The sequence below is a fragment of the Pleurodeles waltl genome, chromosome 9 (assembly GCF_031143425.1).
Source record: "Pleurodeles waltl isolate 20211129_DDA chromosome 9, aPleWal1.hap1.20221129, whole genome shotgun sequence".
In the NCBI taxonomy this organism is placed as follows: Eukaryota; Metazoa; Chordata; class Amphibia; order Caudata; family Salamandridae; genus Pleurodeles; species Pleurodeles waltl.
This window is the reverse complement of record NC_090448.1, coordinates 1,146,078,571-1,146,222,749: the sequence shown is the minus strand read 5'-3', so window position 1 is coordinate 1,146,222,749 and position 144,179 is coordinate 1,146,078,571.

The following is a 144,179-nucleotide window of genomic DNA, read 5'->3' as shown; positions in this document are numbered from 1 at the left end:
CAGGACAGTCTGCATCTCTTAGCACCCCCTCCAGGAGAGTCTGCATCTCTTAGCACCCCCTCCAGGACAGTCTGCATCTCTTAGCACCCCTCCTGGAGAGTCTGCATCTCTTAGCACCCCCTCCAGGACAGTCTGCATCACTAAGCACACCTCCTGGAGAGTCTGCATCTCTTAGCACCCCTCCTGGAGAGTCTGCATCTCTTAGCACCCCCTCCAGGACAGTCTGCATCTCTTAGCACCCACTCCAGGAGAGTCTGCATCTCTTAGCACCCCCTCCAGGACAATCTGCATCTCTTAGCACAACACCCAGGACAATCTGCATATCTTAGAGGCCCCTCAGGGACAGTATGCATCTCTTAGCACCCCCTCCAGGAGAGTCTGCATCTCCTAGCAACTCATCCAGGACAGTCTGCATCTCTTAGCACAACATCCAGGAGAATCTGCATCTCTTAGCACCCCCTCCAGGACAGTCTGCATCTGTTTGCACCCCTCCAGGACAGTCTGCATCTCTTAGCACCCCCTCCAGGACAATCTCCTTCTCTTAGCGCCCCCTCCAGGAGAGTCTGCATCTCTTAGCGCCCCCTCCAGGAGAGTCTGCATCTCTTAGCACGCCCTCCAGGAGAGTCTGCATCTCTTAGCACCCTCTCCAGGAGAGTCTGTATCCCTTAGCTCCCCATCCAGGAGAGTTTGCATCTCTTAGCACCCCCTCCAGGAGAGTCTGCATCTCCCAGCACCTCATCCAGGATTGCATGCATCTCTTAGCACCCCCCCCAGGACAGTCTGCATTTCTTAGCGCCCCCTCCAGGACAGTCTGCATCTCTTAGCACCACATCCAGGACAGTCTGCATCTCTTACCCCCACATCCAGGACAATCTGCATCGCTTAGCACCCCCTCCAGGACAGTGTGCATCTCTTAGCACCCACTCCAGGACAGTCGGCATCTCTTAGCACCACAACCAGGAGATTCTGCATCTCTTAGCATCCCCTCCAGGAGAGTCTGCATCTCTTAGCACCCCCTCCGGGACAGTCTGCATCTCTCATCGTCCCCTCCAGGAGAGTCTGCATCCCTTAGCTCCCCATCCAGGAGAGTCTGCATCTCTTAGCACCCCCTCCAGGAAAGTCTGCATCTCCTAGCACCTCATCCAGGAGAGCATGCATCTCCTAGCACCACAACCAGGACAGTCTGCATCCCTTAGCACCCACTCTAGGACAGTCTGCATCTCTTGGCACCACATCCAGGACAGTCAGCATCTCTTAACACCCCTCCAGGACAGTCTGCATCACTTAGCACCCCATCCAGGAGAGTCTGCATCTCTTAGCACCCCTCCTGGAGAGTCTGCATCTCTTAGCACCCCCTCCAGGACAGTCTGCATCTCTTAGCACCCACTCTAGGGCAGTCTGCATCTCTTAGCACCCCCTCCAGGAGAGTCTGCATCTCTTAGCACCCCCTCCAAGACAATCTGCATCTCTTAGCACAACACCCAGGACAATATGCATATCTTAGCAGCACCTCCGGGAGAGTCTGCATCTCTTAGCACCCGCTTCAGGAGAGTCTGCATCTCCTAGCAACTCATCCAGGACAGTCTGCATCTCTTAGCACAACATCCAGGAGAGTTTGCATCTCTTAGCACCCCCTCCAGGACAGTCTGCATCTCTTAGCACCCCCTCCAGGACAGTGTGCATCTCTTAGCACCCACTCCAGGACAGTCTGCATCTCTTAGCACCACAACCAGGAGATTCTGCATCTCTTAGCATCCCCTCCTGGAGAGTCTGCATCTCTTAGCACCACAACCAGGAGATTTTTCATCTCTTAGCATCCCCTCCAGGAGAGTCTGCATCACTTAGCACCCCCTCCGGGAGAGTCTGCATCTCTTAGGGCCCCCTCCAGGAGAGTCTGCATCTCTTAGCGCCCCCTCCAGGACAGTCTGCATCTCTTAGCACCCCCTCCAAGAGAGTCTGCATTTCTTAGCACCCTCTCCAGGAGAGTCTGCATCTCTTAGCACCAGAACCAGGAGATTCTGCATCTCTTAGCACCCCCTTCAGGACAGTCTGCATCTCTTAGCACCCCCTCCAGGACAGTCTGCATCTCTTAGCACCCCCTCCAAGATAGTCTGTATTTCTTACCACCCCCTCCATGAGAGTCTGCATCTCTTAGCACCACAACCAGGAGATTCTGCATCTCTTAGCACCCCCTTCAGGACAGTCTGCATCTCTTAACACCCACTCTAGGACAGTCTGCATCTCTTAGCACCCCCTCCAGGAGAGTCTGCATCTCTTAGCACCCCCTCCAGGACAATCTGCATCTCTTAGCACAACACCCAGGACAATCTGCACATCTTAGCACCCCCTCCAGGACAGTCTGCATCTCCTAGCACCCCCTCCAGGACAGTGTGCATCTCTTAGCACCCCCTCCAGGAGAGTCTGCATCTCCTAGCAACTCATCTAGGACAGTCTGCATCTCTTAGCACAACATCCAGGAAAGTCTGCATCTCTTAGCATCCCCTACAGGACAGTCTGCATCTCCTAGCACCCCCTCCAGGACAGTGTGCATCTCTTAGCACCCACTCCAGGACAGTCTGCATCTCTTAGCACCACAACCAGGAGATTCTGCATCTCTTAGCATCCCCTCCAGGAGAGTCTGCATCTCTTAGCACCCGCTCCGGGACAGTCTGCATCTCTTAGCACCCCCGCCAAGAGAGTCTGCATCCCTTAGCGCCCGCGCCAGGACACTCTGCATCTCTTAGCGCCCCCTCTAGGAGAGTCTGCATCTTTTAGCACCACAACCAGGAGAGTCTGCATCTCTTAGCACCCCCTTCAGGAGAGTCTGCATCTCTTAGCACCCCCTCCAGGACAGTCTGCATCACTTAGCACCCTCCTGGAGAGTCTACATCTCTTAGCACCCCTCCTGGAGAGTCTGCATCTCTTAGCACCCCCTCCAGGACAGTCTGCATCTCTTAGCACCCACTCTAGGGCAGTCTGCATCTCTTAGCACCCCCTCCAGGAGAGTCTGCATCTCTTAGCACCCCCCTCCAAGACAATTTGCATCTCTTAGTACAACACCCAGGACAATCTGCATATCTTAGCAGCCCCTCCGGGAGAGTCTGCATCTCTTAGCACCCCCTCCAGGAGAGTCTGCATCTCCTAGCAACTCATCGAGGACAGTCTGCATCTCTTAGCACAACATCCAGGAGAGTTTGCATCTCTTAGCACCCCCTCCAGGACAGTCTGCATCTCCTAGCACCCCCTCCAGGACAGTGTGCATCTCTTAGCACCCACTCCAGGACAGTCTGCATCTCTTAGCACCACAACCAGGAGATTCTGCATCTCTTAGCATCCCCTCCAGGAGAGTCTGCATCTCTTAGCACCACAACCAGCAGATTCTGCATCTCTTAGCATCCCCTCCAGGAGAGTCTGCATCTCTTAGCACCCCTCCGGGACAGTCTGCATCTCTTATCGTCCCCTCCGGGACAGTCTGCATCTCTTAGCGCCCCCTCCAGGAGAGTCTGCATCTCTTAGCGCCCCCTCCAGGAGAGTCTGCATCTCTTAGCGCCCCCTCCAGGACAGTCTGCATCTCTTAGCACCCCTTCCAAGAGAGTCTGCATTTCTTAGCACCCCCTCCAGGAGAGTCTGCATCTCTTAGCACCACAACCAGGAGATTCTGCATCTCTTAGCACCCCCTTCAGGACAGTCTGCATCTCTTAGCACCCCCTCCAGGACAGTCTGCATCTCTTAGCACCCCCTGCAAGATAGTCTGTATTTCTTAGCACCCCCTCCAGGAGAGTCTGCATCGCTTAGCACCACAAGCAGGAGATTCTGCATCTCTTAGCACCCCCTTCAGGACAGTCTGCATCTCTTAACACCCCCTCCAGGATAGTCTGCATCTCTTAGCACCCCCTCCAAGAGAGTCGCATTTCTTAGCACAACCTCCAGGAGAGTCTGTTTCTCTTAGCACCCCCTCCAGGAGAGTCTGCAACTTTTAGCGCCCCCTCCAGGAGAGTCTGCATCTCTAAGCGCCCCCTCCAGGACAGTCTGCATCTCTTAGCACCCCTCCTGGAGAGCCTCATCTCTTAGCACCCCCTCCAGGACAGTCTGCATCACGTAGCACCCCTCCTGGAGAGTCTGCATCTTTTAGTACCCCCTCCAGGACAGTCTGCATCTGTTAGCACCCACTCTAGGACAGTCTGCATCTCTTAGCACCCCCTCCAGGAGAGTCTGCATCTCTTAGCACCCCCGCCAGGACAATCTGCATCTCTTAGCAAAACACCCAGGACAATCTGCACATCTTAGCACCCCCTCCAGGACAGTCTGCATCTCCTAGCACCCCCTCCAGGACAGTGTGCATCTCTTAGCACCCCTTCCAGGAGAGTCTGCATCTCCTAGCAACTCATCTAGGACAGTCTGCATCTCTTAGCACAACATCCAGGAGAGTCTGCATCTCTTAGCACCCCCTACAGGACAGTCTGCATCTCCTAGCACCCCCTCCAGGACAGTGTGCATCTCTTAGCACCCACTCCACGACAGTCTGCATCTCTTAGCACCACAACCAGGAGATTCTGCATCTCTTAGCATCCCCTCCAGGAGAGTCTGCATCTCTTAGCACCCCCTCCGGGACAGTCTGCATCTCTTATCGTCCCCTCCGGGACAGTCTGCATCTCTTAGCAACTCATCCAGGACAGTCTGCATCTCTTAGCACAACATCCAGGAGAGTCTGCATCTCTTAGCACCACAACCAGGAGATTCTGCATCTCTTAGCACCCCCTTCAGGACAGTCTGCATCTCTTAACACCCACTCTAGGACAGTCTGCATCTCTTAGAACCCCCTCCAGGAGAGTCTGCATCTCTTAGCACCCCCTCCAGGACAATCTGCATCTCTTAGCACAACACCCAGGACAATCTGCACATCTTAGCACCCCATCCAGGACAGTCTGCATCTCTTAGCACCACAACCAGGAGATTCTGCATCTCTTAGCACCCCCTTCAGGACAGTCTGCATCTCTTAACACCCACTCTAGGACAGTCTGCATCTCTTAGCACCCCCTCCAGGAGAGTCTGCATCTCCTAGCAACTCATCTAGGACAGTCTGCATCTCTTAGCACAACATCCAGGAAAGTCTGCATCTCTTAGCATCCCCTACAGGACAGTCTGCATCTCCTAGCACCCCCTCCAGGACAGTGTGCATCTCTTAGCACCCACTCCAGGACAGTCTGCATCTCATAGCACCACAACCAGGAGATTCTGCATCTCTTAGCATCCCCTCCAGGAGAGTCTGCATCTCTTAGCACCCGCTCCGGGACAGTCTGCATCTCTTAGCGCCCCCTCCAGGAGAGTCTGCATCTCTTAGCGCCCCCTCCAGGAGAGTCTGCATCTCTTAGCGCCCCCTCCAGGACAGTCTGCATCTCTTAGCACCCCCTCCAAGAGAGTCTTCATTTCTTAGCACCCCCTCTAGGAGAGTCTGCATCTCTTAGCACCACAACCAGGAGATTCTGCATCTCTTAGCACCCCCTTCAGGACAGTCTGCATCTCTTAGCACCCCCTCCAGGACAGTCTGCATCTCTTAGCACCCCCTGCAAGATAGTCTGTATTTCTTAGCACCCCCTCCAGGAGAGTCTGCATCTCTTAGCACCACAACCAGGAGATTCTGCATCTCTTAGCACCCCCTTCAGGACAGTCTGCATCTCTTAACACCCCCTCCAGGACAGTCTGCATCTCTTAGCACCCCCTCCAAGAGAGTCGCATTTCTTAGCACCCCCTCCAGGAGAGTCTGCATCTCTTAGCACCCCCTCCAGGAGAGTCTGCAACTTTTAGCGCCCCCTCCAGGAGAGTCTGCATCTCTAAGCGCCCCCTCCAGGACAGTCTGCATCTCTTAGCAGCCCTCCTGGAGAGTCTGCATCTCTTAGCACCCCCTCCAGGACAGTCTGCATCACGTAGCACCCCTCCTGGAGAGTCTGCATCTTTTAGCACCCCCTCCAGGACAGTCTGCATCTGTTAGCACCCACTCTAGGACAGTCTGCATCTCTTAGCACCCCCTCCAGGAGAGTCTGCATCTCTTAGCACCCCCTCCAGGACAATCTGCATCTCTTAGCACAACACCCAGGACAATCTGCACATCTTAGCACCCCCTCCAGGACAGTCTGCATCTCCTAGCACCCCCTCCAGGACAGTGTGCATCTCTTAGCACCCCTTCCAGGAGAGTCTGCATCTCCTAGCAACTCATCTAGGACAGTCTGCATCTCTTAGCACAACATCCAGGAGAGTCTGCATCTCTTAGCACCCCCTACAGGACAGTCTGCATCTCCTAGCACCCCCTCTAGGACAGTGTGCATCTCTTAGCACCCACTCCACAACAGTCTGCATCTCTTAGCACCACAACCAGGAGATTCTGCATCTCTTAGCATCCCCTCCAGGAGAGTCTGCATCTCTTAGCACCCCCTCCAGGACAATCTGCATCTCTTAGCACAACACCCAGGACAATCTGCATATCTTAGAGGCCCCTCAGGGACAGTATGCATCTCTTAGCACCCCCTCCAGGAGAGTCTGCATCTCCTAGCAACTCATCCAGGACAGTCTGCATCTCTTAGCACAACATCCAGGAGAATCTGCATCTCTTAGCACCCCCTCCAGGACAGTCTGCATCTGTTTGCACCCCTCCAGGACAGTCTGCATCTCTTAGCACCCCCTCCAGGACAATCTCCTTCTCTTAGCGCCCCCTCCAGGAGAGCCTGCATCTCTTAGCGCCCCCTCCAGGAGAGTCTGCATCTCTTAGCACGCCCTCCAGGAGAGTCTGCATCTCTTAGCACCCTCTCCAGGAGAGTCTGTATCCCTTAGCTCCCCATCCAGGAGAGTTTGCATCACTTAGCACCCCTCCTGGAGAGTCTGCATCTCTTAGCACCCCCTCCAGGACAGTCTGCATCTCTTAGCACCCACTCCAGGAGAGTCTGCATCTCTTAGCACCCACTCTAGGACAGTCTGCATCTCTTGGCAGCACATCCAGGAGAGTCTGCATCTCTTAGCACCCCTCCAGGACAGTCTGCATCTCTTAGCGCCCCCTCCGGGAGAGTCTGCATCACTTAGCACCCCATCCAGGAGAGTCTGCATCTCTTAGCACCCTCTACAGGAGAGTCTGCATCCCTTTACGCCCCCTCCAGGACAGTCTGCATCTCGTAACGCCCCCTCCAGGACAGTCTGCATCTCTTAGCACCCCTGCTAAGAGAGTCTGCATCCCTTAGCGCCCCCGCCAGGACAGTCTGCATCTCTTAGCACCCCCTCCAGGAGAGTCTGCATCTCTTAGGACCCCCTCCAGGACAGTCTGCATCTCTTAGCACCCCTCCTGGAGAGTCTGCATCTCTTAGCACCCCCTCCAGGACAGTCTGCATCACTAAGCACACCTCCTGGAGAGTCTGCATCTCTTAGCACCCCTCCTGGAGAGTCTGCATCTCTTAGCACCCCCTCCAGGACAGTCTGCATCTCTTAGCACCCACTCCAGGAGAGTCTGCATCTCTTAGCACCCCCTCCAGGACAATCTGCATCTCTTAGCACAACACCCAGGACAATCTGCATATCTTAGAGGCCCCTCCGGGACAGTATGCATCTCTTAGCACCCCCTCCAGGAGAGTCTGCATCTCCTAGCAACTCATCCAGGACAGTCTGCATCTCTTAGCACAACATCCAGGAGAATCTGCATCTCTTAGCACCCCCTCCAGGACAGTCTGCATCTCTTAGCACCCCCTCCTGTACAGTGTGCATCTCTTAGCACCCACTCCAGTACAGTCTGCATCTCTTAGCACCACAACCAGGATATTCTGCATCTCTTAGCATCCCCTCCAGGAGAGTCTGCATCTCTTAGCACCCCCTCCGGGACAGTCTGCATCTCTTATCGCCCCCTTCGGGACAGTCTGCATCTCTTAGCACCCCCTCCAGGAGAGTCTGCATCTCTTAGCGCCCCATCCAGGACAGTCTGCATCTCTTAGCGCCCCCTCCAGGACAGTCTGCATCTCCTAGCACCTCATCCAGGAGAGTCTGCATCTCTTAGCACCCCTCTAAGACAGTCTGCATCTCTTAGCACCCCCTCCAGGACAGTCTGCATCTCTTAGCACCCTCTGCAGGAGAGTCTGCATCTCTTAGCACCCCTCCAGGACAGTCTGCATCTTTTAGCACCCACTCCAGGACGGTCTGCATCCCTTAGCACCCTCTCCAGGAGAGTCTGCATCTCTTAGCACCCCCTCCAGGACAGTCTGCATCTCTTAGCACCCACTCCAGGACAGTCTGCATCGCTTAGCACCCCCTCTAGGACAGTCTCCATCTCTTAGCACCCCTCCAGGACAGTCTGCATCTCTTACCACAACCATGAGAGTCTGCATCTCTTAGCACCCCATCCAGGAGAGTCTGCATCTCTTAGCCCCCCCTCCAGGACAGTCTGCATCTCTTAGCGCCCCCTCCAGGAGAGACTGCATCTCCTAGCATGCCCTTGAGGAGAGTCTGCATCTCTTAGCACCCCCTCCAGGAGAGTCTGCATCTCTTAGCACCCCCTCGAAGAGAGTCTGCATTTCTTAGCACCCCCTCCAGGAGAGTCTGCATCTCTTAGCACCCCCTCCAAGACAGTCTGCATCTCCTAGCACGCCCTCCAGGAGAGTCTGCATCTCTTAGCGCCCCCTCCAGGAGAGTCTGCATCTCCTAGCACGCCCTCCAGGAGAGTCTGCATCTCTTAGCACCCTCTCCCGAAGAGTCTGCATCCCTTAGCGCCCCATCCAGGAGAGTCTGCATCACTTAGCACCCCATCCAGGAGAGTCTGCATCTCTTAGCACCACCTCCAGGAGAGTCTGCATCCCTTAGCACCCCCACCAGGAGAGTCTGCATCTCTTAGCGCCCCCTCCAGGACAGTCTGCATCTCGTAACGCCTCCCCCAGGACAGTCTGCATCTCTTAGCACCGCCGCCTAGAGAGTCTGCATCCCTTAGCGCCCCCACCAGGACAGTCTGCATCTCTTAGCGCCCCCTCCAGGAGAGTCTGCATCTCTTAGCGCCCCCTCCACGACTGTCTGCATCTCTTAGCACCCCCTCCAGGAGCGTCTGCATCTCTTAGCACTCCATCCAGGACAGTCTGCATCTCTTATCAGCCCCTCCAAGAAAGTCTGCATCTCTTGGCACCCCCTCCAGGAGAGTCTGCATCTCTTAGCACCCCCTCCAGGACAGTCTGCATCTCTTAGCACCACATCCAGGAGAGTCTGCATCTCTTAGCACCCCCTCCTGGAGAGTCTGCATCTCCTAGCATCACATCCAGGAGAGTCTGCATCTCTTAGCACCCCCTCCAGGAGAGTCTGCATCACTTAGCACCCCCTCTAGGAGAGTCTGCATCTCTTAGCACCCCCCAGGACAGTCTGCATTTCTTAGCGCCCCCTCCGGGACAATCTGCATCTCTTAGCGCCCCCTCCAGGACAGTCTGCATCTCTTAGCACCACATCCAGGACAGTCTGCATCTCTTACCCCCACATCCAGGACAATCTGCATCGCTTAGCACCCCCTCCAGGACAGTGTGCATCTCTTAGCACCCACTCCAGGACAGTCTGCATCTCTTAGCACCACAACCAGGAGATTCTGCATCTCTTAGCATCCCCTCCAGGAGAGTCTGCATCTCTTAGCACCCCCTCCGGGACAGTCTGCATCTCTTATCGTCCCCTCCAGGAGAGTCTGCATCCCTTAGCTCCCCATCCAGGAGAGTCTGCATCTCTTAGCACCCCCTCCAGGAAAGTCTGCATCTCCTAGCACCTCATCCAGGAGAGCATGCATCTCCTAGCACCACAACCAGGACAGTCTGCATCCCTTAGCACCCACTCTAGGACAGTCTGCATCTCTTGGCACCACATCCAGGACAGTCAGCATCTCTTAACACCCCTCCAGGACAGTCTGCATCACTTAGCACCCCATCCAGGAGAGTCTGCATCTCTTAGCACCCCAACCAGGAGAGTCTGCATCTCTTAGCACCCCCTCCAGGAGAGTCTGCATCCCTTAGCGCCCCCACTAGGATAGTGTGCATCTCTTAGCGCCCCCTCCAGGACAGTCTGCATCTCGTAACGCCCCCTCCAGGACAGTCTGCATCTCTTAGCACCCCCGCCAAGAGAGTCTGCATCCCTTAGCGCCCGCGCCAGGACAGTCTGCATCTCTTAGCGCCCCCTCCAGGAGAGTCTGCATCTTTTAGCACCACAACCAGGAGAGTCTGCATCTCTTAGCACCCCCTCCAGGAGAGTCTGCATCTCATAGCACCCCCTCCAGGAGAGTCTGCATCTCTTAGCACCCCCTCCAGGACAGTCTGCATCACTTAGCACCCTCCTGGAGAGTCTACATCTCTTAGCACCCCTCCTGGAGAGTCTGCATCTCTTAGCACCCCCTCCAGGACAGTCTGCATCTCTTAGCACCCACTCTAGGGCAGTCTGCATCTCTTAGCACCCCCTCCAGGAGAGTCTGCATCTCTTAGCACCCCCTCCAAGACAATCTGCATCTCTTAGCACAACACCCAGGACAATATGCATATCTTAGCAGCACCTCCGGGAGAGTCTGCATCTCTTAGCACCCCCTCCAGGAGAGTCTGCATCTCCTAGCAACTCATCCAGGACAGTCTGCATCTCTTAGCACAACATCCAGGAGAGTTTGCATCTCTTAGCACCCCCTCCAGGACAGTCTGCATCTCTTAGCACCCCCTCCAGGACAGTGTGCATCTCTTAGCACCCACTCCAGGAGAGTCTGCATCTCTTAGCACCACAACCAGGAGATTCTGCATCTCTTAGCATCCCCTCCAGGAGAGTCTGCATCTCTTAGCACTACAACCAGGAGATTTTGCATCTCTTAGCATCCCCTTCAGGAGAGTCTGCATCTCTTAGCACCCCCTCCGGGACAGTCTGCATCTCTTAGGGCCCCCTCCAGGAGAGTCTGCATCTCTTAGCGCCCCCTCCAGGACAGTCTGCATCTCGTAGCACCCCCTCCAAGACAGTCTGCATTTCTTAGCACCCCCTCCAGGAGAGTCTGCATCTCTTAGCACCACAACCAGGAGATTCTGCATCTCTTAGCACCCCCTTCAGGAAAGTCTGCATCTCTTAGCACCCCCTCCAGGACAGTCTGCATCTCTTAGCACCCCCTCCAAGATAGTCTGTATTTCTTAGCACCCCCTCCATGAGAGTCTGCATCTCTTAGCACCACAACCAGGAGATTCTGCATCTCTTAGCACCCCCTTCAGGACAGTCTGCATTTCTTAACACCCACTCTAGGACAGTCTGCATCTCTTAGCACCCCCTCCAGGAGAGTCTGCATCTCTTAGCACCCCCTCCAGGACAATCTGCATCTCTTAGCACAACACCCAGGACAATCTGCACATCTTAGCACCCCCTCCAGGACAGTCTGCATCTCCTAGCACCCCCTCCAGGACAGTGTGCATCTCTTAGCACCCCCTCCAGGAGAGTCTGCATCTCCTAGCAACTCATCTAGGACAGTCTGCATCTCTTAGCACAACATCCAGGAAAGTCTGCATCTCTTAGCACCCCCTACAGGACAGTCTGCATCTCCTAGCACCCCCTCCAGGACAGTGTGCATCTCTTAGCACCCACTGCAGGACAGTCTGCATCTCTTAGCACCACAACCAGGAGATTCTGCATCTCTTAGCATACCCTCCAGGAGAGTCTGCATATCTTAGCACCCACTCCGGGACAGTGTGCATCTCTTAGCACCCCCTCCGGGACAGTCTGCATCTCTTATCGTCCCCCCCGGGACAGTCTGCATCTCTTAGCAACTCATCCAGGACAGTCTGCATCTCTTAGCACAACATCCAGGAGAGTCTGCATCTCTTAGCACCTCATCCAGGGGAGTCTGCATCTCTTAGCACCCTCTCCAGGAGAGCCTGCATCTCTTAGCACCCCTCCAGGACAGTCTGCATCTCTTAGCACCCACTCCAGGACGGTCTGCATCTATTAGCACCCCCTCCAGGACAGTCTGCATCTTTTAGCACTCCCTCGAGGAGAGTTTCCATCTCTTAGCACCCATCCAGGACAGTCTGCATCTCTTAGCGCCCCCTCCAGGACAGTCTGCATCTCTTAGCACCCACTCTAGGACAGTCTGCATCTATTGGCACCACATCCAGGAGAGTCTGCATCTCTCAGCACCCCTCCAGGACAGTCTGCATCTCTTAGCGCCCCCTCCGGGAGAGCCTGCATCTCTTAGCGCCCCCTCCAGGAGAGTCTGCATCTCTTAGCACCCCCTCCAGGAGAGTCTGCAATCCTTAGCGCCCCCAGCAGGAGAGTCTGCCTCTCTTAGCACCCCCTCCAGGACAGTCTGCATCTCGTAACGCCCCCTCCAGGACAGACTGCATCTCTTAGCACCCCCACCAAGAGAGTCTGCATCCCTTAGCGCCCCCGCCAGGACAGTCTGCATCTCTTAGCGCCTCTCCTGGAGAGTCTGCATCTCTTAGCACCCCCTCCAGGACAGTCTGCATCTCTTAGCACCCCTTCCAGGACAGTCTGCTTCTCTTAGCGCCCCCTCCAGGACAGTCTGCTTCTCTTAGCGCCCCCTCCAGGAAAGTCTGCATCTCCTAGCACCTCATCCAGGAGAGCATGCATCTCCTAGCACCACAACCAGGACAGTCTGCATACCTTAGCACCCACTCTAGGACAGTCTGCATCTCTTGGCACCACATCCAGGACAGTCAGCATCTCTTAGCACCCCTCCAGGACAGTCTGCATCACTTAGCACCCCATCCAGGAGAGTCTGCATCTCTTAGCACCCCCTCCAGGAGAGTCTGCATCCCTTAGCGCCCCCACCAGGAGAGTGTGCATCTCTTAGCGCCCCCTCCAGGACAGTCTGCATCTCGTAACGCCCCCTCCAGGACAGTCTGCATCTCTTAGCACCCCTGGCAAGAGAGTCTGCACCCCTTAGCGCCCGCGCCAGGACATTCTGCATCTCTTAGCGCCCCCTCCAGGAGAGTCTGCGTCTTTTAGCACCACGACCAGGAGAGTCTGCATCTCTTAGCACCCCCTCCAGGAGAGTCTGCATCTCTTAGCACCCCCTCCAGGACAGTCTACAAAACCTAGCACCCTCCTGGAGAGTCTACATCTATTAGTACCCCTCCTGGAGAGTCTGCATCTCTTAGCACCCCCTCCTGGAGAGTCTGCATCTCTTAGCACCCCCTCCAGGACAGTCTGCATCTCTTAGCACCCCCTCCAAGACAATCTGCATCTCTTAGCAGCCCCTCCGGGACAGTCTGCATCTCTTAGCACCCCCTCCAGGAGAGTATGCATCTCCTAGCAACTCATCCAGGACAGTCTGCATCTCTTAGCACAACATCCAGGAGAGTTTGCAACTCTTAGCACACCCTCCAGGACAGTCTGCATCTCTTAGCACCCCCTCCAGGACAGTGTGCATCTCTTAGCACCCACTCCAGGACAGTCTGCATCTCTTAGCACCCACTCCAGGACAGTCTGCATCTCTTAGCACCACAACCAGGAGATTCTGCATCTCTTAGCATCCCCTCCAGGAGAGTCTGCATCTCTTAGCACCACAACCAGGAGATTCTGCATCTCTTAGCATCCCCTCCAGGAGAGTCTGCATCTCTTAGAACCCCCTCCGGGACAGTCTGCATCTCTTATCGTCCCCTCCGTGGCAGTCTGCATCTCTTAGCGCCCCCACCAGGAGAGTCTGCATCTCTTAGTGCCCCCACCAGGAGAGTCTGCATCTCTTAGTGCCCCCTCCAGGAGAGTGTGCATCTCTTAGCACCCCCTCCAGGACAGTCTGCATCTCTTAGCACCCCCTCCAAGAGAGTCTGCATTTCTTAGCACCCCCTCCAGGAGAGTCTGCATCTCTTAGCACCACAACCAGGAGATTCTGCATCTCTTAGCACCCCCTTCAGGACAGTCTGCATCTCTTAGCACCCCCTCCAGGACAGTCTGCATCTCTTAGCACCCCCTCCAAGAGAGTCGCATTTCTTAGCACCCCCTCCAGGAGAGTCTGCATCTCTTAGCACCCCCTCCAGGAGAGTCTGCATCTCTTAGCGCCCCCTCCAGGAGAGTCTGCATCTCTTAGCGCCCCCTCCAGGACAGTCTGCATCTCTTAGCACCCCTCCTGGAGAGTCTGCATCTCTTAGCACCCCCTCCAGGAGAGTCTGCATCTCTTAGCCCCCCCTCCAGGACAGTCTGCATCTCTTAGCGCCCCCTCCAGGAGAGACTGCATCTCCTAGCATGCCCTTGAGGGGAGTCTGCATCTCTTAGCACCCCCTCCAGGAGAGTCTGCATCTCTTAGCACCCCCTCGAAGAGAGTCTGCATTTCTTAGCACCCCCTCCAGGAGAGTCTGCATCTCTTAGCACCCCCTCCAGGACAGTCTGCATCTCCTAGCACGCCCTCCAGGAGAGTCTGCATCTCTTAGCGCCCCCTCCAGGAGAGTCTGCATCTCCTAGCACGCCCTCCAGGAGAGTCTGCATCTCTTAGCACCCTCTCCCGAAGAGTCTGCATCCCTTAGCGCCCCATCCAGGAGAGTCTGCATCACTTAGCACCCCATCCAGGAGAGTCTGCATCTCTTAGCACCACCTCCAGGAGAGTCTGCATCCCTTAGCACCCCCACTAGGAGAGTCTGCATCTCTTAGCGCCCCCTCCAGGACAGTCTGCATCTCGTAACGCCTCCCCCAGGACAGTCTGCATCTCTTAGCACCGCCGCCTAGAGAGTCTGTATCCCTTAGCGCCCCCACCAGGACAGTCTGCATCTCTTAGCGCCCCCTCCAGGAGAGTCTGCATCTCTTAGCGCCCCCTCCAGGACAGTCTGCATCTCGTAACGCCTCCCCCAGGACAGTCTGCATCTCTTAGCGCCCCCTCCAGGAGAGTCTGCATCTCTTAGCGCCCCCTCCACGACTGTCTGCATCTCTTAGCACCCCCTCCAGGAGCGTCTGCATCTCTTAGCACTCCATCCAGGACAGTCTGCATCTCTTATCAGCCCCTCCAAAAAAGTGTGCATCTCTTGGCACCCCCTCCAGGAGAGTCTGCATCTCTTAGCACCCCCTCCAGGAGAGTCTGCATCTCTTAGCACCACATCCAGGAGAGTCTGCATCTCTTAGCACCCCCTCCTGGAGAGTCTGCATCTCCTAGCATCACATCCAGGAGAGTCTGCATCTCTTAGCACCCCCTCCAGGAGAGTCTGCATCACTTAGCACCCCCTCTAGGAGAGTCTGCATCTCTTAGCACCCCCCCAGGACAGTCTGCATTTCTTAGCGCCCCCTCCAGGACAATCTGCATCTCTTAGCGCCCCCTCCAGGACAGTCTGCATCTCTTAGCACCACATCCAGGACAGTCTGCATCTCTTACCCCCACATCCAGGACAATCTGCATCGCTTAGCACCCCCTCCAGGACAGTGTGCATCTCTTAGCACCCACTCCAGGACAGTCTGCATCTCTTAGCACCACAACCAGGAGATTCTGCATCTCTTAGCATCCCCTCCAGGAGAGTCTGCATCTCTTAGCACCCCCTCCGGGACAGTCTGCATCTCTTATCGTCCCCTCCAGGAGAGTCTGCATCCCTTAGCTCCCCATCCAGGAGAGTCTGCATCTCTTAGCACCCCCTCCAGGAAAGTCTGCATCTCCTAGCACCTCATCCAGGAGAGCATGCATCTCCTAGCACCACAACCAGGACAGTCTGCATCCCTTAGCACCCACTCTAGGACAGTCTGCATCTCTTGGCACCACATCCAGGACAGTCAGCATCTCTTATCACGCCTCCAGGACAGTCTGCATCACTTAGCACCCCATCCAGGAGAGTCTGCATCTCTTAGCACCCCAACCAGGAGAGTCTGCATCTCTTAGCACCCCCTCCAGGAGAGTCTGCATCCCTTAGCGCCCCCACCAGGATAGTGTGCATCTCTTAGCGCCCCCTCCAGGACAGTCTCCATCTCGTAACGCCCCCTCCAGGACAGTCTGCATCTCTTAGCACCCCCGCCAAGAGAGTCTGCATCCCTTAGCGCCCGCGCCAGGACAGTCTGCATCTCTTAGCGCCCCCTCCAGGAGAGTCTGCATCTTTTAGCACCACAACCAGGAGAGTCTGCATCTCTTAGCACCCCCTCCAGGAGAGTCTGCATCTCATAGCACCCCCTCCAGGAGAGTCTGCATCTCTTAGCACCCCCTCCAGGACAGTCTGCATCACTTAGCACCCTCCTGGAGAGTCTACATCTCTTAGCACCCCTCCTGGAGAGTCTGCATCTCTTAGCACCCCCTCCAGGACAGTCTGCATCTCTTAGCACCCACTCTAGGGCAGTCTGCATCTCTTAGCACCCCCTCCAGGAGAGTCTGCATCTCTTAGCACCCCCTCCAAGACAATCTGCATCTCTTAGCACAACACCCAGGACAATATGCATATCTTAGCAGCACCTCCGGGAGAGTCTGCATCTCTTAGCACCCCCTCCAGGAGAGTCTGCATCTCCTAGCAACTCATCCAGGACAGTCTGCATCTCTTAGCACAACATCCAGGAGAGTTTGCATCTCTTAGCACCCCCTCCAGGACAGTCTGCATCTCTTAGCACCCCCTCCAGGACAGTGTGCATCTCTTAGCACCCACTCCAGGACAGTGTGCATCTCTTAGCACCACAACCAGGAGATTCTGCATCTCTTAGCATCCCCTCCAGGAGAGTCTGCATTTCTTAGCACCACAACCAGGAGATTTTGCATCTCTTAGCATCCCCTTCAGGAGAGTCTGCATCTCTTAGCACCCCCTCCGGGACAGTCTGCATCTCCTAGGGCCCCCTCCAGGAGAGTCTGCATCTCTTAGCGCCCCCTCCAGGACAGTCTGCATCTCTTAGCACCCCCTCCAAGACAGTCTGCATTTCTTAGCACCCCCTCCAGGAGAGTCTGCATCTCTTAGCACCACAACCAGGAGATTCTGCATCTCTTAGCACCCCCTTCAGGAAAGTCTGCATCTCTTAGCACCCCCTCCAGGACAGTCTGCATCTCTTAGCACCCCCTCCAAGATAGTCTGTATTTCTTAGCACCCCCTCCATGAGAGTCTGCATCTCTTAGCACCACAACCAGGAGATTCTGCATCTCTTAGCACCCCCTTCAGGACAGTCTGCATTTCTTAACACCCACTCTAGGACAGTCTGCATCTCTTAGCACCCCCTCGAGGAGAGTCTGCATCTCTTAGCACCCCCTCCAGGACAATCTGCATCTCTTAGCACAACACCCAGGACAATCTGCACATCTTAGCACCCCCTCCAGGACAGTCTGCATCTCCTAGCACCCCCTCCAGGACAGTGTGCATCTCTTAGCACCCCCTCCAGGAGAGTCTGCATCTCCTAGCAACTCATCTAGGACAGTCTGCATCTCTTAGCACAACATCCAGGAAAGTCTGCATCTCTTAGCACCCCCTACAGGACAGTCTGCATCTCCTAGCACCCCCTCCAGGACAGTGTGCATCTCTTAGCACCCACTGCAGGACAGTCTGCATCTCTTAGCACCACAACCAGGAGATTCTGCATCTCTTAGCATACCCTCCAGGAGAGTCTGCATCTCTTAGCACCCGCTCCGGGACAGTGTGCATCTCTTAGCACCCCCTCCTGGACAGTCTGCATCTCTTATCGTCCCCCCCGGGACAGTCTGCATCTCTTAGCAACTCATCCAGGACAGTCTGCATCTCTTAGCACAACATCCAGGAGAGTCTGCATCTCTTAGCACCTCATCCAGGGGAGTCTGCATCTCTTAGCACCCTCTCCAGGAGAGCCTGCATCTCTCAGCACCCCTCCAGGACAGTCTGCATCTCTTAGCACCCACTCCAGGACGGTCTGCATCTATTAGCACCCCCTCCAGGACAGTCTGCATCTTTTAGCACCCCCTCGAGGAGAGTTTCCATCTCTTAGCACCCATCCAGGACAGTCTGCATCTCTTAGCGCCCCCTCCAGGACAGTCTGCATCTCTTAGCACCCACTCTAGGACAGTCTGCATCTATTGGCACCACATCCAGGAGAGTCTGCATCTCTCAGCACCCCTCCAGGACAGTCTGCATCTCTTAGCGCCCCCTCCGGGAGAGCCTGCATCTCTTAGCGCCCCCTCCAGGAGAGTCTGCATCTCTTAGCACCCCCTCCAGGAGAGTCTGCAATCCTTAGCGCCCCCAGCAGGAGAGTCTGCCTCTCTTAGCGCCCCCTCCAGGACAGTCTGCATCTCGTAACGCCCCCTCCAGGACAGACTGCATCTCTTAGCACCCCCACCAAGAGAGTCTGCATCCCTTAGCGCCCCCGCCAGGACAGTCTGCATCTCTTAGCGCCTCTCCTGGAGAGTCTGCATCTCTTAGCACCCCCTCCAGGACAGTCTGCATCTCTTAGCACCCCTTCCAGGACAGTCTGCTTCTCTTAGCGCCCCCTCCAGGACAGTCTGCTTCTCTTAGCGCCCCCTCCAGGAAAGTCTGCATCTCCTAGCACCTCATCCAGGAGAGCATGCATCTCCTAGCACCACAACCAGGACAGTCTGCATACCTTAGCACCCACTCTAGGACAGTCTGCATCTCTTGGCACCACATCCAGGACAGTCAGCATCTCTTAGCACCCCTCCAGGACAGTCTGCATCACTTAGCACCCCATCCAGGAGAGTCTGCATCTCTTAGCACCCCCTCCAGGAGAGTCTGCATCCCTTAGCGCCCCCACCAGGAGAGTGTGCATCTCTTAGTGCCCCCTCCAGGACAGTCTGCATCTCGTAACGCCCCCTCCAGGACAGTCTGCATCTCTTAGCACCCCTGGCAAGAGAGTCTGCACCCCTTAGTGCCCGCGCCAGGACATTCTGCATCTCTTAGCGCCCCCTCCAGGAGAGTCTGCATCTTTTAGCACCACGACCAGGAGAGTCTGCATCTCTTAGCACCCCCTCCAGGAGAGTCTGCATCTCTTAGCACCCCCTCCAGGACAGTCTACAAAACTTAGCACCCTCCTGGAGAGTCTACATCTCTTAGTACCCCTCCTGGAGAGTCTGCATCTCTTAGCACCCCCTCCTGGAGAGTCTGCATCTCTTAGCACCCCCTCCAGGACAGTCTGCATCTCTTAGCACCCCCTCCAAGACAATCTGCATCTCTTAGCAGCCCCTCCGGGACAGTCTGCATCTCTTAGCACCCCCTCCAGGAGAGTATGCATCTCCTAGCAACTCATCCAGGACAGTCTGCATCTCTTAGCACAACATCCAGGAGAGTTTGCAACTCTTAGCACACCCTCCAGGACAGTCTGCATCTCTTAGCACCCCCTCCAGGACAGTGTGCATCTCTTAGCACCCACTCCAGGACAGTCTGCATCTCTTAGCACTACAACCAGGAGATTCTGCATCTCTTAGCATCCCCTCCAGGAGAGTCTGCATCTCTTAGCACCACAACCAGGAGATTCTGCATCTCTTAGCATCCCCTCCAGGAGAGTCTGCATCTCTTAGAACCCCCTCCGGGACAGTCTGCATCTCTTATCGTCCCCTCCGGGGCAGTCTGCATCTCTTAGCGCCCCCACCAGGAGAGTCTGCATCTCTTAGTGCCCCCACCAGGAGAGTGTGCATCTCTTAGTGCCCCCTCCAGGAGAGTGTGCATCTCTTAGCACCCCCTCCAGGACAGTCTGCATCTCTTAGCACCCCCTCCAAGAGAGTCTGCATTTCTTAGCACCCCCTCCAGGAGAGTCTGCATCTCTTAGCACCACAACCAGGAGATTCTGCATCTCTTAGCACCCCCTTCAGGACAGTCTGCATCTCTTAGCACCCCCTCCAGGACAGTCTGCATCTCTTAGCACCCCCTCCAAGAGAGTCGCATTTCTTAGCACCCCCTCCAGGAGAGTCTGCATCTCTTAGCACCCCCTCCAGGAGAGTCTGCATCTCTTAGCGCCCCCTCCAGGAGAGTCTGCATCTCTTAGCGCCCCCTCCAGGACAGTCTGCATCTCTTAGCACCCCTCCTGGAGAGTCTGCATCTCTTAGCACCCCCTCCAGGACAGTCTGCATCACTTAGCACCCCTACTGGAGAGTCTGCATCTCTTAGCACCCCTCCTGGAGAGTCTGCATCTTTTAGCACCCCTTACAGGACAGTCTGCATCTGTTAGCACCCACTCTAGGACAGTCTCCATCTCTTAGCACCCCCTCCAGGAGAGTCTGCATCTCTTAGCACCCCCTCCAGGACAATCTGCATCTCTTAGTACAACACCCAGGACAATCTGCATCGCTTAGCAGCCCCTCCGGGACAGTCTGCATCTCTTAGCACCCCCTCCAGGAGAGTCTGCATCTCCTAGCAACTCATCCAGGACAGTCTGCATCTCTTAGCACAACATCCAGGAGAGTCTGCATCTCTTAGCACCCCTTCCAGGACAGTCTGCATCTCCTAGCACCCCCTCCAGGACAGTGTGCATCTCTTAGCACCCACTCCAGGACAGTCTGCATCTCTTAGCACCACAACCAGGAGATTCTGCATCTCTTAGCAACCCCTCCAGGAGAGTCTGCATCTCTTAGCACCCCCTCCGGGACAGTCTGCATCTCTTATCGTCCCCTCCGGGACAGTCTGCATCTCTTAGCAACTGATCCAGGACAGTCTGCATCTCTTAGCACAACATCCAGGAGAGTCTGCATCTCTTAGCACCTCATCCAGGGGAGTCTGCATCTCTTAGCACCCCCTCCAGGACAGTCTGCATCTCTTAGCACCCTCTCCTGGACAGTCTGCATCTCTTAGCACCCCTCCAGGACAGTCTGCATCTCTTAGCACCCACTCCAGGACGGTCTGCATCTATTAGCACCCCCTCCAGGACAGTCTGCATCTCTTAGCACCCCCTCGAGGAGAGGTCCATCTCTTAGCACCCATCCAGGACAGTCTGCATCTCCTAGCGCCCCCTCCAGGACAGTCAGCATCTCTTAGCACCCACTCTAGGACAGTCTGCATCTATTGGCACCACATCCAGGAGAGTCTGCATCTCTTAGCACCCCTCCAGGACAGTCTGCATCTCTTAGCGCCCCCTCCGGGAGAGTCTGCATCACTTAGCACCCCATCCAGGAGAGTCTGCATCTCTTAGCACCCCCTCCAGGAGAGTCTGCATTCCTTAGTGCCCCCACCAGGAGAGTCTGCCTCTCTTAGCGCCCCTCCAGGACAGTCTGCATCTCGTAACGCCCCCTCCAGGACAGTCTGCATCTCTTAGCACCCCCACCAAGAGAGTCTGCATCCCTTAGCGCCCCGCCAGTACAGTCTGCATCTCTTAGCGCCCCCTACAGGAGAGTATGCATCTCTTAACACCGCCTCCAGGACATTCTGCATCTCTTAGCACCCCTCCTGGAGAGTCTGCATCTCTTAGCACCCCCCCAGGACAGTCTGCATCTCTTAGCACCCACTCTAGGAGAGTCTGCATCTCTTAGCACCCCCTCCAGGACAATCTGCATCTCTTAGCACAACACCCAGGACAATCTGCATATCTAAGAGGCCCCTCCGGGACAGTATGCATCTCTTAGCACCCCCTCCAGGAGAGTCTGCATCTCCTAGCAACTCATCCAGGACAGTCTGCATCTCTTAGCACAACATCCAGGAGAATCTGCGTCTCTTAGCACCCCCTCCGGGACAGTGTGCATCTCTTAGCACCCACTCCAGGACAGTCTTCATCTCTTAGCACCACAACCAGGAGATTCTGCATCTCTTAGCATCCCCTCCAGGAGAGTCTGCATCTCTTAGCACCCCCTCCGGGACAGTCTGCATCTCTTATCGCCCCCTCGGGGACAGTCTGCATCTCTTAGCAGCCCCTCCAGGAGAGTCTGCATCTCTTAGCACACCCCTCCAGGAGAGTCTGCATCTCTTAGCGGCCCCTCCAGGACAGTCTGCATCTCTTAGCGCTCCATCCAGGAGAGTCTGCATCTCCTAGCACCTCATCCAGGAGAGTCTGCATCTCTTAGCACCCTCTCCAGGAGAGTCTGCATCTCTTAGCACCCCTCCAGGACAGTCTGCATCTTTTAGCACCCACTCCAGGACGGTCTGCATCTCTTAGCACCCTCTCCAGGACAGTCTGCATCTCTTAGCACCCACTCCAGGACAGTCTGCATATCTTAGCACCCCCTCCAGGAGAGTCTCCATATCTTAGCACCCCTCCAGGAAAGTCTGCATCTCTTACCACAACCAGGAGATTCTGCATCTTTTAGCACCCCCTTCAGGACAGTCTGCATCTCTTAGCACCCCCTCCAGGACAGTCTGCATCTCTTAGCACCCCCTCCAGGACAATCTGCATCTCTTAGCACAACACCCAGGACAATCTGCATCTCCTAGCACCTCATCCAGGAGAGTCTGCATCTCTTAGCACCTCATCCAGGAGAGTCTGCATCTCTTAGCACCCCTCCAGGACAGTCTGCATCTCTCAGCGCCCCCTCCAGGAGAGTCTCCATCTCTTAGCACCCCTCCAGGACAGTCTGCATCTCTTAGCGCCCCCTCCAGGACAGTCTGCATCTCTTAGCACCACAACCAGGAGATTCTGCATCTCTTAGCATCCCCTTGAGGACAGTCTGCATCTCTTAGCAGCCCCTCCAAGAAAGTCTGCATTTCTTACCCCCCCTCCAGGAGAGTCTGCATCTATTAGCATCCCATCCAGGAGAGTCTGCATCTCTTAGCACGCCCTCCAGGAGAGTCTGCATCTCTTAGCACCCTCTCCAGGAGAGTCTGTATCCCTTAGCTCCCCATCCAGGAGAGTTTGCATCTCTTAGCACCCCATCCAGGAGAGTCTGCATCTCTTAGCACCCCCTCCAGGAGAGTCTGCATCTCTTAGCACGCCCTCCAGGAGACTCTGCATCTCTTAGCACCCTCTCCAGGAGAGTCTGTATCCCTTAGCTCCCCATCCAGGAAAGTTTGCATCTCTTAGCACCCCCTCCAGGAGAGTCTGCATCTTCTAGCACCTCGTCCAGGATAGCATGCATCCCCTAGCACCACAACCAGGACAGTCTGCATCTCTTAGCACCCACTCTAGGACAGTCTGCATCTCTTGGCACCACATCCAGGAGAGTCTGCATCTCTTAGCACCCCTCCAGGACAGTCTGCATCTCTTAGCGCCCTCTCCGGGAGAGTCTGCATCACTTAGCACCCCATCCAGGAGAGTCTGCATCTCTTAGCACCCCTCCAGGACAGTCTGCATCTTTTAGCACCCACTCCAGGACGGTCTCCATCTCTTAGCACCCTCTCCAGGAGAGTCTGCATCTCTTCGTACCCCCTCCAGGACAATCTGCATCTCTTAGTACAACACCCAGGACAATCTACATCTCCTAGCACCTCATCCAGGAGAGTCTGCATCTCTTAGCACAACCAGGAGATTCTGCATCTTTTAGCACCCTCTTCAGGACAGTCTGCATCTCTTAGCACCCCCTCCAGGACAGTCTGCATCTCTTAGCACCCCCTCCAAGAGAGTCTGCATCTCTTAGCACCCCCTCCAGGACAATCTGCATCTCTTAGTACAACACCCAGGACAATCTGCATCTCCTAGCACCTCATCCAGGAGAGTCTGCATCTCTTAGCACCTCATCAAGGAGAGTCTGCATCTCTTAGCACCCCCTCCAGGGCAGTCTGCATCTCGTAGCACCCTCTCCAGGAGAGTCTGCATCTCTTAGCACCCACTCTAGGACGGTCTACATCTCTTAGCACCCCCTCCAGGACGGTCAGCATCTCTTAGCAACCACTCCAGGACAGTCTACATCTCTTAGCACCCCCTCCAGGAGAGTCTCCATCTCTTAGCACCCCTCCAGGACAGTCTGCATCTCTCAGCGCCCCCTCCAGGACAGTCTGCATCTCTTAGCACCACAACCAGGAGATTCTGCATCTCTTAGCATCCCCTCCAGGAGAGTCTGCATCTCTTAGCACCCCCTCCAGGACAGTCTGCATCACTAAGCACCCCTCCTGGAGAGTCTGCATCTCTTAGCACCCCTCCTGGAGAGTCTGCATCTCTTAGCACCCCCTCCAGGACAGTCTGCATCTCTTAGCACCCACTCCAGGAGAGTCTGCATATCATAGCACCCCCTCCAGGACAATCTGCATCTCATAGCACAACACCCAGGACAATCTGCATATCTTAGAGTCCCCTCCGGGACAGTATGCATCTCTTAGCACCCCCTCCAGGAGAGTCTGCATCTCCTAGCAACTCATCCAGGACAGTCTGCATCTCTTAGCACAACATCCAGGAGAATCTGCATCTCTTAGCACCCCCTCCAGGACAGTCTGCATCTCTTAGCACCCCCTCCTGGACAGTGTGCATCTCTTAGCACCCACTCCAGGACAGTCTGCATCTCTTAGCACCCCAACCAGGAGATTCTGCATCTCTTAGCATCCCCTCCAGGAGAGTCTGCATCTCTTAGCACCCCCTCCGGGACAGTCTGCATCTCTTATCGCCCCCTTCGGGACAGTCTGCATCTCTTAGTAGCCCCTCCAGGAGAGTCTGCATCTCTTAGCACCCCCTCCAGGACAGTCTGCATCTCTTACCACAACCATGAGAGTCTACATCTCTTAGCACCCCATCCAGGAGAGTCTGCATCTCTTAGCCCCCCCCCCCAGGACAGTCTGCATCTCTTAGCGCCCCCTCCAGGAGAGACTGCATCTCCTAGCATGCCCTTGAGGAGAGTCTGCATCTCTTAGCACCCCCTCCAGGAGAGTCTGCATCTCTTAGCACCCCCTCGAAGAGAGTCTGCATTTCTTAGCACCCCCTCCAGGAGAGTCTGCATCTCTTAGCACCACCTCCAGGAGAGTCTGCATCTCCTAGCACGCCCTCCAGGAGAGTCTGCATCTCTTAGCGCCCCCTCCAGGAGAGTCTGCATCTCCTAGCACGCCCTCCAGGAGAGTCTGCATCTCTTAGCACCCTCTCCCGGAGACTCTGCATCCCTTAGCGCCCCATCCAGGAGAGTCTGCATCACTTAGCACCCCATCCAGGAGAATCTGCATCTCTTAGCACCACCTCCAGGAGAGTCTGCATCCCTTAGCACCCCCACCAGGAGAGTCTGCATCTCTTAGCGCCCCCTCCAGGACAGTCTGCATCTCGTAACGCCTCCCCCAGGACAGTCTGCATCTCTTAGCACCGCCGCCTAGAGAGTCTGCATCCCTTAGCGCCCCCACCAGGACAGTCTGCATCTCTTAGCGCCCCCTCCAGGAGAGTCTGCATCTCTTAGCGCCCCCTCCACGACAGTCTGCATCTCTTAGCACCCCCTCCAGGAAAGTCTGCATCTCCTAGCACCTCATCCAGGAGAGCATGCATCTCCTAGCACCACAACCAGGACAGTCTGCATCCCTTAGCACCCACTCTAGGACAGTCTGCATCTCTTGGCACCACATCCAGGACAGTCAGCATCTCTTAGCACCCCTCCAGGACAGTCTGCATCACTTAGCACCCCATCCAGGAGAGTCTGCATCTCTTAGCACCCCAACCAGGAGAGTCTGCATCTCTTAGCACCCCCTCCAGGAGAGTCTGCATCCCTTAGCGCCCCCACCAGGAGAGTGTGCATCTCTTAGCGCCCCCTCCAGGACAGTCTGCATCTCGTAACGCCCCCTCCAGGACAGTCTGCATCTCTTAGCACCTCCGCCAAGAGAGTCTGCATCCCTTAGCGCCCGCGCCAGGACAGTCTGCATCTCTTAGCGCCCCCTCCAGGAGAGTCTGCATCTTTTAGCACCACAACCAGGAGAGTCTGCATCTCTTAGCACCCTCTCCAGGACAGTCTGCATCTCTTAGCACCCCCTCCAGGACAGTCTGCATCACTTAGCACCCTCCTGGAGAGTCTACATCTCTTAGCACCCCTCCTGGAGAGTCTGCATCTCTTAGCACACCCTCCAGGACAGTCTGCATCTCTTAGCACCCACTCTAGGGCAGTCTGCATCTCTTATCACCCCCTCCAGGAGAGTCTTTCTCTTAGCACCCCCTCCAAGACAATCTGCATCTCTTAGCACAACACTAAAGACAATCTGCATATCTTAGCAGCCCCTCCGGGAGAGTCTGCATCTCTTAGCACCCCCTCCAGGAGAGTCTGCATCTCCTAGCAACTCATCCAGGACAGTCTGCATCTCTTAGCACAACATCCAGGAGAGTTTGCATCTCTTAGCACCCCCTCAGGACAGTCTGCATCTCTTAGCACCCCCTCCAGGACAGTCTGCATCTCTTAGCACCCACTCTAGGGCAGTCTGCATCTCTTATCACCCCCTCCAGGAGAGTCTGCATCTCTTAGCACCCCCTCCAAGACAATCTGCATCTCTTAGCACAACACTAAGGACAATCTGCATATCTTAGCAGCCCCTCCGGGAGAGTCTGCATCTCTTAGCACCCACTCCAGGACAGTCTGCATCTCTTAGCACCACAACCAGGAGATTCTGCATCTCTTAGCATCCCCTCCAGGAGAGTCTGCATCTCTTAGCACCACAACCAGGAGATTCTGCATCTCTTAGCATCCCCTCCAGGAGAGTCTGCATCTCTTAGCACCCCCTCCGGGACAGTCTGCATCTCTTATCGTCCCCTCCGGGACAGTCTGCATCTCTTAGCACCACAACCAGGAGATTCTGCATCTCTTAGCACCCCCTTCAGGACAGTCTGCATCTCTTAGAACCCCCTCCAGGACAGTCTGCATCTCTTAACACCCCCTCCAGGACAGTCTGCATCTCTTAGCACCCCCTCCAAGAGAGTCGCATTTCTTAGCACCCCTCCAGGAGAGTCTGCATCTCTTAGCACCCCCTCCAGGACAGTCTGCATCTCTTATCGTCCCCTCCGGGACAGTCTGCATCTCTTAGCACCACAACCAGGAGATTCTGCATCTCTTAGCATCCCCTCCAGGAGAGTCTGCATCTCTTAGCACCACAACCAGGAGATTCTGCATCTCTTAGCATCCCCTCCAGGAGAGTCTGCATCTCTTAGCACCCCCTCCGGGACAGTCTGCATCTCTTATCGTCCCCTCCGGGACAGTCTGCATCTCTTAGCACCACAACCAGGAGATTCTGCATCTCTTAGCACCCCCTTCAGGACAGTCTGCATCTCTTAGAACCCCCTCCAGGACAGTCTGCATGTCTTAGCACCCCCTCCAAGATAGTCTGTATTTCTTAGCACCCCCTCCAGGAGAGTCTGCATCTCTTAGCACCACAACCAGGAGATTCTGCATCTCTTAGCACCCCCCTCAGGACAGTCTGCATCTCTTAACACCCCCTCCAGGACAGTCTGCATCTCTTAGCACCCCCTCCAAGAGAGTCGCATTTCTTAGCACCCCTCCAGGAGAGTCTGCATCTCTTAGCACCCCCTCCAGGACAGTCTGCATCTCTTAGCACCCCCTCCAGGAGAGTCTGCAACTTTTAGCGCCCCCTCCATGAGAGTCTGCATCTCTAAGCGCCCCCTCCAGGACAGTCTGCATCTCTTAGCACCCCTACTGGAGAGTCTACATCTCTTAGCACCCCCTCCAGGACAGTCTGCATCAGTTAGCACCCCCTCCTGGAGAATCTGCATCTCTTAGCACCCCTCCTGGAGAGTCTGCATCTTTTAGCACCCCCTCCAGGACAGTCTGCATCTGTTAGCACCCACTCTAGGACAGTCTGCATCTCTTAGCACCCCCTCCAGGAGAGTCTGCATCTCTTAGCACCCCCTCCAGGACAATCTGCATCTCTTAGCACAACACCCAGGACAATCTGCACATCTTAGCACCCCCTCCAGGACAGTCTGCATCTCCTAGCACCCCCTCCAGGACAGTGTGCATCTCTTAGCACCCCCTCCAGGAGAGTCTGCATCTCCTAACAACTCAACTAGGACAGTCTGCATCTCTTAGCACAACATCCAGGAGAGTCTGCATCTCTTAGCACCCCCTACAGGACAGTCTGCATCTCCTAGCACCCCCTCCAGGACAGTGTGCATCTCTTAGCACCCACTCCAGGACAGTCTGCATCTCTTAGCACCACAACCAGGAGATTCTGCATCTCTCAGCATCCCCTCCAGGAGAGTCTGCATCTCTTAGCACCCCCTCCGGGACAGCCTGCATCTCTTATCGTCCCCTCCGGGACAGTCTGCATCTCTTAGCAACTCATACAGGACAGTCTGCATCTCTTAGCACAACATCCAGGAGAGTCTGCATCTCTTAGCACCTCATCCAGGGGAGTCTGCATCTCTTAGCACCCCCTCCAGGACAGTCTGCTTCTCTTAGCACCCTCTCCAGGAGAGCCTGCTTCTCTTAGCACCCCTCCAGGACAGTCTGCATCTCTTAGCTCCCACTCCAGGACGGTCTGCGTCTATTAGCACCCCCTCCTGGACAGTCTGCATCTTTTAGCACCCCCTCGAGGAGAGTTTCCATCTCTTAGCACCCATCCAGGACAGTCTGCATCTCTTGGCACCACATCCAGGATAGTCTGCATCTCTTAGCACCCCTCCAGGACAGTCTACATCTCTTAGCGCCCCCTCCGGGAGAGCCTGCATCACTTAGCACCCCATCCAGGAGAGTCTGCATCTCTTAGCACCCCGTCCAGGAGAGTCTGCATTCCTTAGCGCCCCCACCAGGAGAGTCTGCCTCTCTTAGCGCCCCCTCCAGGACAGTCTGCATATCGTAACGCCCCCTCCAGGACAGTCTGCATCTCTTAGCACCCCCACCAAGAGAGTCTGCATCCCTTAGCACCCCCGCCAGGACAGTCTGCATCTCTTAGCGCCCCTCCTGGAGAGTCTGCATCTCTTAGCACCCCCTCCAGGACAGTCTGCATCTCTTAGCACCCCCTGCAGGACAGTCTGCTTCTGTTAGCGCCCCCTCTAGGAAAGTCTGCATCTCTTAGCACCTCATCCAGGAGAGCATGCATCTCCTAGCACCACAACCAGGACAGTCTGCATCCCTTAGCACACACTCTAGGACAGTCTGCATCTCTTGGCACCTCATCCAGGACAGTCAGCATCTCTTAGCACCCCTCCAGGACAGTCTGCATCACTTAGCACCCCATCCAGGAGAGTCTGCATCTCTTAGCACCCCTCCAGGAGAGTCTGCATCTCTTAGCACCCCCTCCAGGAGAGTCTGCATCCCTTAGCGCCCCCACCAGGAGAGTGTGCATATCTTAGCGCACCCTCCAGGACAGTCTGCATCTCGTAACGCCCCCTCCAGGACAGTCTGCATCTCGTAACGCCCCCTCCAGGACAGTCTGCATCTCGTAGCACCCCCGCCAAGAGAGTCTGCATCCCTTAGCGCCCGCGCCAGGACATTCTGCATCTCTTAGCGCCCCCTCCAGGAGGGTCTGCATCTTTTAGCACCACAACCAGGAGAGTCTGCATCTCTTAGCACCCCCTCCAGGAGAGTCTGCATCTCTTAGCACCCCCTCCAGGACAGTCTACATAACTTAGCACCCTCCTGGAGAGTCTACATCTCTTAGTACCACTCCTGGAGAGTCTGCATCTCTTAGCACCCCCTCCAGGACAGTCTGCATCTCTTAGCATCCACTCTAGGGCAGTCTGCATCTCTTAGCACCCCCTCCAGGAGAGTCTGCATCTCTTAGCACCCCCTCCAAGACAATCTGCATCTCTTAGCACAACACCCAGGACAATCTGCATATCTTAGCAGCCCCTCCGGGAGAGTCTGCATCTCTTAGCACCCCCTCCAGGAGAGTCTGCATCTCCTAGCAACTCATCCAGGACAGTCTGCATCTCTTAGAACAACATACAGGAGAGTTTGCATCTCTTAGCACCCCCTCCAGGACAGTCTGCATCTCTTAGCACCCCCTCCAGGACAGTGTGCATCTCTTAGCACCCACTCCAGGACAGTCTGCATCTCTTAGCACCACAACCAGGAGATTCTGCATCTCTTAGCATCCCCTCCAGGAGAGTCTGCATCTCTTAGCACCACAACCAGGAGATTCTGCATCTCTTAGCATCCCCTCCAGGAGAGTCTGCATCTCTTAGCACCCCCTCCGGGAGAGTCTGCATCTCTTATCGTCCCCTCAAGGGCAGTCTGCATCTCTTAGTGCCCCCACCAGGAGAGTCTGCATCTCTTAGCGCCCCCTCCAGGAGAGTCTGCATCTCTTAGCACCCCCTCCAGGAGAGTCTGCATCTCTTAGCACCCCTCCTGGAGAGTCTGCATCTTTTAGCACCCCTTCCAGGACAGTCTGCATCTGTTAGCACCCACTCTAGGACAGTCTGCATCTCTTAGCACCCCCTCCAGGAGAGTCTGCATCTCTTAGCACCCCCTCCAGGACAATCTGCATCTCTTAGCACAACACCCAGGACAATCTGCATATCTTAGCAGCCCCTCCGGGACAGTCTGCATCTCTTAGCACCCCCTCCAGGAGAGTCTGCATCTCCTAGCAACTCATCCAGGACAGTCTGCATCTCTTAGCACAACATCCAGGAGAGTCTGCATCTCTTAGCACCCCTTCCAGGACAGTCTGCATCTCCTAGCACCCCCTCCAGGACAGTGTGCATCTCTTCGCACCCACTCCAGGACAGTCTGCATCTCTTAGCACCACAACCAGGAGATTCTGCATCTCTTAGCAACCCCTCCTGGAGAGTCTGCATCTCTTAGCACCCCCTCCGGGACAGTCTGCATCTCTTATCGTCCCCTCTGGGACAGTCTGCATCTCTTAGCAACTGATCCAGGACAGTCTGCATCTCTTAGCACAACATCCAGGAGAGTCTGCATCTCTTAGCACCTCATCCAGGGGAGTCTGCATCTCTTAGCACCCCCTCCAGGACAGTCTGCATCTCTTAGCACCCTCTCCTGGACAGTCTGCATCTCTTAGCACCCCTCCAGGACAGTCTGCATCTCTTAGCACCCACTCCAGGACGGTCTGCATCTATTAGCACCCCCTCCAGGACAGTCTGCATCTCTTAGCACCCCCTCGAGGAGAGGTCCATCTCTTAGCACCCATCCAGGACAGTCTGCATCTCCTAGCGCCCCCTCCAGGACAGTCAGCATCTCTTAGCACCCACTCTAGGACAGTCTGCATCTATTGGCACCACATCCAGGAGAGTCTGCATCTCTTAGCACCCCTCCAGGACAGTCTGCATCTCTTAGCGCCCCCTCCGGGACAGTCTGCATCTCTTAGCACCCCATCCAGGAGAGTCTGCATCTCTTAGCACCCCCTCCAGGAGAGTCTGCATTCCTTAGCGCCCCCACCAGGAGAGTCTGCCTCTCTTAGCGCCCCTCCAGGACAGTCTGCATCTCGTAACGCCCCCTCCAGGACAGCCTGCATCTCTTAGCACCCCCACCAAGAGAGTCTGCATCCCTTAGCGCCCCGCCAGTACAGTCTGCATCTCTTAGCGCCCCCTACAGGAGAGTATGCATCTCTTAACACCGCCTCCAGGACATTCTGCATCTCTTAGCACCCCTCCTGGAGAGTCTGCATCTCTTAGCACCCCCCCAGGACAGTCTGCATCTCTTAGCACCCACTCTAGGAGAGTCTGCATCTCTTAGCACCCCCTCCAGGACAATCTGCATCTCTTAGCACAACACCCAGGACAATCTGCATATCTAAGAGGCCCCTCCGGGACAGTATGCATCTCTTAGCACCCCCTCCAGGAGAGTCTGCATCTCCTATCAACTCATCCAGGACAGTCTGCATCTCTTAGCACAACATCCAGGAGAATCTGCGTCTCTTAGCACCCCCTCCGGGACAGTGTGCATCTCTTAGCACCCACTCCAGGACAGTCTGCATCTCTTAGCACCACAACCAGGAGATTCTGCATCTCTTAGCATCCCCTCCAGGAGAGTCTGCATCTCTTAGCACCCCCTCCGGGACAGTCTGCATCTCTTATCGCCCCCTCGGGGACAGTCTGCATCTCTTAGCAGCCCCTCCAGGAGAGTCTGCATCTCTTAGCACACCCCTCCAGGAGAGTCTGCATCTCTTAGCGGCCCCTCCAGGACAGTCTGCATCTCTTAGCGCTCCATCCAGGAGAGTCTGCATCTCCTAGCACCTCATCCAGGAGAGTCTGCATCTCTTAGCACCCTTCCAGGACAGTCTGCATCTCTTAGCACCCCCTCCAGGACAGTCAGCATCTCTTAGCACCCTCTCCAGGAGAGTCTGCATCTCTTAGCACCCCTCCAGGACAGTCTGCATCTTTTAGCACCCACTCCAGGACGGTCTGCATCTCTTAGCACCCTCTCCAGGACAGTCTGCATCTCTTAGCACCCACTCCAGGACAGTCTGCATATCTTAGCACCCCCTCCAGGAGAGTCTCCATATCTTAGCGCCCCTCCAGGAAAGTCTGCATCTCTTACCACAACCAGGAGATTCTGCATCTTTTAGCACCCCCTTCAGGACAGTCTGCATCTCTTAGCACCCTCTCCAGGACAGTCTGCATCTCTTAGCACCCCTTCCAAGAGAGTCTGCATCTCTTAGCACCCCCTCCAGGACAATCTGCATCTCTTAGCACAACACCCAGGACAATCTGCATTTCCTAGCACCTCATCCAGGAGAGTCTGCATCTCTTAGCACCTCATCCAGGAGAGTCTGCATCTCTTAGCACCCCTCCAGGACAGTCTGCATCTCTCAGCGCCCCCTCCAGGAGAGTCTCCATCTCTTAGCACCCCTCCAGGACAGTCTGCATCTCTTAGCGCCCCCTCCAGGACAGTCTGCATCTCTTAGCACCACAACCAGGAGATTCTGCATCTCTTAGCAACCCCTTGAGGACAGTCTGCATCTCTTAGCAGCCCCTCCAAGAAAGTCTGCATTTCTTACCACCCCCTCCAGGAGAGTCTGCATCTATTAGCATCCCATCCAGGAGAGTCTGCATCTCTTAGCACGCCCTCCAGGAGAGTCTGCATCTCTTAGCACCCTCTCCAGGAGAGTCTGTATCCCTTAGCTCCCCATCCAGGAGAGTTTGCATCTCTTAGCACCCCATCCAGGAGAGTCTGCATCTCTTAGCACCCCCTCCAGGAGAGTCTGCATCTCTTAGCACGCCCTCCAGGAGACTCTGCATCTCTTAGCACCCTCTCCAGGAGAGTCTGTATCCCTTAGCTCCCCATCCAGGAAAGTTTGCATCTCTTAGCACCCCCTCCAGGAGAGTCTGCATCTTCTAGCACCTCATCCAGGATAGCATGCATCCCCTAGCACCACAACCAGGACAGTCTGCATCTCTTAGCACCCACTCTAGGACAGTCTGCATCTCTTGGCACCACATCCAGGAGAGTCTGCATCTCTTAGCACCCCTCCAGGACAGTCTGCATCTCTTAGCGCCCTCTCCGGGAGAGTCTGCATCACTTAGCACCCCATCCAGGAGAGTCTGCATCTCTTAGCACCCCTCCAGGACAGTCTGCATCTTTTAGCACCCACTCCAGGACGGTCTGCATCTCTTAGCACCCTCTCCAGGAGAGTCTGCATCTCTCCGTACCCCCTCCAGGACAATCTGCATCTCTTAGTACCACACCCAGGACAATCTACATCTCCTAGCACCTCATCCAGGAGAGTCTGCATCTCTTAGCACAACTAGGAGATTCTGCATCTTTTAGCACCCTCTTCAGGACAGTCTGCATCTCTTAGCACCCCCTCCAGGACAGTCTGCATCTCTTAGCACCCCCTCCAAGAGAGTCTGCATCTCTTAGCACCCCCTCCAGGACAATCTGCATCTCTTAGTACAACACCCAGGACAATCTGCATCTCCTAGCACCTCATCCAGGAGAGTCTGCATCTCTTAGCACCTCATCAAGGAGAGTCTGCATCTCTTAGCACCCCCTCCAGGGCAGTCTGCATCTCGTAGCACCCTCTCCAGGAGAGTCTGCATCTCTTAGCACCCACTCTAGGACGGTCTACATCTCTTAGCACCCCCTCCAGGACGGTCAGCATCTCTTAGCAACCACTCCAGGACAGTCTACATCTCTTAGCACCCCCTCCAGGAGAGTCTCCATCTCTTAGCACCCCTCCAGGACAGTCTGCATCTCTCAGCGCCCCCTCCAGGACAGTCTGCATCTCTTAGCACCACAACCAGGAGATTCTCCATCTCTTAGCATCCCCTCCAGGAGAGTCTGCATCTCTTAGCACCCCCTCCAGGACAGTCTGCATCACTAAGCACCCCTCCTGGAGAGTCTGCATCTCTTAGCACCCCTCCTGGAGAGTCTGCATCTCTTAGCACCCCCTCCAGGACAGTCTGCATCTCTTAGCACCCACTCCAGGAGAGTCTGCATATCTTAGCACCCCCTCCAGGACAATCTGCATCTCATAGCACAACACCCAGGACAATCTGCATATCTTAGAGGCCCCTCCGGGACAGTATGCATCTCTTAGCACCCCCTCCAGGAGAGTCTGCATCTCCTAGCAACTCATCCAGGACAGTCTGCATCTCTTAGCACAACATCCAGGAGAATCCGCATCTCTTAGCACCCCCTCCAGGACAGTCTGCATCTCTTAGCACCCCCTCCTGGACAGTTTGCATCTCTTAGCACCCACTCTAGGACAGTCTGCATCTCTTAGCACCCCAACCAGGAGATTCTGCATCTCTTAGCATCCCCTCCAGGAGAGTCTGCATCTCTTAGCACCCCCTCCGGGACAGTCTGCATCTCTTATCGCCCCCTTCGGGACAGTATGCATCTCTTAGCAGCCCCTCCAGGAGAGTCTGCATCTCTTAGCAGCCCCTCCAGGAGAGTCTGCATCTCTTAGCACCCCCTCCAGGACAGTCTGCATCTCTTACCACAACCATGAGAGTCTACATCTCTTAGCACCCCATCCAGGAGAGTCTGCATCTCTTAGCCCCCCCCTCCAGGACAGTCTGCATCTCTTAGCGCCCCCTCCAGGAGAGACTGCATCTCCTAGCATGCCCTTGAGGAGAGTCTGCATCTCTTAGCACCCCCTCCAGGAGAGTCTGCATCTCTTAGCACCCCCTCCAGGACAGTCTGCATCTACTAGCACGCCCTCCAGGAGAGTCTGCATCTCTTAGCGCCCCCTCCAGGAGAGTCTGCATCTCCTAGCACGCCCTCCAGGAGAGTCTGCATCTCTTAGCACCCTCTCCCGGAGACTCTGCATCCCTTAGCGCCCCATCCAGGAGAGTCTGCATCACTTAGCACCCCATCCAGGAGAATCTGCGTCTCTTAGCACCACCTCCAGGAGAGTCTGCATCCCTTAGCACCCCCACCAGGAGAGTCTGCATCTCTTAGCGCCCCCTCCAGGACAGTCTGCATCTCGTAACGCCTCCCCCAGGACAGTCTGCATCTCTTAGCACCGCCGCCTAGAGAGTCTGCATCCCTTAGCGCCCCCACCAGGACAGTCTGCATCTCTTAGCGCCCCCTCCAGGAGAGTCTGCATCTCTTAGCGCCCCCTCCACGACAGTCTGCATCTCTTAGCACCCCCTCCAGGAAAGTCTGCATCTCCTAGCACCTCATCCAGGAGAGCATGCATCTCCTAGCACCACAACCAGGACAGTCTGCATCCCTTAGCACCCACTCTAGGACAGTCTGCATCTCTTGGCACCACATCCAGGACAGTCAGCATCTCTTAGCACCCCTCCAGGACAGTCTGCATCACTTAGCACCCTATCCAGGAGAGTCTGCATCTCTTAGCACCCCAACCAGGAGAGTCTGCATCTCTTAGCACCCCCTCCAGGAGAGTCTGCATCCCTTAGCGCCCCCACCAGGAGAGTGTGCATCTCTTAGCGCCCCCTCCAGGACAGTCTGCATCTCGTAACGCCCCCTCCAGGACAGTCTGCATCTCTTAGCACCTCCGCCAAGAGAGTCTGCATCCCTTAGCGCCCGCGCCAGGACAGTCTGCATCTCTTAGCGCCCCCTCCAGGAGAGTCTGCATCTTTTAGCACCACAACCAGGAGAGTCTGCATCTCTTAGCACCCCCTCCAGGACAGTCTGCATCTCTTAGCACCCCCTCCAGGACAGTCTGCATCACTTAGCACCCTCCTGGAGAGTCTACATCTCTTAGCACCCTCCTGGAGAGTCTGCATCTCTTAGCACACCCTCCAGGACAGTCTGCATCTCTTAGCACCCACTCTAGGGCAGTCTGCATCTCTTATCACCCCCTCCAGGAGAGTCTGCATCTCTTAGCACCCCCTCCAAGAAAATCTGCATCTCTTAGCACAACACTAAGGACAATCTGCATATCTTAGCAGCCCCTCCGGGAGAGTCTGCATCTCTTAGCACCCCCTCCAGGAGAGTCTGCATCTCCTAGCAACTCATCCAGGACAGTCTGCATCTCTTAGCACAACATCCAGGAGAGTTTGCATCTCTTAGCACCCCCTCAGGACAGTCTGCATCTCTTAGCACCCCCTCCAGGACAGTGTGCATCTCTTAGCACCCACTCCAGGACAGTCTGCATCTCTTAGCACCACAACCAGGAGATTCTGCATCTCTTAGCATCCCCTCCAGGAGAGTCTGCATCTCTTAGCACCCCCTCAGGACAGTCTGCATCTCTTAGCACCCCCTCCAGGACAGTGTGCATCTCTTAGCACCCACTCCAGGACAGTCTGCATCTCTTAGCACCACAACCAGGAGATTCTGCATCTCTTAGCATCCCCTCCAGGAGAGTCTGCATCTCTTAGCACCACAACCAGGAGATTCTGCATCTCTTAGCATCCCCTCCAGGAGAGTCTGCATCTCTTAGCACCCCCTCCGGGACAGTCTGCATCTCTTATCGTCCCCTCCGGGACAGTCTGCATCTCTTAGCGCCCCCTCCAGGAGAGTGTGCATCTCTTAGCGCCCCCTCCAGGAGAGTCTGCATCTCTTAGCGCCCCCTCCAAGAGAGTCTGCATTTCTTAGCACCCCCTCCAGGAGAGTCTACATCTCTTAGCACCACAACCAGGAGATTCTGCATCTCTTAGCACCCCCTTCAGGACAGTCTGCATCTCTTAGAACCCCCTCCAGGACAGTCTGCATGTCTTAGCACCCCCTCCAAGATAGTCTGTATTTCTTAGCACCCCCTCCAGGAGAGTCTGCATCTCTTAGCACCACAACCAGGAGATTCTGCATCTCTTAGCACCCCCCTCAGGACAGTCTGCATCTCTTAACACCCCCTCCAGGACAGTCTGCATCTCTTAGCACCCCCTCCAAGAGAGTCCCATTTCTTAGCACCCCCTCCAGGAGAGTCTGCATCTCTTAGCACCCCCTCCAGGACAGTCTGCATCTCTTAGCACCCCCTCCAGGAGAGTCTGCAACTTTTAGCGCCCCCTCCATGAGAGTCTGCATCTCTAAGCGCCCCCTCCAGGACAGTCTGCATCTCTTAGCACCACTCCTGGAGAGTCTGCATCTCTTAGCACCCCCTCCAGGACAGTCTGCATCAGTTAGCACCCCCTCCTGGAGAGTCTGCATCTCTTAGCACCCCTCCTGGAGAGTCTGCATCTTTTAGCACCCCCTCCAGGACAGTCTGCATCTGTTAGCACCCACTCTAGGACAGTCTGCATCTCTTAGCACCCCCTCCAGGAGAGTCTGCATCTCTTAGCACCCCCCCCCAGGACAATCTGCATCTCTTAGCACAACACCCAGGACAATCTGCACATCTTAGCACCCCCTCCAGGACAGTCTGCATCTCCTAGCACCCCCTCCAGGACAGTGTGCATCTCTTAGCACCACCTCCAGGAGAGTCTGCATCTCCTAGCAACTCAACTAGGACAGTCTGCATCTCTTAGCACAACATCCAGGAGAGTCTGCATCTCTTAGCACCCCCTACAGGACAGTCTGCATCTCCTAGCACCCCCTCCAGGACAGTGTGCATCTCTTAGCACCCACTCCAGGACAGTCTGCATCTCATAGCACCCCCTCCAGGACAGTCTGCATCTCTTAGCACCCCCTCCAGGACAGTGTGCATCTCTTAGCACCCACTCCAGGACAGTCTGCATCTCTTAGCACCACAACCAGGAGATTCTGCATCTCTCAGCATCCCCTCCAGGAGAGTCTGCATCTCTTAGCACCCCCTCCGGGACAGTCTGCATCTCTTATCGTCCCCTCCGGGACAGTCTGCATCTCTTAGCAACTCATACAGGACAGTCTGCATCTCTTAGCACCCCCTCCAGGACAGTCTGCTTCTCTTAGCACCCTCTCCAGGAGAGCCTGCTTCTCTTAGCACCCCTCCAGGACAGTCTGCATCTCTTAGCACCCACTCCAGGACGGTCTGCGTCTATTAGCACCCCCTCCAGGACAGTCTGCATCTTTTAGCACCCCCTCGAGGAGAGTTTCCATCTCTTAGCACCCATCCAGGACAGTCTGCATCTCTTAGCGCCCCCTCCAGGACAGTCTGCATCTCTTAGCACCCACTCTAGGACAGTCTGCATCTATTGGCACCACATCCAGGATAGTCTGCATCTCTTAGCACCCCTCCAGGACAGTCTGCATCTCTTAGCGCCCCCTCCGGGAGAGCCTGCATCACTTAGCACCCCATCCAGGAGAGTCTGCATCTCTTAGCACCCCCTCCAGGAGAGTCTGCATTCCTTAGCGCCCCCACCAGGAGAGTCTGCCTCTCTTAGCGCCCCCTCCAGGACAGTCTGCATATCGTAACGCCCCCTCCAGGACAGTCTGCATCTCTTAGCACCCCCACCAAGAGAGTCTGCATCCCTTAGCACCCCCGCCAGGACAGTCTGCATCTCTTAGCGCCCCTCCTGGAGAGTCTGCATCTCTTAGCACCCCCTCCAGGACAGTCTGCATCTCTTAGCACCCCCTCCAGGACAGTCTGCTTCTCTTAGCGCCCCCTGCAGGACAGTCTGCTTCTGTTAGCGCCCCCTCGAGGAATGTCTGCATCTCTTAGCACCTCATCCAGGAGAGCATGCATCTCTTAGCACTCCATCCAGGAGAGTCTGCATCTCTTAGCACCCCTCCAGGAGAGTCTGCATCTCTTAGCACCCCCTCCAGGAGAGTCTGCATCCCTTAGCGCCCCCACCAGGAGAGTGTGCATATCTTAGCGCCCCCTCCAGGACAGTCTGCATCTCGTAACGCCCCCTCCAGGACAGTCTGCATCTCGTAACGCCCCCTCCAGGACAGTCTGCATCTCTTAGCACCCCCGCCAAGAGAGTCTGCATCCCTTAGCGCCCGCGCCAGGACATTCTGCATCTCTTAGCGCCCCCTCCAGGAGAGTCTGCATCTTTTAGCACCACAACCAGGAGAGTCTGCATCTCTTAGCACCCCCTCCAGGAGAGTCTGCATCTCTTAGCACCCCCTCCAGGACAGTCTACATAACTTAGCACCCTCCTGGAGAGTCTACATCTCTTAGTACCACTCCTGGAGAGTCTGCATCTCTTAGCACCCCCTCCAGGACAGTCTGCATCTCTTAGCATCCACTCTAGGGCAGTCTGCATCTCTTAGCACACCCTCCAGGAGAGTCTGCATCTCTTAGCACCCCCTCCAAGACAATCTGCATCTCTTAGCACAACACCCAGGACAATCTGCATATCTTAGCAGCCCCTCCGGGAGAGTCTGCATCTCTTAGCACCCCCTCCAGGAGAGTCTGCATCTCCTAGCAACTGATCCAGGACAGTCTGCATCTCTTAGAACAACATCCAGGAGAGTTTGCATCTCTTAGCACCCCCTCCAGGACAGTCTGCATCTCTTAGCACCCCCTCCAGGACAGTGTGCATCTCTTAGCACCCACTCCAGGACAGTCTGCATCTCTTAGCACCACAACCAGGAGATTCTGCATCTCTTAGCATCCCCTCCAGGAGAGTCTGCATCTCTTAGCACCACAACCAGGAGATTCTGCATCTCTTAGCATCCCCTCCAGGAGAGTCTGCATCTCTTAGCACCCCCTCCGGGACAGTCTGCATCTCTTATCGTCCCCTCCGGGGCAGTCTGCATCTCTTAGTGCCCCCACCAGGAGAGTCTGCATCTCTTAGCGCCCCCTCCAGGAGAGTCTGCATCTCTTAGCACCCCCTCCAGGAGAGTCTGCATCTCCTAGCACCTCATCCAGGATAGCATGCATCCCCTAGCACCACAACCAGGACAGTCTGCATCTCTTAGCACCCACTCTAGGACAGTCTGCATCTCTTGGCACCACATCCAGGAGAGTCTGCATCTCTTAGCACCCCTCCAGGACAGTCTGCATCTCTTAGCGCCCCCTCCGGGAGAGTCTGCATCACTTAGCACCCCATCCAGGAGAGTCTGCATCTCTTAGCACCCCTCCAGGACAGTCTGCATCTTTTAGCACCCACTCCAGGACGGTCTGCATCTCTTAGCACCCTCTCCAGGAGAGTCTGCATCTCTTCGCACCCCCTCCAGGACAATCTGCATCTCTTAGTACAACACCCAGGACAATCTACATCTCCTAGCACCTCATCCAGGAGAGTCTGCATCTCTTAGCACAACCAGGAGATTCTGCATCTTTTAGCACCCCCTTCAGGACAGTCTGCATCTCTTAGCACCCCCTCCAGGACAGTCTGCATCTCTTAGCACCCCCTGCAAGAGAGTCTGCATCTCTTAGCACCCCCTCCAGGACAATCTGCATCTCTTAGTACAACACCCAGGACAATCTGCATCTCCTAGCACCTCATCCAGGAGAGTCTGCATCTCTTAGCACCTCATCAAGGAGAGTCTGCATCTCTTAGCACCCCCTCCAGGGCAGTCTGCATCTCGTAGCACCCTCTCCAGGAGAGTCTGCATCTCTTAGCACCCACTCTAGGATGGTCTACATCTCTTAGCACCCCCTCGAGGACGGTCAGCATCTCTTAGCAACCACTCAAGGACAGTCTACATCTCTTAGCACCCCCTCCAGGAGAGTCTCCATCTCTTAGCACCCCTCCAGGACAGTCTGCATCTCTCAGTGCCCCCTCCGGGACAGTCTGTATCTCTTAGCACCACAACCAGGAGATTCTGCATCTCTTAGCAACCCCTTCAGGACAGTCTGCATCTCTTAGCACCCCCTGTAAGAGAGTCTGCATTTCTTACCACCCCCTCCAGGACATTCTGCATCTCTTAGCACAACACCCAGGACAATCTGCATATCTTAGAGGCCCCTCCGGGACAGTCTGCGTCTCTTAGCACCCCCTCCAGGAGAGTCTGCATCTCCTAGCAACTCATCCAGGACAGTCTGCATCTCTTAGCACAACATCCAGGAGAATCTGCATCTCTTAGCACCCCCTCCAGGACAGTCTGCATCACTAAGCACCCCTGCCAAGAGAGTCTGCATCCCTTAGCGCCCCCACCAGGACAGTCTGCATCTCTTAGCACCCCCTCCAGGAGAGTCTGCATCTCGTAACGCCCCCTCCAGGACAGTCTGCATCTCTTAGCACCCCTGCCAAGAGAGTCTGCATCCCTTAGCGCCCCCACCAGGACAGTCTGCATCTCTTAGCACCCCCTCCAGGAGAGTCTGCATCTCTTAGCACCCCCTCCAGGACAGTCTGCATCTCTTAGCACCCCTCCTGGAGAGTCTGCATCTCTTAGCACCCCCTCCAGGACAGTCTGCATCACTAAGCACCCCTCCTGGAGAGTCTGCATCTCTTAGCACCCCTCCTGGAGAGTCTGCATCTCTTAGCACCCCCTCCAGGACAGTCTGCATCTGTTAGCACCCACTCTAGGACAGTCTGCATCTCTTAGCACCCCCTCCAGGAGAGTCTGCATCTCTTAGCACCCCCTCCAGGACAATCTGCATCTCTTAGCACAACACCCAGGTCAATCTGCACATCTTAGCACCCCCTCCAGGACAGTCTGCATCTCCTAGCACCCCCTTCAGGACAGTGTGCATCTCTTAGCACCCCCTCCAGGAGAGTCTGCATCTCCTAGCAACTCATCTAGGACAGTCTGCATCTCTTAGCACAACATCCAGGAGAGTCTGCATCTCTTAGCACCCCCTACAGGACAGTCTGCATCTCCTAGCACCCCCTCCAGGACAGTGTGCATCTCTTAGCACCCCCTCCAGGACAGTCTGTATCTCTTAGCACCACAACCAGGAGATTCTGCATCTCTTAGCAACCCCTTCAGGACAGTCTGCATCTCTTAGCACCCCCTGTAAGAGAGTCTGCATTTCTTACCACCCTCTCCAGGACAATCTGCATCTCTTAGCACAACACCCAGGACAATCTGCATATCTTAGAGGCCCCTCCGGGACAGTATGCATCTCTTAGCACCCCCTCCAGGAGAGTCTGCATCTCCTAGCAACTCATCCAGGACAGTCTGCATCTCTTAGCACAACATCCAGGAGAATCTGCATCTCTTAGCACCCCCTCTAGGACAGTCTGCATCACTAAGCACCCCTGCCAAGAGAGTCTGCATCCCTTAGCGCCCCCACCAGGACAGTCTGCATCTCTTAGCACCCCCTCCAGGAGAGTCTGCATCTCGTAACGCCCCCTCCAGGACAGTCTGCATCTCTTAGCACCCCTGCCAAGAGAGTCTGCATCCCTTAGCGCCCCCACCAGGACAGTCTGCATCTCTTAGCACCCCCTCCAGGACAGTCTGCATCTCTTAGCACCCCTCCTGGAGAGTCTGCATCTCTTAGCACCCCCTCCAGGACAGTCTGCATCACCAAGCACCCCTCCTGGAGAGTCTGCATCTCTTAGCACCCCCTCCAGGACAGTCTGCATCTCGTAGCACCCACTCCAGGAGAGTCTGCATATCTTAGCACCCCCTCCAGGGCAGTCTGCATCTCGTAGCACCCTCTCCAGGAGAGTCTGCATCTCTTAGCACCCACTCTAGGATGGTCTACATCTCTTAGCACCCCCTCGAGGACGGTCAGCATCTCTTAGCAACCACTCAAGGACAGTCTACATCTCTTAGCACCCCCTCCAGGACAGTCTGCATCTCTTAGCACCCCTCCTGGAGAGTCTGCATCTCTTAGCACCCCCTCCAGGACAGTCTGCATCACTAAGCACCCCTCCTGGATAGTCTGCATCTCTTAGCACCCCCTCCAGGACAGTCTGCATCTCGTAGCACCCACTCCAGGAGAGTCTGCATCTCTTAGCACCCCCTCCAGGGCAGTCTGCATCTCGTAGCACCCTCTCCAGGAGAGTCTGCATCTCTTAGCACCCACTCTAGGATGGTCTACATCTCTTAGCACCCCCTCGAGGACGGTCAGCATCTCTTAGCAACCACTCAAGGACAGTCTACATCTCTTAGCACCCCCTCCAGGAGAGTCTCCATCTCTTAGCACCCCTCCAGGACAGTCTGCATCTCTCAGTGCCCCCTCCGGGACAGTCTGTATCTCTTAGCACCACAACCAGGAGATTCTGCATCTCTTAGCAACCCCTTCAGGACAGTCTGCATCTCTTAGCACCCCCTGTAAGAGAGTCTGCATTTCTTACCACCCCCTCCAGGACAATCTGAATCTCTTAGCACAACACCCAGGACAATCTGCATATCTTAGAGGCCCCTCCGGGACAGTCTGCATCTCTTAGCACCCCCTCCAGGAGAGTCTGCATCTCCTAGCAACTCATCCAGGACAGTCTGCATCTCTTAGCACAACATCCAGGAGAATCTGCATCTCTTAGCACCCCCTCCAGGACAGTCTGCCTCACTAAGCACCCCTGCCAAGAGAGTCTGCATCCCTTAGCGCCCCCACCAGGACAGTCTGCATCTCTTAGCACCCCCTCCAGGAGAGTCTGCATCTCGTAACGCCCCCTCCAGGACAGTCTGCATCTCTTAGCACCCCTGCCAAGAGAGTCTGCATCCCTTAGCGCCCCCACCAGGACAGTCTGCATCTCTTAGCACCCCCTCCAGGAGAGTCTGCATCTCTTAGCACCCCCTCCAGGACAGTCTGCATCTCTTAGCACCCCTCCTGGAGAGTCTGCATCTCTTAGCACCCCCTCCAGGACAGTCTGCATCACTAAGCACCCCTCCTGGAGAGTCTGCATCTCTTAGCACCCCTCCTGGAGAGTCTGCATCTCTTAGCACCCCCTCCAGGACAGTCTGCATCTGTTAGCACCCACTCTAGGACAGTCTGCATCTCTTAGCACCCCCTCCAGGAGAGTCTGCATCTCTTAGCACCCCCTCCAGGACAATCTGCATCTCTTAGCACAACACCCAGGACAATCTGCACATCTTAGCACCCCCTCCAGGACAGTCTGCATCTCCTAGCACCCCCTTCAGGACAGTGTGCATCTCTTAGCACCCCCTCCAGGAGAGTCTGCATCTCCTAGCAACTCATCTAGGACAGTCTGCATCTCTTAGCACAACATCCAGGAGAGTCTGTATCTCTTAGCACCCCCTACAGGACAGTCTGCATCTCCTAGCACCCCCTCCAGGACAGTGTGCATCTCTTAGCACCCCCTCCAGGACAGTCTGTATCTCTTAGCACCACAACCAGGAGATTCTGCATCTCTTAGCAACCCCTTCAGGACAGTCTGCATCTCTTAGCACCCCCTGTAAGAGAGTCTGCATTTCTTACCACCCTCTCCAGGACAATCTGCATCTCTTAGCACAACACCCAGGACAATCTGCATATCTTAGAGGCCCCTCCGGGACAGTATGCATCTCTTAGCACCCCCTCCAGGAGAGTCTGCATCTCCTAGCAACTCATCCAGGACAGTCTGCATCTCTTAGCACAACATCCAGGAGAATCTGCATCTCTTAGCACCCCCTCTAGGACAGTCTGCATCACTAAGCACCCCTGCCAAGAGAGTCTGCATCCCTTAGCGCCCCCACCAGGACAGTCTGCATCTCTTAGCACCCCCTCCAGGAGAGTCTGTATCTCGTAACGCCCCCTCCAGGACAGTCTGCATCTCTTAGCACCCCTGCCAAGAGAGTCTGCATCCCTTAGCGCCCCCACCAGGACAGTCTGCATCTCTTAGCACCCCCTCCAGGACAGTCTGCATCTCTTAGCACCCCTCCTGGAGAGTCTGCATCTCTTAGCACCCCCTCCAGGACAGTCTGCATCACTAAGCACCCCTCCTGGAGAGTCTGCATCTCTTAGCACCCCCTCCAGGACAGTCTGCATCTCGTAGCACCCCCTCCAGGAGAGTCTGCATATCTTAGCACCCCCTCCAGGACAATCTGCATCTCTTAGCACAACACTCAGGACAATCTGCATATCTTAGAGGCCCCTCCGGGACAGTATGCATCTCTTAGCACCCCCTCCAGGAGAGTCTGCATCTCCTAGCAACTCATCCAGGACAGTCTGCATCTCTTAGCACAACATACAGGAGAATCTGCATCTCTTAGCACCCCCTCTAGGACAGTCTGCATCACTAAGCACCCCTGCCAAGAGAGTCTGCATCCCTTAGCGCCCCCACCAGGACAGTCTGCATCTCTTAGCACCCCCTCCAGGAGAGTCTGCATCTCGTAACGCCCCCTCCAGGACAGTCTGCATCTCTTAGCACCCCTGCCAAGAGAGTCTGCATCCCTTAGCGCCCCCACCAGGACAGTCTGCATCTCTTAGCACCCCCTCCAGGACAGTCTGCATCTCTTAGCACCCCTCCTGGAGAGTCTGCATCTCTTAGCACCCCCTGCAGGACAGTCTGCATCACTAAGCACCCCTCCTGGAGAGTCTGCATCTCTTAGCACCCCTCCTGGAGAGTCTGCATCTCTTAGCACCCCCTCCAGGACAGTCTGCATCTCGTAGCACCCACTCCAGGAGAGTCTGCATATCTTAGCACCCCCTCCAGGACAATCTGCATCTCTTAGCACAACACTCAGGACAATCTGCATATCTTAGAGGCCCCTCCGGGACAGTATGCATCTCTTAGCACCCCCTCCAGCAGATTCTGCATCTCCTAGCAACTCATGCAGGACAGTCTGCATCTCTTAGCACAACATACAGGATAATCTGCATCTCTTAGCACCCCCTCCAGGACAGTCTGCATCTCTTAGCACCCCCTCCTGGACAGTGTGCATCTCTTATCACCCACTCCAGGACAGTCTGCATCTCTTAGCACCACAACCAGGAGATTCTGCATCTCTTAGCATCCCCTCCAGGAGAGTCTGCATCTCCTAGCACCCCCTCCGGGACAGTCTGCATCTCTTATCGCCCCCTTCGGGACAGTCTGCATCTCTTAGCAGCCCCTCCAGGAGAGTCTGCATCTCTTAGCACCCCCTCCAGGAGAGTCTGCATCTCTTAGCGCCCCCTCCAGGACAGTCTGCATCTCCTAGCACCTCATCCAGGAGAGTCTGCATCTCTTAGCACCCCTCCAGGACAGTCTGCATCTCTTAGCACCCCCTCCAGGACAGTCTGCATCTCTTAGCACCCTCTGCAGGAGAGTCTGCATCTGTTAGCACCCCTCCAGGACAGTCTGCATCTTTTAGCACCCACTCCAGGACGGTCTGCATCCCTTAGCACCCTCTCCAGGAGAGTCTGCATCTCTTAGCACCCCCTCCAGGACAGTCTGCATCTCTTAGCACCCACTCCAGGACAGTCTGCATTGCTTAGCACCCCCTCCAGGAGAGTCTCCATCTCTTAGCACCCCTCCAGGACTGTCTGCATCTCTTACCACAACCATGAGAGTCTACATCTCTTAGCACCCCATCCAGGAGAGTCTGCATCTCTTAGCCCCCCCCTCCAGGACAGTGTGCATCTCTTAGCGCCCCCTCCAGGAGAGACTGCATCTCCTAGCATGCCCTTGAGGAGAGTCTGCATCTCTTAGCACCCCCTCCAGGAGAGTCTGCATCTCTTAGCACCCCCTCGAAGAGAGTCTGCATTTCTTAGCACCCCCTCCAGGAGAGTCTGCATCTCTTAGCACCCCCTCCAGGACAGTCTGCATCTCCTAGCACGCCCTCCAGGAGAGTCTGCATCTCTTAGCGCCCCCTCCAGTAGAGTCTGCATCTCCTAGCACGCCCTCCAGGAGAGTCTGCATCTCTTAGCACCCTCTCCCGGAGAGTCTGCATCCCGAAGCGCCCCATCCAGGAGAGTCTGCATCACTTAGCACCCCATGCAGGAGAGTCTGCATCTCTTAGCACCACCTCCAGGAGAGTCTGCATCCCTTAGCACCCCCACCAGGAGAGTCTGCATCTCTTAGCGCCCCCTCCAGGACAGTCTGCATCTCGTAACGCCTCCCCCAGGACAGTCTGCATCTCTTAGCACCGCCGCCTAGAGAGTCTGCATCCCTTAGCGCCCCCACCAGGACAGTCTGCATCTCTTAGCGCCCCCTCCAGGAGAGTCTGCATCTCTTAGCGCCCCCTCCACGACAGTCTGCATCTCTTAGCACCCCCTCCAGGAAAGTCTGCATCTCCTAGCACCTCATCCAGGAGAGCATGCATCTCCTAGCACCACAACCAGGACAGTCTGCATCCCTTAGCACCCACTCTAGGACAGTCTGCATCTCTTGGCACCACATCCAGGACAGTCAGCATCTCTTAGCACCCCTCCAGGACAGTCTGCATCACTTAGCACCCAATCCAGGAGAGTCTGCATCTTTTAGCACCACAACCAGGAGAGTCTGCATCTCTTAGCACCCCCTCCAGGACAGTCTGCATCTCTTAGCACCCCCCCCCAGGACAGTCTGCATCACTTAGCACCCTCCTGGAGAGTCTACATCTCTTAGCACCCCTCCTGGAGAGTCTGCATCTCTTAGCACCCCCTCCAGGACAGTCTGCATCTCTTAGCACCCACTCTAGGGCAGTCTGCATCTCTTAGCACCCCCTCCAGGAGAGTCTGCATCTCTTAGCACCCCCTCCAAGACAATCTGCATCTCTTAGCACAACACTAAGGACAATCTGCATATCTTAGCAGCCCCTCCAGGAGAGTCTGCATCTCTTAGCACCCCCTCCAGGAGAGTCTGCATCTCCTAGCAACTCATCCAGGACAGTCTGCATCTCTTAGCACAACATCCAGGAGAGTTTGCATCTCTTAGCACCCCCTCAGGACAGTCTGCATCTCTTAGCACCCCCTCCAGGACAGTCTGCATCTCTTAGCACCCTCTCCAGGACAGTCTGCATCTCTTAGCACCAAAACCAGGAGATTCTGCATCTCTTAGCATCCCCTCCAGGAGAGTCTGCATCTCTTAGCACCACAACCAGGAGATTCTGCATCTCTTAGCATCCCCTCCAGGAGAGTCTGCATCTCTTAGCACCCCCTCCGGGACAGTCTGCATCTCTTATCGTCCCCTCCGGGACAGTCTGCATCTCTTAGCGCCCCCTCCAGGAGAGTGTGCATCTCTTAGCGCCCCCTCCAGGAGAGTCTGCATCTCTTGGCGCCCCCTCCAAGAGAGTCTGCATTTCTTAGCGCCCCCTCCAGGAGAGTCTACATATCTTAGCACCACAACCAGGAGATTCTGCATCTCTTAGCACCCCCTTCAGGACAGTCTGCATCTCTTAGCACCCCCTCCAGGACAGTCTGCATGTCTTAGCACCCCCTCCAAGATAGTCTGTATTTCTTAGCACCACAACCAGGAGATTCTGCATCTCTTAGCACCCCCTTCAGGACAGTCTGCATCTCTTAACACCCCCTCCAGGACAGTCTGCATCTCTTAGCACCCCCTCCAAGAGAGTCGCATTTCTTAGCACCCCCTCCAGGAGAGTCTGCATCTCTTAGCACCCCCTCCAGGAGAGTCTGCATCTCTTAGCACCCCCTCCAGGAGAGTCTGCAACTTTTAGCGCCCCCTCCAGGAGAGTCTGCATCTCTAAGCGCCCCCTCCAGGACAGTCTGCATCTCTTAGCACCCCTCCTGGAGAGTCTGCATCTCTTAGCACCCCCTCCAGGACAGTCTGCATCACTTAGCACCCCTCCTGGAGAGTCTGCATCTTTTAGCACCCCCTCCAGGACAGTCTGCATCTGTTAGCACCCACTCTAGGACAGTCTGCATCTCTTAGCACCCCCTCCAGGAGAGTCTGCATCTCTTAGCACCCCCTCCAGGACAATCTGCATCTCTTAGCACAACACCCAGGACAATCTGCACATCTTAGCACCCCCTCCAGGACAGTCTGCATCTCCTAGCACCCCCTCCAGGACAGTGTGCATCTCTTAGCACCCCCTCCAGGAGAGTCTGCATCTCCTAGCAACTCATCTAGGACAGTCTGCATCTCTTAGCACAACATCCAGGAGAGTCTGCATCTCTTAGCACCCCCTACAGGACAGTCTGCATCTCCTAGCACCCCCTCCAGGACAGTGTGCATCTCTTAGCACCCACTCCAGGACAGTCTGCATCTCTTAGCACCACAACCAGGAGATTCTGCATCTCTCAGCATCCCCTCCAGGAGAGTCTGCATCTCTTAGCACCCCCTCCGGGACAGTCTGCATCTCTTATCGTCCCCTCCGGGACAGTCTGCATCTCTTAGCAACTCATACAGGACAGTCTGCATCTCTTAGCACAACATCCAGGAGAGTCTGCATCTCTTAGCACCTCATACAGGACAGTCTGCATCTCTTAGCATCCCCTCCAGGACAGTCTGCATCTCTTAGCACCCTCTCCAGGAGAGCCTGCTTCTCTTATCACCCCTCCAGGAGAGTCTGCATCTCTTAGCACCCACTCCAGGACGGTCTGCATCTATTAGCACCCCCTCCAGGACAGTCTGCATCTTTTAGCACCCCCTCGAGGAGAGTTTCCATCTCTTAGCACCCATCCAGGACAGTCTGCATCTCTTAGCGCCCCCTCCAGGACAGTCTGCATCTTTTAGCACCCCCTCGAGGAGAGTTTCCATCTCTTAGCACCCATCCAGTAGAATCTGCATCTCTTAGCACCCCCTCCAGGACAGTCTGCATCACTAAGCACCCCGCCAAGAGAGTCTGCATCCCTTAGCGCCCCCACCAGGACAGTCTGCATCTCTTAGCACCCCCTCCAGGAGAGTCTGCATCTCGTAACGCCCCCTCCTGGACAGTCTGCATCTCTTAGCACCCCTTCCAAGTGAGTCTGCATCCCTTAGCGCCCCCACCAGGACAGTCTGCATCTCTTAGCACCCCCTCCAGGAGAGTCTGCATCTCTTAGCACCCCCTCCAGGACAGTCTGCATCTCTTAGCACCCCTCCTGGAGAGTCTGCATCTCTTAGCACCCCCTCCAGGACAGTCTGCATCACTAAGCACCCCTCCTGGAGAGTCTGCATCTCTTAGGACCCCTCCTGGAGAGTCTGCATCTCTTAGCACCCCCTCCAGGACAGTCTGCATCTCTTAGCACCCACTCCAGGAGAGTCTGCATATCTTAGCACCCCCTCCAGGACAATCTGCATCTCTTAGCACAACACCCAGGACAATCTGCATATCTTAGATGCCCCTCCGGGACAGTGTGCATCTCTTAGCACCCCCTCCAGGAGAGTCTGCATCTCCTAGCAACTCATCCAGGACAGTCTGCATCTCTTAGCACAACATCCAGGAGAATCTGCATCTCTTAGCACCCCCTCCAGGACAGTCTGCATCTCTTAGCACCCCCTCCTGGACAGTGTGCATCTCTTACCACCCACTCCAGGACAGTCTGCATCTCTTAGCACCACAACCAGGAGATTCTGCATCTCTTAGCATCCCCTCCAGGAGAGTCTGCATCTCTTAGCACCCCCTCCGGGGCAGTCTGCATCTCTTATCGCCCCCTTCGGGACAGTCTGCATCTCTTAGCAGCCCCTCCAGGAGAGTCTGCATCTCTTAGCACCCCCTCCAGGAGAGTCTGCATCTCTTAGCGCCCCCTCCAGGACAGTCTGCATCTCCTAGCACCTCATCCAGGAGAGTCTGCATCTCTTAGCACCCCTCCAGGACAGTCTGCATCTCTTAGCACCCCCTCCAGGACAGTCTGCATCTCTTAGCACCCTCTGCAGGAGAGTCTGCATCTGTTAGCACCCCTCCAGGACAGTCTGCATCTTTTAGCACCCACTCCAGGACGGTCTGCATCCCTTAGCACCCTCTCCAGGAGAGTCTGCATCTCTTAGCACCCCCTCCAGGACAGTCTGCATCTCTTAGCACCCACTCCAGGACAGTCTGCATCGCTTAGCACCCCCTCCAGGAGAGTCTCCATCTCTTAGCACCCCTCCAGGACAGTCTGCATCTCTTACCACAACCATGAGAGTCTACATCTCTTAGCACCCCATCCAGGAGAGTCTGCATCTCTTACCCCCCCCCTCCAGGACAGTCTGCATCTCTTAGCGCCCCCTCCAGGAGAGACTGCATCTCCTAGCATGCCCTTGAGGAGAGTCTGCATCTCTTAGCACCCCCTCCAGGAGAGTCTGCATCTCTTAGCACCCCCTTGAAGAGAGTCTGCATTTCTTAGCACCCCCTCCAGGAGAGTCTGCATCTCTTAGCACCCCCTCCAGGAGAGTCTGCATCTCCTAGCACGCCCTCCAGGAGAGTCTGCATCTCTTAGCGCCCCCTCCAGGAGAGTCTGCATCTCCTAGCACGCCCTCCAGGAGAGTCTGCATCTCTTAGCACCCTCTCCCGGAGAGTCTGCATCCCTTAGCGCCCCATCCAGGAGAGTCTGCATCACTTAGCACCCCATCCAGGAGAGTCTGCATCTCTTAGCACCACCTCCAGGAGAGTCTGCATCCCTTAGCACCCCCACCAGGAGAGTCTGCATCTCTTAGCGCCCCCTCCAGGACAGTCTGCATCTCGTAACGCCTCCCCCAGGACAGTCTGTATCTCTTAGCACCGCCGCCTAGAGAGTCTGCATCCCTTAGCGCCCCCACCAGGACAGTCTGCATCTCTTAGCCCCCCCTCCAGGAGAGTCTGCATCTCTTAGCGCCCCCTCCACGACAGTCTGCATCTCTTAGCACCCCCTCCAGAAAAGTCTGCATCTCTTAGCACCTCATCCAGGAGAGCATGCATCTCCTAGCACCACAACCAGGACAGTCTGCATTCCTTAGCACCCACTCTAGGACAGTCTGCATCTCTTGGCACCACATCCAGGACAGTCAGCATCTCTTAGAACCCCTCCAGGACAGTCTGCATCACTTAGCACCCCATCCAGGAGAGTCTGCATCTCTTAGCACCCCAACCAGGAGGGTCTGCATCTCTTAGCACCCCCTCCAGGAGAGTCTGCATCCCTTAGCGCCCCCACCAGGAGAGTGTGCATCTCTTAGCGCCCCCTCCAGGACAGTCTGCATCTCGTAACGCCCCCTCCAGGACAGTCTGCATCTCTTAGCACACAGGACAGTCTGCATCTATTAGCGCCCCCTCCAGGAGAGTCTGCATCTTTTAGCACCACAACCAGGAGAGTCTGCATCTCTTAGCACCCCCTCCAGGACAGTCTGCATCTCTTAGCACCCCCTCCAGGACAGTCTGCATCACTTAGCACCCTCCTGGAGAGTCTACATCTCTTAGCACCCCTCCTGGAGAGTCTGCATCTCTTAGCACCCCCTCCAGGACAGTCTGCATCTCTTAGCACCCACTCTAGGGCAGTCTGCATCTCTTAGCACCCCCTCCAGGAGAGTCTGCATCTCTTAGCACCCCCTCCAAGACAATCTGCATCTCTTAGCACAACACTAAGGACAATCTGCATATCTTAGCAGCCCCTCCGGGAGAGTCTGCATCTCTTAGCACCCCCTCCAGGAGAGTCTGCATCTCCTAGCAACTCATCCAGGACAGTCTGCATCTCTTAGCACAACATCCAGGAGAGTTTGCATCTCTTAGCACCCCCTCAGGACAGTCTGCATCTCTTAGCACCCCCTCCAGGACAGTGTGCATCTGTTAGCACCCACTCCAGGACAGTCTGCATCTCTTAGCACCACAACCAGGAGATTCTGCATCTCTTAGCATCCCCTCCAGGAGAGTCTGCATCTCTTAGCACCACAACCAGGAGATTCTGCATCTCTTAGCATCCCCTCCAGGAGAGTCTGCATCTCTTAGCACCCCCTCCGGGACAGTCTGCATCTCTTATCGTCCCCTCCGGGACAGTCTGCATCTCTTAGCGCCCCCTCCAGGAGAGTGTGCATCTCTTAGCGCCCCCTCCAGGAGAGTCTGCATCTCTTAGCGCCCCCTCCAAGAGAGTCTGCATTTCTTAGCACCCCCTCCAGGAGAGTCTGCATCTCTTAGCACCCCCTCCAGGACAGTCTGCATGTCTTAGCACCCCCTCCAAGATAGTCTGTATTTCTTAGCACCCCCTCCAGGAGAGTCTGCATCTCTTAGCACCACAACCAGGAGATTCTGCATCTCTTAGCACCCCCTTCAGGACAGTCTGCATCTCTTAGCACTCCCTCCAGGACAGTCTGCATGTCTTAGCACCCCCTCCAAGATAGTCTGTATTTCTTAGCACCCACTCCAGGAGAGTCTGTATCTCTTAGCACCACAACCAGGAGATTCTGCATCTCTTAGCACCCCCTTCAGGACAGTCTGCATCTCTTAACACCCCCTCCAGGACAGTCTGCATCTCTTAGCACCCCCTCCAAGAGAGTCGCATTTCTTAGCACCCCCTCCAGGAGAGTCTGCATCTCTTAGCACCCCCTCCAGGAGAGTCTGCATCTCTGAGCACCCCCTCCAGGAGAGTCTGCAACTTTTAGCGCCCCCTCCAGGAGAGTCTGCATCTCTAAGTGCCCCCTCCAGGACAGTCTGCATCTCTTAGCTCCCCTCCTGGAGAGTCTGCATCTCTTAGCACCCCCTCCAGGACAGTCTGCATCACTTAGCACCCCTCCTGGAGAGTCTGCATCTCTTAGCACCCCTCCTGGAGAGTCTGCATCTTTTAGCACCCCCTCCAGGACAGTCTGCATCTGTTAGCACCCACTCTAGGACAGTCTGCATCTCTTAGCACCCCCTCCAGGACAATCTGCATCTCTTAGCACAACACCCAGGACAATCTGCACATCTTAGCACCCCCTCCAGGACAGTCTGCATCTCCTAGCACCCCCTCCAGGACAGTGTGCATCTCTTAGCACCCCCTCCAGGAGAGTCTGCATCTCCTAGCAACTCATCTAGGACAGTCTGCATCTCTTAGCACAACATCCAGGAGAGTCTGCATCTCTTAGCACCCCCTACAGGACAGTCTGCATCTCCTAGCACCCCCTCCAGGACAGTGTGCATCTCTTAGCACCCACTCCAGGACAGTCTGCATCTCTTAGCACCACAACGAGGAGATTCTGCATCTCTCAGCATCCCCTCCAGGAGAGTCTGCATCTCTTAGCACCCCCTCCGGGACAGTCTGCATCTCTTATCGTCCCCTCCGGGACAGTCTGCATCTCTTAGCAACTCATACAGGACAGTCTGCATCTCTTAGCACAACATCCAGGAGAGTCTGCATCTCTTAGCACCTCATCCAGGGGAGTCTGCATCTCTTAGCACCCCCTCCAGGACAGTCTGCATCTCTTAGCACCCTCTCCAGGAGAGCCTGCTTCTCTTAGCACCCCTCCAGGACAGTCTGCATCTCTTAGCACCCACTCCAGGACGGTCTGCATCTATTAGCACCTCCTCCAGGACAGTCTGCATCTTTTAGCACCCCCTCGAGAAGAGTTTCCATCTCTTAGCACCCATCCAGGACAGTCTGCATCTCTTAGCGCCCCCTCCAGGACAGTCTGCATCTCTTAGCACCCACTCTAGGACAGTCTGCATCTATTGGCACCACATCCAGGATAGTCTGCATCTCTTAGCACCCCTCGAGGACAGTCTGCATCTCTTAGCGACCCCTCAGGGAGAGCCTGCATCACTTAGCACCCCATGCAGGAGAGTCTGCATCTCTTAGCACCCCCACCAGGAGAGTCTGCCTCTCTTAGCGCCCCCACCAGGAGAGTCTGCCTCTCTTAGCGCCCCCTCCAGGTCAGTCTGAATCTCGTAACGCCCCCTCCAGGACAGTCTGCATCTCTTAGCACCCCCACCAAGAGTGTCTGCATCCCTTAGCGCCCCCGCCAGGACAGTCTGCATCTCCTAGCGCACTTCCTGGAGAGTCTGCATCTCTTAGCACCCCCTCCAGGACAGTCTGCTCCTCTTAGCGCCCCCTCCAGGACAGTCTGCTTCTCTTAGTGCCCCATCCAGGAAAGTCTGAATCTCTTAGCACCTCATCCAGGAGAGCATGCATCTCCTAGCACCACAACCAGGACAGTCTGCATCCCTTAGCACCCACTCTAGGACAGTCTGCATCTATTGGCACCACATCCAGGACAGTCAGCACCTCTTAGCACCCCTCCAGGACAGTCTGCATCACTTAGCACCCCATCAAGGAGAGTCTGCATCTCTTAACACCCCTCCAGGAGAGTCTGCATCTCTTAGCACCCCCTCCAGGAGAGTCTGCATCCCTTAGCGCCCCCACCAGGAGAGTGTGCATCTCTTAGCGCCCCCTCCAGGACAGTCTGCATCTCGTAACGCCCCCTCCAGGACAGTCTGCATCTCTTAGCACCCCCGCCAAGAGAGTCTGCATCCCTTAGCGCCCGCGCCAGGACATTCTGTATCTCTTAGCGCCCCCTCCAGGAGAGTCTGCATCTTTTAGCACCACAACCAGGAGAGTCTGCATCTCTTAGCACCCCTCCAGGAGAGTCTGCATCTCTTAGCACCCCCTCCAAGACAATCTGCATCTATTAGCACAACAGCCAGGACAATCTGCATATCTTAGCAGCCCCTCCGGGTCAGTCTGCATCTCTTAGCACCCCCTCCAGGAGAGTCTGCATCTCCTAGCAACTCATCCAGGACAGTCTGCATCTCTTAGCACAACATCCAGGAGAGTTTGCATCTCTTAGCACCCCCTCCAGGACAGTCTGCATCTCTTAGCACCCCCGCCAGGACAGTGTGCATCTCTTAGCACCCACTCCAGGACAGTCTGCATCTCTTAGCACCACAACCAGGAGATTCTGCATCTCTTAGCATCCCCTCCAGGAGAGTCTGCATCTCTTAGCACCACAACCAGGAGATTCTGCATCTCTTAGCATCCCCTCCAGGAGAGTCTGCATCTCTTAGCACCCCCTCCGGGACAGTCTGCATCTCTTATCGTCCCCTCCGGGGCAGTCTGCATCTCTTAGCGCCCCCACCAGGAGAGTCTGCATCTCTTAGCGCCCCCTCCAGGAGAGTCTGCATCTCTTAGCACCCCCTCCAGGACAGTCTGCATCTCTTAGCACCCCCTCCAAGAGAGTCTGTATTTCTTAGCACCCCCTCCAGGAGAGTCTGCATCTCTTAGCACCACAACCAGGAGATTCTGCATCTCTTAGCACCCCCTTCAGGACAGTCTGCATCTCTTAACACCCCCTCCAGGAGAGTCTGCATCTCTTAACACCCCCTCCAGGACAGTCTGCATCACTTAGCACCCCTCCTGGAGAGTCTGCATCTCTTAGCACCCCTCCTGGAGAGTCTGCATCTTTTAGCACCCACTCTAGGACAGTCTGCATCTGTTAGCACCCACTCTAGGACAGTCTGCATCTCTTAGCACCCCCTCCAGGATAATCTGCATCTCTTAGCACAACACCCAGGACAATCTGCATATCTTAGCAGCCCCTCCAGGAGAGTCTGCATCTCCTAGCAACTCATCCAGGACAGTCTGCATCTCTTAGCACAACATCCAGGAGAGTCTGCATCTCTTAGCACCCCCTCCAGGACAGGCTGCATCTCCTAGCACCCCCTCCAGGACAGTGTGCATCTCTTAGCACCCACTCCAGGACAGTCTGCATCTCTTAGCACCACAACCAGGAGATTCTGCATCTCTTAGCAACCCCTCCAGGAGAGTCTGCATCTCTTAGCACCTCCTCCGGGACAGACTGCATCTCTTATCGTCCCCTCCGGGACAGTCTGCATCTCTTAGCAACTCATACAGGACAGTCTGCATCTCTTAGCACAACATTCAGGAGAGTCTGCATCTCTTAGCACCACATCCAGGGGAGTCTGCATCTCTTAGCACCCCCTCCAGGACAGTCTGCATCTCTTAGCACCCTCTCCAGGAGAGCCTGCATCTCTTAGCACCCCTCCAGGACAGTCTGCATCTCTTAGCACCCACTCCAGGACGGTCTGCATCTATTAGCACCCCCTCCAGGACAGTCTGCATCTCTTAGCACCCCCTTGAGGAGAGTTTCCATCTCTTAGCACCCATCCAGGACAGTCTGCATCTCTTAGCAAAACATCCAGGACAGTCAGCATCTCTTAGCACCCACTCTAGGACAGTCTGCATCTATTGGCACCACATCCAGGAGAGTCTGCATCTCTTAGCACTCCTCCAGGACAGTCTGCATCTCTTAGCGCCCCCTCCGGGAGAGTCTGCATCACTTAGCACCCCATCCAGGAGAGTCTGCATCTCTTAGCACCCCCTCCAGGAGAATCTGCATTCCTTAGCGCCCCCACCAGGAGAGTCTGCCTCTCTTAGCGCCCCCTCCAGGACATTCTGCATCTCTTAGCACCCCTCCTGGAGAGTCTGCATCTCTTAGCACCCCCTCCAGGACAGTCTGCATCTCTTAGCACCCACTCCAGGAGAGTCTGCATCTCTTAGCACCCCCTCCAGGACAATCTGCATCTCTTAGCACAACACCCAGGACAATCTGCATATCTTAGAGGCCCCTCCGGGACAGTATGCATCTCTTAGCACCCCCTTCAGGAGAGTCTGCATCTCCTAGCAACTCATCCAGGACAGTCTGCATGTCTTAGCACAACATCCAGGAGAATCTGCATCTCTTAGCACCCCCTCCGGGACAGTGTGCATCTCTTAGCACCCACTCCAGGACAGTCTGCATCTCTTAGCACCACAACCAGGAGATTCTGCATCTCTTAGCATCCCCTCCAGGAGAGTCTGCATCTCTTAGCACCCCCTCCGGGACAGTCTGCATCTCTTATCGCCCCCTCCGGGACAGTCTGCATCTCTTAGCAGCCCCTCCAGGAGAGTCTGCATCTCTTAGCACCCCCTCCAGGAGAGTCTGCATCTCTTAGCTGCCCCTCCAGGACAGTCTGCATCTCTTAGCGCTCCATCCAGGAGAGTCTGCATCTCCTAGCACCTAATCCAGGAGAGTCTGCATCTCTTAGCACCCCTCCAGGACAGTCTGCATCTCTTAGCACCCCCACCAGGACAGTCTGCATCTCTTAGCACCCTCTCCAGGAGAGTCTGCATCTCTTAGCACCCCTCCAGGACAGTCTGCTTCTTTTAGCACCCACTCCAGGACGGTCTGCATCTCTTAGCACCCTCTCCAGGACAGTCTGCATCTCTTAGCACCCACTCCAGGACAGTCTGCATATCTTAGCACCCCCTCCAGGAGAGTCTCCATCTCTTAGCACCCCTCCAGGAAAGTCTGCATCTCTTACCACAACCAGGAGATTCTGCATCTTTTAGCACCCCTTCCAAGAGAGTCTGCATCTCTTAGCACCCCCTCCAGGACAATCTGCATCTCTTAGCACAACACCCAGGACAATCTGCATCTCCTAGCACCTCATCCAGGAGAGTCTGCATCTCTTAGCACCTCATCAAGGAGAGTCTGCATCTCTTAGCACCCCTCCAGGACAGTCTGCATCTCTCAGCGCCCCCTCCAGGAGAGTCTCCATCTCTTAGCACCACAACCAGGAGATTCTGCATCTCTTAGCAACCCCTCCAAGAAAGTCTGCATTTCTAACCACCCCCTCCAGGAGAGTCTGCATCTATTAGCATCCCATCCAGGAGAGTCTGCATCTCTTAGCACGCCCTCCAGGAGAGTCTGCATCTCTTAGCACCCTCTCCAGGAGAGTCTGTATCCCTTAGCTCCCCATCCAGGAGAGTTTGCATCTCTTAGCACCCCATCCAGGAGAGTCTGCATCTCTTACCACCCCCTCCAGGAGAGTCTGCATCTCTTAGCACGCCGTCCAGGAGACTCTGCATCTCTTAGCACCCTCTCCAGGAGAGTCTGTATCCCTTAGCTCCCCATCCAGGAGAGTTTGCATCTCTTAGCACCCCCTCCAGGAGAGTCTGCATCTCCTAGCACCTCATCCAGGATAGCATGCACCCCCCAGCACCACAACCAGGACAGTCTGCATCTCTTAGCACCCACTCTAGGACAGTCTGCATCTCTTGGCACCACATCCAGGAGAGTCTGCATCTCTTAGCACCCCTCCAGGACAGTCTGCATCTCTTAGCGCCCCCTCCGGGAGAGTCTGCATCACTTAGCACCCCACCCAGGAGAGTCTGCATCTCTTAGCACCCCTCCAGGACAGTCTGCATCTTTTAGCACCCACTCCAGGACGGTCTGCATCTCTTAGCACCCTCTCCAGGAGAGTCTGCATCTCTTAGCACCCCCTCCAGGACAATCTGCATCTCTTAGTACAACACCCAGGACAATCTGCATCTCCTAGCACCTCATCCAGGAGAGTCTGCATCTCTTAGCACAACCAGGAGATTCTGCATCTTTTAGCACCCCCTTCAGGACAGTCTGCATCTCTTAGCACCCCCTCCAGGACAGTCTGCATCTCTTAGCACCCCCTCCAAGAGAGTCTGCATCTCTTAGCACCCCCTCCAGGACAATCTGCATCTCTTAGTACAACACCCAGGACAATCTGCATCTCCTAGCACCTCATCCAGGAGAGTCTGCATCTCTTAGCACCTCATCAAGGAGAGTCTGCATCTCTTAGCATCCCCTCCAGGGCAGTCTGCATCTCTTAGCACCCTCTCCAGGAGAGTCTGCATCTCTTAGCACCCACTCTAGGACGGTCTACATCTCTTAGCACCCCCTCCAGGATGGTCAGCATCTCTTAGCAACCACTCCAGGACAGTCTACATCTCTTAGCACCCCCTCCAGGGGAGTCTGCATCTCTTAGCACCCCCTCCAGGACAGTCTGCATCTCTTAGCACCCTCTCCAGGAGAGCCTGCATCTCTTAGCACCCCTCCAGGACAGTCTGCATCTCTTAGCACCCACTCCAGGACGGTCTGCATCTATTAGCACCCCCTCCAGGACAGTCTGCATCTCTTAGCACCCCCTTGAGGAGAGTTTCCATCTCTTAGCACCCATCCAGGACAGTCTGCATCTCTTAGCAAAACATCCAGGACAGTCAGCATCTCTTAGCACCCACTCTAGGACAGTCTGCATCTATTGGCACCACATCCAGGAGAGTCTGCATCTCTTAGCACTCCTCCAGGACAGTCTGCATCTCTTAGCGCCCCCTCCGGGAGAGTCTGCATCACTTAGCACCCCATCCAGGAGAGTCTGCATCTCTTAGCACCCCCTCCAGGAGAATCTGCATTCCTTAGCGCCCCCACCAGGAGAGTCTGCCTCTCTTAGCGCCCCCTCCAGGACATTCTGCATCTCTTAGCACCCCTCCTGGAGAGTCTGCATCTCTTAGCACCCCCTCCAGGACAGTCTGCATCTCTTAGCACCCACTCCAGGAGAGTCTGCATCTCTTAGCACCCCCTCCAGGACAATCTGCATCTCTTAGCACAACACCCAGGACAATCTGCATATCTTAGAGGCCCCTCCGGGACAGTATGCATCTCTTAGCACCCCCTTCAGGAGAGTCTGCATCTCCTAGCAACTCATCCAGGACAGTCTGCATGTCTTAGCACAACATCCAGGAGAATCTGCATCTCTTAGCACCCCCTCCGGGACAGTGTGCATCTCTTAGCACCCACTCCAGGACAGTCTGCATCTCTTAGCACCACAACCAGGAGATTCTGCATCTCTTAGCATCCCCTCCAGGAGAGTCTGCATCTCTTAGCACCCCCTCCGGGACAGTCTGCATCTCTTATCGCCCCCTCCGGGACAGTCTGCATCTCTTAGCAGCCCCTCCAGGAGAGTCTGCATCTCTTAGCACCCCCTCCAGGAGAGTCTGCATCTCTTAGCTGCCCCTCCAGGACAGTCTGCATCTCTTAGCGCTCCATCCAGGAGAGTCTGCATCTCCTAGCACCTAATCCAGGAGAGTCTGCATCTCTTAGCACCCCTCCAGGACAGTCTGCATCTCTTAGCACCCCCACCAGGACAGTCTGCATCTCTTAGCACCCTCTCCAGGAGAGTCTGCATCTCTTAGCACCCCTCCAGGACAGTCTGCTTCTTTTAGCACCCACTCCAGGACGGTCTGCATCTCTTAGCACCCTCTCCAGGACAGTCTGCATCTCTTAGCACCCACTCCAGGACAGTCTGCATATCTTAGCACCCCCTCCAGGAGAGTCTCCATCTCTTAGCACCCCTCCAGGAAAGGCTGCATCTCTTACCACAACCTGGAGATTCTGCATCTTTTAGCACCCCTTCCAAGAGAGTCTGCATCTCTTAGCACCCCCTCCAGGACAATCTGCATCTCTTAGCACAACACCCAGGACAATCTGCATCTCCTAGCACCTCATCCAGGAGAGTCTGCATCTCTTAGCACCTCATCAAGGAGAGTCTGCATCTCTTAGCACCCCTCCAGGACAGTCTGCATCTCTCAGCGCCCCCTCCAGGAGAGTCTCCATCTCTTAGCACCACAACCAGGAGATTCTGCATCTCTTAGCAACCCCTCCAAGAAAGTCTGCATTTCTTACCACCCCCTCCAGGAGAGTCTGCATCTATTAGCATCCCATCCAGGAGAGTCTGCATCTCTTAGCACGCCCTCCAGGAGAGTCTGCATCTCTTAGCACCCTCTCCAGGAGAGTCTGTATCCCTTAGCTCCCCATCCAGGAGAGTTTGCATCTCTTAGCACCCCATCCAGGAGAGTCTGCATCTCTTACCACCCCCTCCAGGAGAGTCTGCATCTCTTAGCACGCCGTCCAGGAGACTCTGCATCTCTTAGCACCCTCTCCAGGAGAGTCTGTATCCCTTAGCTCCCCATCCAGGAGAGTTTGCATCTCTTAGCACCCCCTCCAGGAGAGTCTGCATCTCCTAGCACCTCATCCAGGATAGCATGCATCCCCCAGCACCACAACCAGGACAGTCTGCATCTCTTTGCATCCACTCTAGGACAGTCTGCATCTCTTGGCACCACATCCAGGAGAGTCTGCATCTCTTAGCACCCCTCCAGGACAGTCTGCATCTCTTAGCGCCCCCTCCGGGAGAGTCTGCATCACTTAGCACCCCACCCAGGAGAGTCTGCATCTCTTAGCACCCCTCCAGGACAGTCTGCATCTTTTAGCACCCACTCCAGGACGGTCTGCATCTCTTAGCACCCTCTCCAGGAGAGTCTGCATCTCTTAGCACCCCCTCCAGGACAATCTGCATCTCTTAGTACAACACCCAGGACAATCTGCATCTCCTAGCACCTCATCCAGGAGAGTCTGCATCTCTTAGCACAACCAGGAGATTCTGCATCTTTTAGCACCCCCTTCAGGACAGTCTGCACCTCTTAGCACCCCCTCCAGGACAGTCTGCATCTCTTAGCACCCCCTCCAAGAGAGTCTGCATCTCTTAGCACCCCCTCCAGGACAATCTGCATCTCTTAGTACAACACCCAGGACAATCTGCATCTCCTAGCACCTCATCCAGGAGAGTCTGCATCTCTTAGCACCTCATCAAGGAGAGTCTGCATCTCTTAGCATCCCCTCCAGGGCAGTCTGCATCTCTTAGCACCCTCTCCAGGAGAGTCTGCATCTCTTAGCACCCACTCTAGGACGGTCTACATCTCTTAGCATCCCCTCCAGGATGGTCAGCATCTCTTAGCAACCACTCCAGGACAGTCTACATCTCTTAGCACCCCCTCCAGGAGAGTCTCCATCTCTTAGCACCCCTCCAGGACAGTCTGCATCTCTCAGCGCCCCCTCCAGGACAGTCTGCATCTCTTAGCACCACAACCAGGAAATTCTGCATCTCTTAGCAACCACTTCAGGACAGTCTGCATCTCTTAGCACCCCCTGCAAGAGAGTCTGCATTTCTTACCACCCCCTCCAGGAGAGTCTGCATCTCTTAGCACCCCATCCAGGAGAGTCTGCATCTGTTAGCACCCCTCCAGGACAGTCTGCATCTATTAGCACCCCCTCCAGGACATTCTCCTTCTCTTAGCGCCCCCTCCAGGAGAGTCTGCATCTCTTAGCGCCCCCTCCAAGAGAGTCTGCATCTCTTAGCACGCCCTCCAGGAGAGTCTGCATCTCTTAGCACCCTCTCCAGGAGAGTCTGTATCCCTTAGCTCCCCATCCAGGAGAGTTTGCATCTCTTAGCACCCCCTCCAGGAGAGTCTGAATCTCCTAGCACCTCATCCAGGATAGCATGCATCCCCTAGCACCACAACCAGGACAGTCTGCATCTCTTAGCACCCACTCTAGGACAGTCTGCATCTCTTGGCAGCACATCCAGGAGAGTCTGCATCTCTTAGCACCCCTCCAGGACAGTCTGCATCTCTTAGCGCCCCCTCCGGGAGAGTCTGCATCACTTAGCACCCCATCCAGGAGAGTCTGCATCTCTTAGCACCCCCTACAGGAGAGTCTGCATCCCTTAGCGCCCCCTCCAGGACAGTCTGCATCTCGTAACGCCCCCTCCAGGACAGTCTGCATCTCTTAGCACCCCTGCCAAGACAGTCTGCATCCCTTAGCGCCCCCACCAGGACAGTCTGCATCTCTTAGCACCCCCTCCAGGAGAGTCTGCATCTCTTAGCACCCGCTCCAGGACAGTCTGCATCTCTTAGCACCCCTCCTGGAGAGTCTGCATCTCTTAGCACCCCCTCCAGGACAGTCTGCACCACTAAGCACCCCTCTTGGAGAGTCTGCATCTCTTAGCACCCCTCCTGGAGAGTCTGCATCTCTTAGCACCCCCTCCAGGAGAGTCTGCATCTCTTAGCATCCCCTCCAGGACAATCTGCATCTCTTAGCACAACACCCAGGACAATCTGCATATCTTAGAGGCCCCTCCGGGACAGTATGCATCTCTTAGCACCCCCTCCAGGAGAGTCTGCATCTCCTAGCAACTCATCCAGGAAGGTCTGCATCTCTTAGCACAACATCCAGGAGAATCTGCATCTCTTAGCACCCCCTCCAGGACAGTCTGCATCTCTTAGCACCCCCTCCTGGACAGTGTGCATCTCTTAGCACCCACTCCAGGACAGTCTGCATCTCTTAGCACCACATCCAGGAGATTCTGCATCTCTTAGCATCCCCTCCAGGAGAGTCTGCATCTCTTAGCACCCCCTCCGGGACAGTCTGCATCTCTTATCGCCCCCTTCGGGACAGTCTGCATCTCTTAGCAGCCCCTCCAGGAGAGTCTGCATCTCTTAGCACCCCCTCCAGGAGAGTATGCATCTCTTAGTGCCCCCTCCAGGACAGTCTGCATCTCTTAGCGCCCCCTCCAGGACAGTCTGCATCTCCTAGCACCTCATCCAGGAGAGTCTGCATCTCTTAGCACCCCTCCAGGACAGTCTGCATCTCTTAGCACCCCCTCCAGGACAGTCTGCATCTCTTAGCACCCTCTGCAGGAGAGTCCGCATCTGTTAGCACCCCTCCAGGACAGTCTGCATCTTTTAGCACCCACTCCAGGACGGTCTGCATCCCTTAGCACCCTCTCCAGGAGAGTCTGCATCTCTTAGCACCCCCTCCAGGACAGTCTGCATCTCTTAGCACCCACTCCAGGACAGTCTGCATCGCTTAGCACCCCCTCCAGGAGAGTCTCCATCTCTTAGCACCCCTCCAGGACAGTCTGCATCTCTTACCACAACCATGAGAGTCTACATCTCTTAGCACCCCATCCAGGAGAGTCTGCATCTCTTAGCCCCCCCTCCAGGACAGTCTGCATCTCTTAGCGCCCCCTCCAGGAGAGACTGCATCTCCTAGCATGCCCTTGAGGAGAGTCTGCATCTCTTAGCACCCCCTCCAGGAGAGTCTGCATCTCTTAGCACCCCCTCGAAGAGAGTCTGCATTTCTTAGCACCCCCTCCAGGAGAGTCTGCATCTCTTAGCACCCCCTCCAGGACAGTCTGCATCTCCTAGCACGCCCTCCAGGAGAGTCTGCATCTCTTAGCGCCCCCTCCAGGAGAGTCTGCATCTCCTAGCACGCCCTCCAGGAGAGTGTACATCTCTTAGCACCCTCTCCTGGAGAGTCTGCATCCCTTAGCGCCCCATCCAGGAGAGTCTGCATCACTTAGCACCCCATCCAGGAGAGTCTGCATCTCTTAGCACCACCTCCAGGAGAGTCTGCATCCCTTAGCACCCCCACCAGGAGAGTCTGCATCTCTTAGCGCCCCCTCCAGGACAGTCTGCATCTCGTAACGCCTCCCCCAGGACAGTCTGCATCTCTTAGCACCGCCGCCTAGAGAGTCTGCATCCCTTAGCGCCCCCACCAGGACAGTCTGCATCTCTTAGCGCCCCCTCCAGGAGAGTCTGCATCTCTTAGCGCCCCCTCCACGACAGTCTGCATCTCTTAGCACCCCCTCCAGGAGAGTCTGCATCTCTTAGCACTCCATCCAGGACAGTCTGCATCTCTTATCAGCCCCTCCAAGAAAGTCTGCATCTCTTGGCACCCCCTCCAGGAGAGTCTGCATCTCTTAGCACCCCCTCCAGGAGAGTCTGCATCTCCTAGCATTACATTCAGGAGAGTCTGCATCTCTTAGCACCCCCTCCAGGAGAGTCTGCATCACTTAGCACCCCCTCCAGGAGAGTCTGCATCTATTAGCACCCCCCCAGGACAGTCTGCATCTCTTAGCACCTCATCCAGGAGAGTCTGCATCTCTTAGCACCCCTCCAGGACAGTCTGCATCTCTTAGCACCCCCTCCAGGTCAGTCTGCATCTCTTAGCACCCTCTGCAGGAGAGTCTGCATCTCTTAGCACCCCCTCCAGGAGAGTCTGCATCTCTTAGCACCCCCTCCAGGAGAGTCTGCATCTCTTAGCACCACATCCAGGAGAGTCTGCATCTCTTAGCACCCCCTCCAGGAGAGTCTGCATCTCCTAGCATCACATCCAGGAGAGTCTGCATCTCTAATCGCCCCCTTCGGGACAGTCTGCATCTCTTAGCAGCCCCTCCAGGAGAGTCTGCATCTCTTAGCACCCCCTCCAGGAGAGTCTGCATCTCGTAGCGCCCCCTCCAGGAAAGTCTGCATCTCCTAGCACCTCATCCAGGAGAGTCTGCATCTCTTAGCACCCCTCCAGGACAGTCTGCATCTCTTAGCACCCCCTCCAGGTCAGTCTGCATCTCTTAGCACCCTCTGCAGGAGAGTCTGCATCTCTTAGCACCCCTCCAGGACAGTCTGCATCTTTTAGCACCCACTCCAGGACGTCTGCATCCCTCAGCACCCTCTCCAGGAGAGTCTGCATCTCTTAGCACCCCCTCCAGGACAGTCTGCATCTCTTAGCACCCACTCCAGGACAGTCTGCATCGCTTAGCACCCCCTCCAGGAGAGTCTCCATCTCTTAGCACCCCTCCAGGACAGTCTGCATCTCTTACCACAACCATGAGAGTCTACATCTCTTAGCACCCCATCCAGGAGAGTCTGCATCTCTTAGCCCCCCCTCCAGGACAGTCTGCATCTCTTAGCGCCCCCTCCAGGAGAGACTGCATCTCCTAGCATGCCCTTGAGGAGAGTCTGCATCTCTTAGCACCCCCTCCAGGAGAGTATGCATCTCTTAGCACCCCCTCGAAGAGAGTCTGCATTTCTTAGCACCCCCTCCAGGAGAGTCTGCATCTCTTAGCATCCCCTCCAGGACAGTCTGCATCTCCTAGCACGCCCTCCAGGAGAGTCTGCATCTCTTAGCGCCCCCTCCAGGAGAGTCTGCATCTGCTAGCACGCCCTCCAGGACAGTCTGCATCTCTTAGCACCCTCTCCCCGAGAGTCTGCATCCATTAGCGCCCCATCTAGGAGAGTCTGCATCACTTAGCACCCCATCCAGGAGAGTCTGCATCTCTTAGCACCACCTCCAGGAGAGTCTGCATCCCTTAGCACCCCCACCAGGAGAGTCTGCATCTCTTAGCGCCCCCTCTAGGACAGTCTGCATCTCGTAACGCCTCCCCCAGGACAGTCTGCATCTCTTAGCGCCCCCTCCAGGAGAGTCTGCATCTCTTAGCGCCCCCTCCACGACAGTCTGCATCTCTTAGCACCCCCTCCAGGAGAGTCTGCATCTCTTAGCACTCCATCCAGGACAGTCTGCATCTCTTATCAGCCCCTCCAAGAAAGTCTGCATCTCTTGGCACCCCCTCCAGGAGAGTCTGCATCTCTTAGCAACCCCTCCAGGACAGTCTGCATCTCCTAGCACCACATCCAGGAGAGTCTCCATCTCTTAGCACCCCCTCAAGGAGAGTCTGCATCTCCTAGCATCACATCCAGGAGAGTCTGCATCTCTTAGCACCCCCTCCAGGACAGTCTGCATCTCTTAGCACCCCCCCCCCCCCCAAGAGAGTCTGCATCTCTTAGCACCCCCTCCAGGAGAGTCTGCATCTCTTAGCACCCCCTTCAGGAGAGTCTGCATCTCTTAGCACCCCCTCCAGGAGAGTCTGCATCTCCTAGCATCACATCCAGGAGAGTCTGCATCTCTTAGCACCCCCTCCAGGAGAGTCTGCATCACTTAGCACCCCCTCCAGGAGAGTCTGCATCTCTTAGCCCCCCCCCAGGACAGTCTGCGTTTCTTAGCGCCCCCTCCAGGACAATCTGCATCTCTTAGCGCCCCCTCCAGGACAGTCTGCATCTCTTAGCACCACATCCAGGACAGTCTGCATCTCTTAGCACCACATCCAGGACAGTCTGCATCTCTTACCCCCACATCCAGGACAATCTGCATCGCTTAGCACCCCCTCCAGGACAGTCTGCATCTCTTAGAACCCCCCCGCCCCCAAGAGAGTCTGCATCTCTTAGCACTCCATCCAGGACAGTCTGCATCTCTTATCAGCCCCTCCAAGACGGTCTGCATCCCTCAGCACCCTCTCCAGGAGAGTCTGCATCTCTTAGCACCCCCTCCAGGACAGTCTGCATCTCTTAGCACCCACTCCAGGACAGTCTGCATCGCTTAGCACCCCCTCCAGGAGAGTCTCCATCTCTTAGCACCCCTCCAGGACAGTCTGCATCTCTTACCACAACCATGAGAGTCTACATCTCTTAGCACCCCATCCAGGAGAGTCTGCATCTCTTAGCCCCCCCTCCAGGACAGTCTGCATCTCTTAGCGCCCCCTCCAGGAGAGACTGCATCTCCTAGCATGCCCTTGAGGAGAGTCTGCATCTCTTAGCTCCCCCTCCAGGAGAGTATGCATCTCTTAGCACCCCCTCGAAGAGAGTCAGCATTTCTTAGCACCCCCTCCAGGAGAGTCTGCATCTCTTAGCACCCCCTCCAGGACAGTCTGCATCTCCTAGCACGCCCTCCAGGAGAGTCTGCATCTCTTAGCGCCCTCTCCAGAAGAGTCTGCATCTGCTAGCACGCCCTCCAGGACAGTCTGCATCTCTTAGCACCCTCTCCCGGAGAGTCTGCATCCATTAGCGCCCCATCTAGGAGAGTCTGCATCACTTAGCACCCCATCCAGGAGAGTCTGCATCTCTTAGCACCACCTCCAGGAGAGTCTGCATCCCTTAGCACCCCCACCAGGAGAGTCTGCATCTCTTAGCGCCCCCTCTAGGACAGTCTGCATCTCGTAACGCCTCCCCCAGGACAGTCTGCATCTCTTAGCGCCCCCTCCAGGAGAGTCTGCATCTCTTAGCGCCCCCTCCACGACAGTCTGCATCTCTTAGCACCCCCTCCAGGAGAGTCTGCATCTCTTAGCACTCCATCCAGGACAGTCTGCATCTCTTATCAGCCCCTCCAAGAAAGTCTGCATCTCTTGGCACCCCCTCCAGGAGAGTCTGCATCTCTTAGCAACCCCTCCAGGACAGTCTGCATCTCCTAGCACCACATCCAGGACAGTCTGCATCTCTTAGCACCCCCTCAAGGAGAGTCTGCATCTCCTAGCATCACATCCAGGAGAGTCTGCATCTCTTAGCACCCCCTCCAGGAGAGTCTGCATCTCTTAGCACCCCCCCCCCCCCAAGAGAGTCTGCATCTCTTAGCACCCCCTCCAGGAGAGTCTGCATCTCTTAGCACCCCCTTCAGGAGAGTCTGCATCTCTTAGCACCCCCTCCAGGAGAGTCTGCATCTCCTAGCATCACATCCAGGAGAGTCTGCATCTCTTAGCACCCCCTCCAGGAGAGTCTGCATCACTTAGCACCCCCTCCAGGAGAGTCTGCATCTCTTAGCCCCCCCCCCAGGACAGTCTGCGTTTCTTAGCGCCCCCTCCAGGACAATCTGCATCTCTTAGCACCCCCTCCAGGACAGTCTGCATCTCTTAGCACCACATCCAGGACAGTCTGCATCTCTTAGCACCACATCCAGGACAGTCTGCATCTCTTACCCCCACATCCAGGACAATCTGCATCGCTTAGCACCCCCTCCAGGACAGTCTGCATCTCTTAGCACCCCCCCCCCCCCCCAAGAGAGTCTGCATCTCTTAGCACTCCATCCAGGACAGTCTGCATCTCTTATCAGCCCCTCCAAGAAAGTCTGCATCTCTTGGCACCCCCTCCAGGAGAGTCTGCATCTCTTGGCAACCCCTCCAGGACAGTCTGCATCTCCTAGCACCACATCCAGGAGAGTCTGCATCTCTTAACACCCCCTCCAGGAGAGTCTGCATCTCCTAGCATCACATCCAGGAGAGTCTGCATCTCTTAGCACCCCCTCCAGGAGAGTCTGCATCACTTAGCACCCCCTCCAGGAGAGTCTGCATCTCTTAGCACCCCCCCAGGACAGTCTGCATTTCTTAGCGCCCCCCTCCAGGACAATCTGCATCTCTTAGCGGCCCCTCCAGGACAGTCTGCATCTCTTAGCATCACATCCAGGAAAGTCTGCATCTCTTACCCCCACATCCAGGACAATCTGCATCGCTTAGCACCCCCTCCAGGACAGTCTGCATCTCTTAGCACCCCCCTCCCCCCCCCAAGAGAGTCTGCATCTCTTAGCACCCCCTCCAGGAGAGTCTGCATCTCTTAGCAATCCCTCCATGAGAGTCTGCATCTCTTAGCAATCCCTCCAGGAGAGTCTGCATCTCTTAGCACCCCCTCCAGGAGAGTCTGCATCTCCTAGCACCACATCCAGGAGAGTCTGCATCACTTAACACCCCGTCCAGGAGAGTCTGCATCTCTTAGCACCCCGTCCAGGAGAGTCTGCATCTCTTAGCACACCCTCCAGGAGAGTCTGCATCACTTAGCACCCCCTCCAGGAAAGTCTGCATCTCTTAGCGCCCCCTCTAGGAGAGTCTGCATCACTTAGCGCCCCCTCCAGGAGAGTCTGCTTCACTTAGCACCCCCCCAGGACAGTCTGCATTTCTTAGCGCCCTCTCCAGGACAGTCTGCACCTCTTAGCTCCCCCTCCAGGACAGTCTGCACCTCTTAGCGCCCCCTCCAGGACAGTCTGCATCTCTTAGCACCACATCCAGGACAGTCTGCATCTCTTACCACCACATCCAGGACAGTCTGCATCTCTTAGCACCCCTCCATGAGAGTCTGCATCTCTTAGCACCCCCGCCAAGAGAGTCTGCATCCCTTAGCGCACCCACCAGGACAGTCTGCATGTCTTAGCGCCCCCTCCAGGAGAGTCTTCATCTCTTAGCACCACCTCCAGGAGAGTCTGCATCTCCTAGCACCCCCTCCAGGACAGTCTGCATCTCTTTGCACCCCCTCCAGGAGAGTTTGCATCTCTTAGCACCCCCTCCAGGACAGTCTGCATCTCTTAGCACCCACTCCAGGAGAGTCTGCATCTCTTAGCACCCCCTGTTCTCCTGCACCCCAGAGGGCCCAAGGAGTGATTTACCTTCTCTCCCAGGACGGCGCAGCCGGCTCCTCTTGGAATATGAAAGATCCGAGAAGGCTGTAAAACTCTGCTCCAAGCATTAACATGTGAAGCATGAAGGCAATTAACTGCACAGATGTTTTATGGCCCCCCATAAAATGACGTGGACTGGTAGGGTAGCTTCGAGCCGGCTCATTCACATGCTCGCTGCGTCTTCCCTTCTCCCAGCATATAAACCCTTGAAAGGCAGACATGCCCAGGACTGGGATCGGGGATGGTGGGGGGCACGAATACTGGCATTTGGGGTGCACATGTGAAGACCTCATGAAGTCTGGAGAGGGACAAGTGGACTTAAAATGATTAAATTCACAGCTCGTGCACAGACAAATGTGGTACTGACTCAATTGCACTGGTTTTACTTGTATTCTATGAATAACAAGTTCTGGCAAAGCCAACAGGTCTTGCCTTTGTTCTGTCTGATAAGCTTGACCTGCAATCTTTATGAACAGGGTTTGAAAAATATGTCCGTGTTTGCTTAGTTTGTTGTACATTTGTGCTGTTACGCACGGCTCTCCCTGTAGTCTTCCAAGTGTGAAAAGAATGTGAATTTAGTGCCCAGCATCCCTGTCTCCCTTTACCAGCATCGCGGGCCGCTATTGTTCCCTGCATCCTTTTACCAGCACCCCGGAGGCCGGGATTGTTCCCTGCATTCTTTTACCAGCACCACGGAGGCTTGCATTGTTCCCTGCATCTCGATATTGACCCTCCTCCAGGCAGGCCGCTCCCTACACCGCCGCCTCTACTCCAGGTGCCCTTTTTTTACTCTTTCTCCTTTCTATTTTTGGTTTTGTTGCTCGGCCCCAGCGTCCCCGTGGCCCCGCTCACCTCCCCCGACTTATGTTCACCTTTTCCCGCCACTGAGCCCCTGCGGCCCCGCCCCCCCATTTGCGGTTCCCCTCTCTCCTCCTAGCTGCCACTCCCTCCCACCTCCGCTCTTATGGCAGCCGCGCCGCAGTGAAGAGAGTGACCCTTGACCCTGCTCCAGACAGGTCGCTCCCTACACCGCCGCTTCTGCCGTCTCTACTCCAGGTGCCCTTTTTTTCCTCTTTCTCCTTTCTATTTTTGTTTTTGTTGCTTGGCCCAAGCTGCTGCGTCCCCGCCCCCTCCCTCCACTTCTGTTCACCTTTTCCTGCCGCTGAGCCCCTGCAGCCCCTCCCCCCCTGCTCCCCCATTTGCAGTTCCCCTTCCTCCTCCCAGCTGCCACTCCCTCCCACCTCCCCTCCTATGGCAGCCGCGGTGCGGACGCGTGCAGCGTGCGTGCCGAAGGCGTGCCAAAGGCAAGCACATCTGTGCCAAGACCGCCCCCAGCGCCATGCCCCTGGCCCACGCGCCGCCCACACCACCAATCACCGCTACACAGCTAATGACCTCCACGCCCTCAATCCAGGACGCTCCTCCATCTGCTTCCAGTCCACTCCGAAGCACACCAAAGGACCCTTCTCCTGCAAAGCCTACAACTTCACCTGCAACCTAACCACCAAGCTCTAACACAAAGCTGCAGACAACCACCTTTGCTCCATTCTGCTCAACACTTGCTCCGTCCACAAGCACGCAATCGAACTCTGGGACCTATTGACCTCATCATCGCCTGACGTCGCATTTCTCACCGAAACCTGGATGAATTTGGCCTCGGAACCAGACATAACCATACCTGAAGGCTACAAGATCACTAGAAGAGACCGCAACAACAAACCAGGAGGAGGAATCGCCATAGTCCACAAAAGCACCATCAGAGTCTCCACCAGCTCCCATGACACCATGAACTCCGCCGAGCACCTCCATTTCAAAATCCACGTCAACGCTAACACCACCCTCAGAGGAACACTAGTCTACAGTCCCCCAGGCCTCCGACCTCACTTCTGCGACGACATCGCCGACACCATCAGCGCCCAAGCCCTCACCTCAACGGACTACATCCTCCTCGGCGACCTGAACTTCCACCTAGAAAACAACAACGATATCAACACCACCAACCTACTCGACAACCTCGCCAATGTCGCTTGGCCTCAAGCAACTTGTCACGTCGCTCACCCACACCTCAGGACACACACTTGACCCCATCTTCTCAGCCAGCAACCACGTCTCCTTCAGCCACACCACCGAACTTCACTGGACCGACCATCGCTGCATCCATTTCTCCTTCCAGAAGCCGGTCACTCACCACCTCACCACTCAACCCCCCCGTCGCTATTGGAACAGAATCTCGACAGAACAGCTGATCTCCACCCTCGCCCAGGCACCTCCTCCCAGGACCCGGGACCCCAACACAGCCGCCACCAACCTGCATCAATGGATAGAAGACTGCGCCAACACCCTCGCACCACTCAAACAACCCTCAAACATCCACCACAGACCCAAGGCCAGCTGGTTCACCCCCGACCTGCAGACCTCCAAACGGGAATGCCAAAGAATGGAGAAGACTTGGCGCCTTGCACCCATCGAATCCAACCACATCGCCCTCAAGACTGCCATCCGCAAACATCACCAGCTGATCCGCACCACCAAAAGAACCTACTACAAAAGCTGCATAGACACCAATGCTCACAACAACAAAGAGCTCTTTGGCATCATCAAAGAACTCTCCAACCCCAGTCCCTGCTTCTACGAACCCCCGCCATCGCAGGAGCTCTGCAACTCCTTCACCACTTACATCCGTCGAAAGATCGAAGACATCCACAACAGCTTCAAACCCCAGACCCACCAGCCAACCACAGACAACCACGAACCCAATGCACCAAGCAACACCAACCCTCTATGCTCCTTGACCCACGTTAACAATGAAGACACCATCAACACCATGGCCTCCATCCACTTCGGCTTCCCCTTGGACCCCTGCCCACAGCAGATCTTCAACAAAGCCATAGACATCATCGACCCCCACCTCCGCTCCATCATCAACAGCTCCTTCGAGACACCCACCTTCCCGGAGAGCTGGAAACACGCCGACTTCAACGCCCTGTTGAAGAAACCCAAAGCGGACCCAGAAGACCCCAAAAACTACCAGCCGATCTCCCTCCTCCCCTTCCCAGCGAAGGTCATTGAGAAAATCGTGAACAGCCAACTATACCGCTTCCTGGAAGACAGCTAAGCGCTCGATACCTCCAAATCCGGATTTCGCCAGAACCACAGCCCAGAGACCGCACTCATTGCTGCCACAGATGACATCAGGACAATGCTCGACGAAGGCGAAACCACAGTGCTCATCCTCCTGGACCTCTCCGCAGCCTTCGACACCGTTTGTCACCACACCCTTCGAACACGCCTCCACAACGCCGGGATCCGTGGCAAGGCCCTCAACTGGATCTCTTTGTTCCTCTCTGGCAGAACCCTGAGAGTCCGCCTTCCGCCCTACCTGTCCGAATCCTACAAAATCATCTGTGGCATCCCCCAGGGATCCTCCCTCAGCCCAACACTTTTCAATGTTTACATGGCTCCTCTAGCCAACATCGCACGATCCCACCACATCAACATAGTATCCTACGAAGACGACACCCAGCTGATCATCTCCCTCACGAAAGACCCCACAACCGCAAGAAACAACCTCCACAATGGACTTCACGCCATCGCCAACTGGATGGAATCAAGCCGCCTCAAGCTAAACACAGAGATCCTCATCCTCGGCAGCAACCCCTCTGCCTGGAACGCCTCCTTGTGGCCTACCTCCCTAGGAGCCGCGCCCACTCCCACCACCCAAGTACGGAACCTGGGAATCATCCTGGACTCAGCACTCAGCATGACTCAGCAGGTCAACGCAGTCTCCTCTTCTTGTTACAACACCCTCCGCATGCTCTGCAAGATTTTCAAGTGGATTCCCGTCAAAACCAGAAAGACAGTCACCCACGCCCTGGTCAGCAGCTGACTGGACTTCGGCAACGCACGCTATGCAGGAACCACGGCCAAACTACAAACAAAAATGCGACGTATCCAAAACGCCTCTGCCTGACTCATCCTCGACGTCCCATGCTGCGACCAAATCTCCGCCCACCTCAGAGACCTATACTGGCTACCCGTATCAAAGAGGATTACCTTCAAACTACTCACCCACGCACACAAAGCCCTCCACAACACAGCTCCGGCCTACCTCAACGACAGACTCACCTTCCACACCCCCGTTCGCCGGCTCCGCTCAGCCAGCCTTGCCCTCGCCTCCATCCCACGCATTCGCTGCACCACCGCCGGAGGAAGATCCTTCTCTCACCTCGCCACCAAGACCTGGAACTCCCTACCGCTCCACCTATGCCAGACCCAGGACCTCCTGACTTTCAGGAAACGCCTCAAGACATGGCTATTCGACCAGTAGCTCCCCCCCCACCCCCCCCCCCCCCCAGCGCCTTGAGACCCTACGGGTGAGTAGCGCGCTTTATAAATTACGTGATTGATTGATTGATTACCTGCACCATGGAGGCAGGTGTTGCTACCTGCATCCCTTTACCAGCACCACGGAGGCCGGTATTGTTCCCTGCATCCCTTTACCCACACCTCAGAGACAGGTGTTATTCCCTGCATCCCTTTACCAGCACCACTGAGGAAGGTATTGTTCCCAGCATCTCTTTACCAGCACCTCGGAGGCAGGTATTGTTCCCAGCATCCCTTTACCGACACCACAGAGGCCGGTGTTGTTCCCTGCATCCCTTTACCAGCACAGCAGAGGCAGGTATTCTTCCCTGCATCCCTTTACCAGGGCCTCGGAGGCCGGTATTGTTCCTTGCATCCCTTTAACAGCACAGCAGAGGCAGGTATTGTTCCCTGCTTCCTTTACCAGCACCTCGGAGGCCGGTATTGTTCCCTGCATCCCTTTACCAGCACCACAGAGAAAGGTATTGCTCTCTGCATCCCTTTATCAGCACCTCGGAGGCAGGTATTGTTCCCTGCTTCCCTTTACCTGCACTGTGGAGGCAGGTATTGTTCCCTGCATCCCTTTACCAGCACCACTGAGGAAGGTATGGTTCCCTGCATCCCTTTACCAGCACCTCGGAGGCAGGTATTGTTCCCTGCATCGCTTTACCTTAACTGCGGAAGCAGATATTGTTCCCTGCATCTTTTACCTTCATTCTTGGCTTTTCCCATCCATCTCTTACTTTATACCAATGGCTTGTTGGATTTCTCCTAATTCTCAAACGCATGCATATCGAGAACACCAATATGTTCGACATACTTTAATAATCTACATGACATCGTAATTCCTAGTTTCTCTTCTGACCGTTGCAATCCATGATATAATTTGCACATGTTAGAGGCCGAATAAATTGGGTCGTTATACCTTCCTTTACTTTTTTGCAGGAAAAAAAAAATAATAATAAGTAAAGTCCTTAGCTACTATTCTGAAAATGGGGAACCAGGTTCTAATCCCGGCGTCGGCTCAACATCCCGTGATACTGGGCATATCACTTAATTTCCCCGTGCCTAAAACAATTACCTTCTGTAATGTAATCTAGTGCTCATGTGAAGTACTCCAATGCATTTGGGCCAAGTTTGCGCTATATAAAAGTGCCCCAAAAAAATCACACACTTCAGCAAGCTGCAGCCCATCCCATTGATTGGGCCAAGACCTGACAGCTACAATTTGGAATGCCCTGCCTGCTTCCACTATTTAGCTGACGCACGCACCTTGCAACCAAGCCACTTACCCTCGGACACCTTTACTCATTCCCTTGCTGCAGCTTCTGCCATCCTACTCATCATCGTGGTTCGGCCTCTAAACACCGCACATCTGCCACTCACTGCTCTCTCCATATCCCACGCCTCCAGCCACACTCATCCTCACCACAATCACGCTCCTGACCAGTTGTACCACAGGTTTTACCCCACACATTCAACATAGCCACTAGAACTTCTAGTACATCCTGCCAGCTCCTCAGAGGCCCAATCTTGGATTTTGGGGTGGCCAATGAGATCTCAGGAGCAAGGACTCTCCTGGATTCTGGGGTAGCCAATGAGATCTCAAGAGCAAGGACTCGCCTGGATACTGGGGTGGCCAATGAGATCTCAAGAGAAGGACTGTCCTGGATTCTGGGGCGGCCAATGAGATCTCAGGAGCAAGGACTCTCCTAGATTCTGGGGTGGCCAATGAGATCTCAAGAGCAAGGACTGTCCTGGATTCTGGGGTGGCCAATGAGATCTCAGGAGCAAGGACTCTCCTAGATTCTGTGGTGGCCAATGAGATCTCAAGAGCAAGGACTGTCCTGGATTCTGGGGTGGCCAATGAGATCTCAGGAGCAAGGACTCTCCTAGATTCTGGGGTGGCCAATGAGATCTCAAGAGCAAGAACTCTCCTGGATTCCGGGGTGGCCAATGAGATCTCAGGAGCAAGGATTATTTCTATACAGAATACCAGAGTTTCAAAATCCTGTGAGCTACATCAGACTCTCCAGCTGTTGCAGCAAACCTTTGGAATTCAACTTGGTCCCAGCCTGTCTGAACCACACTCTGCTCACATTCAGAGAGCTGCTAAATGCCCATTATTTCAGCACCTTCTTGAATCCAGTTGACTATAAGCTTCTGATAATTCTGAACAAGCCGTTATGACTACATGTCTCTTATTAGTCATGTTGTTTTAAATAGACCTTTTCAAGTAATATCCATAAAATGATCACATTACAAGACAATACATTTTCTATCATCAATCAGGTTATAATGGTCTGTGGCCCAAACCTTGTGGCCAGCCCTGTCCCAGCTGGATCCTCAACAGGGAGTCACCCAGAAGCTTCCGCACCATGGTGTAACACTCCCTTATAGGTCTCTTTCACTGCTATCAGTACCACGGACTCGATATTCCAAAATAAAGCTTGCACAGTCTTTCAACACTGTGGTAGGAAGCTTGGTGTATGTGTGGCTTCCACAGTAGTACGGTGGTACCCACATGTGTCTTGCTTGATCCCAAGGTCGTACCATAGTACAACACAGGGGCCACACTTTGGCCCATGGTAGTGTCTCTACTTAAACTTGTTTTTGTTTGTTTTTTGCCTTGGGGGTCCCTTTGGACCCCCTTGAATGGGTGTAGGGGTCAAGGAGTGTTCACCCTGCTCCCCTATGTTCCCCTTATAAACAATTGTCAGGGCTTGAGGACTAATTCCTGTAATAGTAGATGCAAATTTGTTTCCAGTGTTGCAGCCAATCAGTCTTTACCACTACCTAGCCCTACACCCTAAAATTACCCTTACTACCCTTTACCACTGCCCACTCCTAACCCCTAAAATGATCCTTACCTCCCTTTAACACTACTCACACTAAACCTTAAAAACACATACCACCCTTTACCTCTTCCCATATCCGTGCCCTAAAATTACCCTTGCCACAATATACCACTACTCACCTCTAAACCTTAAAATTATTCTTACCACTCTTTACAGCTACTCACCCCTAATCACTAGAATTAGCCTTACCATTACCCATCCCTAAACACTAGATTTAGCATTACTGTTAGTTGCTATACATCTACATCTATATTCAATGGAAAAAACAAAAGTTAAAGTAATGTTATAGTTGGGTGAATAAGTCATTGACAACATTAACATTTTTAACTCAAAAAATTCACTGGTTCTAGTTAGAAGAGCTAACTCGATCTTGCATCCCCACCATGCGCTGCTTATGACCTCGCATATTACATCACTCATGACATGTTCTGTGACACCTCAGGTGACTTCATCGATGACTTACAGCATCCAAGCTTCTTTGGTACACATTTCTCTATAAACAGATATAGCATTAGAGCTACAAAGTACAAAATAGCTCAGAATATGAGGCATCATTAATGCCATCACAGAAACAACTCCTTAGGTGTAAAAGGCATGGGTTATCTGTCACATTGACTCTATGTAATACACTTCACGAGTAGCCTAGTTCACAATAACAATCTACCACAGATTTACGGGAAAACTTAATTGCATACAGTGTTCAATCTGTACACAACTGTTCAAAGAAAGCCATGTTCCTAAAAATACTGAACGTCTGTTCCAAAACAAATTTCCCACTACGGACAGCTTTTATCTGTATCAAACCCCTGATTGTCACCAAGCCTACATTTACAAATAAAGATGATTTGATTAGAAAAGTTGGTACTGTAAACAGGATCCACTCTATGGAGAAAGTCTACTATGTACAACATTGTTTGCAGGCAGTAAAACTCTCATGAGAAATACACTACAGAGTAATAAAAAATATCTACCCGAACAAAGTGCACACTCTATGCAACACTTGGCAAGAAAGACACTATTCACTTAAAATAAGCAGCGTCTGAAGGTGCTAAAGATTATACTACCTGCAGCCTTCATACTGTGGTGAAAACTTTATAGATTAACAATCTGCAGAATACAAAGCAAGCACATGTACATAGCTCAATACATGGTCACACAGTTTCCTATGTTACATAGAAATCATCATGCTGAAACAATTCTGTCTGGTTACTCAAGACTGTTTACAACACTTAGGCCCTCATTACAACCCTGGCGGTCGGCAATAATGGAATTATAACCACTGCGGAAACCGCTCAGACAAACAGCCACTTTAACACACCGACTGCCACGGCGGAATAAACAAGCACCACAGTGGTAACTGCCAACAGCTAGGCGGAAGACAATGTACCGCCCACACTATTATGACCGGCCTATACGCCACCATTCCCGGGGCGGTACCAACAAAATCAAAAGCCTGCCGGAAACAGATCTCAGAAGTCAAAGGACTCACCTGTGGAGACTCAGGGAACAACCACGGCACCATGGAGCCGAGTTGCACATATTCCCCATGCTCATCTACCTTCTGCTGCATTATGAACATCAACGCCGGCGAAGACAACCACCGTGAGTACTGCCGCCTAGCACACAAGGGAGGGGGAGGAAAAAGAGAATGACACACCTCAGCCGGAAGATGGTACAATGCCACTGGTTCATGGATGGGGCTACATGCCCACTGCTTGGTCCTGGGGAGTGCAAGGCCACAGTCTCTCAAGTGGGTGGTTTGCCCACTGCTTGGTCCTGGGGAGTGCAAGGCCACAGTCTCTCTAGCGGCTGGCTACTTCCACTAATTCTGGAGGGGGCATTGTGCCCAGTATGCTTCACCCTGAGAAGGATGGGGTGAGTGGATGGCATCTCCACTGGTTCTGGAGGGGGCATTAGGCTCAGTGTGCTTCATCCTGGGAGGGATGGGGTGAGTGGATGGCTTCTTCAACTGGTTGTGGAAGGGGCATTGTGCCCAGTGATGCAGATCTTGGGGATTGCAAGGTCACAGTCTCTCACCTGGGTATCAGACCCACAGGATTTGCAGGGCCCAGGCCGCACAACAGCCCATGGATTCAGGACTACACACTGCCTGCTGGCGGTGATGGCTGCTCAGTGGTTACAATGGCGGTGCAGGTGTCAGTGCTGGCAGTGGTGGGGGGAGGCTCCAGCCCTTCCCCTGCAGCCTCGGACGGCTGCCCACTGGGGCTGCTGCTGCTGGTGGCGGTGCTGGCAGTGGTGGGAGGAGGCTCCAGCCCCTCCCCTGCAGCCTCGGACGGCTGCTCACTGGGGCTGCTGCTGCTGGTGGCGGTGCTGGTGGTGGTACTGGCAGTGGTGAGGGGAGGATCTAGCCCTTCCCCTGCAGCCTCGGATGGCTGAACCACCATGGTTGTTGGTGGGGGCTCCGACTGAGTCCCAGCACCAAGCCTCTTGTCCTTTTTGCCTGGTGGTGCAGGCCCCTTGCTCTTCCTGTCAGCAGCCAGGGATTGCCCCTTGCAATCTGTAGCAGCTGGGGGTGCCCTGTAGCAGCTGGGGGTGCCTCCTTGCCCTTCCCTGTAGCAGTTGGGGGTGCCTCCTTGCCCTTCCCTGTAGCAGCTGGGAGTGCCTCCTTGCCCTTCCCTGTAGCAGCTGGTGGTGCCTCCTTGCCCTTCCTAGACGCAGCTGGTGGTGCCTCCTTGCCTTTCCTAGACGCAGCTGGTGGTGCCTCTTTCCCCTTCCTAGACGCTGCTGGTGCAGGCACCCTTTCAGTGTGGCTGCCTGGTGCCCGGGATCCTCTCTCACCTGCAGTAGCTGTCGACACTACTGTGGCTGTGGACTGGGTGGCGGAGGTGCTTGCCTGGGTTGTGACCACCCTGGCCCGATGTGAAGGACGGGGGTGGGAGGAGTGGGAGGGAAGAGGTCAGCAGTGGAGAGGAAAAGCTTCTTAGGGACATTGGGGCGGGAAGAGGGTGAAGTTTTGGGAGTGGAGGAAGAGGAAGTGGTTGTAGGAGATGTCTGTCTGCTGATTTTGGGTGCAGGTGCATGGGCTGGATGCTGTTGTGAGGTGGATGGCTGCTGGGTGTCTGAGTGCTTGCTTTTGTGTACTTTGGGAGGAGGGGGGACAGACACAGTGGGAGAGGACACAGGGGATGTGTGCATGGATGTGGGGGTGGTGACTGCCAGTGAGGGGTGTGTAGTGATAGGCGTGCTGGTGATGGTGGTAGTGGATGAGGATGTAGTGCATGCAGGTGTGAGTGTAGATGCTACTGAGAGGGAGGTGGACGACGAGGAGGAGAGGGACACAGTGGAGGCAGTTGATGTTGGTATGTCTGATTCTGGATGGTGTTTGTGTGAGTGCCTGTGGGATGATGTGTGGTGCTTGTGTTTGCCTGAACCAGTCCTGTGTGTTGTCCTGTGTGCATGCTGGTCTGCCTGGGTGCTTGGAATAGGTTGGGGTTGAGGGGAATGGGAGAGGGTAGAGGAAGTTGGATGGGGGAGGCTAGAAACAGGGACAGTGGCTGCCATCAGGGAGGTGGCCAGAGCCGGGATTGATCTCTGTTGGGCCGTCATGCCAGAGTGAATGCCCTCCAGGAATGCATTAGACTGTTGCAAATGGGCTGCCAGCCCCTGGATGGCATTAACAATGGTTGACTGCCCAACAGAGATGGTTCACAGGAGGTCAATAGCCTCCTCACTCAGGGCAGCAGGGCTAACTGGGGCAGGGCCTGAGGTGCCTGGGGCAAAGGAGATGCCCACCCTCCTGGGTGAGCGGGCACGGGAAACACGCTGAAGGGCTCCTGGGAGGGCAGTGCTGGTACAGGGGGTGTTGGCTGTACCTGTAGTTGGGGTGTGCACAGAGGTGTCCGCCACCACAAGGGAGCTTCCATCGGAGGAGGTATCACTATCCAAACTGTCCCCTCCAGTCTCTGCCATGGTGCTCCCCTCGCCCTCCGTCCCACTGGTGCCCTCACAGTCGGTGGATTCGGCCTCTTGGGCCCTGTGGGATGCGGCTAACCCCGTCGCAGGTGCCTCTGCTCCTCCTCCAGATGATGCTAATGCACATAAAGACAGGGTGACAAAACAAAAAAGGGGGGGGGAGAGACAAAGGATACACTTGGTCAATGGCGGCAACAACACCACCGTTGGCGTACACAGCACACTCACACAGGGAACAGCCCTGCGCACTAGCCAATGCACTAACAGTCACAATGATAGTCACCAACCCATGGACATGGACACCTAACGCCAATTGCAGCATACCTGGGACCCACAGACCCCTGCCCAGTAGTGGATGCCTACTAGCTTGGTTGGAGGTATTTTACATCAGGACCCTGCCCAACATTGGACCTACCCTGCAATGTCCAGCCTGGCCTAGGGGCACCCACAGGCCCACATCCCCCACCCGGATGCCACCCCACAACACGCAAGTAGTAATTGGGGCACTGTACTCACCCCCTTGTGGCTGCTGTGATGCCCCCAAGCGCCCATCCAGCTCCGGACAAGCCACCGCCAGTATGCGGGCCATCAGGGGGGTCAGGGTTCGACAGGCACCCCTTCCTCGTTGGGAGGCCATCCCAGCTGGGCCTCCGTCGTCTTCCGTGCCCAGCGTCTCACACCATTTCTGACAGTGGGTGCTCCGCCTGCTGTAGACCCCCAAGGTCCGCATGTCCTTGACGATGGCATGCCATATACCCTTTTTCTGATGGGCACTGACCTGCAGAGAAATACACATAGAAAAAGGTATCAGTCAGACCGTCCTGCCTGTTACACTCATGGTCCACCATAGTCCTCACATCCCCTGATGCACAGACATGGCCCACCATACATGCAGCACGCTGCCTTCCACCAACCCCCCTCCCACACAAGGCCTTCACACACACCACTCCATGCATCATGCTCACAGTGTACTCACCTGTTGGTCTGGAGGCCCATACAGCATTCGGTACTGGGGTAGGACCCCATCCACCAGTCGATCCAACTCCACCATGGTGAAGGCAGGGGCCCTTTCCCCAGTGACACGAGCCATGGCAGGTTCCAGACACAGGTCACAGCAGCACATGCAATCTAGGCCCTCTCCTGTTGAAGGTCAGGTAGCAAGTGAGTGAACAGATAGAAAATGGCGGTCGCGTCCATGGTGATGCGTACCGTCACTGCCGGCGTACATCACCTTTGGCCACTGTAACCCATAGGGCCCAATGTTAACCAATGAGGAGTTGCACGGCGGTTTTCGACCGCTTCCTGTAATGGTGCACAACGTATGCGGAATTACCTCATTTTCACATGTCCCTCCTAACTGGACAGGCGGATGTCATTTCAGGGGGTGGGGCAGGCCATGGCACCTAACTGCGTCACAGTACACATAAGCACCATTTGGGCCTATCCAACAATATACTGTTACAATCGCAACATGCAATGAAGTGTAGTGTTTGGAAATATGGGATACTGAGCAGCTGCTCACCGTTTTTCCCCCTAGATTGCAACCGCTGCGGATAAATAGGAGATGTAGACAGCCCCCCATGTACAAGCCACTGGTGTACTTGGCAACAATGGAGGACAGGCACATTATCCTCACCTATAGACTGAACAGGGCCACAATCACGGAGCTGTGTGCACAGTTAGAGTCTGACCTGATATCTGCTATCCGTCACCCCACTGGGATCCCCCCATCTTGTGCAGGTCCTATCTGTGCTCCATTTCTTGGCAACTGGTTCTTTCCAAGTGACAGTGGGCTTGGCAGCAGGAATGTCACAGCCAATGTTCTCAATAGTGCTGACCAGAGTGTTGTCTGCCCTGGTTAAACACATGCGCAGTTACATCTTTTTCCCCAGGTGGAGGATTTGGCCACAGTGAAAGCAGATTTCTATGCAATGGGACATATCCCCAACATTATTGGGGCTATTGATGGTACACATATTGCATTTGTCCCCCCCCCCCCAGAGAAATGAACAGGTGTTCAGAAATCAAAAGAGCTTTCACACTATGAATGTGCAGATAGTGTGCCTGGCGGACCAGTACATCTCCCATGTCAGTGCTAAGTATCCTGGGTCTGTGTATGATGCCTTTATCCTGATATGTGATAGCTCAACTCCATTGGCACAGGGTGTGGCTAATAGGTGAGCCCTGGTCCCCACCCAGTGGATGTTGGTGTATGGGTATGGTGTGGGCCCTAAGGGTGAGTGTGTGGCTAAAAGTTGTCCATCAATATTTGCAGGTGACTCTGGTTACCCCAACGTCTCATGGCTACTGACCCCTGCGAGGAATGCCAGTACAAGGGCAGAGGAACGTTACAATAAGGCACATGGGCGAACAAAAAGAATCATAGAGAGGACATTCGGCCTCCTGAAGGCTAGGTTTCGTTGCCTCCATCTGACAGGTGGTTCCCTGTGCTACTCACCCAAGAAGATCTGCCAGATCATCATAGCATGCTATATATTGTACAACCTTTGCCTTATGTCGCCAGGTGCCTGTCCTGCAGGTGGATGAGGCTGGAGATGGCCGTGTGGCAGCAGTGGACCCTGTGGACAGTGAAGATGTGGAGGTTGAGGATGAGGACAACAGAAGTGCAAATATTCAACAATGCTTCTAATGACACACAGGTAAGACAATGTAACTTCACATTTAAATGACTGTTTTGTGTTTGACATTGTCACTGGCAGGCTGATTTTCCCACTTCTATGGCCACTTACTGTACCCTTTGGCATCTCTATTTGCAGATATTTGTGCCCCACTATCACTCCTGGTGTGTTGACTGCAGCCAACTACAGGTCATTCCTATGTATACATTACTGTACAATTGTATTGCAGTGTTTATTCCTTGTTAAATGAATACATAGTTCAATCATTTGACAGACTCCATACTTGCATTTTTTTTCAAATGGTATTTATTTAAGTGCTAATAAGTAGAGGGGGATGTGCAATGGCCTGGGTTGATGGTGGAGGAAAGTTCAGGATAGAGTCCAGTCTATGTGGATCACAGGTGCATTGTCCAAGGGGGCATAGGAAATGGAGCAATGGCAGTTCAAGGTGGACAGGGTGGGACACAAGGGTGACAATCAGGAGAGTCTTATTCCCTGGCAGGGGTCTTGGCAATAGTCTCTGGCTTCTGCCTGGATCACAGGGACCGTTTGTGGGGTGGTTCGCCTTCTGCAGGGGGAGGGGTGCTGGTGGCCTGTTGGTCCTGTGGTGGGGCCTCCTGTCCACTAGCGGCAGTGGAGGTGGGGGGCTGGTTATCGGTTTGGCTAGTGGTAGGGGCCCGGTGGGGTGCCACTGCCTCCCTCATAGTGTTGGCCATGTCTGCCAGCACCCCTGCAATGGAGACCAGGGTGGTGTTAATGGACTTCAAGTCCTCCCTGATCCCCAGGTACTGTCCCTTCAGCAGCTGCTGGTTCTCTTGCAACTTGTCCAGTATCAGGCCCATCGTCTCCTGGGAATGATGGTATGCTCCCAGGATCATGGTGAGTGCCTCCTGGAGAGTTGGTTCCCTGGGCCTGTCCTCCCCCTGTTGCACAGCAGTCCTCCCAGCTTCCCTGTTGTCCTGTGCCTCTGTCCCCTGAACCGTGCGCCCACTGCCACTGACCCCAGGTCCCTGATCGTCCTGTATTTGTTGGGTGGCCTGGGGTCCCTGTAGTGGTGGACACACTGCTGATTGACGTGTCCTGGGGACAGAGGTATGGGCCTGCTGGGTGGGTACTGTGGTGGTGTTTCCTGAGGGGGGAGGCTCTGTGGCAGTATGGGACTGTGCCTGAGTAACCGACTGCCTGGAGATCCCTGTTGGGCCAGGTTGGTCATCCTGATCCAGGCGTCCAGAGCTGCTGTCATCACTGTGGGCCTCTTCTGGGGGTGGACTGGATGTTGCTGGCACCTGATGGTGGCTGGGGGACCTGTGGGGATGTAAATGCAGTGTTATTGTTTCTGCGTGTGACGTCTTGTGCATGGGTGTGTTGGCTTCTAAGGTTGTTATTGCCCTGGCAGCTTTGCCTTGTGTGAGTAGTTATTTGGTGCGCTTTCTGTTTCCCTCTAGTGTGCATGCTTTAGTGATAGGTGTCCATGCAAGTCTGTGATGGGGGTCCATGCATTGGTGTTGCATGCAGGGCTTGGTATTGGGAGGGGTGGGTTGTGATGGTGGGGTGTGTAGGAGGTGGTGGAGTGATGGGAGTGTGGGTAAGGGTGGGGGTTTGTGATGGCATGCAGGTAGGGGGGGTGATAGTAGTAAAGAGTTGACTTACCAGAGAGTCCAGTACTCCTACCAGCCCCTCAGGATGCATGATTGCCAAGACTTGCTCCTCCCATGTTGTTAGTTGTGGGGGAGGATGTGGGGGTCCACCGCCAGTCCTCTGTACAGCTATTTGGTGTCTTGCTGCAGTGGAACGCACCTTCCCCCACAGGTCTTTCCACCTCTTCCTGATGTCGTCCCTTGTTCTTGGGTGCTGTCCCAGGGCGTTGACCCTGTCCACGATTCTCCACCATAGCTCCATCTTCCGAGCAATGGATGTCTGCTGCACCTGTGATACAAATAGCTGTGGCTCTACCCGGATGATTTCCTCCACCATGACCCTCAGCTCCTCCTCAGAGAATCTGGGGTGTCGTTGTGGTGCCATGGGTGTAGTGTGAGTGGTGTGGGTGTGTGGGGTGGTGTGTTGGGGTGTGTGATGTATATGTGATGGTTTTGTGTGGCTGTGGTCTTGTCTGTGGTCTTGCTATCTCTCTTGTGGCACTTGTTTGTAGTCTTTAAGGGTTGTGGGTAGTGTGGTTGTGTGTTTTATAGTGGTGTGGGTGTGGTGTGTGTATGAGTGTCAGGTGTGTGTAGTTTGAATTGTCCAATGTGGTGCTGTTTTGTATGTGTGTGTGTATTTTGAGCGCGGCGGTAAGTAGCGCCAATGGTTTACCGCCATTGAATGTCCGCTGCGGTGATTCGTGGGTCATAATGTTGTGGGCGTAGTTCTGTTGGCGTAACGGTGTGGGTTTTGCTACCACCACTTTATCACTGACCTTTGAGCTGGCGGACTTGTGTGTGTGGCTGTATAGTGATGGATTGCTATGTGTGTGTCATAATATCGGTAGCGGTGATCCGCCGCAGCGGCGGTATGTTGGTGGCAGTCAACATGGCTGTAAGCGGTACTTACCGCCAATGTCATACTGAGGGCCTTAGTATGAAGAATCTTTGCCTTGTTGCAAACCTTTTCCACAAAGCCTGAAAACGTGGAACATACTGGAACACAAGTTGCCAACCATCACCTACAGACACTTATTACGTATTCAATACCTGTACACAGCTATGATGTATTAGGAGCGCATGAGTTTTGTAAACACTTACACCCATTAGCTGGACACAGGCTGTACAAAAGTAGATAAAGAAGTAATATGGTAACTATGCACCACTACATAAACTATCATTCAAACTGACACACTTGTTGGATGATGTCATCAGTGATGTCATTTGAGATGTCATCAGTGATGTTATAAATTATGTCATAGAACATGTCATGAATGATGTAATATGTGAGGTCATAAGCAGTGCATGGCAGGGGTGCAAGTTATAGTTAGTGCTGCTAACTATAACTGGTGATTTTCTGTGGTTTTTTATTGTTTTTTTTTAGTTCAAAACGTTAATGTTATCACAGACATATTCACCTAAATAAAACATTACTTGAACCTTTGGCTTTATTCAGTGAATATCTAGGGCTTTTAACATAAAGTAATATTTTATTGCCATACATAACTTCACCCCCCCTGCAGTGCATGGCTTTTGGCAATGCGCAGGGGAGTGTTGGCTGCAGACTAGGCCCTTTGGGAAAATATCCCCACAGGGAGCAATCCCCAGGTTGTGTACATCCTTCAGCCGTACACAGCAGGGGGTTGGCAATGCAGCCTACCCCCCACAGGCAGCCAACCCCACACTGCACACAGCATGGGGTTGGCCACAGGGCCTGTCTTGCAGCCAGGCCCTGCTTTCAACTCCCCGCAGGCAGCCTACCCCGTGCTGTGCACAGCCTTCGGCTACAGGCTGGGGAGGGTTAATCACAGTCCTTGGCCTACCGCCAGGCCCTGTGGCCAATCCCCCATCAGGCTGCCAACCCCAAACCACACATAGCCTTTGGCGTGTGCAGCGTAAGGTTGACCTTCGGGCCCCGGAAACCCCATTCCCTGGGGCCGAAACATAGATATTAAGAGGAAGGGGGAGTGCAGCCCCCTTCCCAACCCTTAATTAGCAATTAGCCCTACGCAACCCCATCCCCCAGGGCCAAATACAATTAAACAGGTGAGGAGAGTGTGCAGCCCTCCACCCTGAGCCTTAATAGGACTCGGGGACCACATCCCCAGGGCCATGTGGTCCCCCTCCCCAAGCCTTCTTGGGCCTTCCCGGGACCCTGGGGCCAAACCAATAAACCAAAATAAAATTTAAAAAAGGGGAAGGAGTCATGTGCCCCCCTCGCTGAGCCTCATTAGGCCCCATGGACTCCATTCCCCGGGCCTCATGTTTTTTAAAGGGAGGGGAGCCACGTGGCCCCCTCCCTGAGCCTCATTAGGTTCTGGGGACCCCATCCCCCTGGTCCTTTTTTATTTTATTTTATAAAGGAGAGGCTGGGCAGTGTGGCTATAATATATATATATATATATATATATATATATATATATATATATAAAGGCGATAGGGGCCATGTGGCCCCTTCCCTGAGCCTCATCAGGCGCTGGGGACCCCATCCTCCAGTGCCCTTTCTAATTTAAAGGGGAGGGGGGCCTTGTGCCCCCTTTTCAGAACCTATTATGGCTCCAGAGACCTCATCCCCCGAGGCCAGGTCCATTATTTATGGGGAGAAGGACTTGTGATACCTGTTTCCGAACCATTTTCAGCTCCGGGGACACCATCCCCTGGGGCCAAATGTGTGAATTAAGAGGAGGGAGGTCACGTCCACCCCCCCTCCACCCTGAGTCTAAAACAAAATGTCCTGGTGACACCATTCCTCAGGGGTATGTTATTTTTAAAGGGAAGGGGGCCGCTCTGCTCCCCTCCTAATGGCTATTTTGGTCCCCGGGACCCTATCCCATAGGGCTTTTCCTTATATTAGATGGGTGCCCCGGTGTCCACCCAGGGCACCCACCAAGCACAGCGATGTGGGCAATGGGGGGAGCCCCAAGGGTCCTGCGGCACCAGCTGGCTCCCTGCATGTCTCTGGACCTGGCATCCCTCCGACCTGGAGGGAGCAGCTATTTATGCAGCTTTCTCCGGGCGGAAGCAATCTGTTGATCTGTTTCTCTGCCCACATCAGTGTGGGCAGGCAAACAGTTCTCAAGTCTGCTCCAAGACGGCAGGAGCATTTTTAAAGCTTGGTCATTGCTATTCAAGAGGCGCCTAGTCCATAAAATAAAGAGTAGTTATGTTCATTATTAGGCATGGTGGAGTATTACACCAAATTCATTCCCAACTTCTCAGAAAAGATTATTGCCATGAGAGGACTATTAAAAAACAAAGTGAGGGTGAGTCTGTAAAATTTAAAGAAAGAAGTTTCCTTAGCCCATTGTCTCAAACCGTTCGATGCCAAGTTATCCACTATCACAACAACAGGTGCAAGCAGAGCCTTAAAACAAGCTGGAGTACAACTATTCAGTTGAAGAGGCATTAGCGTGTTACTGGAGTATCACTCATTTTAGAGAATGTATGTGAGGAAGTGTCTGTGTGATCTGACCATAAACCTTTACTAGAGGTTTTCACAACAAAGGGTGCAGGTAAAGCTACTCCACACATAGTGCGTTGGTTGTTCAGGTTGCAGGAATATGTTTCCTTTAAGGAATATAAAAATATGATGGCTGACTGCTTGGCCCATCTTCTGATAGCTAATAACAATGGTACCATTCAGGATGAGGGTGAATGTGTAATTGCCAGTGTGGTCAATGTCACAGATTGGGGCATTATGCAAGAAAATTGGGTGAGAGAAACCAATGATGATTTAAGTAAAGTGGAATGTTATGTAAGAGATGGGCGGCCTAATGGACTGTCTTTGGAAAGAGTGAAGCCTTATGAATCGATAAAGGAAACATTGTTCTGGCATGAAGGTATACTCAAGAGGGAAAATGTTCTATTAGTGCCAGTGACATTGACAAGTTGCACCTTTGAGCTGTTCCATGAAGGTCACCAGGGTGTGAGTGCCATGAAGAGATGGGTAAGGCAAGATTTTTGGTAGCCTAAGTTGGATCTTGATGTAGAAGGGGTGGTTAGAAGTCGTGTGAGTTGTGCTTGGAGTGACAAATCACAAAAGGTGATGTCTTATTCCCCTGAAATCACTGATAAAGTTGATGGACCATGAGAGAAAATTGCTTTGGATATAAAGGGTTCCTTCGCTACTATAAGTACGGGAAGAATGTATGCTACCAAGTTCACGGATCCGTAGTTAAGATGGCCAGAAGGCTTGTTTGTCATCTTTCGAAGTGAACGTTTTCAATTTCTTCGAGGACATTTTTGAGAGACCTTTTTCTTGGGGAAGGCATTTCCATTAAAACAGTGATAGGTAATATAGAGTGCAGTTTGTGTTAAGAGATATGGGCATATTTTAAAGCAATCTCCTCAAAGTAGTGCTGTTGTGGAGTGGTGGAACAAAGTCTTAAAAGAAGGTTTGTAGTTGGTGCATAGTGAAGACATACAGAACAATACCTACTAGTAGCACACGAGAAACTACATATAAATGAATGAGAGGCAGAGAATGTTGTTCTGAGTTGAGACCAGGTTGGATGCTGAATACTACGTCTGAGTCGGACTAGGTGAAAATTCAGAAAATTGTACATCAACTGCATGAGGGAAAGGGGCTGAAAGTGAAATTAAAGTAATGTCCCCTTTTTCCAGTCCTTTATAGTGGAAAATAGTGGGTTGTTTTGTTGATGAATGGTCTGATGGTAATTTGTAGAACTTCAAGAAAGTGGTCAATGTGCCTGGTTGTCGCTTGACATCAGTTTGCTGGAAGAGGCAGCACAAAGGAAGAGGGAGAAGTGAAATTAGTGGAGATCAGTGTAATGTTCAGGGTGATGATAGTAATCAGTTCAAAGGTGTTGGGTGATGTCCTGGGTGGATAAATGACTATGAGGTCACATTAAAATTCCTGAACTTGTGTTCTTGTGTTCTCTAGACATCATATTCATGAAGCCACCATATATTCTCTGTTGTTTTTAAGGAAGTGTGTTAAATGTATATATATTTATTCTTTTTATTGTTTCCATTCTTTTGTTCTTGTTCAGACACCTTGTTGTTATGTTTATTCCATTATTACGTGTGGCTCTCTTAGAGAGCCTCTATCGTTTATTTCAGTTTCTGAATCTCACAACCTACTGCTGTGACATAGTAACAGTTGATAATAGAACTGGTACCCACTCTTGTGATGTCATAAAGCCCTTCAGGCCACGTAACAGGTCCCTTTCAGAGCCGGTCACTGCAGCGCTGCTTGTCTGCTTCGACTGAAAGCAGAAAGCACAGCTGCAGGAGGGGCAAGAAATGCAGGGAAGGTGGCTGGGGTTAATCAAGGATGGCAAGTGAGTTTTATTATTTTTTTATTTTATTTACTTTTGGGACAGGGGTACATAACAGATGACGCTATTATGTGTGCCTCTTCAATTACTCCTCTGCAATTGTGAAGAAGTTGTAAGGAAGACAGACGATTTGCATAACATTAAATTATAGATGAGTAAAAAGTGAATTACGGGGGTGTTTTTCAACTCGTTGGTTCTGAGTGACATCATAGACAACTCGAGCTTCGCTCTCGTCTATTTGACGTCACTCAGAGCCCCTAGGTGGAATACATTGCTGTAATACACTGTTACCAATCTATATTTCTATATTTGAAGGGGAAGATTTGCCGTAGTCTTAACACTCTGATCCACCAGTTCACACTGGGTTGGAATGCGGAATGTGGAGGGGGGCATGGAACGGAAACTGACATTTGCCAAGGATGAGGATGAGTTGCCGACTGATCTCTCATTCTACATTCCTATAATCTCCTCCTACTGAACATGTCAGCCGTTGTCAAAGCTCCACATTTCACCCTGCCTCTAAAAACTGCTTTCACCTAGGTTTAACAGATTATTGCATAGTGGTAGGACACCTGGAGGTTGGAGGACTGATCTCTCATTCTACATTCCTATAATCTCCTCCTACTGAACATGTCAGCCGTTGTCAAACCTCCACATTTCACCCTGCCTCTAAAAACTGCTTTCACCTAGGTTTAACAGATTATTGCATAGTGGTAGGACACCTGGAGGTTCATATAGGAATCAATGCACTGAGTGCTGGTCTGCCTCATTTGCATCAAATGAGCCATCACACCTAAAAATGTATCATTTGTAAAAGGAAGGAGCAGAAGCATAGTACCCTGATGACCTCGAAAGACCAGGTCACCTTAGATTTCTCCAAGCCGGAGGAGGAGGTGTGACGTGTCACGGTGATGCATTTTCCTGGAAGACCTCTCAGGCAGTCGTGGCCCGCAGGGGTTACAAGGGGTTGGGCGTCGCGGGGGTGCTGAAGGGGATGGCGGGGGGAATATTAATAACATTTTAAAAATAAATAAATATGAATTTACCTACACGCCATGCCGCGCTGCTGCTCCTCCGTCTCCTCAACAGCAGGCAGGCACAGGCTCCTAGCCTGCCCTGTGGCCAATCCTGACGCTGCTCAGAGCAGCGTTAGGATTGGCTGGGAGCGCCCAGCCAGGGCATTCCCAGGCAGACTGGGAGCCTGTGCCTGCTATCTCCAGCCCGGCAACACAGTAGAGACCACGGTGCGCATGTTTGTTTGGCCGGCCAAACGTACATGCGCACTGAGGGGAATGCACAGTGCACTCCCCTCGTCCCTGTCATCCCCAATGCCCCGCCCCTTTAAAAATGAAAGGATAATAAACCTAGTTTATTATCCTTTCATTGTTAAAGGATTTGAAGCGGTTGCTGCTGGCTGGGGGTGGGGAACGCTCCTCCCCCATAGCGGAGGAGCTGCCACTGCTCTCACGTGATCACCGTGAAGTTCACTATTTGTAAATTACATTAAGTTAACATACTCTGACGAGCCCAGTGCTCCCTGCTGATGTTGTGATCCAGGCATTCCTGGTGCCCACTGCCTTCCCCTTGCACGTCGGTGAAATGCGTGATTACACCGCCCACTGGTGCGCATGCTGTGTAATTATATCCGCGTGTACTATTGTTTAAGCTCAAGGAGTTAACAGCATTTTTTCCCTTTGAAACGTTTAGGCCTTCACTTACAAAGAGCTGTATTGGGCTTTATTTTAAGTTTCTGAAAAACGTGTTAATTGCGTGGCAAACAGATACCCACACACTTCGGGCTGAGAGTAACACGGAACTGACGACAGCAAAAAGCTTGTGGTAACTACACATAAATGCAAAGAACCTGTAGCAAAGGTGGTTTCTTGATGTTATTCCCCCTTCATGTAAGGAAAAGCCTAAATCAAGGATACTGTAGCTGATCCAAAATCTGGCAACATTAATACTGAATCTAATATTGTCCCTGATTTTGCATCAATCCCGTAATAAAAGCTGCTACATGTTACTCATTTTGTTACCTTTGGAAGAATGCCCAGATTTATTTACGGTAATCTACATTACAACAAGCCTTCAGTTTCTTATTACAGTATTAGTGGTAAACCTGGCATTAACAGTCCCTTTACCCATTTTGGTCTCTCTTACACTAAAAAATGCTCTTTCTAATGCTGCCCTCAAGGGAGGGAAACTACGTCACTTCCTGAACCTGCTCACGCCAGCACACCTTCTCACTTAATCAGAGAGCAGGCGGGCAGGAGACTGAAAGTACTTTAACGAGGAAAGGAAGCGTTGGCGTAATGATGATTACTTGTAAGTAATCCAGCTACTATCCCCTCGTTACATTACTTGTGAGGGTACAGCAAAAGCAGCCCGCGTGTCAGTATATAACATGACGTGTCTCTGTAAAGTGCACGTGCAGCTCCGCATTTCTTGGATCTGAATAACTGAGGTTTGTTCTTACGCAGCTCAGTGGTACTCATTCTATCTCCTGCTGGAAAGTGAAAGACTGAGTCGAACCACCGGGATTCGAATCAAGAACCGTGGGATCCAACAGACACGTGCGGTGGATGCATCAGTCCGCTGAGCCATCACCCCTGGCCTCAGGATTCAAGGGTGACCCTTGGATGGTCAGGAAGGGGGACCCACGAGAATCCTGTCGAGCACAGCAAACCTAACCTAGATGAAGCTATCTCAAAGCAGCAGGTCCCCAAAGCTGCAGCTAGCTCCCTGAAACATAGTGAAAGGAGAAAGCTGTGCCCATATCGCAGGAGGACTTCCAAAAACCTCTGAGTCCGGGCACAAGATCGAGCAGGAACAGCCATGAGTGACTGGGGGTATTAAGGAGAGCTAAGCCCCAAGCTTCAACCAATGGTGTGGTAACAGGGCTGAAATGAAGGGTCCTATGTCTCGAAATAGAGCTGCATCTAGAACACACGCGGAACTACTCAAAAGAACCTCCCAGACTTAGCAACACTCTTGAAAGTGTTCTGCCACCTAACATTGTGTAGCCTTTGCACCCCTGGGCTGATCTTCTGTGCTTGGAACAAGTCCTGCAGCCTGGATTACAATTCATTTTGAATTGATTTCTGAAAGTATGTTCTAGGCAACCAAGGAAGAGGCTTGTCACATATCAGATAACAAACATATGGTTCCCATGACATCAACAGGCTTGGAGAATATAAAGCCACTCTCTGCTCACTGGCCAGAACTGCTGAGCCAGCTGCCATATTTCACAAAGATGTTGCCATAATGATTTGCTGTTCTTTGGATCTGATCAAATTGTGAAGTAGAGTTTTATTCCACTTTCTGCTTTGGTCAGAGTAAATACTGTAATTTCAAACACAGGTCTCACTATGATAAAACAAAAAGGTCAACAAGAGAATTAATTAATGAATTAAACTCACAAACCAAACTCTAGCAACATAATCCCTTAAGACACTGGAGATGTCACCATCTGCCCAAATCCTGAGTTTGAATTCTGAAACAATCATCCCACAGGTGCCTCTGCAGAGCCCATGAGAACATCTACCTGACTGGGTGCAGCAAGAAAGACAGACTCCATGGGCCTGAGAGCAGGGGTCCATCGTTCATGAAAGCCCTTCTCTCCATAGAAGATCTGGAACTGCTAGAAACAAGGTCTCCCCAGACTAATACTTGATCTGACTCTCAAAGAGGAGGAAACCTCCCAAGTCTCCAAGAGGTCACTGTCTCCTCTCAGAATCGTTTACACTGTAGAATTTATAAAGCAGTTCACACACTACCAATGCTGCAAAGAAGTCCAACTAACATCAGGTTCCCGGGGGGCCTTTTTAGAAAGCAGGGTTGCTAACTTTAGTTAGTTCAGAGTAGTGCTTCCCAACCTGTGGTCCGGGGACCCCTGGAGGTCCACGACTGCTTCACAAATGAACTAAATCCTGCAGATTAAAAAAGTGTATATAAATAAAGTGGCTAAATGTACAATTGAAAAATTGAAAATGTACTGTAAATGCAAGGAATTTGAAATTGTGGGCTAATGATTAAATGAGTATCCCCAGATTGATTCACGGGAGCAATGCAGGTGCATCAGACAGAATATAGTATAAACGATGTGTGGCTTCAATTGAATTTAAAAAAGCTGCAACCTTCCTATTAAAACTTTTATTATTTATATTTGTTTGCAAATTAAATATAATGTGTTATCATTAGTGCATGTGTTTGCTGAATGCTTGTTTCTGTATTTTTTTAATATTTTCAAATCATCAACAATGTTTATGCCGGGGTCTCCATCTTCCACTAGCGACTCAGTGGTGGGTCCCCAGATTCCAATGATGATTCAGTAGGGGTCCCTGGGTTCCAGTAAGGATAAAGTGGGGGTCCACAGAAGTCAAAAGGTTGGGACCCGCTGGTTTAGACCACATGTAAGATATTGAAATTTGTACGTGAGGTTACCAGACGTGCTCCAGTTCTGGTGTAGCAAACTGGCAGCTGTGCATGAGCTGTTGTAGACCAATGTGTGAATTGATACCTAGGCTGCAAAGGCTGGAAAATAGCTTTTAACTCTGTGAGACTTTCATGGTAGGGATGGTCAAGAAAGGGGCAACCAAGGTGAGGCACTATGACAGCAGGTGTTCTTAAATAAAATTTTCTCACATGCCCATGAAAGTATGAAAGAGTCTATTAGCAAAACTGCAGAGTGTGAGAATCACAGAGTCAACAGGCCAGAGTTTCCAGTAGAACACATGAATGGGAAGCAAGCTCTCAAGCAATGACAAAGCACACATTTATACCCAGTTTGTACATTTTAAATAGGGTGAGTTGATTTCATTATTTGTAAAAAGCAGTCAGGGTACACTCTCAGCTCAGGAGAACAAGTGAAAGGACCTTCATATACTAACAATAATTGTGCAAACCTTTCCGCTGAGCAAGCTAGTTTTCATTTTCTTGCGTAGGCATCAAGAGGTGGACACAGTCCAACACCAGAGGCAGGTACTTCCTGTGAGAAATGTTAGCATGAGCAAGAAAATGAGACTGAAATAGAATACAGTTAGGCTAATGGAATTTTACCCATGGGGTGCATTTTTCCCTGCTCAAGGGCAGGCATTAAAATGACACTAGGCTGTTTTAAATGGGCCTACCCTAGCTTTGCTGGATTAGTGTCATTATTTTTTAACCTAGTCCAGCAAAGGTCCAGAACTGCATCAGAAACTCTGACGCAGCTGTGCTGATGAGCACCATGGTGTGCTGCATTATAAATACAGTGCTACCATGGTATCGTTAGGGGAGCAACGGGGTGCAAGCAAACTGGTGCATCGTGATCAGTGCACCAGTTTGTTGTAAACAAGAACCTTAGGCCCATATTTATACTTTTTTGCGTTGCATTTGCCTCATTTTTTTACGCAAAAGCGGCGCAAATGTAAAAAAATATAATTGTATTTTGAAAAGTTTGCAATGCTTTTGTGTCAAAAAATGACGTAAATGCGGCGCACAAAAGTATAAATATGGGCCTTCGTTCTTGAGGCCATACGGTGGCCACTTTAGACTGTTTTGCCGGTCATTGGTTTGATTTTAAGGAACAGCGGAGGTCAGATACGGGGCTGAGGCATATGTTGAATGGCAGAGGAATCTGTAGCATGTAAGGACGTCCAGTAACAGAAGTGTCTCAACGCTGAAGGACATGTCAGGATACATTCTGATATCATTGCATGGATGTTCAGATGGTTCTCAATCACTGATCTTGCATTCAGGAGGATACAAGAGAGGTGACGTATGGATTTTGAGGATAACGTGGAGTGATAGCCGGGTGTTAACAGGTTCTAATCAAGGAAGTGTCCCTGTCTGGTCCTAGTGCGCTGACTAGCAACTTTACAAGGTTGGGAAGCAATGGGGGGAATTGAAGATTAAAGTTGAATGAGCTAGTCGGAGGGTTCATTCTTGTAGACTAAAAGGGGTGGATGATGGAGGTAAAGAGTAAATAGCTGAAGCCGAGAGCAAGAAGCAGGTTGAGATGGTTCAGAAGTATGGGCTAAGGTTGGACGCCAGGTGTGATAGTTAAGGTTAGAATGTGGACACAGGTACTCGTATAAGGAGAGTAGGAAGAAGTTGTAGTTAGAAGAGAGAAGGGAGGTTTGACAGGCAATAAAATAATCAATGCAGATTCACCTGAAAAGGGCAAGTGAGAGATGGGAAGAGCGGAGGAGGTAGTGGGTGAATAACCATGAAGATAGTCAAGGCCGTGTGAGAGATGGTAGGGTCATGAAAAAGTGTGATGGTGGCTGTTCTGGTGAGAAGTTTTAGAAATTAAACATGAGTAGTACGGGGAGAAGAAGAAAGATCTAGCAGAGATATTGAAGAATCTAGGTGAAGTGGTGGCGGTGCTAATCCAGAATGAAGATGAGGGTTGTACATGTCTGATAGCCTATGCCAGGCAGGTGCTAACCATGCAGAGAAAATATACTCCCAGCAGTTGCCATCCCCTTTGGAAACCATAATTATTTCATGTAATTTTATGGGCACTTGTAGTAAGTAATTACACACCGTAAGCCAGCAGCAACTCTCTTCCAAGAGTTGGCACCCCACCTGCCACCGCAAAGACATAAGTAAATACTACAGCTTCAAAACTAACTACAAGCTACAGAAAAGATTCCAGGTGAGTAAACCCCTTTGACTACCTATTACCCATAAGATGCCAACGTCCAACACCCCACTGAAACAAAAGCACACAAGGATAGTTCTATCAAAGCACGTGTCAAATAATGAGTATGGATCCTCAGAAGGGACACCCTGGTGGTCCATGAAATATGAGAAGCCTTATGTACTATGTCAGCGAATCCTAGGTTGTCCATCCCTCAAACCAAACAGAATCATGAGCTGACTTCACTTTGGGCAAAGTCAATACAGATTTCTGCTCCAATCTGCATGCAAGACCCCTTCTAATGGTTGCGGATGAATACGGATGGATGCTCAAAACATCTGGTGATCAAGGTTCTGAACACCACAACTGTTGCTGTCATGATAAAAAAAATAAAAGTTAAAGGTTATCAATGGACAGTCGCCTGAAGTTAAGACTGAAATATGACTCTCCTAGTAAAAGTGAAAAACACAGCAACTCTTTTATCAGTCAGGCTTAGCACATTACAGCTTGATGCCTGCCGGTCAATGGAAGTGAGGCATTTCTTGGTTCAGAAATATGGGGATCCTGCAAACTCTAATAGGATATGTCCATAGTGGGACCAAGGTGGGGGGAGTGAGGGCAGTGTAGGACCAAGGGAGGCAACACCTAGCTGGGGAGATGGCCTACAGCACGCCGGCTGGGCTCTACAATCAGGGTGAAGGCCAAGATGTGCCACAGCAAGCGTACCACAACCCAAGACACCATCCTGGATTTGTTCCCGATGTCCCTGGCAGGGCTTTCACGCCTAGCCACTGGGATGACATGTTTACTCCTATGGGGAGGATGTTATGGTGTACAAGTGCTGGACACTGAGACATGCATCCAGCACACAAACACACCCTGCATACAACTGGGCATGGACATAATTTAGGGGTTGCCAGGGGTCGCATCTTCGACCCCTGGCTTATCCCTTGCTGCACCCTAGCACTGCCTTTGTGACTCCTGGCCTCAGAGGTGCCAAAATCAATGCCAGGAACACAGGGCAGCTCGTCCTTATGGATGCTGGACCTACACTTTCCTAACTTTCCATAATTTATTTTACTACACTAATAGTGTAGGAAAAATGGAGTACAATCAGCTGGCATATGACCCTCCGTGGCAACTGTGGTAAGTAAAAAATACTTTTAAATATAACTTGTGTGCGTGCTTGCAGCTGAGAGTGTGTGTATGTGTAAGCATGTGTGTGTGAGTGAAAGCAGAGGTCCGTTGGCATGTAATGTGGCTTCTGCTACCCCTGGCATTGTGGTGGATTGACGCTCATGCACCTGGGGTGTGACTCAAGCACGAAAAAATAGTTTTCCTGTGCATGAGCAGGACCTACGAACTATTAATGTGCATGTCAGGTGTTTTACTGCAGAGCATGCGCTCCTCGCCCTTGGCAGAACACTGTCCTAGCTCAGGGCCTGACACGATGGACCCAGTGGGGAGGACTGGGTGCGGCAGGGTACAGGCTTGGTTAGAATTCAATCCTGCAATTCGCAAATGGTGTAAATTGCTCCTGGTAATGCAGGAGTAAGTCAACAGGAAGACACACCAGTGATCAAAGTGGGCTGGATTGGAGGGGCCCGACGTGCTGATACTTTTTGAATTTATAAAATGCCAGTCCCCTACTTTTTGTAAAAAGAGAGCGGTTCCAGGATGGTTAATTTTGATGGTTTAAATGCTTCTGCTGAAGTGTCTTTCAGTGAGCTGAAGCTGGGCAGACAACTAAACCAGCCTTCCTGCGAGGGTGCCTGCTTGCCTGAAAGAAATGCAGATGTGTGCTACGAGCTAATCTGCAAACGCACAGGGTCATCTGCATGTTTTAAGGAAGCTTGGGAGCCGGACTGGTTTTAATTGATCGAATCACTCAAAGCTTTGTGATAACAAAGATTGCTTTTTTGGAACGGTGGTGCAGAGTTAACAACTGAGCTGTGAAGTGCGTGCTTCTAATTGTATTTGTTTTTATATAGCGCTTACTACCCCTGGCAGTGTTGAAGGGACAGTGATGTAGAAAAGAAACGCATTGCGTACAGTCTGGGTATTAATAAAATCTATATTATGGAAGCACCATTTTATCTTAAACCTCTTGGCGCATTTTGTAACAGTCTAGCTTATACTGTGTGTATTGTAAGTTTAAAATGATTTACATATTGACAGCCACTACACCCAGACCTCTGCAGTCCATTAACAGAGATTTTATAATGTACTATAGTGCATTTCCCAATGAGGAACAACTTTTTTAAATTCTTTTTTTCATTTCAGCTGCATGCTATTATATATGTATCCTTTGACCCCGCCCCCACGCCTTAACCTCGCCCTTACCGCATGCAGCATCACAGTCCCCGCACTTATTTTAATGCACTTCGACCGCTTAGTCACACACCTGCCCACAGAACAATGTTTGCGGTGTGCCGGGCTCGAAAACCTAAGTAATAAAACACCGAGCGGCGTCATGATGTTTCCCTGGCTGGGGAGAGTGCAGTGGCTTATCGAAACTTGAGGGACCCCTTTGCAAAATACCTTGAGGGGGGCCTCTCTTCCTTGGACCCAGTAAGGGGCCTGCCGCCCGTGCACAGTGTACTGTGCTGAAGGGTGCCCCTGGAGCTCGGGGCCCTCCAGCACTGCGGGGGCCTTTGTTACGCCACTGAGAGAGTGGGCAAACTTCTCCATGGACTTGTTAAAATGAGGGCCTTTCAGGGCCGCTGAATAATCTCGAAATGCTTTGTTCGCGGACAAAAGCGAGAGACGTCCTCATAAAATGCTGCGCAGGACGCCACAGGTTCCCCATAAATGGCAAGTGGGAGGAAACATTCTATCACCGAGCCGGACAAATAAGCAGTCACCCGCCAGGACCACTCCTGACTGACCTACCGGTAAAGGGCAAGTGATGGAGGAGGGAGCGGGATTAGGGTCAAGGGACCTCCAGGCGCACAAGGACCTCTTTGTGCACGAATCACTGCCTTTTCATCGCTCTATAAAGTACAAAAACATCCATCATTCTGCTCCTCCAGCGTGCGCGCTTCCCCGTCCCCTGGTTACCGGAGCGCGTGCCAAGCCCGGGGGCCAAGAGCAGCGTGGCACAGCGCCTAAAGGTGACAGGGGCGTCGTTGTCACAGCTAGGGGCCGCGGCAGGGACGGATTCCTTATTTACTGAGTGCGTCATGGCATCCATCGTGCACGGTTTCAGTTAGCCCGGCTCCACTGGCGGCCTGGACATGTTGCACAGGTGTAGCACCAAGGCCATGTTAGGACCGGGGCGCGCATGCGCGCATCCACATCCTTTTCAAGGACATAGGTTTGGTTGCTGCACTGCTAAGAAACATGTTCAAGTGTCATGGAAGGTAATGAATCAACACATGTAACATCCCTCCCATAGAGTCCTACCGGCTTTAACATGTTTTTTGCAAGAAATAACAGACCTGAGCCCTGATTTAGGGCCTGTTTTAGAGCTCGGCGGCTGTGACAAAACGAAACTTGAGGGGGTGGCCTTGTACAGTACCTGGAGCCCCCCCTTCGGACTCACTCAGAGGCTGTCAGGCCAGGGTACTGTGCTAAGTGGGCCCCCGGGAGTTCGGGGCCCTGCACCACAGGGGCTGCAGAGGCCTTTGTTACGCCACTGCTAGGGGGATGGACTACTCCAGCACAGTGGATGTCTGGGGCTCTTATTTAATGTTGGATTTCTCATCTTCAGGCGAGGATGATGACATACTGCAGGTCAGTGGAGGGCACATGGTGTTCGGATGCAGCTCACCAGAGTCATGCAGCACAAATGCATCTCCAGTCTCCTCGTCGTCGTGTTATTTTGCAAGTGGGAGTCACAATATCAGCAGTGCTTCCCTAAATAACAAATCTTTTATCATCCATTGGGCTAGAGGGTGCCTCACAGACCACTGACAACTTGTTGTGTGAAAAAGGCTACTCCAATGAAGCAGGTGCACATCAAAATGCATATACCCCTAGGCAAATCGCTGTACAAAACTATACTTCCTCATTATACATCAATATTCACTTACACCCTGGCCTACTCTTACCCCTAAGTGAACCACCTAAAGCCCCCCAGATCGACTGTCACTGCATTTTCTGAACTGAATTTACTTCATAACACTGTAAACCTTTAACCTGCACATAATGTTTATTACACATATATGCAATTTCTTTTTCCATTGCCAACCACGTCATAAACTTTGTAAGCTTGTTGTAAACTTAATAAAAAACAGATTTATAAAAAAACACTGTAAACCTTCAACTTCCTGCCTTCTGCAAGTGCCATCTCACTCCCACCTTCAATTCAAACTGCTTCTCCCACCCCAAGAAGCAATAAAACCAACTTAAACCATGAAACCTTCTCCTCAAACTGCCACTCAGAAAAGCCCTAGTCCAGGAATATTCTGCCTCCCTTTCACAAAGGGCCCCTCAGTGGGTTAAACTCCGCTCCACTACCGAACATGCAGAGCTTCTGCCAATGCCTCTTGTAATTACATCAAATATAAATCCATCCCCATCCTGGTCAGCGTCTGTTGCCCTCCCCAGCACCTCCTGCTGCTGCTGCCTTGTGAACAAACTGAGAGCATAACTCTCAGTTCGAGGCCCTCCTCCACCCGCAGGCTCCTGCCTGGGCCTCATCCCTGGTGGCCTAGTGGCCATCCACAAGTAAGTATCTTCTGTCTCTCTCTGTCTCTCTTTACCCCTGCTTTATACTTCTGCCTTTTACCTCTGCTTTTACTTAGTTTTTCTTTTTTCTGTCTCTTCTCTTATTTTTCTGTCTTTCTGTTGTTCCGCTCTCCTTCCGTGCCGCTGCTGCCCCTGCGGCCCGCCCCCCCTCGAAGCACTTTTCTCATCCTTCCGCCTCCTAGCTGACCGGACCCCTTCCTCCCTCCCTCCCCTTCTTAATGGCGACCTCAGCACCAGGAACCCTGATTCTCCAACAAGCCATTCCCTAGCCACCCTCCATTACGATGCCAAGACCCTCCACAGCCTTAACACCAGATGTCTCGGCGCCTGCTGCACAGGATCTCCTAAGGACACTTACGGACCTTTTTCCTGCCGGAACTGCAACCTCAATTTTAGCCACAACAAACAACTGGAACTCCCCAAACCTGAAACCACCAACGCCCACCACAACCTCATCAACTGCCTCCTTCTGAATGTACGCTCCCTCCATAAGCACTCCACCGAACTTTGTGATCTGATCGACTCCTCCTGTCCAGACATCACATTCCTAACCGAGACCTGGACCAACCCTAGCTCCTGATCAGACATCGCAATCCCGGATGGCTACCACATCCTAAGGAAGGACCAGCCCTCCCATCCGGGCGGAGGACTGGCCGTCGTAAACAAGTCCTCACTGCATTACGGTCAACATAGAGGAACACTGCACCACAATGGAACATCTGCACTTCCTGATCCACACCACTCACAACTCCTCCTTCTGGGACACCCTGGTTTACAGACCGCCCGGGCCCCACCCAGCCTTCATCAGTGCCATTGTAGACAGCGCCACCCCTCACAAACTGGCATCCACCGACTACCTCCTCCTGGGCGACTTGAGTTTCCAACAACAAAAACACCACTTTCCTACTTGACAATCTTGACCTCAGACAACTGATCACTACGCCCATGCACGCCGCAGGACACACACTAGACCTAATTTTTACCATTGGATTACTATCAAGAATATCTCCACCCCGGACTGGACTGATCATCACTGCCTACACTTCGCCATCACCGCACCCAACAGCCGCCTCCGAGTCCCCAGGGCACCACACAGGAAATGGAATGAAATCACCAATGAGCAACTCACCACGACCCTTGCCAAATCACCCAGCCCCCCACCGATGATGCCAACACCGCAGCACGCAACCTCAACTCCTGGATCACCGAATACGCCAACTCCTTAGCCCCCCTCCGATCAACTTCGGTCAAGTGCATCCCAAAAAAAGCCAGCTGTTTAACCACCGAACTCCAAGAATACAAACACACCTGCAGGCGCCTAGAGAAGAAATGGAGAAACAGCAAAACTAGCAAACACTTCCACTCCTTCAGAGCTGCCACTTCCACCCATCACCAATGCATCAAGATTGCAAAAAAAGCCACACTCCATGAACGCATCAACACCTCCCCGCACAACACAAGAGAACTCTTCACAGTAATCAATGAATTCACCAAGCCTCCCTCCGAACCACCAACATCCCCGTCACAAGATCTCTGCGACAAACTGGCCACCTTCTTTCACCGCAAGATTAAGGACATCTGTGACAGCTTTCTCCCACAGAACCTGCCCAGCATCAGAACCTACGACTGACCCAGCCCCCCAGAACCCACCCAGACCATCCACAGCTGGTCCACTCTCACCACAGGAGAGACTAAAATCATTATGAACAGCAGTCACTCCGGAGCTCCCACAGAGCCCTGTCCTCACCACATCTACAACAGAACCCCCGAACTCCGCAAGACTCTGAACTGCTCTATTAAAACACCACCTTCCCCAAAGATTGGAAACATGCCGAAGTCCACCCTCTCCTGAAGAAACCCACAGCCGATCCATCAGAGCTCAAGAATTTCCGGCTAATCTCACTGCTACCCTACCCAGCCAAAGTCCTGAAAAAAGCCATAAATTCACAGCTGTGACAATTCCTTGAAGACAACTCGTCTCTGGATAACCCTCAGTCTGGCTTCCACAGCAACCACAGCACGGAGACAGCTCTTCTTGCAGCTACCGATGACATCCGCACACTCCTCGACCGTGGCCACACCGCAGCACTCATACTCCTCGACCTCTCAGCAGCATTCAAAATAGTCTCCCACAGCACCTTATGCACCAGACTCCACGACGCAGGAATCCACGGAAAAGCCCTGAAATGGATTCACTCCTTCCTCACCGGAAGTACGCAGAGAGTCAGGCTCCCATCCTTCATATCCAAACCAACAGCAGCTGCGGAGTCCCTCCTGCCTGAGCCCGACGTTCTTCAACAACTACATGTCCCCGCTTGCAGCTATTGTCAGAGACCACGGAATGAACATTGTGTCATACGCTGATGACACACAACTCATTATATGCCTCACTGAAGACCCAGACAAAGCTGAGAGGAACTTTCACAATGGAATGAAAGCTGTCGCCGCCTGGATGAGGGAGAGCTGCCTCAAGCCCAACTCAGACAAGACCAAGCTCACCATCTTCGGAAACTCCACTTCAGCCTGGGACGACTCCTGGTGGCCCACATCGCTCAGTGCACTGCCTACCTCGACTGACCACGCCCGCAACGTAGGAATCATCCGCGACTCCTCCCTATTAATGACCCAACAGGTAAACCCAGTCACCTCTTCCTGCTGGCACACCCTCCGCCAACTCTGCAAAATCTTCAAATAGATCCCGGTCGACTGCCTCAAGATAATCACCCACGCCCTAGTCACAGGCAAGCTCGACTACAGCAATGCACTCTATGCCGGCACCACAATAAAGAGCATCAGGAAACTACAACTCATCCAAAACGCCGCTTCCAGACTCGTCCTCAACCTCCCCCACCAGGAACACATCTCCCAAAACCTGAGGATCCTCTATTGGCTCCCAGTGGACCGGCTTACCTGAACCATCGCATCTCATTCCTTAACCCTGCCAGACTCCTCCGCTCCGTCCAGCAGACACAAGCTACCATGCAACGCATCCGGAAAACCACCGCCGGAGGAAGCTCTTTCGCCTACCTCACAGCTAAGAGCTGGAACAGCCTGCCCATGCACTTCAGACAAAGCCCATCACTCACCACCTTCAGGAAGAACCTCAAGACATGGCTCTTCGAATGAGGCGCTTCATAAAACTGATTGATTGATGTACTGTTTTATTCCAGTGGTGATTGCAGTGAATGCTTTAATGCAGTCCTGTGATCTAGTGTTATCTGACAGGCAAATTTCAAACTCATTAGTGTGTTTGGTCAACAGCTGTTTCATGAAGCCTATAGGTTCAATCTGTGACCACCTAATAGTATAACCATTTCTTGCTCCCAGTTCAATGTTCACCACCTTCTCTACTAAACCCTTGTGTTTATTTGCAACTTGAGGCAATACGAGGCTTAGACTTTGAGGATAGTGATCGCTGAGCGCAATGTCGTGGATTTTATACTCAGATATACAGAAAACAAAGTTATTAGACACTAATATAAAATCAATTATTGTATTAGCACATCTGCCAATAAAGGTAGGTTTTAACTGTAGATTACTATCATTTAGGCTGTTACAGAAAAGAAGGTCAAATTTGAATAATACGTCATTCAGAAAATTGCCATAATGATTGTGTATGAAATGAAATGAATCATCATTTTCACCTGTGTCAAGAGAACAAGATTTCTCATCAATTTGAGGACACAGATGTGTATTAAAATCGCCCCCCCACACAATAAAGGTCTCTTTATGTGATGAATTGCACACGCAATCCAGGTCTTCCTGCAATAGCCTAAGTATAGAGAAAAATCTTTGTTGGGCGACATTGTTATAAAAATTAATAATCGCCAATTGTGCTTTATTTTTTAGTTCACATACGATCAATTGGTAAAACGTATTAGAAAGTAAATTAATGTCCTTTACTAGATCAAACGTATTGGAGATAAATGTGCACAGTCCGCCTTTCGCCCTACCCCTTGAACAAGGGACTGCAGGGGTATGAAATGTCCTAAAACCATTTATGTGGATGGGATCCACGGACCAAGGGGGTCATTCCGACCCTGGCGGTTGTCTACCGCCAGGGCCGGGGACCGCGGATGCACCACCAACAGGCTGGCGGTGCATTCATGGGCATTCTGACCGCGGCGGTACAGCCGCGGTCAGAAACGGGAAACCGGCGGTGTCACGCCGGTTTCCCGCTGCCCTAGGGAATCCTCCATGGCGGCGCTGCAGGCAGCGCCGGCATGGGGATTCCGACCCCCTTACCGCCAGCCTGGTTCTGGCGGTTTTGACCGCCAGAACCTGGCTGGCGGTAACGGGTGTCGTGGGGCCCCTGGGGGCCCCTGCAGTGCCCATGCCAATGGCATGGGCACTGCAGGGGCCCCCTAACAGGGCCCCACCAAGAGTTTCAGTGTCTGCCAAGCAGACACTGAAAATCGCGACGGGTGCAACTGCACCCGTCGCACCCCTTCCACTCCGCCGGCTCCATTCGGAGCCGGCATCCTCATGGAAGGGGGTTTCCCGCTGGGCTGGCGGGCGGCCTTCTGGCGGTCGCCCGCCAGCCCAGCGGGAAACTCAGAATTACCGCGGCGGTCTTCTGACCGCGCAGCGGTATTCTGACGGCGGGACTTTGGCGGGCGGCCTCCGCCGCCCGCCAAAGTCAGAATGACCCCCCAAGTCTCTTGTACACACACACAAGAAAAGGATCCAATAAATTCCAGCCAATCCTCATTCTCGATTTTAGTGCGCAAACCCACCACGTTCCAAAATAAAAAATGATATCTCATTGTATTCATACCCTGTCCCGCGGATGCATATTGTGTTACTTTCCTTGTTGGTGAGGAGATATAGCTCTCTGTGTAAAGTGTGGAAGTAGATATGGGAAAGGCCGGTTGAACAGAGGCTCCACCTATTGGAGTTTCATCACTAACATTCTCTCTCGGTAAGTTTTCCATGACCATCCTTTCGTCTCCCATACTCCCCGTCAGACCATCAGTTGATAGTCAACTTCTTCCAAGGAAAGGACATGGAATCTGTTCTTCGTAGGCACTGTGTAATTTCTCTCAGGTCTACTTAGTTGTTTTACAGAATTAAGGCTAGATCAATCACGCCTTACATTACAATTATAAAAGAAACCTTAAGGGAGCAGTGCAATACCATGATCGGGGATCTGTCGCGGACTTACATTTCTCAGAATATCTTCGACCAAATTTGGGGTTTTAAACGAGATTACCACACAGTCACCTCTAAATATTTTGTGGTTCCTGCCCACCCATTTTACCCTTCTGACCATTTTGATGTTTTCAAAAAGTGCATCTGTCATACCAGGTTTCATGCGAGTCCCTATCCAATTCAGGGATTTATTTCTCAGAGCTGTCAAAGTTTCCCTATTATCCACAGGTAGGGTAGGGACATTTGCAAGAACTACCACATAGGGAGTTACCGCGGGAGGGAGATCCAATGTATCTCTTAATGTTGAAGGAATATCCTGAAGAGGTTTCAGGCTGTTCTGCGGGTCCAAACCATTAGTGTTCACTTTTGAGTGTTGGAGACTTCTAATATTAGTTGAGGAGAAGCAGGGATCAACATGTTGTTGGGTAACCTGAGGAATAGTTGGTGTGTATTGACACTCCTTGGGAGGGATTAGATTTCGGGTTGGGTCTATGTCACGACAATGTTGAGTAATTACAGGTGTTGGGCCTAAAGACTGGGCCTTCATTAAATTGATCATTAACTCTACGTTTTCCTCCACTTGGGTTAGGTGTTTTATCATTAGCTCAAAGGATGACCTGACTAGATGTTCAAAGGCTTTAATAGTGTCTAAGGTGTTAGTTTTTACTTTTTTGAACTCCAAAGTTGCTATATTTAATTGTGTCAGGTGGGTCTTGACTGGAATTTCTACCCTTCCTGACTGGTTTAGGTTTCTTTGTGCGTTTAGGTGAAGGTGAATGCTCATCGGCGTCTGAGATAGACTCACTTAGGTAGTGGATGCATCCATTTGGGCCTTTGGTTTGAATTCCACTTTCCAGCAAGTTAGCCGATTTTGGGGAGGTTAGTGCTGACGGAAGAGAGTTGTTAGAATATCCCAGCGGACCCTTCTGAATTAGTATCTTTTCCTCAACATTAGTAATCTGTTTGTCAATAGCACCCATTGCTCCTGAAATAAATTTTAATATTGAAGAGTGATCCTTCTGAGAAGTAGTATCTTTTGCGCTAAGTTGCTTCCTCTTGCCCATTTTTGGCTAATTATTTTGTACCACAGAGTTCAACCAATATTGCTCTAAAGCGCTCCTAGCTAATAATTAAAGTCAAGAGAGCTAGCGCGGATAGAGCGAACTATATAAACTTATGGCAATTCAAGATAAAGGTAGCCTTCTCGGAATACAAGGAATCTGTTTAGCAGGGTTGCCTATAATGGTGCAAAATGATTCCCCCCACAACAAGAAATAATGGATAAAAGAGTACCTGCCTAAAGTCCTTATGTCCACACACTTCCAAGCCCCACAGCCACAGAAAAAATGTCAGGAGGGGGCCCAGCCCAGCCTCTTCCTGGCGTTGACGGGCAAAGCACGGGCCCGCCCGCGCGCATCCCGCGTAGCGGGAGCGCGAGCGTGCAATTAAAGGGGCTTTTGGCCCTGCCCCCTTCCTCTGACGTTCCAAAATGCACTTCCCATGAAGCGCGAGCGTGAGTGTGCAGTTAAAGGGGCTCTTGGCTCTGCCCCCTTCCTCCGGTGTTCCAAAATGTACTCCCAGTCTTTCTTTCCCACACCAATCCTTCCTGGGAATCAACTCTGTCCACACTGAATGAAGGTGCCTGTCCAGTTCCCCTTTTGCTCTGGCAAACTCATTCTACCCCATATGAATGGCTAGCACATCTGGGCAACCCTCCCTGTCTAACAACTTGTTCAACACCTGCAACTGCTTCCGCCAAAGCATACCCCCTTTGCAACACCACTTTACCATTATCCCTGGCACTTCAGAAGCAAACTGGGCCCCATGTCATCTCCTACGTGGTTGTTTTTCTGCCCACTTCACAAATAAATGGCCCACTATCCTGACAGTCATATCTTCCCATTCCTGGAATAGAACTTAAAATAAACCAAAAGAAAAATGAAAATAACCATACAGAATTCCCCACTCTTCTTTCACACATAACTCCTGTAATATTCCGAAGACTACTTCCCAGTCTGCATAATCCTGTCCTTGGACCACCCATGTCTGCCAGCATCTGTCACTGCCCCTATTCCAAGAGAGCACATCCCATAGTCTGATGTTGGAAGCCCCAGCTGCTCTAACACCTTTTGCAGCACTGCCAGCATAAGACCCATCTTGATGCTGAAACTCTTTGTTGGCCATGCCTCTTGCTTGGTGCTCAAACTACTTCCACCAATAAACTGGACACAAACTCCACACTGGATAGGCTTTCAACAGTACCTTCCTTCCTCTAGCCTTTTAGTCTTTTTTGACCTTCTAAATTATTTTCACTGACTTCTTGCTGGCCCTCTTGGTCTGTACAGTCCAAACCTCGACCACCTCTACCCCAGCAACTCAGATACCTGAAATGCCATGAAAACAGCCAGATCATTAACAACAAGAACAATACAATTTCCCCTTTATCACGACATACCACAGGAAGGTTGCCTGAAACTCTGAAGCACCAAACGTACAGATGGCTTCCACCCACCATTCCCTTTCTCTCTCACCCTGCCTTCTAGCAACCTCTTCCCCATCTCATCTGTAGAAGGTACGTAGCCTCAGAGTAACTTACCAAAAATTGCAATGGCTGCTAGCTTACCAAAGATCATAACTTTAATCCAACCTTTGTCTATCAAGTTCAAGATAAAGTGAACCTCATACTGTGCCTTCTCCCAGCCGCCCTCACATCCTCTCCTGCCTGGGACTCCAAAAACTCATTCCATGCCTGCATGTTCACCCTCTGCATAGACTGATCTAAAGACTTCACTGCCAACTGCAAAATTCTCTTGACCTTATCTGCCACACTTTGTCTGGCATTGGTGTTTTCTTTTCATCCACTCCTGCAACAAGCCCAGAAAATCTCTTCCGCTGCAACCAAGGCAAAGCATCTGCAATGTTGTTGTCAAAACCACAAACCTGACGTGCACTGAACAAAATATTGTGATGCAACAACCTAGTACAAACACCCGCAATAACTTTAATACCTTCAGGTCCCCTGCTGACTGTCTGTTAACTATCGAAACCACTGCCATATTGTCCAGATTGAACAGAACTTTCTTGTTGGTGAACCTGTTATCCCACAAGACCGAGGCAACCACTAAAGGAAAGAACTCCAGAAATGCTTTGCTTGTCCTGCCTTTTTTGGCAATGTTTTGTCTACGCACCATTGTCCGTCAAACTGTATGCCTAGCAACTCAAAATCTGAGGGGTGCACCAGCAATAAACAGAATGCTGACCTTATGGCACTTTTAGCCATATAGCCTGCCTCGCCAACCTTTTTCCCAAATCGGAGGTGACCTCCACTGATGAGTATGTCCCCAATGACAAGTCACTAGAAATATAGTCATTAACTGACTGTCCTTTTGGTCACCACACCTCTCTATGTCATTCCTTGTCCACCATCAGACCCTTTGTCCTTCGCTTTCTGTCTTTTTTTGCCTGCTCCCCATAATCCTTTACCGCTTCTGTTTCTCCTCCCCTGTCCGCCACATATTTCCCTTTCCGTAACCTTACGTCTGACTCCTCCAATGAACCATCACTCCCCATATCTACCCCTGCTGACACCATTAAAGGCTGCAAACTACCTTTCGGCTGTTTACCTGGCCCACGCCGAAGGCTGCCACCTAGCCAGCTGCCTATCTTCCACAGTCTTGGCTGTCGCCTTTCCCAATGGCTTCTCATGTAGTTGTTCCTGAAATCACCAATCTGAACCTGTTTACTATTTCCCCTCCCCCTGCCACACTCTTCCCCTGACCACCATTGCCACTCTGCTACCTCTCCATTCTCATCGTGGTCAACCAACTCCCCTTCCTCCACCTCATCTTCATGATAATCCAACACCAGCATTTCATGCACGTCATCACACTCTGTAACCCACTTGGACCTGCGATTTCACCATCAAGAATGCTGTCGTCCCACTAGCCCCCCTCTTGGCTGTCGTTCCTTCCTTCTCGGGGAGGCCAGACCAAACTTTCCGCACTTCTGTCACTGAGGAGGCCCGGCCAGACCTTTCCCTGACCGCCTTGTGCTGTCAGTCCAGCAGGCCAGCCGCCTGGGGCAATGCCCTCTCTTCCCCTTGAGGTGTGCAATCCACACAAGACTCTTCTGAGTATGGTTCAATGATTGCCCCTACTTCTGCATCATAGTTGACAAGGCCCGGTGTGCTAGAGATAATTACATATCTGAACCTGCCACCTCCAACCCCTCCACAGCCCTAGTTCATTGCCCAGGTCCCAACCTCCTACACCCTCACTACCTAGAGCCCTCCCTCCCTGTGCCGTGCCCCTAATGCCACCTGCTATGTGCACCTTGTGCCACTGGGGTCATACCCCTGCCTCTCATTTTTGTGGCATAGACCCTTATAGGCTTGCCCGCTGCCCATCACGACTTGGAAGGTCATATGCCCCCCCCCCACTTTGCTCGAGGTTCCCCCTCCCCCGAGTACCCACCCCCTCACCATCGCTCCACTCTAACATGGCTGCAGCAATGGTTGAAACTTTACCTATCTGAGAGCTGGCCAAAAACATCTCTACACCTCTCATCTGGCCCCTCTGCACCAGGTCTGTGCGGGATCAGCGGATGCTGCACCCGTAAACTGTCTCCCTACCTGTAATGACGCCCCCCTCCTGGCTCTGAGCCAGCACTGCCAGCCAGCCAGCTTTTTCTCCAGATACGTGCCCCAGAGTTGGCGCCCCCATGTGTTGGGGTGTGACTACCTCAGACCAAATGGGTGCCTCCTCCCCTTTTTTCAGATTTAAGGCCCCCTCCTGGCACTGCCTTGCCACTGCAGGTGAAACACCCTCATGGACTACGCTATGAGTCTTACAAAATGGGCAGGCTTACCTGCCCCCACAAATTTCCTGCAGCCTGATGGGTGCCCCTGTTGAGTGCAGCACACAGCCTGGAGTCCCTCCAATTTGTCTTCGGCCTTCTACAGCAAACAGCATGGGGCAGTGGCTTAGCCCACATAGCCTTTGGCTAACTTCACCATGAGAGATGGCATTTTGCGCTTTCAGGAGTACATTCACTCAAAGAAGTTTTCTTCAGTACCAGGAACTGCTGTGGCAAAATGTGCTTTGTGAGGTAAAAAATATTTTTGTTTTTAGCCAAAGTTTTTTTATATTGGTGACTGGGCCTAGCAGCTCCTCAAAAATACAATTTTAGAAAAGCCATGACTGAACAAAACAATTGTCAACAAAGCTAAGAGGCTGCCAGCCAACGTCTAACCGCTCGTTTAGAATGGTGCAAACCCTTGTTTGCAGCAAACCTTTTTCATTCTGTTCCTTAGTAGGCAAGCAGCAAAAATGTGGCAAAAAGGATCTGCTTCCTTTTCTGCACTGGTTAAAAACATCTTGGCCGTTTAGAGTTTAGAACAGGAGGCCAATGACCCTAAATAATCAGTACACACAGCTCCCTTGCCACCCACAATTCGCGGTTCCCCACCTTATTTACAAGTGGAGAAGTGGCAGGGTTTCCACCGCCAGGTTTTCCACCAGCGGAGCCTCAGCTAGCTCTGCTGGTGGAAACCCTCGACTCCGTGGCCTGCTTGTCACAGGATCGCCAAGTCATAAGATGCTCTAAATAGAGTGTGGCGACCATCACTAGACTCCCCTACCCAGGAGTGCCATGTAGGGCTAATCAAAGACCCTGATGAAGTGGCTTTGAGGTCATTGTTTAGTGTTTTTAAGAACAAACACCCTGTGGAAGGGGACTGACTTGTTTGTGGCTGTTGTCGGAGTAGCCCTGCGAGACATAGCAATCACATCACATCCTGAAAGAGAAAGTAAAAACAAGGTAGAGAAAACTGGAGGTGATGTGAAAGTCAGGGAGAAGAAAGGAGAGAGAGAGAAGAAAAATGAGGCACAGGAGGAGAGGAAGAAGAAAGACCAAGGAGAGAAAGGAAGCTGGTCTCTGCAGGAGAGGAACACCTAGAAGAAGTATGGCACAAGTTCATGAGAGGAGCTGAGAGTGGACAACACTGGTTGGAAGAAGCCACTGATGGAGAAGAGGAGGCAGAAACTGGTCAGAGGACACGGCTGGCCAGAGTCTGAGTGCCAGGAAGAGATGCCTGGACCCATCTTTGGATGCAGACTGCCCCTACCATGGGTAAGGAGACTTGTGACTACCCGGGTGAGTGATTTGTGATGGGGCACATGGCTGGAACAAAGGAGAGGAAGAAACTGGTCACAGGATCACTTGCTATAAAAATAAAAATAAAGATAACTAACACAGATGACTATGCGTACTGCCCATTCAGTCTTTCTCCAAAGCGCCTGGACCAGGAGCGGCGTAGTCACTAGACAAACCTTGGTGGTCCCCGCTGGACTCGTCTCAATTTAAGAAGTAAAAAATGGCAAGACACAGAAATATAGAACACATTAGGGGCCATATGTACGATCACTTTTTCCCATAGACACAGAATGGGTAAAAACCTTTGCTACATCTGGCCCTAGGTCTTACAAAAATGACAGACAATAAAGCTGTAACTTAAAGGTTTTAGTTTAAGGATTTTAGGCATAGAGAAGTTAATTCAATGTAATCAAAATCCATTAGTCAATAAGTCAGAGTACAAAGCTCAGCTAAAGTACAGAATCAATCAAGAACTCAGTAAAGTTCAGAGCAGCAAAATGCAGAGTATTAAGAGAGAAATCCTGCATAGATTTGCCTTTGAAGATGAGGTAAGAGGTTTATCCACACACAGCAAGAAATCAAACACATTTATAGGGTTATATTCAAAGGATTTCATACATTCAGTACAGTGGTACATGGCTCACAGGTTCTTAACCAATTAGAATAAAGCAAAAGAGAAACATTGCAACTAAGCACATTCAACAGATCTCTCATCATTCTGCTACATGGAGTTTATCACAAGCTAGCTACAACGCATGGGACAACTAGGTTTGACCTTGAGTAAGTTCACCTTCTTCATAACAGTCTGTGAAAGTCGTCTTTCTGGCCAAGGCACATTTGATTTTTATTCTAGTGAGACAAAGAAACCCAAGCCTATTCCCATGATGCAATGCAACTTCTCAGAAAAAAGATGGCTTCTGAGGCCTAGTTTGTCTATAGTTAGCTCAAGTACGAGTTTCTATTCCAGCATAGCAAAACTTTCAGTAAAACAGTACATGCTAATGAGGCGGGAGATTCTGGATTTTTAAAGCAAAAATTGGCTTTATTTTGGCTGCCTCCAGCCTGAAATTACCCTACATCTTCTTCAGTAGAAGTCAATGGGAGAAATACATTTTCCCTATTATTTTGTTTTTAAATCTACCACTTTCCTATTTTAAAATGTTGGTATATTTGGTAAAACAGCTTTTTCACACATAAACCACAGTATAAAGAAAGGTGCTTGGTGATGGTAAAAGGCCTGATTAGGTAGAAAGGATTATGAACATAGTTGATTTGTGGGAGAAAGGGCACGTTGGGTGCAATCCAAAACCTATGGTCTCTGTTTCTATTAGCAGGCAGCAGCCTCCATTCTTCCTAGTAAATTATTTGATAAGATAAAAGGCAATCACAAAGGTAGAATTAGCAGAAATACAAGTGTAACATAAGAGAATCGTGAAACTAGAAAGCTTGCAAAGAATAAACTAAAAAGAATAAAGAAAGTAAAGAGTGTAGGTAAATAGTGAGAAGAGACCAGAAAAAATGATTTACCTACCTGAGATTTTGTCTATTCTCTAGCGGGGAGTTGACTGCCGGGACAGAGTTCAGGGTTGAATTCTGGAAGACCAGGAATTACTGAAGAAGAAAGGATAAAAGAAGAATCAGTATGAACAGAGCGATTCACCCAAAAAAATGTTTGTCATAGACTCAGACTCAAACTATTTCTTAATTGTGAGCTTAGCTTTGACTTTTGAAGAGAAATAAAGTTTAAACCAGGTCACCTTGCCTCTGGACAAGGCGGACCAGCAAAACTACTATAATGGAACTTTAGTTTTGAAAAACATAAAAGGTCTGCTGAGCAGTGCCACTACAATATGGCCTCCACACAGCAGACCTTTAAGCCTTCTGAACCACCGCTACACTAGCTATTGCTCTGAAGGCAGCGAGGGTCCTGCTGTAGCATCCTCCCCAGCGCGGGAGCATGCAAAGAACCACACCACACACAGAGCTCTGGAGCCGACGTCTTTATTCCTCAGCATACAATCATACACTGCTCTCCAATTACAGCATAGCCGTAAATAACCACACCATAACTCTTCCCAGCAAGTTACGTAATTCCTCTATTGAGTCGGCTTAGAACCGTGAGAGTCCTGGCGCACACAGTCTCATGACACTACTCCTGCTTGAAATATGGCAATCTCGCATTAGTGAGGGCAGTCCTCCACCAGGGAGCAGAGGGCAGGACCATCACTGCCTCCTTCCTGTGAGATGAGCCATCAAAGTAGCTCTAAATTAGCCCGTTCCTGCACTGTAGTGCCTAGCATAATGCACTCAGTCTTCTATCCATCAGATGTTCCTATAATGAGTTCCATCAAATTCAATTGTGTCATCTCGTACGCTACGAAACCACGTAATGGTTTAGCCGCATAGTACTGTAAATAATTAAGGGCAAGATGTATGTAGTATAATGTTTGCGATTTCCTAATAGCGAATATTAGCAATTTGGATAGGATATCGCAAGCTGCGATGCATGACAGTGTGTTTGACACTGTTGGTGATTCGCAATGGGTTGCACATGGACCTGCCTCATCAAAATTCTTGAGGCAGGTCGAAATTTGTGGCCCATTGTGAATGGCTACAATCACAGGGATGGTGGCCTACTAGGGTCAGCAGACCACCATGTCTATGATTGCTTTTAAATAAAATAATCTTTTTTTGTAATGCATCCTGTTTTCCTTTAAGGAAAACAGGATGCATTACAAAAAGAAAACTAAAAAGTTTTCTTTTAATTTTTTAAGAGTAGGCAGCGGTACTTGGGACCACTGCCTGCTATTAAAAAATGTTTGCACCTCTTCCTGTTTGCGAATCACTTGCCACCAACTTGAAGTTGGTGGTAACTGTGAATGTTTTACGACCAGATTCCCGGTCGCAAAACATTCTTACATCCCCCTGCAAGTCGCTATTAGGAAGGGACGCCCTTGGCACGCCCCTTCCTAATAGCGAGTTGCAATCCCTATTCTGCAAGTCGCTAACAGGTTACCGATTCGCAAAATAGGGATGGTACATGCCAAAAAGCCTTTTACCAATCACAAAAAGGCCCAATGGGCCGTTTGCGACCCGTAAAAGAGCTTGATACATCTGGCCCAAAATGACTTAACCTAGTGGCCCTATTTCCGTCAATGTCTGACACAAAAAAGTTTGAGTTGAACAAAGGAACAAACACGCCATGTTTACTTCCCTCCCAAAGACATTATTGTACAAGCGTATAAGACGAGGGGTGCTGATAAAACAGCAGTTTTAATTTTATGGCTGTTTCTGGGACCAGCGCGTTAACCCACTGAGCTACTTTGACGGCTCGCATCGTGCGGGAAGCATGATGTATTCTGACAAGTACTGCTTAAAAAGGCATCCCTCGTGATGGAACAGTCATCCTAGCTGGGGATAAAAAGATAATTCCAGGAATGCAACTACGCCTTGCGGCTAAAACTGGAAGTATTTCGTTACATCGGCGGCCATCGCGCGAGGCATCTAGGCTGACTCTGCAGTAGCCATGGCAACCCCTCCCACAGGGTCACACAGCGGTACATGTGTCTTTTAGCCTGACAATGATGCTGTTGGCGAATAGCGTGACATTTCAATTTCCATTATGTAAAGTTCCAATTTGAGCTCTTTGTAACACATCGGAATTTCCCGTTATTGATATTAAGATTATCAGCAGGTTTTACTTGCAGGAAATGCGTGGGCAAATTGAGTGGGAAGGTAATTTTCACATGAGCAAAGAGCACAAGTGAAGATAGTGCGTGAACAAACACAAGTCACGCAAAAAATGATGTGAACAAAACTTGCAAATACTTTAATCAGTGGCAAAGTTCGGCTAGCATTCCAACCGTGCTTTTTTTCACCCACTGTGCCACACTAGAAAAATACAAGTCAGCAGTGATCCTGCTCTTGGAAACAGTCCATGGTGGACTGCCAAGCGAGGCCACCTCTAGAAGGGAAACAAGTAACTCCAATGGCCTTGTTCCAGTGGTGTAACAAAGGCCCCCGCGGTGCGGTGGGTGGGGGCAGGGGTGGAGGCAAGCTCCAGTGGGGTCCTTCAGCAGAGTACATTGTGCACGGGCAGCAGGCCTCTGACTGGTTCCAGAGGGCACCCCCTCCAGGGACCTTGCAGGGGGTCCTCCTCAAGTTTCGTGACGCCACTGCCTTGTTCGTCCTCATCAGTGAGGTATAGTTTGCAATTTGAGTCACAGTGAGCAAGGCGCCCAAGTCTGGGACACATTTGCTTACACGATTGGTTAGACTATCTGAATCTATTTTTCCCATCACTTTTTGTGTGTTTGGTGTAACACTACACGTGGCCACGGATAGGCCCAGACATGCGTTCCATGCTCACCTTGCCACTGGAACTAAACTGCACCTGACTCAAGAGGCCCAACTATTCCAAAACCGGTCTTGGGTCGCTTGTGTTCTGGTGGAGAGAGGGCCTGTCTTGGCAGTTCAGGCTGGAAGGTTCCCACTTGAGCAGGAAAAAAAGGCTGATTTGCCTACAGCAGAAATTTGCATATAGCTGAGTCTAATCTGAGGTGGCACTATGGACTAAAACAAAGTGTTGGAATGCCACTGCTAGCGATTGGCAGTGGTTAGACTATTTGCAAGCCTTCCTCCCATCACTTTTTGTGTATTTGATGTGACACCCTAAGTGGCCAAGTGTATGCCTTGGTCCCTCGCTCACTTTCTCACTGAAACAAAGCGGCACCTGACTGAGGCGGCCCAATTAGGCCTAAACCAGTGTTGGGTTGTTTGTGTTCTGGCTCAGGTGACCTGGCTTGGCGTTTTGGGCTGTACTGTTGCCAAAGGAGCAGGATCAAGGCAGGCTGATTTGCATATGGTTGGGGCTAATATTAGATGCCATTGTGGGCAAAAAGACAAAAGATTGGAATGCAGTCCCAAGCAAGTACCTCTAGCATTCCTCTCATCACTTTTTAAGTGTTTGATGTAAGTGGCCAAGGGTAGGCCCACACGTGGGTCCATGCTCACTCCACTGAAACCAAGCTACAACTGACTGAAGAGGCCCAATCAGTCTGAAACCGGTCTTGGGTTGCTTGTGTATCGTTCAGAGAGGAACTGGTTTGGCAGTTCAGGCTCGACTATTCCTGTTGAAGCAGGGTCAAGACTGATTTGTACAGGGTAGGGTCTAATCAGAGGTGGCGTTATGGACTAAAACGAGGGGGTCGACTGCTACCCCAAATAAGTGCCAGTAGCATTACTTTTGTAGGGATTCCGCCAGTCACTTTTTTGAGTTTCGTGAGCAAACACAGCCTAACTGGGAATCCCTTTTCAGGTGCAAACAGTTGGACTTTGCTCTGCAGTTGTAATCAAGGCTACGAATATCACAGCCAGCTCCCTGAGCAAGGACGCCAATTAAAACAACCCTCTGAAAGCCACCCTGTACCTTGTATGGTATGACTCAGAGGAGCATCTAGTGTTCCCAGCACACAACACTGCACTTGTGCTAGAGAATTTAAGGTTAGCTTCTGTTCTCAAAAGTCACTCATTGAGGTCATGCAGTTCTTTTCATGATGTCATCTCAAAAGCAACTTGTTAATTTCCTTTGAGCTGGGTTCCATACTATGCGTTGTTATTTTATGTGATGTCACCAACCACCCAGATTTCATATAATGTTATTTTGGGTAATGCCATCAATTTGCGACTTGATGGTTTTGAACCCTGAAAAATCCTATCTTTTTTTGGGTTAAAGAATGTTGGCAAGTTTGTTACTCATTACCTGTTAACAATTAATGAGCAAGCTATCCCCAAACTTCAGAGGGAAATGGGGTGGTGTTGGGTAGTTTCCCAAACACTCTTTCTTAAAAAGATGGCTAATAACTGATACATGTCCAAGCACACTTTAAAATGTAGATGCTGAGACATTTATTAGGATTTTTTATTAGGATTTTAAGAGAACTTCTTTTGTAGTGTTGTCACTCTAACCATATCTCCCATGAACCAGTGAAAATACTTATCTTGATGCACACCACCTAGATGCGAGGGGGCGGGGCAGAGACTACCAAGGTGGGAAAAAACAATTATCAGGTGGCTACGAGATTTGTATGTACTTTATACATGTTTTTCATCCACATACCACGTTTCACTGATTTCTTTAGAATCTACAATGATTGATCTTATAGTGTGCCACCAGCCACTCGCACATGCACATGCATGCACACATACACGGTAAGAGAGTAAGAGACAGGTGTGTCATCACCAAGGCAAAAAACAGTGATCTGGTGTGCACCAGGCCGGGTCTGTTATCAACCAGATTGGGCAGTGGTGCTGGAACAATCTTCAGAGTGGGGGTGCTGGCATCAATGTTACATCACTGACGTCATAGGGACTGTGAAAAGTGTTGCACAAAGAGCAAGTATTGCAAATGAGTCATGTCCATTCGGCAGGAGAGTGGTATAAGTGTGGTATGTAGTTGGTGGTACAATTTGGAGCACAGTGTCGCAAATATTTTACTAAAGCATGGTGTGGTACCACACCACTATTTACATACAAGACATTTTCCGCTGAAATTGTCACAAAATTCACACTGATATACTATATAGAGCACAAACGATGGGTAGAGATCAGTTTTCAGCAAATATATACCATTTGCACATCAAGTAAAGTGTCTTGATTTGTTTTGATCCTATTTAAAAGCTGTTTCCATCACACTTCAGAATGACAAAAAAGTGCTTAATTTGTCCTTTCCTAACTGCTGATATATTTTGAAATATTTGTACAGTTCTCTTACAGGTATTTAAAAGTTCTGTGATAAAAAGAACTGACAGCTTAAATGTTTTCCTATCTCACTTCCTGTGCCCCAGCAAGATTTTCAGATAGTTTCCTTTACAAAATCCTCTATATTTACAGTCGGAGAAAGAAAAGTAAACCCAGTCGCTATGTTAAAAGAATAAGCAGCAATTTGTCAGAAGATATAGGGCCTGATTTAGATATTGGCGGTGGGGAATATTCCGTCACAAATTTGACGGCTATCCTGTTTGCCGTATTACGATTCTATTATATCCTAGGAAGATCGTAATACGGCGGACAGGATATCCGTCACATTTGTGGCAAGTATTCCGTCTGCCGATATCTGAATCAGGCCCATAGCCTGACATTTGACCTCTGTCTTTGAATGCAGAGCAAAAGTCATCTTTATTGCTCATTCACATTCTGAAATCCAGCATGGTTATTTGACGGGGGTGGTGGGGGCTGCAGCACATCACACCTCTACCACTAGCACCTATGACAGTGGCGTAACATAAGCTCCCACAGCCCCCACGGTGCAAGGGGGGCTGAGCTCCAGTGGGCCCCATCAGCAAAAAGAGTAGGTGGTGGGCTGGGGAGGGGAGCACCCTCCATGTACTTATTAATGTAGGAAGCCGGCTCTGTATATACTATACCAAAGTAAGGCATAGTGTGCACAGAGTCCAGTGGATCCCCAGAGGCTTAACAGAGGCTAAAGGAGATAATACTAAGGCTCTCTTTTGTGTTTAGTGTGGTCAAGCAGTTAGGCTTATCAGAGGGAAACGCTAAGCATTTGTTGTACACACAGAGTCGAGAAATGAGGCACACACTCAATGACTAACTCCAGTCCAATGTTTTATGTATCAAAAAGTATATATTGTTACTTTATTTCAAGAACCAAAAGGATCTTTGTTGCCAGTGAGCACAGTTTCAAGAATGTATCAATTTCAAGTATCCAATGCACTTTGTTTGTAAGCCATAGTAAAAACAGTTTTCAGGTAAGCAATACCTTTCAATAGCAAAAGTAGACACCGCACAAAAATCATTGAAGGCAATGCTGTACTAGGAGAGTGAAAGTCCCAACACAGTTTACAGGTAAGTACTCGACTTATGGTCCCAGTCTTTGGGGGTTATGATGCCCACAGGGTGAAGTTTAGGAAGACACCAAGGGTGCACAAACAGTAACACAGGGCCGGCCGGATGTAGAGGTCAAAGTTGGTGTTGGCCGCCCAATTGAATCATAAGGAGACTCGGGGCACTCGCAAGTGAACAGTTTGCAGGTAAGTACCCGTGGTCTAAGGGCACAGACCCTGGGGGGTTTAGATAAGCACCAGGGGGTCACTGGTCATCACCAAACACACACCCTCAGTGGCGCGGGGGTGGCTGGGTGTAGGGTGCAAACACAGCGTTTGGCACCCAATGCTTTTCAATGAGGTACCTCTAGAGTCACAAAAAGGCTGCAGGCTTGGTCCAGGGAGTTGGCTGAAGAAAACCAATGGCTGGACAGTTAAGTAGAGATCTCACTGGATATAGATGGACCATCGGTTGGGTTCCACAAGGCCAGGGGGCTGCGGGTGCAAGGGTACCTTTTGGTGCTGAGAATCTTCACAGCACGGGTCGTGGTCAAGGGGTCCTTGCGATTTAGGCTGCAGGCGTTGTAGTGTTGGTGAGGAGGGGTCAACCCAGGGTGAACTTGAGGTCGGAATCGCCTGGGGACCTTCTCTGGACTGGTGGGCCACCTGGACTCTTGCTGTGGGTGTTGGGTGCAGAGTAGGCGGGATTCACAGATCCGGAGGGCTCTGGAGTCCTTGTTGGAGGTTTGTGGACAGGGCCACTGTCTTCTGGAGTGCTTGGTCATCAGGTAGGCAGTCAGTCCTCCTGGGGTTTGTAGAGGTCACTGGTCCTGCAGGATGAATCGTCTTTTTGTACCTGGAGTCCTAAAGCTGCAGACAGGCCGGTAGGGCTGGGGTCAAGTCAGTTGTCGTCTGGAGTCTTCTCTGCTGGTGCGGCTCTTCAGCCCTTCTTCTTCATTCTAGTCACCAGGAATCTAAAGAGCAAGGTTCAGGGGTGCCCCTAAATACTGGATTTAGGGGTGTTACAGAGGGCAGTAGCCAATGGCTACTGACCCTGAGGGTGGCTACACCATTCCTGTGCCCACTCCCTTTTGGGAAGAGGGCACATTCCTAACCCTATTGGCTAATATCCTCCTAAGCAAGATGGAGGATTCTGAAGAGAGGGGTTCACCTCAGCTCTGGGCTGCCTAGGGGTGGTCCAAGCTGGGGTGGACACTCCAACTCATGTTTTCTAATTTTCCTGCCAGATCTGCCGCCAAATGTGGGGCTTGGTCCAGAGGGCGGGCATCTCCACTGGCTGAAGTGCCCTGAGGCAGCAGAACAAAAGGCAAGAGCCTTTGAGGCTCACCGCCAAGTGTTGCTGTTCCTGCAGAGGGGAGGTGTGAAGCACCTCCACCCAGAGCAGGGTTTGTCCTGGGCTCCCGAGAGCACAAAGGCTCTCACTCCATGGGGTCAAAAGCTTGTCTGGTGGTGGCAGGCTGGCATAGACCAGTCAGCCACACGCTAGAGAGATAGGTGGATTACAGGGGGCATCTCTAAGATGCCCTAAGTGCGCATTTTTCAATAAATCCCACACTGGCATCATTGTAGATTTATTGAGCTGAAAGGTTTGAGACCACACTTCCCAGTCTTCTATGAAGCCATCATGGAGCTGTGGAGCTCGTAATGACAAACTCCCAGCCCATGTATTCAATATGGCTACACTACACTTACAGAGTCTAAGAATGGACTTAGACAATGTAGGGACATGTTGCTTGTGCAGCTATGCCCTCACCTGTGGTGTAGTGCACCCGCCTTAGGGCTGTAAGGCTTGCTAGAGGGGTGACTTACCTATGCCACAGGCAGTGTTTTGTATGCATGGCACCCAGGGAGGGATGCCATGTCGACTTTTCCCTTTTCTCTCTACCAGCACACACAATCTACAATGGCAGTGTGCATGTGTTTGGTGATGGGTCCCCTAGGGTGGCACAATACATGCTGGAGCCCTTAGACATCCTCCCTGTTCACAGGACCCATGGTATCACTGGTCCCTTTTACAAGGGACTTAGCTGTGGGCCAGGGGTGTACCAATTCTGGAAGCAATGGTACTGTTTAGGGAAAGAGCACAGGTGCTGGGGCCTGGTTAGCAGGATCGAAGCACACAGTCAAGTTAGCATCAGATATCAGGCAAAAAGTGAGGGTGTGACCATGCCAAAAATGGTACTTTCCGACAGGCCCCCTCAAACTTTGTTATGCCACTGGCGTATGAAACAGTGTGTGGTATCCTATCTGCACTACATGGACCTACTACATAGGCAGTGACAACGCAGACACCTAGGTGGGCCTGCACCTGCTTCAGTGCCCATTGCTGCAAATCCCTCACCTGCATTTACATTAAAGCTATTGCATAACTGCTGTCGCCATGTAGCAAAACGTTTGTACCAATAATTGCGGCACCCCGATGGGATGTGTGGATGGGCTGCCTCAACATTTATTTTGTAGCCACCAGAGAAAAAGATCAGAGAGTGAAACACTCTCTGCTTCTAAACTTCAAGGGAGGAAAGTTTCATGTTATCCTACAACCTACTCTTGGGTGACCATCTGGCCTAGAGGCAAATTCTGGGCAGTGAGTGTAAAAATTCAGTGCCAACATTCAGGACAAAAGCTCAATTTTACAGACATATCTGAAGATGAGAAGTAATATTATAAAAGTAAATTGATGCCTAACGGAGGCACAAGTCAAAATAGGTTTATGTTTTTTGGTCTTTATGATACATTACTGTATTGAGGCAACATTTTTATGTAACAGGCAGGGCAACTGGAATTATGTGATTATGCGGCAGCAGCGATTTTTGCATTATCAATTTGCCGCATTTGTCACTTAATCCATCATTAGCTGCAAAATTTTGAGATTTTGAAAAAAAATAAATAGTTTCAAACGGTTCACAAAGTTACTAAAAATGCAGCAACATGTGCTGCCGCACATGAAAAGGCTCTTTGTAAAGTTGGACTGGTCATCTTTTAGTTGCTTATTGCTAACTGTGGGTATGAAAATGGTACTAATGAGGTGCAACCAATGCCCAGACAGTGTTTAAAAATGCCCAAATAGTGAAAATGTGCTGCATTATGCCGCATAATTTGCATTTTCTTGCAGCATAATTTGACCCTCTCCTAGAGTATAATTCCAGTGGCCTTTGTAATAGAGCTTATTTCAAAGTGAAAAAAACTAGCAAACAGGCAAACTTTCATGTCTTCTGGAATCTTGGACCACGGATTTGGATAACCTTGCTTTAAAGACATCCTTTGACCATGCAGCCTGTTCAGGAATGTAATGATGTTGTAGTCATAATGAACCAAAACTGAAAAAGAAGGGACTGAGCCTAGAAAACGATGAATAATACAATTGTTGTAGAGTTAATGCTGCACCCTTGACTAACAAATCTTGAACGAATATTTGTAAACAATTTCCAGTTACATATCTTATATGTTTCTATTGTTTTAGTAATTATGTAAAAGATGGCAGCAATTCCTCTTTCTATTTTTTTTGCATGTGTCATTTACCACACTAAGGGCCAGATGTAGGAAGCATTTTGCATGGTGCAAACTGCGAAAATCGCAGTTTGCGCCATGCAAAATGCTCATCGCGATGCTCATTCACAATTTGCGAGTCGATTACGACTCGCAAATTGTGAATGCGACTCGCAAATAGGAAGGGGTGTCCCCTTCCTATTTGCGACTCGCCTCGCGATGCTAAATTGCTTTGTGACCACAAATGCGGTCGCAAAGCAATTCCCAGTTACCACCAGTGTCACACTGGTGGTAACCCATTCGCAAAAGGGAATGTTGCCCAAAATGTTTTTTCAGAGCACCACTGCCTACTCTGAAAAAAAGAAACCAGATGGTTTCGTTATTTTATTTATTTTGCAACTCGTTTTCCTTTAAGGAAAACCGTCTGCAAAATAAAAAAATAAAAACTGCTTTATTTAAAAAGCAGTCACAGACATGGAGGTCTGCTGTCTCCAGCAGGCTACCATCCCTGTGAGTGCAGGGACTCGCTATGGGGTCGCAAAATGCGACCCACCTCATTAATATTAATGAGGTGGGTCTTTGCGACCCCATAGCGAATCGCAGACGGTGTCTGAGACACCGTTCTGCATCTGATTTCGCGAATCGGAAATTGCGAGTCGCACCGACTCGCAATTTCCGATTCGCAAAATCGGAACTTCCTACATCTGGCCCCAAATCAGTTGTTTGAAAGAACACAGACAGAGAGCACCGTTTTGCTGTCAAGGACCGAAGGCGGCAGACAGGGGTAGAGAAAGAAAGATAGAAACATTGGGGCGTATTTGCAAGCCCCTTGTGGCACTGGAGCATCACTTTTTGCGACGCTCCGGTGGCGCAATGTACTGCGCCATGTTTACAAGGCGGTGTTGAGCCACTTTTTGTGGCTTAACACCGCCTTGTAAATATGGGCCGCTCCGACGCAGTTTTCTACTGCAAAGTGCCGTGCAATGGGTGTTGCTATGGGCGCACCCAAGCAACACCCATTGCTTTTTGACACTGCTTCAGATTTATGAGAAAACGTAAATCTGAGACAGCGCCAAAAACTAATGTCCCCCCAGGGGTGGCGTTAGAGTGTTGCAACGAGGAGAAGTACTTTTATTTCTCCTAGTTTTTTGCGCTCTGTGTGCTGCATTCCGCAGCACACACAGGAGGAGCAAATCGGCATTAGTGATTGTTTTTGTGCAGGAAGGCGCAAGTGTGCCTGTATTGCGGCTACGCCGCTAATTTAGTGCTGGTGCAAGGGAGAACACAGGGACGCAACATATCCCTCTAAGTACGCGCATCATTTCATGCTGAAAATGATGCAGCTCATAGTAGCAAGATTGCTTGCGGCAGCACGCTGAGCCATTTCCTTGTAAATTTGCAACATCGTTTTGTTTAGTACTGTACCCTACACGCAAGGGTTTTTCCTTCCCGCCATGCCAAAACTATGACATCATTATTTTTAGTGGAAATCTGCATTCATGCAGAAACCCTTGAGCTTCCCTTTTAACCTTTTCCCATTTCAGAATCTCCCAGTGAACCAACATACATGTGAGTAAATATACACGTTTTTAACCTTGTGACTAGGCCCCACACGTCTTCATGGTTTCACACTTTCATGGCAGTCCACTAAACTGGAGTGACAGGATTCTGATGGAAAGGCCAATAAACTACCTTCCCAGGGAAATGTCACTGTATTGTGGGCCATACGTTGATTTAAAATCCAGTGTTTATTTCTAAGACATTCAGGTAAAATGGTAACCCAAGATTAGGTATTAAACCTAAGGATGGAGTCTGTTCATCACAGTGAATGGCCCATCTTGTTATGAGTGATTTCAAAGAGTTCTTTAGTTGCACTCGCTACATGTATGGTGGATGTTTATAAGTCCCTCACCAATACTTGTATATAATGGGAAATAGAAGAAACAGATTTTGAGACCTATCTTTGGGTCCTGGGGCATTAGGTGGTCTCTGGGAAGCTTCTGTGGTGGTTACTGCTGTTTAACATTGATGTTTAAAGTCTTAGGACTATTTCATTTAATGTGTAGAATGGAGTTACTCACTTCGTAAACGTGTCTCTCCAAATGTCCCAAAAGTGGGAAGTCCATGCGTATTCCAGGAGGAGCCAAAGGGGTTGGAACTAAAGAACAGCCTGAAAACAGACTTGACAAGTTCAATTTTCAGCTAAGTGATTTTTTTTTTAAGGGCCTCTTTTAGAGAAGGTGGTTATGAAATTAAACCCCCAAAATGTGCTCAGTGACTCATACTCTCTCCTGTTCCCCAACAAACGACCTCTGATGTGTTTGTGTTTGCAGAGTATCCTATGAAGTGATCATGGATCGAGGTACTTGACTGGCAAAACCATAAAGGGCTTGAACAGTCCATATACAGGCAAGCATGCACGCTGCATTGGTACCTTTGGTGGCCGTGCAGGAGATATCACGCTGTTACAGGGGCCATCTATTGAATGATGTCACAAAACACAAGTAGATCCAAGCCCACATCAAACAAAGGAACTTTGTACACTTGGCACTTGTATAGCGCACTACTCACCCGTTAGGGTCTCAAGGCGCTGTACGCATACCACTGTGGAACCCCTCCTGGCCTTTCCCTGTGAGGCGTCCACTCCTGGGCACCCCCCAGGGTGAAGCCAGGCAACCAAGCACTGTCAGGGCTGTTGTGGAGATTAAGCAAGCTATTGCCCAGAGTTACAGAGTGGGACCCATTAATTAGGGACCGAGGCGAGAATTATCTGGTCCAAGAGAATTGAGCCCAAGACATCCAAGGCCGGAATTGAACCCTGGTCCCAGGCCACATCTCTGCATTAGGGTCTGCCGCTCTAACTATTGTGCCACACTTCTTGGAATGCTTCTTGTTGGTGAGTGTTCGTAATGCAATACTGAGAGAAATCAGCTTTTTCTTTACACTGCCCCCACCCCTTTACCACTTGCTATGTACCAGAAAGTAGAAGAGCATTGGCAAAAACAACTTTTCAACCTGTGGAAGAACAGGATGAGGACTGAAAGGAAGTCACTCTCTTAACTGAATACACTTAGGCCCTCATTGTGAGGCTGGCGACCTTGTGACCACCAGCCCTGTGGTGACAGTCGGACCGCCACATTACGACCCTGACGATCGGACCACCAGGTGACAGCTGTCACCGTCAGGAACAAGGTTCCTGGTGCACTGACGGCAGGCTGACTCGTGGTCAGCCACAGCGTCGCTGAACTCAGCGCCACAGTGCTGATCACGACACCTGTTTCCGCCAGCCTTTCCATGGCGGGGACTTTGCCATGGAAAGGCTAGGGGAAACACAGTGCAGGGAGTGATGGGGGGGCCTGCTCTGCCCTTGCCATGAGCAGTACAGGGCCACCCCCTGCCCAGCACCCTCGGAACGCGCACTGTCTGCTGTGCAGACAATGCACATTCCAAGGGTGATGTTGTGCTACAGTATTGGCCTCAGGTATCGTAGCATTGTTCCCCCTGGTCATCCCATTGTTCCTGCCGGTCAGCCCAGCGGGAACATTATAATACAACGGGGGTGGAGGGGAACGCCACCGGCATGATGGCAGCGTCCTTCCCGCGGTTTTGGCAGTACCGCGGTAGGACCACCAAGGTCATAATATCCTCCTTAATACGAACTTACTGTCCATGCTTATCTTCACTGTGGAAGACTAGTAGCTTAATGTCAACATCAGGCAATGTCCCTTTTCTAGAGGCCGCTAGCAATTGTCCCTCACAGTTTCACTCATTCCTCTGGATGGTACATGGCATTTCCCAACCTCCCTTCAGCCACAGACTGGAGCCTTGTTTCCCATTGCATTAATTGCATTATTTTGTTTACTAACGCCCCCTTTTCACAGTGGTATTTCCTTCCTGCAATAATTTTTTATTGTGTTAATCATGTGTTTTGGACTTTTAACAACGCAGAGAGCGCTGACGGCAAAGATTCAAGGGTGCGCTATACAAAGCTACACAATAGCTCATTTTAATGTAAATCTGCTTCAAGCACAAACCTTTGCAAATTTCTTTTAACCTGTTCCCATTCCAGAATTTCCTTGTGACACCCTTTCTCTTCATGCACCAAATTATTTAAATGCACAATAATAATACGGCTGCGGCCAGTCCACCTCTGACTAAACACCATTGTACACTGGCTGCAGATGTTAATTCTTAAATAAAGCACACAAGGGCCACATCACCTGAGTGCCCCTTAGTATGCAGTTGGTTTATCTGCTCATTTGGTTGTGTGTCTCAGTACAGGCCCATAACTCTGCAGGAAGCAGCTCAATGTTTCCAGTGGGAGGCACAATACAGAGAAACTACAAGGAGAGAAAGGCACACAATACAGAGAGAAAGACACACAATACACAGAGAGAAGCACAAATAGAAGAGAGACAGGAGAAGAAAGACATGAGGCAGAAATAAATAGTATTTTGTTTACTAAAGTACCTTACCTAAAATGTCTTTTCCTTCCTGTAATACCCTCTTCTTAGATTGGCCCTACTAGACAATGCATACGCTGTCTGTTGGGAGACAAACTGTGGGCTTACCAAGAATGTACACTGGCCTGGAGCCTGTCCGTTGTATGGTAACTGGTTGAATGTTTACTTGTGTACTAAATCAGTTGGTAATGTGTTGATTGTTGTATTGTCAACACTAAGTTGAGGAAGGTATATGTACCACCCATCTCACACACACACACATATGCACACATATACAGAAAAAATCTGGTTGCAAAGCACGAATGGTGTATGCGAATTAATGGAAAAATGAAAATTGAGAAACCACATTGGAGGAAACCAAATCATGGATGACCAATTTTATGGAAAGACAATGTTAAGGAAATGCAAATAAATCACAAATAAAGGAAAAATAATTTTAAGGAAAAGTTACAAAGTCAATCAAACTTGGGTGGAGTTTAAGACTAGTGAGGACTTTTTTGGGGAATGTTCAGAGATGATGTGGGGGGTTGGAGAGGCATTGTTTAGAGGCCCATATAGGTGGAGTAAACACATAGAAAGGGGTTTTTAGGGTTCAGGGATTGGTAGAATATAGGAATGGTGAGAATTTTTTATAGGAAGTGTGTGGCATTTAGGGGTGGTGAGGGACTTTTAGGGTTATTTATTTGTGAGTTTTATATAGCGCTGGTTAGACCTGAGGGCATCAAAGTGCTTTACAGACAAGTGAGCAGAGTTCATGACATTAGTACAAGAATTCAGAATTGAAATAGTATATCCAGAGAAATAGAAAAACAGTGCAACGTTATATATGTATATCAAATGATACAACATTATAAGTCAGAGGCATTAGTGACAGATTGAACGCTGAGTTGGGTTTGGCAACCGTATCGAATGATCCTGTTGGTGCAGCAGGCTCAGGGGAGCAGGTTAAAGTATCTGTTCAGCAATAATGATTGGAGGTTCCATTGAAACAAGTATAGGACAGGTTACAGCAGAAGTCTTTAGGAAATGAGAAAGAATGTTTTTGGGACTTTTATTTCACTGCAGGAGGGATAAGAAGGAGGGAGTTGGGGCTTCTTAGAATCCGATTTCTACCCGCTCTCAACAGTTTGTTTTCCAAATATTTAGGGTTTGCAGTCTGAAAGGCTTTGTGGGTGGTACAGGCTGTCACAAATGTGCACATTCATTCTATTGGAAGGCAATTGAGACTCTTAAGAGGAAGTGAGATGTGGTCAAATCTTTTGGTACCTTTGAGGAGTCTAGCAGCTGCATTAAGAGTTGTTCTTTGAGGCGCAAGGTGGCTTTTGGGAGTACTGGTAATTATGGCTTTGCTGTTGTCAAATTTTGAGAGTACAAGTATTTCAACTACAGTCTTTAGCTCTTCAGGTGGGTAAATGGATAGATTTTCTTGAGATGTTTTAGAGTGTAGGGCCCCTTTGGCTAAATTGTTGACATGATCTTTCATTGACATGTTTTTTTCTAGGATGATTCCCAGTCACTTCACAGAGTTGGAGAGTGTGAGGGAACAGTTAAGAGAGTCCATGCTCTTGAGCTATTCTTGAATTGGCAAGGCTTGTTATTGGGGGGAAAAGAGTAAAAATTCATTTTTTTGGTGTTCAGTTTTAGATGATTAGTGCTTAACCAGGTTTTTATCTTGTTCATGGATGAGTGGAGTTTAGGGGTGGTAAGGTGTTTTTAAGATTCAGGGATGGATGGAGTGTACGGGTGTTGAGGGTTTTTAGGGTTCATAGATAGGTTGAGTTTTGGGCTGTTGAATGTTTTTAAGATTTAGTGATGGATAGAGGTTAAAGATGGTGAAAAGTTTTTAAGGTTCAGGATTGGGTGGAGTTTAGGATGGTGATATTTTTTAAGGATTCAAGTATGGGTGGAGTTCACTTGTAGAAAGGGATTTTTAGGGTTTAGAGATGGGTAGAGTAAGGGTTTTTTCAGGGTTGTGAAAGGGTGGTGAACCAAGACGGTGTGTTCTTTTTAGCGTTCTGGGATGAGTGGGGTTATGGGGTGGTGAAGTGTTAAGGGGGTCAGGGATGGTTAGGGTTTAAGCCTAGAAAGGGGTGTTTAGGATTCAGAAATGAGTGAAGTTTAGAGGTAGTGAGGGGTTTCAGATTTCAGGGACGGTGCAGCGTAAGGGTATAAAGGCATTTTGGGGTTCAGGGATGGGTGTTGTTTACGGGTAAGGGTTGGGTGCACTTTAGGTGTAGTAAGGGGTTTTTAGGTGTGTGGGTGGAGTTTAAGGATAGAGAGGAGTTTTAAGGTTAGGAGATGGGTGTAGTTTAGGTGTGGTGAGGGGTGTTTGGGGGCAGGAATGGATGGTGTTTAGGAGCGATGAGGGTCAGCTAATTAAGAGCATCCCAAGAAATTGTTTCACAATGTCAAAGATATAAATCTGAAATGAGGTCCCCGGAAATAAAGCACTGAACTAAATACCTCCAACAAAACTGTTTCTGAAAGTAAGATCTGCAACCATTGCATTTATACCTTAAAAAGTAAGAATGCAAAAGCCTATTTCAAACAAAAAGGCATTCTATGAATTGGTTTCTGTGGAATGCTAAATGTGATTCATTCTGAAAATTTCCATTGAACAGTTTAGATGAAGTATATTCTCAGCAATGGTATTCCATGAAATAATGTTTCTATGAAATCTCAGAAAACTGGCTACGAATCATAGTGTGTTGCAATTTGGGACCTACCCTATTAATATTCATGAAGTAGGCTGAACTGCAACTCTATATGATTCAGTATTTTGCAAACTGGTCTATTAGTACAGAGGTCAGTTCACAAAATACCATATTGGTTGCATAAATATTGATAACAGATTGCAGCCAGTATTTTGCAACTAGTTCTTAGTACACCTGGCCCTTTATTATTTGGCACTCAAAGCTCCTTTCTGTTCAATAACAATATGACCAAAGCATTGAAATCCACCCTAACTCGATTGCTTCCAAGTTCATCTTGAATGGTCCACAGCTATGTGGTCTTGTGAAACACAGACATCTTCTGTTTGAACTTTGCACGAACTGCAAAGAAATCATACTCTTTCAAAATCACACAGGACAACTTCTTTGAGATTAATTAAATCAAAAGTCAGTCTCATCTTAAAATGTAGCCACAATTCCCAGTACAGTGCAAGTGCAATGCATTCTTTTAACATTTTTATCTTTGAATGAATGTTGATGCGTGAATGAGTGCAAACTGATCTTTAATTCTAAATATAGCAGGCAACACCTTTTGTGCTATCGTTTGGACACAGGGTTCCAGCAATAAAACGTGATTGAAGGGTCTTGATGTACTTAGTTATATGGGTTAAAACACAACGTTTGTATTTTTAATAGGAATTAAAGCATTAACAAATTCCTATTTTATTGCATGTTGTAATCTTTCAAAACAATTTGCCCCTCAAAACATTTTGCATTTTGGTTCCAAGTCCAGAAAAGTACATTTAACATTTATTTAAAAAAAATTCATGTTCTTTTTATGTTTCCCTCTACCTGGGGAGAACATTTCTCTCTATTCATTCCCAGGCGACTAGGTGAGCTCAGCCCAGTACACAGAGCCCAGTGACATTTCTTCTCTCTGCTGCAGGGGCTCTTCCTATGAAACTGGCAGCTCTCTTTCTCCTCCTCTCAGCAATTGCTCCTCTCCGCAGCTTTCCCAACAACTCCTCTCCTCTTTCTGTAGGTGACATTCATTCCCCTTTTTATATACTAAATTATGGGCCATATTTACAAGAAAGTGGTGCAACATAAATGATGTGCCACTTTTCTTGTGCCCCATTGCGCCCCCCCCCCCCCTAACAACACCATGTGTGCGCTTTATTTACAACACCGCACACCATGACACACGTTAGGCCAATAGCATAAAAAAAGTTGATGTTATTGTGGCTCTTTGGTGAATTTGGGCGAAAAATGATGGCGCTAATCCACAAAAGTCAAGGGAGGCCCATTGAATACAATGGGAGCGTCACTTTAACACCTGCCTAAGCCAGGCATTAAAAATGACGCTAAAAATAGCACATTGAACTCTTGTAGATTTCACTGTGCCATTTTTCTTGGCATCCTAACGGGGGAACGCCCCCCTTGCATACATTATGCCTGGCACAGGCATAATGTGACGCAAGTGGTTGCAAAGTGGCGAAATCCTTGCATTGCGCCACTTTGTAAATATGGTGCCACAAAAATGCCTCCTTAACGCAACATTAATGTAAAAAATGACACTAATGAGGGGCTTGTAAATATGTCTCTATATATCCCTTTAGCTAGTTGCATGCTATAACAAATGAATCTGCACAAAGGGCCTGTATTGTTCCCAACCTGCCTAGCTCTAGCAATCCAGCATCATGTTTGTCCTTGGGATCTTAAGGTGGAGACTCAACTTATCATGCTCACGTACTAACTATTACCTCACCCTGATTAGAGCCTAATCTTTTGTATTTAATTTGTAAAACACAATAGAGACATACTTCGCTGTCTACAGCTATGGGAAGAATTCCATATTCATCTCCCTGTTAGATACAATATTTTAATGTATACAAAGCCTAGTCATCTCTGTTGTAGACTCTGCATGAGGAAACATCTATTGTTCACCACAATGTTGAATGAGGGCTATAGCCTATACGTTTTCTCATGTCATATTATGAAAATATATTGTATATTTCTCTGCATGGCATTGTTAACATTTATGCATGCATCTCTTCTCTGCTCAAAATAAACGACATTATTAAAATTGTATTTATTTATTGTAAATGTTTGCAGTATAGTATTTAAATTATTTTTTGTTGTGAACTTTTTTGGCGTTTTGTTTTTTACATGATTTCTAGCATAATGTTTATATTTGAGTTATTTCAGTGCTAATGTTAATTTTATCGTGTATTGTTATATTGTTGCAATATATTAATGTTTTAGTAATCATATTTTATTAATGTATTATTATTTTAATAATTTATTAATTGTGTAGTATGTTTTTATGTAATGTTTCAATACATAGGTTACTAAATATTTTTTTAATGTTTCTTAGTATGTCTTTATTTTATTATGCATGATCATTTAATAATTCTATGTGTTGACATATGTTTATTCATTTTTAAATTTAGTTTAAAGCTATCTATTTATTTATAATATATATATATATATATATATATATATATATATATAATTTTAAAGTTTGCTTTTATCTTACCTTTCTCTTTCCTCGTTTCTTTATTATTTTTTCATTATCCCCTCTTTTTTCCCATCATCTTTTCATCATCTTTCTCATTACATTCAAAGAGAATGTCTTTTTCGTTTATGATTTTTCCAGCATTACAGGATGAAAGGTTTCTCCTTGTTTTTCCTGTTTGAAACTCCTCATGCGCTTCCATTGAATTTAATAGGGGGATTTGAAGAATGTGTTTTACTTGTTTCCCTGTATTTGAGTGTAGGATATATCAGTTGTGTTTTTTATTTTTTAGTGGTATGCTTTATTTCTTTTGGGAGTTCATAAGTTGAATACACTGTTTGGTGGTCCAATGATTCATACAGGGTTGTTTATTGTAATTTTTGAGATGGCATAAATGTTTGTTAAATCATGATTTGCAAATTTAAATAAATTATGAACTATTCAATATGTACAGATGAATGGCCACTTGGTCAGCTATTCAGGTTTAGTATAGTGAATATTGTGTTTATAATTTATAATTGTTAGAACATTGAGTTTTTGCAAATTATGACAATAGCTTGTACTGGAGAAAATCAACTGAAAAACCAGGATGGTGTGATTATTTATGGGAGTCATATATATATATATGCATGGATTGAATGTCAGATAATAATTATGTAGACACTTACAATGGTCTACCCTGATTTTAATGCTAGTAGTCACATTACTGTGGTTTTATAAAGTTAGTTGCACTATTTGAGTTTTTGGACCTTCTGCAAAATTGCTCTAGTAAACGCAGTATATATGATGATTTTAGGAGACTAGAAGGAAATATATATACATTTACTTTCTTTTGAGTATTTTTTCTATGTTTATGAAACTGGTGTATTTATGTTGAGGGGGATTGAGCACAATTTTTCTATCAGGCCATGATGAAGACCCTCTGGGGTTGAAACGCGTAGCCAAATAAAGAATTAATGTAAAGATGCAGACACGTTGGCTGCGGCTCTTTCTTGCAGCTTAATAAGATCTGAAGAATTTACTTTATATTTCAAATGGGGGCCACACCTGTTTTGTCAGCACCAGCCTTGTTTGATGGATGTAGCGGGAACAAAGTGGAACTGCTGTCATATATATATATTGATATACATATATATATATATATATATAAATATATATATATATATATATATATATATAAATATTGTAAATTCGACATGCTTAGCTTTTGTAATGACGATATTTTGGGCCCCTATCTTTTTGTAATGAATATTTTTGTACTTCACATAGTTTGTGTGTGACGTTTGTGTCCTCGATATTTTTGTAGACATTTAGTTTCATATTATTTTTGTTGTTGGTAGTATACCATTAAAGTGCTACTGTGATTGGGAACAAACAATCTTCACATTGTGCCTGCCCACTCTTCAGGACATACTCCAAAGGCAGCAAAACAATCACTCAGTCACAAAAACATGCTAGAGAAGTTACTGCTGAAAGACCGTGTTAGAAATGGGGTCTCTAGTTGGCAGTCGGTTTGCACCCTGTCCAAGTAGGGACCCTCACTCTAGTCAGGATAAGGAAGATAGCCGATTAGATAACCCCTGCTCACCCCCTTGGTAGCTTGGCACGAGCAGTCAGGCTTATCTCAGAAGCTATGTGTAAAGCATTTGCCCATAACACACAGTAATAAGTGAAAACACTACAAAAGGACACCACACCAGTTTCAGAAAAATAGCCAATATTTATCTATATAAAACAAGACCAAATACGAAAAAAATCCAACATACAGTAAGAAAAATATGAATTCTGCAAGATTTACTCAAAACTACAGTTCCTTGAAGTCTATAGCTCCACCTGGGGCTATCATGGCGTTGTGATCAACAAAACCAACAGTTCAGGCCAACCGCGGCATTGCAGGCCAGCTACGGCGTCGGGAAGACCCGCAAACAGTACCTTGGATTTGCAGGGCATCGTAATCCTCACGGTGAGTTCCGGAGAGCGGTGTCACTGACGTTGCAGTGTTGGTTCCGGAGTCGGTGCAGGAGTCGTCAGGCCCTTGAGGTCACACGCATTGCAGATCGAACTCCAGGCTGGTGAAGTCAGGTGCGCCGGCGTGGATGATGTCGGGGCTGTGGTGCGAAGCGGAACGATGTGACATGCGATGTCCACAGGTCATGGTGCAGGCAGCGGATTGGTGACGGCGTCCAGTGGCATCGGTGAGACCAGGGCTGTGGTGTGAAGCGGGGCGGTGCGACATGCGGTGTCCACAGGTCACGGTGCAGGCAGCAGCGTTGTTGTTGCTGAAGCGCTGTCGTCGGTAGGCCCGAGCCAGCAGTGCGGGACAGGACAGTGCTTCGTGACCCTCACGAGCGGTGTCCACAGGCCACGGTGCAGGCAGGATGCCTGGTGATGACACAGGAGTCGATGGTGCTGGCAGCGGCGCCAGTGTCAGCAGGAGTGGTGGCATCGGGGATGCCCAGGCTATGGTGTGAGCAGGTGACGCCGGAGTGTGGGGCCCACAGGTCACGGTGCGAGCAGTGGCTCAGTGAAGTCGTACAATGACGGCGTCGGGGAGACCAGGGTCGTGGTGCAAAGCGGGGCAATGGGACTCAGTGTCGCGTCGGTAGGTCACGGTGCAGGCCAGCGGTGTCGTTGGCGGCGTCGGAGTGATTTCTCCTCTTGAACAGCACAAAACACACAGTTCCCATTGCTGCAGGTCGAGGAAACTGAAGTCTTTGGTGTCCCTGAGACTTCCAAGAGGAGGCAAGCTCTATACTCCAAGCACTTGGAGAATTTTCTCAATCAGGAGACACAGCAAAGTTCACCCTTTGCACTCTTTTCAGGCAGATGCAGCAACTGCAGGCCAGTCCAGCAAAGCAACACAGCAAAGGGACAGTATTCCTCCTTCAGCTCTTCTCCTGGGCAGAGGTTCCTCTTGACTCCAGAAAGATTCTAAAAGTCTGGGGTTTTGGGTCTCCTTCTTATACCCAGTTCTGCCTTTGAAGTTGGCAAACTTCAAAGCAAAGTCTCAAGTGTTTGCAAGATCCTTCCATTAGGAGGCCAGGACCCAGACACTCACCAGGGGGTCGGAGACGGCATTGTGTGAGGGCAGGCACAGTCCTTTCAGGTGTGAGTGACCACTCCTCCCCTCCACTCCAGCACAGATGGCTAATCAAGATATGCAGGCTACACCCCAGCCCCCTTTGTGTCACTGTCTAGAGGACAGCCCAACTGTCAAACAGACCCAGACAGGGAATCCACAAACAGGCAGAGTCACAGAATGGATTAAGCAAGAAAATGCCTACTTTCTAAAAGTGGCATTTTCAAACTAACAACTTCACTAAAAGATGTATTTTTAAATTGTGAGCTCAGAGACCCTAATACATCTTTTAGTGAAGTTGGTTTTTAGATTGTTAGTTTGAAAATGACACTAGTAGCATTTGATTTACAGGCCCTGGGCACCTCTAGTGCACTTTATTAGTAAATCAAATATGCCAATCATGGATAAACCAATCAACAGTACAATTTCTATAGGGACTACTTGCACTTTAGCACTGATTGGCAGTGGTAAAGTGCGCAGAGACAATAAACCAGCAAAAACAGACCTCAAAAAATAGGAGGAAGAAGGCAAAAAGTTTGGGGATAACCCTGCAAAAAGGGCCATTTCCAACAGACAGTCAGCAATCACTCTTTCCAGTGGCCCAAAAGTACCTCGTCCAAGGAAAGAAAGTATACTCCATATGAAGCAACATTCTGACCGCGCATGATTACTGAATTGGTTATAGACATTCAGATAAACACCCCAAAGATTCCTTTTCCAGAGCATGCAGTAGCCATCATAAATCTAGTGTATGATGTGGAATTTGCAAAACTACCCAATAGCACACAGGAAAACATCACGATGCATGCTTACGAGTCACCGCCCCACTTACCAGCATAGGTTGGTTTAGCATCCTGCTTCCTCCTGAAGCCATGCAAGGTGATTTGGATGCATGTGTGATGGTGGAAGGTCCTGACATGGGATGCTTACTAAGTCCGGTTTTGGTAGGAGAGATTACTGGGTCTGCTTCAGGTACTCTCTAGACTCTTCTTGGGAGTAATTGTGGAGTTTCTGGTGTTGTAAACTTGCTTTGTAAGATGTTTCTATGACTAAAAATTGTGACACACAGATAAAGATAAAGATTCATTATTCAATTAACCATGGTGTACAGCACTACTGATACATACTCCTTCAGGTACAGTGGAAGTTGAAATAAATGTTTTTCTTCAAGGACACATCATTGTTCTTATAGTATGGTCCACCCCATTGATTTCCCTAATAGTTCCAGTGCCGAATAGCCCAATATGATAATTGTGGAGAAATGAACAGCCTAATCTTACAGTTCAAAGATAACAACACTTGACTCCTTACAGAAAGGTCATGTTGCTCCCCCTTAATACGGTTCTGTTCTTCTCCAAACTTGATCCAAATACATGTTATCACCAGCTGGAACAGTAAAAGTCATCATGTTACATAACCACGTTTGCAACCCACATAGTCCTGTTCTAATATAAACAACTCTAGGCCCTGGTTAGAGCTCGGAAGATGTGAGGTATCTGCCAAAATGTGGAGGATGTCCCATCTGCCTAATTTAGGGTGCACAGAGGTCTTGTGCCCTCTACGTATGGTGGACACTTTCTGAAGGATTTCTTGCATCAACCAAGCACAAAGTAATGCCCTTAATTTTTGTGTCTCATTAGAAGATGAGGATTTCATGAGGACATAGGAAAGATGCCCCAGGTAAGTCTAACATCTCAAACTACAGACTCAATTGGATGCAAGACAACTCCTTGGTGAATGTTTGTGACTTGCTAACGTTACACCCCCCCTTCAATAATGAAAAACGTGAATTTTTACAGCGCACACTGAAATAATATGGACACATATTTTGCCCTTTAGGAATGAAACCAGGCCCCAAGAACAAAGGATGCCTCAGGTCAGCACCTGCTCTGTCAAATATACTCTCGCTGTGCTCCTTGCTGAGCATGGCCTTTAGTACACCAGATATGTCCTTGATTTTGTATCCATAAGTGCTCCACTGTGGGACTTTATGTCAGGCTCATGGATGTGATCAAATCACCTGCACACACAGAATATAAAGCAACTCGTGGACTTTCAGGGAGTGACCCCAGGTCAAGGGTGAGTGTTGTCAGGTTTTTGAATTGCCAGGAAGCCCTGAAAGATCAGTGCGGAGTGGTTCACCACTATCCAGCAAACATAGAACTTAGATGAGAGCGTAGAAAGGAAAATGGCCAAATAAAGTAGTCCCCCCTTATAAGTCCCTAGTATATGGTACCTAGGTGCTTATGCTCTCCCTGTTTACCAAATTTGTCACTATAGTTTACTGATTCCATATTTCAATTCTGATTGGCACACTGGATCCCCCTTATAAGTCCCTAGTAAATGGTACCTAGGTACCCAGGGCATTGGGGTTCTAGGGGATCCTTATTGGCTGCAGCATTTCTTTTGCCACCCATAAGAAACTCATACAAAGGCTTCTACAGGACTCCATTGCAGCCTGTTTGAAATAGTGCATGCACTTGTTCACAGCCATTTTCACTGCACCAGGTCACTCATAAGTCACCTATATGTCAGGCCTTCAGACCCCGAAGGCTGAGTGCCAAGTACCTGTTTGTGAGGGCACCCCTACACTAGCAGAGGTGCCTGCACATTGTCCAGGCCCATTTTCCCACACTTCGTGAATACGGGTATGCTATTTTAAGTGTACATTGGACATAGGTCAATACATATGTACAGCTTCATAATGGTCACTCCGAATATGGCCATGTAAGGTGTCTAACAACTGGGAATTGTACCCCAATACTGATTCCAGTATTGGTTGCACAATTCCATGCACTCTGGGGGCTTCGCCGTGGACCCCCAGTACTGCCATATCAGCCTTTTGAGGTTTTTCAGGCAGCCCCACCTGCTGCCACCCCACAGATCGGCTTCTGCCCCCCTGGTGCTTGAGCAGCTCAATCCCAGGAAGGCAGAACAATGCATATCCTGTAGGAGAGGGGTGTTACACCCTCTCCGCTTGGAAATAGGTGTTACCAGCATGGGAGGGGTATCCCCCAGGAGCCTCCGGAAATGCTTTGAAGGGCACAGATGGTGCCCTCCTTGCATAATCCAGTCTACATCAGTTCAGGGATCCCCAGTCCCTGCTCTGGCTGCTCTGGCACAAAACTGGACAAAGGAAAGGGGAGTGACCACTCCCCTGTCCACCACCACCCCAGGGGTGGAGGCCAGAGCTCCTCTAGAGTGTCCCTGGATTTTGCCATCTTGGATTCCAAGGTAGTGGGGACCCTCTGGGAGCATCTGAGTGGCCAGTGTCAGCAGGTGAAGTCAGAGACCCCTCCTGATAGGTGCTTACCTGGTTAGGTGACCAATCCCCCTCTCCAGGCTATTTAGGGTCTCTCCTCTGGGTGTTTCTTCAGATTCGGATTGGAAGACTCCAGCAGGAATCCTCTGCATCCTTTACTTCATCTTCTACCGATGGCTCAACCGCTGACTGCTCCAGGGACTCTACAAAACTGCAACAAAGAAGCAATGATGACTTCTACAACATTGTAACTTCAGCTGCAGCCAGCAACTGCAACAGTTTCCAGGTTGTGCACACTCCGAGGACTGCCTGTCTTCAGCCTGCACCAGAAGAACCAAAGGAATGTCCCGTGGAGTGACGGAGTCACTACCCTGCTTCAGCAGGCACCTCTCTGCAGCGACGACCGGTGGCTTGGGTCCCCTCTCCAGATGACAGGCATGAATCCAGCAACACGGGTGGTGGACTAAAGTGACTCCGACTGTCCCAACATCCAGCTGTCCAAGTTTGGTGGAGGTAAGAGCTTGCCTCCCCACGCAAGACAGTACCGCCATGCTCTGCGTGACTTGCAGTTGCCAAAGCTTGTGTGCAACCTTCCAAGACGTTCTTATGCACCGCACAGCTTAGGCCCCCAGCACTCCATCCTGTGATGCACAGCTCCCTGAGTGGATCTCTGGCGGCGTGGGACTCCTTTGTGTTGCGCTGCATGGGCCCCCATTTGCACCTTCTTTGTCCCCGTGCTGTGGGACTCCTGTGCACGCTACCTGGTCTTCTGGGGGCTCTCTGAGTTTCTGAGAGCCCCTTCTGTCTCCCCATCCTAGGTAGAGGCCACCAGGTCCCTCCTGGTCCCGGGCAGCACCATTTTCTGCTAACCACAAGCTTTGCGTTTACCAAGGCTTGTTGGCGGAATCCAGAGACGCAATGCAGACTGCATTCATCCATTTGGCATGGGACATCTTCTGCACCAACCAGGAACCCACATCTGTCTGCCTTGGTGCAATACTGACTTTGTCTTCTCATTGGTGGTTTTTCTTTTGCACCTTCATCTGGGTTAGCAGGGGCTCCTGTACTCCCTGGACTCTTCAGTGCTTCTTGGACTTGGTCCTCTTCTTCCACAGGTCTTCAGGTCCAGGGATCCATTGTTGGTGTCTTGCAGTCTCTTCTGGTTATTGCACTATGTTCTATCACGACTTCTAGTGTGTTGTGGGAAACTTTCTGTGTTTTACTCCTGCATCCCTGGGCTTTGGGGTGGGGTCTGTTACTTACCTTTGGTGTTTTCTCATACTCCCAGCACTCCTCTATACACTACACTTGCCTAGGTGGGAAGTCGACTTTCGCATTCTACTATTTTAGTATATGGTTTGTGTTCCCCCTAGGCCCATTGCAAACTATTGTGATTTTCACTATTTGCACTGTTTTTCTACTGTGTACTTACCTGTTTTTGGTTACTAGTGTATATATTGTGTGATTTACTCACCTCCTAATGCAGTATAGTCTCCAAAGTATTTTTGGCTTGGTGTCACTAAAATAAAGTACCTTTATTTTTGTAACACTGAGTATTGTCTTTCATGTGTGTGAGTACTGTGTGACTACAGTGGTATTGCAAGAGCTTTACATGTCTCCTAGTTCAGCCTTGGCTGCTCTGCCTACAGCTACCTATAGACAGCCTGGTATCCAGACATTGACTACATTTCACTAATAAGGGATAACTGGACCTGGTATAATGTGTAAGTGTCTTTGGTACCCACTACAAACCAGGGCAGCCTCCTACAATGGACAGTTCTCAAAAGGCTCCCCTAAGTCACCTGCTGTTTTAATGGTTTAAATCTTTTTGGTCCTCCAGTTGAGGAACTTCTGAATAAGTCAGTTCAAGGTCGTAAACTGCTTACCCTGGCCCAGCCTCCAACTAGGGATAGAGGTTTTGGCTTAAAAATAGCTTTTGGAAACCTTCTACCTCTATGGGACTGGATCAGCACTTTTGTGTGTGGGGACATAGCTGACCCATTCCCTCCAACTCGTCCCAGCAACAACCCTTAAATCTTCCAGCCCCTTCAACTGATCCTAAAGTATGACTAATTGAAGGTGGGAGGGCAAACCACAGGTCAGCTGGGAATCTAGATAGCGGCTGCCCCCCAATCGCTCCCTGAAGAAGAAGCTCATCCAGTAACAAAAAACACAGTTACGAAGAAATCGCGTCTGCCGCTAGAGCAGACCCATGTGCTGCAAGAATAACCTAGACTGGCAATTTGTAATAAAAGGTAAATAAAAAATAAATAACTAATTAACTTGTGATAGGTGATCAGTGATGACACAGAAACAAAAACAGGAAGCTCTGAGGTTTCGGCCCCACCTTTATAGGTCATGTGAGGGGTATTTCCTGTTGGGGCCATCTTGGGCGAGGAAATCAATTTTCCGAATTATATGGATGAACTCTGTGGATAAGACACAAAGGCCCTGATTCTGACCCCGGCGGTCTGAGACCGCCGGGGCCAGGGTCGGCGGGAGCACCGCCGACAGGCCGGCGGTGCCCCGCAGGGCATTCTGACCGCGGCGCTTCGGCCGCAGTCAGATTTGGAAAACCGGCGGTCTCCCGCCGGTCTCCCGCCGGTTTCCCGCTGCCCTTGAGAATCCTCCATGGCGGCGGAGCGCGCTCCGCCGCCATGGGGATTCTGACACCCCCTACCACCATCCTGGAACAGGATGGCGGTAGGGGGTGCCGCAGGGGCCCCCGTAAGAGGGCCCCACTCTGTATTTCAGTGTCTGCTTTGCAGACACTGAAATACGCGACGGGTGCCACTGCACCCGTCGCACCTTCCCACTCCGCCGGCTCAATTCTGAGCCGGCGTCCTCGTGGGAAGGTTGATTTGCCCTGGGCTGGCAGGCGGCCTTTTGGCGGTCGCCCGCCAGCCCAGGGCAAATCCCAAAATACCCTCAGCGGTCTTTCGACCGCGGAGCGGTATTTTGGTGGGGGAAGTCTGGCGGGCGGCCTCCGCCGCCCGCCAGACTTAGAATGACCCCCAAAGTGCTCACTGGTTAGGACTGTGACAAAGAAGACGGACAAGGAAGGTAACAGTATTCTCTTTAAGGTTATCAAAAGCGTTGTCTGGCAAAAAGAATGTGAGACGTCTGGCTACCTAAGGTTGATCGATCTACAGTCAGAAGTCCAAGCTTCAGCTCCTTGTGAATGCCTCTCATTTGTAATCCCCTGAATTGACCAACCTCCTCCAGCTGCCTGTCATCTGTGGAAAGCCCACATGCACCTTGATCTCCCTGATGTTCTTTCCTGCTACAGCACCGACACAATTGGCGAGCTCCTGGGC